This window comes from Cucumis melo, chromosome 10 (genome assembly GCF_025177605.1).
Source record: "Cucumis melo cultivar AY chromosome 10, USDA_Cmelo_AY_1.0, whole genome shotgun sequence".
NCBI lineage: Eukaryota > Viridiplantae > Streptophyta > Magnoliopsida > Cucurbitales > Cucurbitaceae > Cucumis > Cucumis melo.
In genome coordinates, this window is record NC_066866.1 from 13155454 (window position 1) to 13299632 (window position 144179).

Consider the following 144179-nt stretch of genomic DNA (forward strand, 5'->3'; position numbering starts at 1 on the left):
TTATTTCGTGTCAACTGGAGATCGAACACTTGACGTCTAAGTCGCGTGAAGAGGGTCAAAACGACGTCGTTTTAAATTAGGAAAATTCGAAAATTGGTGCTTCACTTGGGGATTGAACGAGTGACATTTGGGTTGTTCGCGCGTGTGGATGGCTAACGTGTGTCATGGCTTTTTGAATATTTACCAATTTGTCCATAAACTTCAAATTGATCGTTCTCCTTCCTTTGAACTCCATTTTAAGTGGATTAATATTTACCCCTAACAATCACGCGCTTGGTGGCCGCATCGCGTGCATGGCATGTCGTATGTGATGCTCATCGCCCTATGGAATGTTGTGTGCGTTGATCACAACGTGCATGACATGCCCCTTCGCAACACAACATCCTTTATGCACAGCACCACCCTAGTGCTTAGCCACTTTGTGCAATATCCGCGCGATACAACTTATTAGGTTTTATGTCCTAAAACTTGTAGATAGTAAATATAATCCATTGACCGTTATTAATAAAGTGTTTATTATTATAATTGCAATAAGTGTTATTGATTATATTATTAGTTTTGACTTAATAACCTAAATCCAATAAACTAACATCCTAACCTATTTGATGAGTCTTGAACAATATGTAGAGAAATACAGGGATCAATGTTCAAGATCAGCTTAAAGGGTCTAGGTTAAGGCTGGGTACCTTATCTTGGAAACACTATGGATACAGCTCACTTTGTATTTGATACAAACACAATGATCCAACACATTCATGTAGGCGACATGTGAGTGAGGGTATCCTATGCAATGAGTTTTCTAAGACTGGGCCACGAAATAGTAATCACTAGATGTAACTCCGTTAACCAGTTAGGTTTCTATTTCATTAGGATGACCTAGGTAACTTAATCTTAATTCTGAGTGTATTATGAACTCCTATTCGTGAGAAATTGTCCTTTGATTTGTACGGGTGAGAATGGTCAGATTATCAACTCAATATGCTAATCATTTTGGGGACAAGACCGAGTAGGGAGCTATGAATATAATCACACAAGATGGCATTCACTCCTTCCCGACTTTAGAGTAAGTAGATAAGTGTTCCCTTAAATGGTGTCTCCAGGACTTGAACAAAGGGTCCAACCCTCTCTATGGTACGAGAGGGTTTCTGTTTAGTGGTTGGACCATAAATAGGTTGTTCATTAGAGAAACACTAGTATTTAAGGACTAGAAGTAACTTAGGGGTAAAACGGTAATTTGACTCAGCTAGTGTTACGAACACTTGTGAAGGACTAACTTACTAGTATTGATCTATATCCGTGGACATAAATATATTTACAGTGAGAAGAGTTCAGCTATGAGTCTTTAGTGGAGTGTACACACAGTTAACGAATATTGATTAATGTGGTCAATGAGTTTAGCCAATTAAGCTCATAGCATTGTAGCTTCTGATCTATAGGTCAATTAGATCTCCTTCCTAGCTCATGAAGGATAATGAGATTTAATTGTATTGGTTGTAATTTGAAATGTTCAAATTTACTTTGGGAATTAATATAATGTATGGTGATACATTATAATATAAAGTTTATATTTTAATTGGACTTTAATATATAAATATAATTTTGGATGTAATTCAAAATTAATTTATGAGAGAATAAAATATTTGAATAAGTTCAAATATTAATTTAATGTGAATTACATTCACACTAAAACTATAGGTTAAATTTAATGTGTATATGATGCATATTAAAACTATAGGTTAGGAGAGAAATTCATATTTGAATATGATTCAAATTTTGATTAAATTAAATATAAGATAATTAATTTAGAAATTATTTAATTGGAAAATTAATTAATAGTTTAGTTTAATTTGATTTAATTAAATTTGATTTAACTAAATTAAAACTATAGGTTATGCGAGAGATATAATATGATTTAAATGAAATATTAATTAAATATGATTTAATTAATTATTAAATTAATTAATTAATTAATTTAATTATTTATTTTAATATTAATATTAATTTATTAAATTAATAGGGAACGTGGGTGGTTTTACCAAATTCTCATTTTTCTCTCAACTTTCCTCTTCTTCAGGTTTGAAGAAGAAGGAGATACTGGTATACATTCACAAAACAGTTCGGTGACTTCTATGTACGTAAGATATGATTCTCTCTGAAAATTGTTTTTCTCTCTAATAACTCCCTCCTTCTAATTTGGTTCCCACAAACCATCTCAATCATGAGAATAGAAAGGTTTCCAAGTGGTGTGCCTCAAATTGGCATTTGGTAGATTCAGAGTCGTCAATGTGCATAAGTTCTTCACTGTAATATTTCTTGAAAGCATGCTTAGCCATAATTAAATTAGGTTTTACCAATGTACTGGTATTTTTAGGTTCCAATTAAAATTGGGTAATGGTCTTTTGTTAATTTTCCACTAAGTATGGCTTTTATCCCTTTAAAACTGACGTTCTAATAAAATTAAGCATGTGATAAACTTTGCAAATATAAAGATAAATCAATTAAGCAAAGCAATAATCATGATCGTTTAACAAAAACAACTTTCTTATATACTCAGCAAATATCTGTAAAATCTAGTAAGGTAATTCACATTCATAAAATTATTTAACTAACATGACATCACTACGTTGTATAGGGTTCACCTCGCAAAACCAATGTTTCATAGTATTACTAACTTTACAATGTGGTGGGCCTCGCTCATCACCCCATCGTCTTTGTCGTGGTGGACCCCATCTATCACCCCCGAGAGCTACACTTCTACGTCAACAACGAAATATAACATGTGTGCACATGGTACCATATAGCCTCAAGATAACGTACTAAAGATATCGCAAATGAATTCCAATAATCTTAAGAAATAATATCACATTTCCACACTTTTTACCAGAATTTTCCAAATTCAGTACACAAACTTCGAACATTCATAACTTCTTCAATATTTAACTAAAATAGGTTTACTTTATATCGTCTTCTGCATTTTGAAGTTCTCTATAACTTACTTCAAGGAATGAAGATTATATTACCAGTGGATTTACCTAGAAATCCCCTTATATAAAGTTACTCCAAATTCACATGTTATGTAATTTTCTATTTTCTTCCTAAAATTAAACCTATTTTCAGTCGTATTTGGCTCACGTGATCTTCATGCAAGTTATAGAAAATTGAATAACCCCTCCAAACATACTAAATAGATCTTCTAATTCAACTTTTACACTCTAAGCTACTTGAAAAACCAGAGGTTCTTCAATTTTGTCCAAGAAATTTGTGATCTATCTTTTCCTTAAAAAATCAATTACCTAACATCAAAATTTGTCCAAACTTCATGAGATTTGTTAAAAATGAATTAACTTTTTATAAAATTCAGGCCTCACCTTTTAGCTTCTTGTGCAGCTCGAATAACATGAAAAACCAAAGATATCATAAATGAAACCAAAAACTGTCATGGTTGTCATTACATGAGCTTTCCTCCATCATCTTCAACCTCAAAACACAAGAACTTCTTCTTTTCTTTCTTCTCAATCTCTCCCTCAATTTTTCTCTAAAGTTTGAAGAAGAAAGGATGGAAAATGGATGAGAAAGGAATCTAAAATGAATTGGGACAGTGAACTTCTAAAAAAAATTACTCCCCACTTTTACTTTTACTTCTTTTACTTTTCCTTTGTTTTTTTTCCCTTTTAATTAATTTCCATTTTCTTTTCTTTTATTCTTTTCTTCAAATTCTTTTTCTAAAATCAGCTTAAAAATTAACGTTAAATAAAACTAGCTTTGATTTTTTCCATTTTCGAAAATAAAGCAACAATAAACTTATTACCAATATGTGATTGAACAAAAGAGTAGGAATGTCTCGCATTTTCAACAGATAAGACTATGAATGGGATGAAAAGCTACGCAAGAAGAGTCTGTCTTGCAAAAATAAATGCTAGGCGAGAAGCTTCATCGGTACGCGAGGCGGTTCACTAGAATGCAAGAATGTTAGTTAGGGATTATGTGACTTGACAATGACAGGTTCAATGCTGACATAATTAGAAGAATACAAGTTTCCCGCTGAAAGTTACCTATATAAAGGACCTTTCACCATGAAGGAGGAAAAGTCGGTTGTATGTAAAAGTTGCATGTCAATCTCCGGCTAAAGGTCTGAATGGACCCAAAGTGCCTGCACGGACAAAGCCTAGAGAGTGGTAAAAAGGAGTAGCCTTTCTGTCATTTGTAAAAGTCGTCTTCTTGTTCTCCAACCAAGTTGTGAGTGAGAGCTTAGAGTTTGAAGGAAAGGAAGACCATTTCCCACTTCCCCTAACTTATAAAAATTTTTCATTCTCTTTTCTTTCCATTTTATATTCCTTATAATATATGTTGTTCATATTGTACAATGGCCGAAAGCCTACATTCTTTAATATATATTACATGTTTATACCATTTTAATCCATTCATCTCTTTATTATTCCCTTGTAAATGTGTTATTTGCAGTTTAATCTTGTGATAAGTTCTTGATAAGTTTCTTTGCTTATAACTTTTATCGCGTTAGTTGAGCTATTTTCATCACCAGTGCTTATCGCCAACTACCTGAGAGGGAAAGTAGCAAGGATATGGTTAACGCGCGTCGGAGGAGTTTGGAGAAAAACTCCACCTTGGGAAGATAACTTGCATCATTTGTACCCTGAAAGGAGGACAAGTGTGGGCAATAGGCACCGAGAGGTTGTTGTCCTTAATCGCAAAGCTCTACACGTTTTATAAGTAAATTCTTATAGATATATCTCGCATAACTAGGTTGAGTCATTTGTACTCCGAAAGGTGAACCAGTGTGGCGTATAAAGACTCTGAGAGGAGCTCGCTTTAATCATAAACTAGTTATGAGAGTCATATTGCATCAAGCCTTTAATGGTCTAATCGCCTACTCATGCATAGACATTCCTTCACCCCTTCTCATACAACTTAGTTCGCATCTCCTTTTTTCATCCATCTAGTTCCCCTTTACAAAATTTCTAAAGTACATAAGTAGTTTTAGTTCAGTTCATTCATTTATTCATTATTCATTATTCTTTTATACAGCCTAATTGATGAGTAAATCTTAGAACTAATATTTGATATCAGTTCCCTGTGTTCGGCATTGGATCATCCAGATAAACATATTGTTTCGCTTATACTTGGGCAAGCAATAGGAAAACTTGTTCATGATAAGAACTTGGCTTTTGAATAGGGACAATGGGAGCATTTCGCATGCAATGATCATGTCTCAACGCATAATGAAGAAATTCACAAGGAGCATTCTATATGCAATGATCTTGAATCAATGACACATTATAAACCACACAAGTCTCTTCAAATCAACAAGTCTATCAGTCGTCACTGTGAGCCTCCACATAACTCATTAAAACTTAGTGGAATTATTGATAATTTTTAGAAATGCATGTTATTGTAGCCTCTTTTATAGAATAACGAGGCCAAATGTAGAAGAAGCGTATCAAAACACTATGATTATGTTGAAAAAGCATAAGTATTTATATGCACTTTACATAAGCATCCATGTCTGTTTAACTGTGTTTCAGTGTCTTAACGCAGGAATAAAAGAAAAAGAAGAGATTAGTAAATCGTAGAGGATATCGCATAAGAGCTACGCGAGAAGAGTCTGTCTAGCGAGAACAAATGCTAGACGAAGAGCTTTATCACTACGTGAGAATGGTTCATTAGAAGACAAGAATGGTAGTTGGGGATGATGTGACTTGATAATGGCGGCTTTCGATGCTAACATGATCAGAAAAATAGAAGTTTCCCACCAAAAGTTGCCTATATAAAAAAATCCATTACCATCAAGAAAAGAAGGCCGACTATGTGAAAAAGTCATATGATTATGTCTAACCGAGGCCTGAATAGGCCAAAAGAGAGTCAGTTATGTGGAAAGTCTTATGCTTAGGATCGGCCAATCCAAAAGAAGGGCAAAAAGGAGTAGCCTTTTCGCCGTCTGTAAAAGTACCCTTCTTCTTTTTCGATCAACATACGAGTGAGAGCTTGGAGTTTGAATGAAGGGAAGTTCATTTCCCATTTCCCCTAACTTGTAAATATTTTTCACTCTTTTTTCTTTCCATTTTTGTATTCATTGTAATATATGTTGTTCATATTGTACAATGTCGAAGCCCTATATCTATTTAAATATACATTAAATGCTTATATCTTTTCAATCCATTCATCTCTTACTATTCATCTGTCCATATGTTATTTGTAGTTTAGTCTTAAGATAAATTCTTGATAAGTTGCTTTGCTTATAACTTTTATCGTGTTAGTTGAGCTATTTTCATCACTTGGCAAGTGTACATCGTTAATTACCCGAGAGGACAAATAGCAAGGATATGGCTAATGTGCGCATGAAGGAGTTTGGAGACAAACTCCACCTTGGTGAGATAACTTCCATCATTTGTACACCGATAGAAGGACAACAGTGGGCAATAGTCGTCGATAGGTTGTTGTCCTTAATCACCAAGCTCTATATGTTTTATAAGTTAGTTCTTCTAGATATATCTCACCTAACTAGGTTGAGTCGTTTGTACCCCGACAAAAGAACAAGTGTGGCATTTAAAGACTCCGAGAGGAGCTCGCCTTAATCATAGACTAGTTGTGAGAGCTATATCGAAGCAAGACCATTCATGGCCTAATTGCCTAGTCACACATAAACATCCCTTCACCTATTCTTAATACAAGTTAGTTTGCATCTTCATCTTGCATCCATCTAATTCACCTTTTACAGATCTTCTAGTGTAGATAAGTAGTTATAGTACAATTCATTATATTGTATAGATAATTCTTTTATACTACTTGCATGATGAGTAAATTCTAGAACTAACCTTTGATATCAATTCTCTGTGTTCGACTCTGGATCATCCAGATAAACTTATATCTTCACTTATACTTGAGCAAGTAGTAGAAAAACTTGAGATCAACAAGGACTTAACATTCATGCGATAAAGAGATACATAGTGAGTATTTTGCATATAATGATCACGATCAATAACTTACCGCATGGTATTAATTACCCATATAACTAGCCCTGAGTCCAAGCTTAACAAGCATAATAGCAACATTAATTTTCTCTTCAATTATCCAACAAAATATTGTATTTTTCCATTAAATTTAGTTAAATGGTCATTTGACCATTCAAGTCAAAAGTTAACATTTCTTCTTCTTCGGGAACCGTGTAAGCTCTCATCTCATTACCCTCATTTATTTTTTGTTTTACCTTGTATCCCTTCCCGAAAATGGTTGGAAATAAGAACGCGATCAATTTGGGAGGAAAGATGCACCACCCAAGACCAAATCATTCGAGAGAGATACTGAAGTTATGCAGTCCAACGGTCTTAACTGGCTTTCTCGTAACAAAACGAAGCTATACCCAATGCGATAAAAGTTTTTGGAATAGAAGGATGGAATCCTTTCAGCTTCAAGGGCAAAGAGGTGTCTATGACAAATGAAAACATTAGATTTATGATAAACTTGCTTATGGAAGAAAGTAATAAACGAGCAAAAGAGAAAGAAGAAGTTGAAAAGAAAAAGAAAGAAGACAAAGAGAGGGCAAGAAGAGAAAAAACTGAGGAAGAGGAGAGAAAGAAAGTGGAAGAAGATCTGAAAAAGAAGAGGAAGGAGTTGAAGAAGAAAAGAAAAAGAAAAAGTGAAGAGATGGAAGAAGGAGATGATGACGAGGAGGAGAAAAAAAGCAGTTTAAGAGAAAAAGGAATCACCTCGCTGATAGCTGAAACAGAATTTGAAATAGTGACGAAGAAGGCTCTAAAAAAGACGGAACAAGTGAAGTCTGGGTTACTAAAGATGAAAGTGATGGCACAAGGCATTAAGACCTTAGCGGAAGGAAAACTAGAAACCAAGATGAAGAAGCGGGAAGAGCTCTGAAAAAACGTTGAAAAGGTAGCTCTCTCCGTAGAGAAGAGTAAGAAAAAAGGAAAATAAAAGATATTTGAGGAGTACTGCGAAGAGGCCTTAAAAGAAATTGAGAAGTTAAGTCCTTTGGAGGACGAAACCCCAAAGTCTAAGAAGAAGAGGAAAGTCATAATAAAGAAGAAGGCTTTGAAGGAGCAGTTCAGAAATAGGCAAGAAGAGAAAGAGAAAAACAAGATGGAGAAAGGTGATGAGGGTCAGACTGAAAAAAGTGGGATGGATCAGCCCCTCTCTACAAAAAGAGTTAGTAAGTTATTCATTGTTGAGAAGGGACTCTACTCGTACAAAGGAACTATGCTCGAATTCCTCGCGGCCCCCAATTGAGCATTAAAATGGAAGAGGTTCTTTCAAGGGGTAAACGCGATTAGACCTGGTATGGTGGACTTATTTTACAGAGGGTATATCAACATAAAAGAGTATTAAGTCAAGGTCAAGCGAAAAAGGGTAGACTTTGGGCCTGATGCCATCAAATATATGGGTTGAAAAATAATGAGATTTTACATGTAATATTCAAGAAACCTAGGGATCACAATTTACAAAAGGCCTTGTAGAAAGTCACATGGCTAGGGACAAAGTGGGACAGAACACCAACTGGAAAGTACCAGCTCTTCCTGCACAATTTAACCACAGAGGCAATTGTGTGGTTGGTGTTCATCAAGAAAAATATAATGCCAACTCGCCATGACAGCACGATTTCAATGGAGAAAATAATGTTGTTATACTACATTATGATGGAAATTCCAGTCAATGTAGGCGAGATTATCTGCGAACATCTAATTGCATGGGTTAAACATCCACGTGGGCCAAAGCCATTTTCGTGTCTCATCGAACAACTTTGTATAAAGGCTTTCCTCGAGTTAGAGAAATTCCCACAAGTTTAAGTAAGTGATGGAGTATGTATGCGACCAACACTCCATTGCATTATCACAATCCATAAAAATAAAGTAAAGCTTAGACGCCTCAAGGCCAAACAAGAATGTCAAAAAGAGGATAAAAATGTGAATAGCGAAGAAGAAGCAAAAGTCCCATTGAAGCGAAAAAGGCAAGGTGAGAAGAAGGCCTCAAGTTTAAAGAAAGCTAAAACCACTCAGGCTAGGGACTCTAAGGAAACCTTACCTCCCACGTTGTCAAGAAGTCCCAGCAAAGAAGGCAAGTAACCCTCTCTCGCCCATCAAATGTAAACTTCCCAAAGCCACAACCTCGTAGACTCCCTCAAAATCTAAAATGCCCACAAAGCCTCAAGCCTCCCATGCAATCCGAAAAATTTGAACCCTTAAAATCCAAATCGCCACCACATATCACTGAGCCATCCACCACTTCTTTGCTCAGGCACGAATATAACAAAGATTGTGTTCTTGTTTTGATTGAATCAGCAGAACCCCTTTATCGAGTTAAGAGGAAACTCCTCAACCTATTGACACAATCCCTTTGAGCCAATCCAAATGGCCTAGCCCTGATACTTTCAAACCAGGACATCTTTCACAAAACCTCCTCTGATCCAGTAGCTTTATTAGACGACGCGACAAGAGAGTCCAAGGAAGGCGATAAAGAAAAAAAGTCTTTGAGGAGACTATTGATGACCCACTCCAAGGAGAAAAAGAATACCTCCCTAAGGATGCTAGAGAGAAAAGTCTCCCCTTACCACGTAGATCAATTCCAGAAGCCTTAAAAGGGTTAGAAAAGTCGAAGGAGGCGATGAGAGAAGAAGAAGAAGCTGATGTAGATTATGTCTTCAAGTTCATGGATGAGTTTATTTGTAAACCTCTAGAAAGAGGATTTGAAGAAATATTCTAGTGCTAGAGTAACTTACAAGAAATGCAATTGTGGATTCTAAAGTAGATAAGCAACCTAGAACTTAAAGTTGACAACGTAAGTGTAAGCAATCAGGTACAAATGGATCAACTACAAGTAGAAGTGAAGGAGCTCAAAATGTTAAATCAAGAGCTCTAAACTCAACTTACAGAGCTCAAGAACAAAACACGGCAATCAGAGAGCAAAACGCGATGATAAGGGAAAGAAGTGACACATTGAGTGGTCTGGTCGAAAAGCTTGCAGTAAGGTGCGACACGCAATACCATTCCTTAATGCAATATCAAAACCTTTTTATTTTGTAGCACTATTTCAATACCTCAGGTTCTACAGAATTTGGCAAGGCCCCTGATGCGATTTGATCCGACAATGTGAGCAAGGTTGAATTTGCAACCTCCACCACTACCTCAATGCAACCATCTTAAACACAAACCATCTCAAGTTCAACCACCTCAATATCAATGCCAAATTCCACCACCTCCTCCACCGCAAACTTAAGTAGAGGATTATTTTAAAATTTTTCTAACTCTTCTTTTTGTAAATTCCAATTTTTGCTTATGTATTTTGTGCTTCATTGTATTTATGTTCTCTTCAATATTTTCTTTGCATCTCAATGATAACTTTGGTGAAATAAAATATATGAAATAAGGTTTCATTTGTTATTTAAGCATTTAACTTGTTAAAGAAATTTACTTAGGAAACAATTCTAAAGTTTATTACGCAAGCGAGCTTTACCTCAAACTTCTCTTGTAATAGTTTTCTACGAATAATCTTAGCATTCAATTTTACCAATGAGCATATGGCTACCCTCTAAATTTAGGAGTGTACGAGGTTCGCAATAAAGACTTTGAAACTTTTAGGAAATTCCACCAAGGCATTTTAACAAAAGTTAAAACATTTCCAAAAAGTGAAAAAAAATTAAAATTTTTGTATTTGTTTATTCAATTGTAATAACAACTCCTATGTTGCCTCCTCTCGCAAAAATAAGAAGTAAAGCTTCAAAAGTAAAACTTAGAGAGTTGAGTAATAAGAGGCAATAAGAGTTATAGTTGAAAAGAGAAATGGACTCATAGAGTACCTATGACTTTCCACTCAACGCCAAACCTTCTGTAAGTATAATAAAAAGATTTCTTTCACTGAATAAAAGGATTCAAAACTCTTTGGAAACTTTAGTAATTTCTAATTTTGAAAATAAGATTTTGGTAGGAATGGACAAGGATATTTTAAGTATTAAGCTTGTCACATTTGAATTTAGAAATGTCTTCATGAAAAAAGTACGCGACAAGAGTAAACCTTGAATAACGAATAAAACTTGATCGCATTTTGGAAGTTTAGAAACGTAAGGAGGAACGTAAGTCTTTTAGGAGGATTTGTGCTTGAGGATAAGCATAATAAGGAGAGATGTTTGAGGACAACCACTATTCTAAATTTAGCGGTATGATAACTTGTAGAAATACAATTTATCATAGCCTCTTTTATAAAATAACGAGGCCAAAAAGTAGAAGAAGCGTATAAAAACGCTATAATTGTGTTGAAAAAGCATAAGTATTTAGAAATACACTTTACATAAGCATCCATGTCTATTTTACCGTGTTTTAGTGTCTTAACACAAGAATAAAAGCAAAAGAAAAGATTAGTGAATCAAAGTGGATATCGTGCAAGAGCTACACAAGAAGAGCCCGTCTTGCAAGAACAAATGCTAGGCGAGGAGCTTCATCACTACACAAGGATAGTTCACTAGAAGACAAGAATGGTAGTAGGGGATGATGTGATTTGACAATGGCGGCTTTCAACGCTGACATGATCAAAATAATAAAAGTTTCATGCCGAAAGTTACCTATATAATTAAGAACTTCATCACCATCAAGAAAGGGAGACCGTCTGTGTGAAAAAGTCATATGATTGTTTTCGATCAAGGCCCAAATAGGCCAAAAGAGAGCTGGCTGTGTGAATAGGCCAAAAAGGCATAAAGGAGTAGCCTTTCCGGCGTCTGTAAAAGTAACCTTCTTTTTCTCCAATCAAAATGCGAGTGAGAGCTTGGAGTTTGAATGGAGGGAAGCCCATTTCCAATTTTCCCTAAATTGTAAACATTTTTCACTCTCTTTTCTTTCCATTTTTGTATTCTTTGTAACATATGTTGTTCATATTGTACAATGACCGAAGGCCTATATCCATTTATATATATATATTACATGTTTATATATTTTTAATCCATTCATCTCTTTATTGTTCATCTGTCAATGTGTTATTTGTAGTTTAGTATTATGATAAGTTCTTGATAAGTTCCTTTGCTTATAACTCTTATTGCCTTAGTTGAGTTATTTTCATCACTTGGCTAATGTATATCACCAACTACCCGAGAGGACAAGTAGCAAGGATATGGCTAATGTGCGCATGGAGGAGTTTGGAGACAAACTCCACCTTATCGAGATAACTTCCATCATTTGTACCCTGACAAGAGGACAAGCGTGGGTAATAGGCGTCGATAGGTTGTTGTTCTTAATCACGAAGCTCAATACATTTTATAAGTAAATTCTTCTAGATATATCTCGCCTAACTAGGTTGAGTCATTTGTACACCGACAAGAGGACAAGTATGGCATTTAAAGACTTCAAGAGGAGCTCGCCTTAATTATAGACTAGTTATGAGAGCTATATTGGATCAAGACCATTCATGGCCTAATCGCCTAGTCACACATAGACATTCCTTCGTCCATCTTAATATAAGTTAGTTCGTATCTCCATCTCGCGTCCATCTAATTCACCTTTTATAGATCCTCTAGTGTAGATAAGTAGTTATAGTTAGACATACAATTATACTGTATAGATAATTCTTTTATACCGTCTGCATGATGAGTAAATCCTAGAACTAACATTTGAGATCAATTCCCTTTGTTCGACATTGGATCATCCAGATAAACCTATAGTTTCACTTATACTTGGACAAGCAGTAGGAAAACTTAAGATTAACGAGGACTTAGCTTTCATGCGATAAAGAGATACATAGTGAGTATTTTGCACACAATGATCACGATCAATGACTTATCACATAGAATTAATTACGCATATAACCAGCCTTGAGTCCAAGCTTAACAAGAATAATAACAATATTAATTTTCTCTTCATTTATCCAACAAAATGTTGGATTTTTCCATTAACTTTAGTTAAATGGTAATTAAAATGGTCATTTGACCATTCAAATCAAAAGTCAACATTTTGACATTTTGACTTTTTATCCTTCTTGACTAATTTCGACCTTCCAAGCATGAATCTGTATTTATTTTTTCAAAATTTAAATTACATTTGAATATAAAGTCGATCAACGTTTGACTTTTCAAAGTCAAAAGTCAACTCTTTTACTTTTTACAACTTTGACCATTTTCATCATTTTCAAGCTTCCAAATATGAATTTGCATTCATCTTTTTTATATTTGAATCATATTTAAATCATATTTAAATATAAAGCACTATCTCTAAACTAATAACAAACCACTATATCACATATGTTTGTTGATTTCTCTCTCCTTACCTAATTCAAACTATTCAAACTAATCTAACATATTGTTCTAAGTTAATTCCATATGAGCTAGTAAGAGAACCAAATGAACCTATAGATCATTAACTCCAACAATCCGAGATTAACTAACTAAACCCTTTTTGACCGAGCTAAACAATATTCGTTAACTAACAAGCCATTCCACTAAAGTCTCATAGTTGCACTCTCTTCACTATTAATATATTTGTGTCTATCTAATATAAAAATGATCGGTAAGTTAATCCTTCATAGGTTGTTTGTTATCTCGACTAGGTCAAAATATCGTTTTACCCTCGAGATTACATCTTGCTTCTTAAGTCTCATTGATCCACTATTGAACAATTGGTTTAAGGTCCAACCTATAAACTGAGTCCCTCTCGGGTCAATGAGAGAGTGGGACCCCTTGTTTAAGACCTGAATTTAGTCCTTAAGGAATAACCTATCTATAACCCTATAGCAAGTATACGTCTTGCACCATATGTCCCCAGGTATCCATTCAGTCCTAATTATCCTTGAAATGGGAGGCTTATTGGGCTAGCGCTGTTAAGTTACCCTCACGTATGCAAATCTAAGGATAATCTCGTGTGAAGAGGATTTCATAGTTAGCTTAGGATTAAGATTAAGTTACCTAGGTCATTAATAATTGAAATTGTCAGCTTTATATAGTCATGGTGTTATAACATAAAAGTGACCATTTCATGGTTCCAGTCTTACGTAAACTCTTTACATAGGATGCATCAACTTTCATGTCTCCACATGAATGATTCATGATCACATCATTTGTACTAACTACAAAGCAAACTGCATCTATAGTATCCCCATAATAAGGTGTCCAACGTTATTCATATACTATAGACCACTTAGGCTATATACTCGAACTTGATCCACAATTATGTCTCTATAAAAAGTTCAACTTTACTCAAGATAGCCTCAGGACCTTAGTTTATTAAATTCAAGATTATAGTACTCAATTTCACTGATAATTCCTTAATAACAATTTTATTGAATAGAATATAATTTTAAACTAAAATACAAGTTTTATGACATAAATTTCAACAGTTTATTGTCCTAAGTATTTTTTATTTTTTTGGAAACTTTACCTTTTTAATCCCCATGTTTGGAAGAGTATGTGCTTTTGGTTCATGATGTAACGCCCCAAAAATTAAGATAATTTTGGAGTTAATTATCTTAATTTTGTTTAATTAGATTTAATTTATTGTGCGTTATTTTGAATTCATCTAATGATAATTATTTGATTTATGTGGGAATTAAAATTAATTAAATACGTGTTGGATGAATATTTAATTAACTAGAGGTTTTGGACACGTGGTGTTTGTTGAGATTTTGATTAAATGACAAATTAAGAGAATTAAGTAAAGTTGTAGATTTTTGGTGTTGTTGAAGTTGAATTAAATTAAATAATTATGGATGTTATTTAATTAAATTGTAGAGTAGAAAGTTTGTTGGAGATTTGATAATTATATGTATATGTGGAAATATATATATATATAATTATTATGTTAAAGGAAAAAATAATTATATTTTGGAAAAAATAATTATATATAATTATATTTGTTGAAATATAATTATTTAAGGAAAAGATAATTGTACTTTGGAAAGAATATTTATTAAGGGAGAAAAGTAAAATAATTATATTTTGGAAAAATATAATTATTTGTAAGAAGATAATTAATTATTTCGGAGAAAGATAAATTAATAATTAATTATTCTTTAGAAAGATAAATATTGATTCTGGAGTGATGTTGTTATGGTTGGGTTAAGATAATTCATAATGGAAGTTACAAGTGATTTATTAGAAAAGATTTGATTGATTAACTTAATTGAGGATTTAAGTTAATTTGAGATTTTTGAGGGAAAAGTTGGTTTTGGTAGAATTGGATTTAATTGAGTATATATATATATATATATATATATATATATATATATATATATATATATATATATATATATATATATATATATATATATATATATATATATATATATATATATATATGAAAATATATATTTATTAATAATTTGAAAAAGTTAAATTAATTATATGATGAAATATAATTATGTTTATTTGGAAAAGAAGATAATCCATGAGGAGAGATGGTTGATTTGATTGGGCGAAAAATATATATATTTATTTAGAAGAGAGAATAATGGTTTAAATAAATATATATGTTTATTACAGATTTTGGTAAGAGAAAAATAATAATAATAATAATAATAATAATAATAACTAATAATAAATATACCTCAGATTTATAACCATTAATAATAATAATAATAATAAATTTATTATTATTATTATTAATGAATGCCTAAGATTTTGTGCATTTAAGGCTTTTATTAAGTAAAGATAATGGGAATAAATAAATAAATAAATATATATATATATATATATATATATATATATATATACTAGAAGGAAAAGGAAATAATAATGATAAATATTATTGTTATTATTTGGGTCTATAAATAACATTGGAAAGCTTAAGTTAGAAAGAAAAGGAAAAAGAAAAAGGTTTTTTATCTTCTTCTCTAAGATAACCCCATATTGTCGTCGCCTCACCAGTTTTAGTTAAGATTGGTCTCTTTGGCAAAGCTTGAAAACTTAAAGTGATGAATTTTCCCATCAAGGATAAGAGTATTTTTCAACCTCCATTGGGTAATCTTGGATCAAGTTAATTGGAGAATTTTTACTGTCAGCTAGGGAGTACCTTGTTTGGCTAAAATCTCCAGGTAAGAGATTTTCATACTAGACCTTCGAATTGAATTTAAGATATCGCAGGTAATTATGGTTATGCATTGATGGTAGCTAAAATGCATAATTTGATGCTATTGATATGACTGTCATTGTATTGATAATTGATGTTGATGACTAATGTCATGTTATGATTGGTAGTATGTTGATGAAGACGACTACGTTATGCTTATGATTACGATATTTGGTTAAGTATGCTAGATTGTTATGTTATGCCATGTTTACGGAGATGTTATGTTATGATACATGCTATGGATAGGGTGTTCTGTTAACTTTGTCTATTAGAGTCGTAGCTACATGAGTATCCCTCGGGATCACCACCTTTTTCATGACTGTGTAGTCTGACGGGATTACCAGTCCATTATGACATTGACATTGACATAGACATGATTACGAGTGATTCAATGGGGTCACTCACAGCCCGATTGTCTTAGTGTTTCTTTCGGGAACACTAAAGACTATATTGTCCTAGGTGTTCCTTTGGGTTCACTGAAGACCAGATTTGTTCCTACGGGATCACAGATTGCACGTGTTCGACAACGTGCCAGTTCAGGGGTACTTCTTTACAGGACTCTAATTGGGAAGTTAACAGACATCTAGCGAGACTAGTAGTGGGTCCCTTACTGAGTATATCTATATACTCACTCTTTCCTATGTTTAATCTTTCAGGCTAAGGTAAAAAAAAAAAAAACTTAAGAAGCTGGCGAGCGATAGCGAGGGATTCGTGGCATGTCATATAGGGACACAGTTCAACTTCCACCCTTATTTATATGTCTTTCCATATTTTTAAACTTTAACCATTTTACTTGAAGATTTTATCCTATTTATTTGTTTTTAGTTCTTTAAAATTGTTAGAACTCGTGGGTCACGTTTTCAAATTATTTTTGTTAATTTTGATAATCTTATGTTTTTGTGAATGTCTTGATATTAATTTTATAAAGATTTTAGTTATCCTCTTTTCAAAAAAAGTGTTTTTTAATGTTTATCTTTTGAGTAATGACCTTAACTTAGTTTAAAAAGTTCGGGTCGTTACACATGAATTTAAAAAATGTATCCTTTTTAGTCCTCCAAGTTTATGAAAATAAGTTCATTTGGTTTTTGAGTTTTCAAAAAGGATTTTTTAAAAAAATATAACAAACCAGTAAAATATTTACACCGTATAAAATAATTTTGAAAATGAAAAAAGCCAACAGGTCCACAATGGAAATACAAAATATGTCTCAGTCAACACGCGATTAATCAACCATATGCAAGTGCGAGTAATCTTCTTCTGAATGATCGTGTTCTACAGTGATGATACACGATCGTGTAGTTCTTTTTTAATGATGGAGAAAATGCTTCAAATTTAACAATCGTGTTGACCATGAAAAATGGTTCGTGTTGATCATGGAAAACGATCATGTTGGTTATGGTAACTGATTGTGTAGTCCAATGTAAATGATCGTTAAAAACTTCAAATCTAACGATCGTGTTGACTATACTAAATGATCAATTTGACTATAGTAAGCGATTGTTTAGATTATATCAACAGGATCATGTAGTTTTTCTTAAACGATGGAAAAAAGGCTTCAAATTTAAACGATCCTATTGACCATAGTAAATGATCGTGTTGACAATGGTAAACGATCATGTTGATCATGAAAAAAAATCATGTTGATTATGGTAAGCAGTCGTGCAGTCCAATGTAAATGATACTTAAAAACTTAAAAATTCAAACGATCGTGTTATCATGCTAAATGATCGTGTTGACTATGGTAAGTGATTGTTTAGATCATGTCAAAATGATATTTAAAGGATCTTGATATTCTTGAACATGATGAAGATGAAGTAGCTTCAAAGAATCTTGCTGAAAATGGAGAAGAAGAAATAGAGAAGATATAAACAAAAGAATAAATAATTTAAAAATATAAGAAAGAAAATCTAAAAGGAGAGAAAAAGAAATCTAGAAGAGAAGATGAATAAATTGCAAAGAAGAAGAAAAAAGATAAGTGACTTTTGTATTTTACCAACTCCATAGACTTTTGTATTTTGTACTTACACGGACCGTAAATATTTTTGAGTTTTGTTACATTTATGTAAATTAGCATTTTCAAAATGTACATTTTAAGTTTATGAGTTTTTAATAATAGGTCTAAAAGTCTCTCAAGTAATTTATTATTTTAAATAGTTATATGATATCTTAAATTAGAAGAATAATTTTGAAAAATCATCTCCTCTCTAAAACTATTTTTCTAATTTTAAATTTCATATGATTAATTTTGAAAAATCAAACAAAAAAATATGGAACACTTGCAAAGATTGCAAAAAAAATTTATGATAATAAGACTCATGTTACTACATTTTTGAAATTGCAAAAATAGCAAATTTAAAAGCAAATAACTCTCTGATAGCCCTTTGATAGCTGTCTAATATCATTAATTACTTGTCATATTTGTTGTATATTATGTGCTATGAGCCTTTCTTTTTCTGAATATTTTTGCCATTTGATGCAATTTCCCAAAAGGGAAATTATAATTGGTAGCAATTTTTAGAATAATTATTAAGTATGTAGCAATATTTAAAAAAAAATTGCAAATATAGCAAAATCTATCAGTGATATACTTCTATCGTTGATAGACTCTTATGGTTTATCAGTGATAGACCAACATTTACTACATGGTCTATCGGTGATAGACTCCTATCATTGATAGATTTTGACAAATTTTGCTATATTTGCAATTTTTTTAAAATGTTGCTATATACTTAATTATTTTGAATATAATTGGTACATTTGCAACTATCCCTTCCCAAAAAATATTTCAATTACCTTTTAAACCTAATTTTAAAGAGAATGTCACTTTGAAAACTAAGGGATCAAATGCACTCATTCTAGTGAATGTGAGGACTAAAAATATACATTTTTAAAAGGGATCTTTTAGAAAATATAACAATGCGGTAAAATATTTACAGCGTATAGAATACTTCTAAAAAGGAGAAAGTCGACAGACCTACAATGGAAAATACAAAAAATGTTTCGTCAATCACATTGTCAGCAATGTGCGTAATATATTTGGTACAAGATCGTTTAAGTTTAGATCGCTAAATCTAAATGATTTATTTTTTCAATTTTATAGTTTAATTTAGTTACAAGATCGTTTAAATTTGATTACATGATCGTTTAAATTTGGCTACACGATTGTTTAGATTTGGCTATCCCAAATCTAAACGTTTATTTTTTTCAAAATTTGGTTCACGATCATTTAGATTTAGCTAAACGAAAATTTTCAAGATTCTTTTGGTATACAATCATTTAGATTTGTTTATATGATCGTTTATTTTTTCAAGATTCATTAGTACACGATCGTTTAAATTTTGGTAAACGATTTTTTTAAATTCTTTTGTAGACGATCGTTTATTTTTTTATACGATCGCTTAGATTTGGTTACTTCAATTTTTTTCATGGGATAGTTGCAAATGTAGCCATCATATTCAAAATAATTAAGTATATAGCAACATTTTAAAAAATTTGCAAATATAGCAAAATCTGTCAAAATCTATCAATGATAGAAGTTTATCACTGATAGATCATGTAGAAAATGTTGGTCTATCACTGATAAACCATAAGATTCTATCAACGATAGAAGTCTATCACTGATAGATTTTGCTATCCATGCAATTTTTATAAAATATTGCTATATACTTAATAATTATTCTAAAAATTGCTATCCATTATAATTAATTTGTTTCAAGTACACAATCTTTTAGATTTGGTTACCCTAATCTAAATGACATAAAAAAGGGAAGGAAAAGAAGAAAGACGATGGAAAGAAATCGCAGCGAAAAAAGGAAGAAAAAAAAGAATAAATATTATATAAAGAAATTAGATTTAGTTACCCAAGTCTAAACGATGTAAAAAAAGAAAGACGATGGAAAGACATCGCAGTGAAAAAAAAAAGAGGAAAGGAAGAAAAGCAATAAAAAAATCGTAGCGGAAGGGAGAAGAAAGATAGAAGGAAAGACCTTAAATATTTTAAAAAATGACTAACTTTATGACCTTTATTACGCGGACCGAAAATATTTTAGTAGTTTGTTATATTTATAAAAAATTACCTTTTTAAAATTAGGGAACCAAATTTATATATTTTTCAAAACTTAGTAACTAAAAGCACAAATCTACTAGTTTTTAGCGTGAGAGATTGAATCCTAGACTTTTATCTCTTGTCAGCTTTTTAATCAAAAGTGTATTATTTTATGTCAGTTAAACCATCTTTATATTTTTACAAATTTGAGATGTTCCAAAGAAGAAAGTAATAATAGATATTGTATTTTGTGTTTGGGTAGATATAACTTTTTTTTTTAGGGAAACTTACATACATATAACAAAACACTAAACTATTTACGGTCCATGTAACAAAACTTATAAAGTTACCAATTTTTTAAATATTTCAGGTTTGCCCTTCCATCTTTCTTCTCTTCCTCCCAATGAAATCGTCTTCCTCTTGCGATTTCTTTCATCGTCTTCCTCTGTGATTTCTCATCTTTCTTCTTTTTCTCTTCTTTTTTCTGCGATTTCTTTCCATCATCTTTCTTATTTTCTAATTTTTTTATGTCGTTAAATCTTTCCATCGACTTTTCTTTTCTGATTTTGCGATTTCTTTCAATTGTCTTTCTTCTTTATTCTTTTTTACGTCGTTTAATATTTTCATCGTCTTCTTTTTTTATGATTCTTTTTTACGTTATTTAATCTTTCCACCGTCTTTATTCTTTTCTTTTTTTTTTTCGCTATGAGTTCTTTCCATCATTTTTCTTCTTTTCCTTTTTTTTATGTCGTTTAAATTTGAATAACAAAATCTAAATGATCGTGTACAAAAAAATAGCAAAATCTGAAAAGTTGTGAATAAAAAATCTTGAAAAAATTATTTAGATTGGAGTAGCCAAATGTAAATGATCGTGTAAAAAAAATAAATTATCGGTAGACAAATCTAAACGATCGTATAGACAAATCTAAACAATCATATAAAAAAATAAATGATCATGTAGCAAAATAATTTTAAAAAATCGTTTATCCAAATCTTAAAGATTGTGTACCAAGTTTTGAAAAAAAATCGTTTAGATTTGGGATCGTGTAACCAAATTTAAACGTAACCAAATTAAACGATGTGTAACAAAGTTAAACGATAGAATTGAAAAAATAAATTATAGTCATATCTACACGATCGTATAAAAAAATAGACGATCGTGTAGCAAAAGAATTTAAAAAAAACGTTTAGTCAAATCTAAACGATCGCGTACCAAGTTTTGAAAAAAAATCGTTTAGATTTGGATTCCCAAATCTAAATAATCTAAACGATCGAGTAACCAAATTAAACGATAAAATTAAACGATAGAATTGAAAAAATAGATTATAGTCATATCTAAACGAGCGTGTACCAAGCAATAGCCAAATCTAAACGATCGCAAATATATTACGCATGCGTCGTTGATGGCGTAGTTGACGGAGCATTTTTGCAATTTTAAATAATAGGCCTATTAACTTTTTCTGTTTTCAGAATTATTCTATATATCATAAATACTTTGATGTTTTTTTATATTTTTGAAAAAACCCTTTTTTTCTTTATATCCGCCTAAAAAAACTTTCACCAAAATATAGATATTTCTTTTCATTTTCTCATAATTAGACAAAACAGAAAAAAAAAATATTTCCAAATAGAAAAAAAAAGTATAAGAAAATAGAAACGTGAGGAACATGCTTAGATTAATTTAACAAAAAAAGCTAGACTAAATTATAAGAAACTTCACTTGTAATCTGACTTTCCTTACCGAAAATTTCTATTACATTACACTTGTCCATGATAACAACGATTCAAATGGGAGCAAAATTACTGATATTGACAGAAGAAATTTCCAGATAAAGGATTTGATGCCATTTTCTTTTGTGGGTCAACAAGAATCTTCTTGTTACTTAACTTCTTGAGCACAGCAAGAAACTGACCCAACTTTCAATTTAATCAAAGGGATAAAGTTGATTGATAGATGATAATCCGACCCTTTACTTAAATCATCTGTCTCAGTTTTTTCTCACTTTTTCGGAAGGAAGGAGGTCGGAGCATCCATTAATGGCGAACAGGATAAGGTTTGGATCAGTGTTTTTACTGATTTTGTTACTCTCCGTGGCGTATGTGGCGATTGCAGAAAGAAGAGTGTCACTATTGAATGGTTACGATAAATCGATTTTCAAGTCATCATTTCATCGGATTTTTGATACCTCCAAGTACGGCATACTGCAGCTTCAAAATGGGTTGGCTCGAACGCCTCAGATGGGGTATCCTTCTTTTTCCATACCACTCAATTTTCTAAGTCTCCTATGATTTTCCTTATCTTTTGAACAACTGGGTTATAGTTCATTTCTAATTTTGTGTCGATTTGGGGTTTCATTAGGGAGGAACTAGTAGTCTAGTAGAAACCTTACAATTTTTGGACGATTGGGATAATCGAGTTTTGTTTTCTGGCTTTGCCAAACTGTTTATGGCCTTTATGTTTTCAATGATCAGTGGTTTTCAGATTTGTTTTGAAGCTTATGATTGTCTTTATGTGTCCTTTCAGATGGAATAGCTGGAATTTTTTCGCCTGTGATATTAATGATACTCTTATTAAGGAAACTGGTAATCTTTCTTCCCTTCTTTCTTTCCCTCATATTCCGTGTATTGGGTGATTTGAAAAAGTGGCAGTGAAAGCTTGTTATGCATAGTACATCTTTAAGTTTAATGGTTACATTTTGCAGGTTAATTTGCTTCAAAAAGCAATATTTTCTGTTTGAAATGGTAGACTGACTATAAACTGAAGTTTTCTTAGTGGATGAGAACCGTTATTTGAGAGAATTTTCCATTGCTTTCCTTCTTAAGCTTGTCAGTTTATCCTGCTGAAATTAATTTATTTGTGAAGTTTATGACTTATGTTAATTCATCGGATTATTGAACATACAAGCTACGATATTGAGTTCTTTAATTCATATATGAAAATCATCACTTTGCAATGGTTGAGTTGTGTGTCAGTTACTCCTCAATAATTATGGTATTTCTCTTTCTTGCTTCTTTTTCAACATTATTTGGAAATTGGTTTTGACAGCGGATGCACTCGTTTCTACGGGTTTGGCTGAGTTAGGTTATGTGTATGTCAACATAGGTACATCTCCCGCAGTTTGAAGTGCCAACTTTTCTATATGTTTTGTTTTAATTTAGTATTTACTATATTTTAAATAACTGCAGATGATTGCTGGAACACTCAAAAGAGAGACTCAAAGGTTAATTCAATTCCATTTTGTGGAAGAAGATTTGACTATTCAATGTTTGAAGATTGTTTTAACGAAAAACATTGGATCGAGTTGTAGTTCTCCAATTTAGTATTGATCCTACTCTGGCTGTGAACTTTCTTGAGGCCCATTGTGTAAATTATGAATGTGAAGTGACAAACTATTCAAACTTATTGATGCTATCATAGATACTACCAGCAATATCTTAGAAGAAAAGAGTTCTACATGATAAACCATGGAATAGGGCTTTTCAGTGCCATTGTACTAAGTTCCTTGTTAAGGCTCCCATCCTTGTATGCAGGATCAACTGGTTCCTGATCCCAAGGGTTTCCCATCAGGAATTAAACCTGTTGCTGATTATGTGCATAGTAAAGGCTTGAAGCTTGGAATCTATTCTGATGCTGGGTAGGAAGAAATGACAACTTAACTTCTAAAGCTTAAGAGTTAAATGTTATCTCGCTCTTCTCGTATATTACTTTATAGAAAGTGCATGCTGTTGACTTTTATTTTGATTCTCTCACATTGGACAGTCTTTTCACCTGTCAAGTTCGAGCAGGGTCACTTTACCATGAAAAGAATGATGCACAGTTGTTTGCTTCTTGGGTGAGTATTGTAATTTAACTTTTGATAATGGCATGATGTATTCAATACTTTTCCTAAGAAGCAGTATGTATAGTTATATGGGTTTGCTTAGTGGTTCTTGGGGCAAGTATAAAAATAAGTAAAAGGATGGCTTTGAGAAAATGAGTTCAAACCATGGTGGCTACCTACCTAAGACATTAAAATAATACCAGTTTTGTAATGACCAAATGTTAGGGGGTTTGAAACACTGTGTAGTGAGATTATCAAATGTGTGCATAAGCTTGTGCAGACACTCAAGGTTATCAAAAGGGAAACAAAAAAAGAAAAGAAAAGAAAAGTAATCTACAGACATGCATTTTGAGATTCTTTTTCTCTGGCCCCATCATCCTCAGTCAGTAAAGAATTTTGTCAATGTTTTTGTTCTGAACAATTTTTTATGCTCCCTTGTAGTCATATTCCTACCTTTTCGAGAGCTGGACATTTTTTCTCCCTCCAAGATGGAATTTGATTGCCTCATTCCACCTTATTTCTTCATAATTCATTGGCCTATGTAATGAACGCTTTTTTCTTTTTTGAATGACTTATTGGAGTGTACTTCCTCAAGGCAGAATATGTAGGTTATAGATCGACATTCAAGCACTTTTGTTTAATGAATGAACATTTTTGTTTTGGAGTTCTAAGCTGTCCATAGAATTCTACAATCACTTCAGTTTTTAAGTTCATTTTATTCCATCTGATTTAGCATTTTTTTCCATTCTTTTGTTCTACTAGGGGATTGATTATCTGAAGTATGATAACTGTTACAATCTGGGAATTAAACCAATAAAGCGGTTTGTACCTCAGTAAACTCAATAGTTTATTTGATTGTAAATTAGAAGTTTCTTACTGTTTTGAAGTTAACTTGTGACTTACAGATTCCCACCGATGCGTGATGCACTAAATGCAACTGGGCGGAGTATTTTCTATTCAATTTGTGAATGGTATTCTTGTTCTTATAAACATCTTTGATGATTTGGAAATTTTCTTTGTTGTTTTTTTCCTTATTGTTTTTGAATTTATTGGGCTATGATTTTTCTGCTGCCAGGGGAGTTGATGATCCAGCATTATGGGCCGGCAAGGTTGGAAACAGTTGGCGTACAACAGACGACATTAATGATACATGGGCAAGGTCAGGTTTTAGGCCTTCCCACCAATCATTCTTCTGCACTGGAGACTTTTTATCTTCTGTAATTTCCCTCGAGTCATTTTTTGTTGACCCCATATTTTAGCGCATTGCTTGAACTTCTGAGCAGAAAATCTTTTGAACTGGTTAGAAAAGTGATAGACCACCACCTCCTATAATACATCAGTACAGCCATAGAGGAAAGAAATAGATAGCAAGTTAGTTAGCCTAAACAACAAAATAAATAGTTAGGCTGTCATAGAAGTTTGTTACAAAAATAGTTAGAAAGTTAGTTAGGAAATCTGTTAAAGAAGTAGTTGAATATGTGCATTATAAATAGCTATAGAAGTCCAGTGAATAGGCAGAGAAAATCTTATGAAGAAAGTCTTGTGTTAATTCTTGAGAGATAGAATAACCGAGAGAGAGAGGATTACTACTTGTAATTGAGAGTTAATATCAATGAAGTGTAATTGAATACCAGTGGGAGTTCCATCACATTGGTATTAGAGCAGTTCAATCCTAGACAAGAAAAGAAAAATGGCAAAGAAAGCCGAAGAGAGATTTGAAGTCATTGAGCAAGAGATTATCAACATCCAAACAGAGTTACAAAGAATACCGATACTTGAAGCGAAAATCACGAAACACTTAGAGAAGATAGATTCTCAGAATGAACAAATTCAACATCAGCAACAATTAATCTTGAAGTATATCGAAGGAATGATGAAAGAACGGTCAATAACACACGAATCGGAAGGATCATCAAGCAAAATGAAAACAAAAATGGCAGAACTAATCGATGAAGTGAACGGAAATGAAAAAGATGGTGAAGAGAAAAACAATGATCGAAGTAAGTTCAAAAAAATTGAGATGGCAGTGTTTAATGGTGAAGATCCAGATGCGTGGCTATTTCGTGCAGATCGTTATTTCCAAATTCATAGGCTGACTGATTCTGAGAAAATGATCGTGGCGACAATCAGTTTCGAAGGACCAGCCTTAAATTGGTATAGAGCGCAGGAAGAACGAGACAATTTCAAGAATTGGTTGGATTTAAAAGAACGATTACTCATACGATTCCGATCAGTAAGGGAAGGATCGATTTGCGGGCAGTTCCTAAGAATCCGACAAGAATCAAGCATGGAGGAATATCTTAATCAATTCGATAAATTGATGGCGCCTGTATCAGATTTACCAGATCGGGTAATTGAGGAAACGTTTATGAATGGGCTTTTACCGTGGATTAAGGCCGAGGTCGAGTTTTGTAGACCGGTCGGTTTAGCCGAAATGATGCTATTGGCCCAGCTCACTAAAAATCGGGAAATCATCTGAAACGAAGCCAATCTTAAAGGCTACAGTGGAGGGGAACATCAAACAGAATCAACAGAAACGCCTTATCTGGTTGAGAACCATGAATGGAGAGCTGACCCAGAAGAAGTTTATGGATACATGAAAAATAAGATTGTTGGATGGGATGTGCTGATCAAATGGAAAGGATTGTCTCGAAATGAGGCAACATGGGAAGATTATGATGAAATTCAACATAAGTTTCCCCAGCTTCACCTTGAGGACAAGGTGAATTTGGAGAAGGAGTGTAATGATAGACCACCACCTCCTATAATACATCAGTACAGCCATAGAGGAAAGAAATAGATAGCAAGTTAGTTAGCCTAAACAACAAAATAAATAGTTAGGCTGTCATAGAAGTTTGTTACAAAAATAGTTAGAAAGTTAGTTAGGAAATCTGTTAAAGAAGTAGTTGAATATGTGCATTATAAATAGCTATAGAAGTCCAGTGAATAGGCAGAGAAAATCTTATGAAGAAAGTCTTGTGTTAATTTTTGAGAGATAGAATAACCGAGAGAGAGAGGATTACTACTTGTAATTGAGAGTTAATATCAATGAAGTGTAATTGAATACCATTGGGAGTTCCATCAAAAAGATTGGAAGTTATTTTTAGCTTTATCACTTTGCCTGTATAGATTTGCGTTTCCAATTTTTTTATGAAACTTAGAATTAAGACAGTTTTCCTTTGTGTTGATTTTAAATTCTTAAAAAACTATTTGTTGGTTTTAATGCCAAATCTTTATGACATGCTTTGAAAGCTGTACCGCTGCCATATCTTTCATCTCTTTCCTTTTCAGGTGGTGCTAATGCTAATTCTTATCTATTATGATGCTGATAAGTTTTTTTTTTTTTGTGTTTTCCTTTTTTGTTCAAGCATGACTACTCTTGCAGATATCAACAATAAGTGGGCAGCCTATGCAGGACCTGGTGGCTGGAATGGTAGGAATACGATTTTATCTAAAAGTGTTGATTTCTCTGTTTGTTTATGAGGCTTGCTATTTATTTTATCCTTTCATGGACAGATCCAGATATGTTGGAAGTTGGTAATGGGGGCATGACTTATCAGGAATATCGTGCTCATTTTAGCATATGGGCTCTGATGAAGGTTTCTCCATCCCTTTCTTCTTTATAATATCAATGTATGAAAAAGTCTAATACAGTTAATCTACCTATCCTGAGTTGTTTCTTTGATAGCCCTCTATGCATATTCATGTAGAAATGCCAATCCATTGACAAATTATGCTCACTTTCTTTTTAGTTTTAAACGTCTTATTCTCTCAAGTCTTATTCCTCATAGATCATAAACTTCCTCCCCGCTCCCCTACTTGCACTTCAGAGATGCTTCTGCATTCTCTTTGGGGCGAAACTACATTAAAAAATTGACTTGAAGGCACATACGTAAATGATAAGTTGTATAGAATTCTATGTCAATCAGGTAGTTTTATTCTTATTAGTGTATAATTCAGTAGATGTTTATACTAAGGCATGCTCTGTTTTAGAGTGACAGATAAGGTATTTAGGGAAATTGAAAGGTTAAGAGAATTAATATCGTTAGAAATAGTGGACTTGGTCATTGATAAAAGCCCATGTGTAGTTATAATTTACTTTGCCCTATTTTTTTGTTATTTTAATTAGGCTCGTGTTGTCTATAAAACTTTTCCCTTTTTGTACATATATATCGTGGTTTTTCTTTTTGTACTAGGGTTTCCATGTAGTTCTTGTGTTCTTTCTTCGTCTTTATTTTTCAATATGGTATCAAAGCGGGATATTGATGAAACCCTAGCCAACTTGACACTTGATGGAACTCAATGGGGGAGACAACCTCCGGGATCAGCGCTACTATTGCCTCCACCGTCAATACTCGGATAGTCACTGCCATGGAGGAGCTGTTTCGCTGCCTACAAAACTTGTCGACCAACCCTTCCCTTCAGCCACAACTTTCCAGCCAGCTCTCTTCTTCAACCGCACAGTCTACATGCGTTGTCGCCAATTCCCATGTGCCACCAATTAGTTACCTTCAGTTGCAGACCCATGTCCAGACGCCACCCACTATTTCTGTTGCTCACATTCATTAAACCTTTAAGGATGGTGAGCCTTCCGCACAATCAAATCCTCACGTTATGTTTCCTCTTTAGGAATAGCCAGTAACAACTAGACATGCTTTGAGTCTTTGACGATAAATTGCGGCAATTGAAGCAACATTGGGGCCATTTCTACCCGTCCTAGCCTTGGCATTCATACGGTCCCACCTGTGTATTATGAGAGTCTAGTAACATCATTCCCTTCTTTGTTCTCGCTCTATGTGTCTAATAGAGTGGCACAATCTACAAGATATTTTTCAGGGGAAAAGCTAAATGGCCAAAATTATTTTTCATGATCCCAATCTATCAAAATTATTTTTGAAGGGCGCCACAAGTTTGCCTTTCTGATAGGTGAGATACCCCGTCCTCCACCAAGAGATCCTCAAGAACAGTACTAGAAAGGGGAGGATTCTCTTATCCAGTCCTCATTGAATAACAGTATGGAACCATAGATTGACAAGCCCTTATTGTATGCGGAAATTGCTAAGGATATTAGGGAAACATGATAAGCCCCCAATTCCAACATACCTTGAATTGCTTAAAGGATAGCAACATTTGGATCTATCACTTCCGGAACTTCTTCTCCATCATGCGACATTTTTTTTTTTTTTTTTGTATTTAGGAGCAAAGACCTTTCCACACTTCTCACAAAGATTTCACTCAAGGACACTCGTGTTTATCACTCAAGGGTAGGCTTTTGGTACTAGGTCAAAGATGTAAGGGTTGGATTTAATTTTGGTGCAATCTTGCTATACGCTTGATATAACCGATTCAAATGATCAACTTTTCACAATCTAAACTAGAGCAACTCAACCTTAAGACCAGCAACTGCAAACTTTGAACAAACACACAATATAATAACGACACTAACTTTTGGTGTGCCCCTCGGATCTTCGAATAAAATTCTTTTTTTTTTCTGATTTTTTTTTAAAAAAATTTCCCTCTGAATTTGTTTTTTTTCCTCTGAATTTGTTTTTTTTTTTAATACTCCGAGAGCAAGACTTGATTATAAACTCGTATTGAAAAAGAAAAAAAAAATGACGGAAAGTAAAGATATTTCACCTCTAGAGTCGGCCAAAGGATGTTGACCAAGGACTCTGATACCAAATGATAAGCCCCCAATATGCTTTAAGTTTACAAAGCTAGAGGTCCTTCTAGGATCCTTGTAAACGGACACAAATGAGTCTAACTTACCGAAGGGTTCCAACCAAGAGTTTAGTTAGAGGATGAATCACTCTTAGATCAAACTTAGAATCTATGATGATCTCTCCTAGATCCTAAGACGACTCACTCCAGAATTAGATTGATCAAAAACTAATCCAATGAATCGATTGAAAATCAAACCTAAGACAAGATTTGATAGAAAAGACAACACCAAAGGGGTTGAATAAGCAAAAGCTTTTTAGTATTCATTATATATCATTTCATAAGCATTACAAGCCTTTTTATAGGCCAAATGGTTATGGATAGACCAAGGAACTCAAAAGTCATTCAAATACACTTAATTGCAAATTGTAGAAAATAAGACCTAGGAACTTAAAACTTGATTACACATCAAACGAGCAACCATTTCTCAAAATTAAAAGATAGAATTGTTTTAAAATTGTCTTCAATATGTGCTATGTAATCCACCCCTCATAATGGTAATGTTTGACAACCTTGACATCACGGAATTCCAAGAGATGCAAGTTGGATAGCCACCTCTTCACAAATTCTGCACACTTTTTTCGTTCCCCGTGCCATCTTCCAAATTACACAACTTTTTCCGTGCCATCTTGACTCCATGCTCTTCTTGACTTGCTGAACTAACATTATACAAGAATTTGAGTTCAAAATTCTTGGTTTCTCGTTGTGCATTTGCCAGTTTTTGAACATGCAGTGTGAAAGCTTCTTGTATCTTCTTTGCCTTGCGCTTTGTGATTGGTCCTTCAGGTACATGCAATAAATGATTGAGTGAATCCACATAAAAACAACTCAAAAATTGTTTTCCAAGCATTAGAATGCCTTTCGTTTATACACATTGCAAAAACAGGTTCATGAATGCCAATAGGGACAATAGATGTGACATCCTTTTTTAACAAACTCTCCCTTATATGGCAGGAAATGGACCTATGCAGAGAAGTTGTTTGGAATTGTTCCAGAGATGGCATACAGTACTCCAGGATTTAGGAGGTTGACATAATTTATGTTTTCCTTGCCGGTCTCAACCCTAATTTCGATATTGTCTGCGAACGTATACTGGACCAGAGACCTATACTCTCTTTGATGAAGGTTTGTTCTGAGGTTCGCCTTGAGGAAGATTGTACCAGTGTTATGAGTAGTCTGATGACCCCAGCTATTGATTCCACTACCTTCAGTGCGAAGTCCCCTAGTCATGACAGTGAGAGACACAATGGGAAACCAATTCCTATTTGTGAGCATTGCAAGAAACAGTGGCATACCAAGGAGCAATGTTGGAAGTTACATGGTTGTCTCCCTAAAGGTAAGCGACGCTCTAACAACGACAACTAGAACCTAGGGCGGGCTTATGTCAGTGAGTCTGTCAACCCCTTAACCACCTGGGGATCCTAACTACATTAGGAGCTATTGCTCAGATAGGTATATCTCAGTCCTTCAGTCTTATTAGTATTGATTGGAAGAACCCCTGGATCCTAGACTCTAGCGCTACAAATCATTTGACAGGTTTCTCTGAGCATTTTATGACCTACATTCCATGTGCTAGGAATGAGAAAGTAAGAATTGTAGATGGCTCGTTTGATCCTATTGGAAGACTTCTTCTTTTTAAGGATTAACCTTATACAATGTGTTGCATGCGCCCGAATTTCCTATAATCTTCTGTTTATAAGCAAGATTACTAGTGGATTGAACTTCAAAGCAACATTCTTACCTAATTCTGTTTCTTTTCAGAACTTGAGCTCGAGGAGGATGATTGGCATTGCCCAACATAGTATGGGACTCTACCTGCTTGATGATGATGTCTCCTCTAGCAGTAGTTCTAGGATTAGTCTTTTATCTTAATACTTCACTACTTTTTTGAAAAAGATTGTATGTTGTGGAATTTTTATTTAGGCCACCCAACTTTCAATATATGAAGCATTTATTTTCTCATCTTTTCTTTAAAGTTTGTATGTTGTGGATTAGTCTCCTTTCCCTCACAACCATACAAGCCAACCCAACCTTTCACTTTTGTTCATAATGATGTTTGGGGACCATCCAAGGTCACTACCCCTCTCGAAAACAGTGGTTTGTGACCTTTTTTTATGACCATGCTCGTCTCACTTGGGTTTTCCTTACCTCTAACAAATCCGACAACTTTTACATTTCGGGACTTCTATCACATTGAAGAAACGCAGTTCAATACAAAAATTGTAATCCTACGCAATGATAATGGTCATAAGTTTCAGAACCATACCTTTAACGAGTTATTGTTGTCTAAAGGAATTGTTCACGAAAGATCCTGTACTTACATCCCTAATAGAATAAAGTTGTTGAGCGAAAGAACCGTCATCTATTAGAAGTTGCTCGTTCCCTTATGTTGTCTGCTTCTCTTCCTTCCTATTTATGGGGAGTTGTTGTTCTTACTGCAGCTCATCTCATCAACCAAATGTCTTTCCATGTCCTACACCCCTAGACTGACTTAAGGAGTCCTACCCCTTCACCCGTCTCATCTCTAATGTTCCCCTTCGGGTGTTTGGGTGCATATCCTATATTCATAGTCATGGCCCTAACCAAACTAAATTCTCTCCTCCGGCACAGGCGTGCATATTTGTTAGGTATCCTCTACACTAATAGGGCACTATAAATGCTTCCACCTATCTTCCCGTAAGCCCTTTGTTATTATGGATGTCACCTTTCTTGAGGGTCGTCCTTTCTTTTCCATTAGCCTACTTTAGGGTGAGAGTGTGAGTGAAGAGTCTTAGCTATGTTGTTCCTTTGGAGTCTATTTGTCCTACATTGTTACGTTACCTGACCTAAATCCCCACAATACAGCCCTACCTACAAGTCAAGTTCCCTGGAGAACCTACTGTACGAAGAATCTTAGAAAAGAAGTTGGGTCTCTTGTTGTTCAGCCGACTCCAGTCCAGGATTCTGAACCTTTACATGATCAAGGTATGACTAACTTTATTGACTCTCATTTTAATAACAGGATCAATGAGAATGATAGGTTCGAGACAAATTCCACTGGCTCTCATTCTGACAATCAGGTGGGTGAAAATGACGGATTTGAGAATAAGATCTGGGATCTTTGCACACTCCTCAAGGGGTATAAGACTGTGGGATGCAAATGTATTTGCACTCAAGTACAGAGTAGATGGTACCCTTGACAGATGTAAGGCCGGGTTAGTTACAAAAGGGTTTACTCAGACTTGTGGGGTTGACTATTCTGTAACATTTTCCCTATTGCAAAGTTAAATACGGTTAGACTCTTGTTGTCAGTTGCTGTAAATAAAGACTGACCCCTATATCAATTTGATGTTAAGAATGCATTCTTGAATGGAGATTTAGAAGAGGAAGTATATATGAGTTCTCTTACAAGATTTGAAGTTCAGTTTGATAATTAGGTCTGTAAGCTTCAGAAGTTTTTGTATAGGTTGAAATGGTCACCAAGAGCTTGGTTTGACAAGTTCACCACTTTTGTCAAGTCTTAGGGATACAATCAAAGGCACTTCGATCACACTTTGTTCACAAAGTTCTCCAAGACTGGGAGAATTGCTATTTTGGTTGTCTATGTTGATGACATTGTGCTATCTAGGGATGACACGGTTGAAATCTTCCAACTAAAAAAGAAGATGAGGGATGAATTTGAAATTAAAGACTTGGGAATTTGAAATACTTCCTTGAAATGGAGATTGCTAGGTCCAAAGAGGGCATCTCCGTGTCCCGGAGAAAGTACACTTATGATTCATTAGCTAAGACAGGTATGATGGGATGTTGTTTTGCTGATGGGATGATGGGATGTTGGGATGATTCATTAGCTAAGACAGGTATGATAGGATGTTGTTTTGCTAATACGCCTATTGAGTTCAATGCCAAATTCGGAAATTCAGGTGACAAATTTCTATTGATAAAGAGAAATATCGGGGCCTTGTGGGAAAGCTGATTTACTTGTCTCACACATCTCCTATGTTATGAGTACTGTCAGTTAGTTCATGCAGACTCTTCATGAAGACCACATAGAGGCTGTTAACAAAATTCTAAGGTATTTAAAAGCAAACAGCCGGTAAAGGGTTGAAGTTTAGGAAGACTAATAGAAGGTGCATCAAGGCCTATACATACTATGATTGGGTAGGGTCTATTATTGATAGAAAGTCCACCTTGGGATACTGCTACGTAAGGCAATCATGTATCTTGGAGAAGCAAGAAGCAAGGAGCAAGGAGTTGTGACTAGAAGTAGTGTTGAAGTTGAATACAAGACTATGAGTTTGGGAATCCGTGAGGAAATTTGGCTCCAGAAGGTGTTGCTTGATCTTCGTCAGGACTCATAGTCCTATGAAACTACTATGTGATAACAAGGCAGCTATCAACATTGCCAATAACCTGGTCTAACATGACAAAACCAAACATGTGGAGATTGACAAACACTTTATGAAAGAGAGACTGGACTGTGGTAGCATATGCATCCTCACCCTTGATCCAACAATTTGTTGATATGCTCGCAAAGGGTCTCCACAAACAAAACTTTGATTCATGTGTTAGCAAGTAAGAACTTTCTGAAATTTATGTCCCAACTTGAGGGGAAGTGTTAGAAATAGTGGGTTTGGGTCTTGATGAAAGCCCATGAGTAGTTAAGATCTACTTTACCCTGTTTTTTTATTTTGTAATTAGGTTTGTGTTGCCTATAAGTTTTTTTCCTTTTTGTACCTTTATAATTATCAAAAAATAATAAGAAACATATATATCGTGATTTTAATCTCTGTACTAGGGTTTCCACATAGATCTTGTGTTCTTTTTTTGCCTTTATTTTTCAATAAATATCTTGCTTGAACAAAAAAATAATAGAACTTCTTGAATCGATAAGGAAATTTTATCCTGTGATCTTTAGCAATTTCTGTACATCTCTCCTTGAAGTTGGTTAGAAGATGTTCTCATATGAGCCCATCGGAGGGATGACCCAAAATTGGACAAAAAATGTCGAATGACTTGGTTTTTGAGAAAAAAAATATCAAATGACCCTTGTTGATGTTCAATTTAGGTGAAATCACCAAAATGTACGGGTGCATGCGAAAAAAATCTCAGCCTCGCTCTCGCCCGTCTTGCTCATTTCACTCTTGATCTCTCTTCTTTTTCTCACTCACAAATCACTACCCTTGCTTAATCTCGCTCTTACTCTCTCTCTCTGTCTCACTCACACTTACTCTCTTACAGACACTCTCTCTCCCTCTCCCTCTCTTCAATGCGGTTGGTCATGTCGAAGCTGCTCACGTGGACTCTTTGTGCCAGAGAAGATGTAGAGGGAGAAAGACGTCTAGGTTCATCAACTGAAAAACTTGCATTGGATTTCTTTGGGAAATGTTTGATAATCAAAATCTTTTAGGAATTTTGGAGTAAATATTAATCTACTTTCACAAACTTTCCTATCCTTTATGGTAGCTGATGGTGAAAGTTAAGTAGCCAATCCAAGCTATTCTATCATTATTTCTTATTCACTCTCTGCGCTTGCAGACAGTTGGATGATCCTTAATATTGCCAAATTACCTTGAAAATAAATTGATATGATGACGTAGAGCTCCTATTTGTTAAATTTTGTCCTATGATGTTTTTACGTATTGTTATTGACCTTCAGAATAAATACATTTTCTTTGTGATTTCTGATGGTGCTACAAGATTTTGCTAAAGTATATGGAGGTTGTTCAATAGGAGAGTACATTGGTGGATCAATTAAGCTTAATAGAATTTCTAATTCAACCCGTAGCTCATGCAGTGTTTGCTTGATATGCGTCTTGAAAAAAAATGTTTTTAAGTGAAATGCTTAATATATAAGCATTTTGAAAGAAACCTATTTAAATGCTTTCTCGAAGAGCACACTTAAATATCATTTGATCGGTTTTTTTAATTTCTCAAATAACCATTTATTATTGGTCAGAAACATTTTTTTACCACTCTTTGAAAACAAAGCTCTTTTAGTCCATTATTGTCTGGATGGGCAGATCTTGTCTGTTACCAAGTCAGTTGTTAAACTTACCTTAGCATCGTTGCCATTACTCCGGTTGTTTTGGGATTCTCAGCTCCCAACAAGGCAAGAGCAAGACACCTGATTATAATAATTGCAAAATGACGGACTGTTGCCTTTTCTTTTTTCCAAGTTTCCGCAACAGGTAGCATGCTAGGATTTGGAATTTACTAAGATCACATTTAAATTTAAACCCTGAAAAGATCTAGTTCTTCCTTTGGACGATGGTTTAATGGGAGAGTTAAACCACCGATGAGACTTGAGAGAAGATATCCTCTCATGGTTCTCAATCCTCAAATATGTATTTCACTTTCACAAAAGTCTGAGAAATTTTGTGGGGGATTTCAATCTCAATTGAGTGGCTCCTCATCACATGGAAGAGAACTAATCTCTTTCTGCCAATTCCCCACTTATGTTAAGACTAATTTTACAATTTTCGGTAGCTGTAAGGGAATCCAGCATCATGTTATGTTGAACTTTAAATTCAAAGATATTTGGTCCTTTGACTTCATTCTGCTGTGTGTGTTTCTATGCGTGTGTTTAACGATTTTCAAACTCTGTTGGTTCAGACCCTTGTCACACTTTGTACATGTTTACCAATTGATCCAGTTTCTTTTCCTTTTTATATGCCTGCTTACATGTGAGTGGGAAATAATTTGCTGCCTGTAAGAAAACTGGAATTAAGGCTGGTTGTGTACAAACAAAATCTTCAACCAGTTTTTTGTCCTTTAATATCTCAAATTTTTAGCATTAATGTGCAGTCGCCTCTTTTGATCGGATGCGATGTTCGAAACATGACTAAAGAAACTTCAGAAATTCTTATGAATAAGGAGGTCATTGCGGTAAATCAAGGTGAAGCATATCTTTAATCCTTCTTTCATATCTCATTGTCTTGAGCTGAAGCCCTCTCTTCGTACTTGTGTATTGTTTGTTATCTTTGTGGTTGTTTTTCTTGCATCTTTCTTGTAGTTTCGGCCTTTGTGGTTTCTTTTTCTTCTTTGTATTGCCTTTGTGTATTCGTTCCTTTCATCGCCATTAAAGTTGGTTTAATCATTTTTAAAGTTATTTAAATACAAAAGGGAATATCCGCCAATAAAACTGTTGATCCAATTAATTGATCTATTCTCAACATTGATAGCACTTATATGTTATCTCTTTCGTGGTCCAAGAATAATTGTTTGCATAACTTAGAATTGATCACTGAGATAACCTAGAATGTTTTTAACTTAAACTATCTTGATAACCATTACCTTTTAGTTTTTGAAAAATGAGCATGTGTTCTCATGCTTTCTTTACCACGATTGACATTTTTTCTTAGGAAAGATTTGAATTCATAGCCAATTTCCAAGGATAAATCAATGTTTTAAATACTACTTTTTTTTTAGTTTGCAAAACTTGACTTGGATTTAAAATATATATACACTTGGATCTATATCTAAGAAATAGATAACAAAACACAGCAATCCATAGGTAGAAACTAAAATTCAAATGGTTACCAAATGGGGCCTTAATTATTTGTTTATCAAGAGAAAATAATTTATTAAAACTTATTTTATGCAGATCCTCTTGGGGTCCAGGGAAGAAAGGTTAAAGATTTTGGAAAGGATGGTTGCCTTCAGGTATTCCAGTTTTTGCATCATCTTATAGATTATAGCAAGATGACACCGTAACCCATAATGATGGCAATATTTACTTATATTTGATGTAGAATAATCTCAAGTCAATAACTGGAAATATCTTTACCTTGCACCTTGCAAACGTGCTGTCAGTGTTCAAATGAAAACTGAGAAGGCAAATTGTCTTTTTGAATTATTTGAGTTTTGTTGCTGTTATGGTTTGTACATTATTAACCAGTTCATTTAGCTGAGTTAGGTGTGAATACTTCAGAATTTAAAGAGTTCTTTTACAGATTTGGGCAGGTCCCCTATCTGGAAGCCGCTTGGCTGTCGTTCTTTGGAATCGATGCTCGGTTGCATCAACGATCACCACGGATTGGAACGTACTTGGGCTTAAACCTAACACCAGTGTCTCAGTAAGAGACTTGTGGTTGGTAAGGGATCTAATCACTTGAGAAAGAATTTTCCTTAAGTATTCGCTGAAATTTTTATGTTGAGATTATACATGGACACTCTTTACTTTTGATCGATTTACGAGTAGGATGTTAGGTTACTACCTAACATGAAAACTCAAGGACAAGCAAGAACACAAAAATATTGGAAGATAGAAACATATATTGCAATAACAATGAAGAAATTACAATTTCATAGCTTTTTGAGAAAGCTACGCTCTTCCGAATTCCAAAGTCGCACATTGGAAATTCCTACCAAAATGATCCGCACTTTGTTCCAACTGACTGACTATTTATTACCAAAAGACCCTAACTAACTCACTAGCTAGCGACTAATATGTCCCTTACTAATGACCATAAAATAATCCTAATATCTCCCTAACTAGGAGTGTTACATAGGAGCAGCAGAAGCGTGTACAATGGACACGTGATAGAACAACTGGCATCTGACAAAACCCAACTTAATAGTCTGGCCATGTTCTTCTCTAGTTTCTTTTCATTAGGCAGGAGAGGAGATTCAATGGTTGGGTCATTTGATGCCTTCATTTAAGTTGCAATGAGCTCATAGTCATGTGGATAGTAGCTAGCCTGCACCTTCATGTCTTTCAATTTGTTTTTTTTTTTTACCACCTAACCTATTTTGTGTGCTAACTCAGTAACTTGACTTTTGCAGCACGAAGATGTTGAGGGAGATGCAGTGTCATCATTTGGAGCAGAAGTTGACCCTCACGACTGCAAAATGTTCATATTCACGCCTGTAGCCACATCCCGTGCTGAAATGTAAATTATACATCCTCAACTGCTTCAAAGCTGGGAAGGATAGCAAACTCATAAGTGATCCTCCTATTCAAGTATCATTGGTGATAGTTGATCCATCAGACTGAAGAAGTTAATAAATCAATAATTGGCTTCGCCCCATTTGGCGCATTGTAGCTATTTTGTGCAAGTACTAGTGATGGTTCCTGATGGTTCAAATTTGTAAATGTACTAAACAGTGTTTTTGAAAGTACTAAAATATGTGTTTAAATTAAGTACTAGTGAAACACAGGGTAAAGGGATTTCAGTTGCTGTGCCTTGGATGATAAAAGATGACTTGTAAAGTATTTTGATTGTGTGTTCAATGTTATTTTTCTGGTGTTTTAAATATGTTTTTATAACTTATTAATCCTATTGAGCCTTTTCTTTTTAAAATTTTGTTGAAATTTCTGTGTATAAATATTTATTAAAAATTTTCTATAGTTGGAAGAGGTCCTTTTCCCACATAAGAAGGCCTAATTTTGTACCTAACGTATTGATTAAAAAAATAATTTTATTCTCCGAAATTCAATTAGTCATATTTCTGCTTCAATTGATTCACTTGTCAGACATTCTTCATATTTTGAATTTACAAGAATTTGGAGAGAGGAGTATTGAATAGTGTATTAGATTTGCTTTCACCCACACCCACAATTGTGAGAGGGAGTTGTCTTTTTTGTCAAAATTAATTTCAGTTCTGTTTACTACCTTGGTTTGATTTTTTGTCAACTTGGTTTTGAGTTACTATAATTGGATTTGGTTTAAATACTATTTTCTCTTTGGGTGGATTTCTACTATTTCTTAATTTTCTGCCATGTTACAAGAACAAATTCAACAAATCTTAAACTTGCTACCCATTCATTTGTCATCTAAGAATTTGTGTGTTTCTTTGATACGAACCTACAATTATGTTGAGGCCTTCTCCTATGGTAGTTCATTTTTGTAGATTATTGATTCCAAAACTTTGGATCATATTGCCAATTCTTCTTCGTTCTTAAATTCATATTCCAAACTTAAAATTGATAATAGAAGTTTTTCTTTTATCATGAAAAAACAAACCATTAAATTGACTAAAAATATCTCTTTACAGTTTGTCCTTAATGTTCTAACATTAACTTGCAGTCTTTTATTTGTTTTTAAACTCTCTAAATATTCTAACTATCATGTTATATTTTTGAAAACACATTGTATTGGATCAGAAAATTGGAGAAGATGGTGAGTGCTAGGATACTTATGATTTCTACTACTTTGATGAAGGCTTTTTTTGGCGCTATAAAACAGCCCAATGTCATCCTAATATCAGCTCTCTTTCCATTAAAGAAAAACTATACTGTGGCATCGTACACTAGGACATCCTAGTTTTTCTTATCTAAAATATTAGTTCCCAAATTAATTTAAGGGAGTTGATTGTTCGTCTTTTAGTTGTAAAGTTGCATTTCCACAACAAAAAAAAAAAAAAAATCATCAATTCATATATTTTTCAAAGCCTTTAAAAGACTTCAAAACGTTTTTGTTTTTATTTAATTTATAGCGATGTTTGTGGTCTTTCTAAAATTACAACTCTAGTTAAAGAAGATGGTTTGTTAATTTTATTGATAATCATACTTGTTTATTTTGCCTTTATTTAATTAAAAAATATTAGGTGAAAGACATTTTAAAACATTTTTAAATACTGAAACCCAATTTCAAACTAAAATTTACATTTTACATTCTGATAATGGGATTAAGTACTTTAATTAGAAGTGTTCAAATAATCCGACAACCTGAACAATCCCAACTATCCAACCTAAATTGTACTTTTTATGTTCTTTTCAGGTGTGGTTGGGTTTGGATTATATTTTTTAAGATCCGGGTTAACCCAACCCAACCCCAAATTTCTAATATTATTAAAATATGTATTACAACTTATAAATATTATGATTCATACATATTATTATGAAATTTTTTTGAAGTTTGTAATCGATATGTTCGATTTTGATATTTAACATTTGAGTTTCATTCGAGTTTTATGAAATTTTAGGTATTAAAATGTGTTGTAGATAAATTTAAGTATTTTAAGATAATCAATAATATCCTTAAAAAAAAATAATAAATAACCTGATAACCTAATCCAATCCAACCTGAATTTTGAGGGTTGGGTTGGGTTGGGTTAAAGATCTTTTTTTGTTATTTGGGTTGTCAATTTGACCAACTTAAGGAGAGGAACTACTTGGAAGAGAGAGTCAAGAGAAGTTTTTGGAGCATGTTGACAAGTTGATATTATTGACATTGAGGCCCCCTACCAACACAAGCAGAATTAGTATAGACTGGGAGACCCGAGCTCCCTCAACTTTATGCTTTTATTATATATATATATATACACATATGTATATAGATATATATATACTCTTTTCCATCCATATATAGTCCTATGATCTTTTCTAGTCCTAAGTTCAAGCATCTTTTTTAAATTATGTTTACTGAATTAGAGTCCCAAGTAAAAAAAAAATTTACTCCAATCATTGCTGGTTGAATCAATCAAAGTTTATAAGACACTTGGACAGTTAGACTAATTCACAACAACTTTTGTTTATCGCCAAAGTAAAATACCTTAGAAGTAAGACTCAGTCTTCTTCACTTACCTCTTATCTTTTGTAGTATTGAATGTGGAGATCCTCCCAAGCAACCAAGTCTGAACCAACCGTCCCCCATCAAACTTTCTTCAGCTTTGTCGATTGTCTTCCACAACGAAAAGGCCCTAGAAAAAAGAAGGAAAAGATGAAAAGATGTTATGCCAATGAAGAACCTAGTGGCACAAAGAGGGAAGAGAAGAAGAAAAAGAAGAAGACAAGACCTACACCATTGGTTGTCAACAATATGAAGTAGTATGATCAATAACCGTACAAAAAGAAATTGATGATAATGTGAAAGGTGCTCCAAAAAAACCAAAATGGGTCTTGAAGAAAATATGTAAGAAGTTACCCACCTTAAGAGTTATTTTAGAGCTAAACACATTTGATTTAAAGTTTGACTACTAATATTCAATTTTTAAAATCTTTTCTAACCATATTTTAATATTCTCCAATCAACTTCAATAGTTGAAATAGGAACGAATGATGTGTGAAAGATAAAAAATTGAACATCAAACGAATCATTAAAACTATAAATTTGTTAGTCAATTATGAGATTTTGGTCGTGTGCATTACACCTATTATTCAAAAAAAATATTATCATTAACATAATTTATTAAAAAAAAAAAAACAAAACACAAAAACCTATAAAATCCATGAAAATGCAAAATCCAACGATTTCCCGCCATGTTAACTGTAGCGTCAACAACCCTATCTCCTTCCCCGTTTCTTTACATCCAACAAACAAACTCCCATTTCCTCACCTCTCCATCCATTCATCTCTTCCAATTTTCACACTCCAACAAAAAATCCCCCAACAATTGTCTCTCAAACAATCGCACCGAAAGGGGCTTAGATTTCGACATCGGAGACACCTTCTTCCGCCATGAAAGCGCCACCGGACGCGACTTGGGTGTCCTCGCCGCCGCGCTCTACCGAAAATCCAAGGGCCATCTTCGGATTCTCGACGCATTGTGCGGTTGTGGGATCCGGTCGCTTCGGTACTTGGTCGAGTCCGAGGCTGATTTTGTGTTGGCGAATGACGCTAATGATGAAAATCGGAGGGTTATTGTGAAGAATCTCTCGAAAGTTGCCGAAAATTTTGGGGATAATCGACGGTGGTTGGTTACTAATTGTGATGCGAACAGGGTAATGACGGAGTTTTACTTGAAGAAGGATTTCTTTGATTTTATTGATGTTGATTCCTTTGGAAGTGATTCGTCGTTTCTGAGACCCGCTATAAATGCTTTGAAATTGGATGGATTGCTCTATGTTACGTCCACGGATGGTTTCTCTTCCGGCGGACATCGGCCTTCTCAGTGAGTGCATAATCTTACTCTTTAGTTATCTGCTTTAACCGGTTCATTAAAATCTTGATATGAAATGTCTTATCATTTTAATGTCCTGTACCTATATATAAAGGTGCTGAAGGATTGATAATGGTTATAATTAAATTTAACAATAACTCAATGTTTAAGCTCTTGGGTCAATGAGTGATTAGATATGGTATAGAGTTGATATGTTTAAGCTGTATCATGTTCTAATGTCCATCTTTTCCCCACTTAATATTGATTTTCACTTTTTTTTTTGAGAATTTCATATAAATTTTCAAGTCGACAAGTGTGGTGGAATATTATTCTTATAATTAAATTTATCATAAATCATCAACTTAAATTCTTGGGTCAATCATTTAATAAAAGGATTTTAAATGATTAAGTATAGTTATTTTAGTTTTGAGTTTTAGTAGTTGAATTTGGTGTTAGCTCCCCATTAATGCTGTTAGTTACTTGTTGAGTCTTTGTCTCTAGGACTAAGCAAATCGACTTGTAACTGATAGATTACTTAAAACTGACTTTTTAGCTGAATGTTTTAAGAAATTGAACTGAACTAGCTAAATTGACAAAACCAGCTGAAATTGAATAAGGGTTGCTATTTGCTAAAAATAACAAACTTTATCCAAATCATTTTGATTGTTTTTGGTTTTGACTTCCATCCTTACCTGTACTAAGTTTTAAGCCTAAAAGTGAAATGGTTGCTAAGTATATGAATATAGGTGGATAATTATATATGAAGATGTGGTAATTAAAATTCTTTTCTCTCCTTTTTCTTGTCTCTCTTTTCTTCTTTCCATTTCTCTCTAGATCTTTAGCTGCATATGGAGCATATATACGTCCCATGCCATTTTCAAATGAAATTGGTCTGCGGATGCTTATAGGTGGGGTTGCACGTGAAGCTTCTGTACTGGGTTACTATGCTACTCCACTCTTTTCGTATTATTCGTACCATGGACCTGTTTTCAGAGTCATGCTACGAATCAATCGAGGGAGGATTTCTAAAAACAGGTGATAGTTGATGAGTTTAGCTTTGTCTGCTAGTGTTGGATGTATCTAGTATGATCATTGATGGTGATTGATCGAAGCTCTCACTATTCAATATCAGGCATTATGGTTTTGTCAGCTATTGCGAAAAATGTGGAAATTCACAAGCTTTTTCATGGAGTGAGCTTGGACAGATGAGCTGTCCTTGCAATGATTCAAGGGTAAGATTATGACTACTATGACGATGCTTGAAATGATTCATGAATATGCTTGGATTTGCTGTTTTCTTATTCATTTGGGTTCTTGCTTTCTAGTGTATTTACTTGCAACATTCAATCTTGTAAGAGTCTCGAGATACATTAAAATTTTTTGACTTGTTAGGTTTCTGAGTCACTAGTGGTCTCAGGACCTCTTTGGATTGGACCTCTACACAGTGCAGACTACATTGAAGACATATTAACCTTGGCCAAGCAATGGGAATGGATAGGCAATGGCCAGGGGAAGGATCTTGAGAAACTTCTGATGCAGATGCTGGATGAGAGTGACTCCAAACTACCAGTAGGGTACATCAAAATGGACGAGGTGGCCAAATTTTATTTATTCTTCTCGTGATTTAATATTTTATCTTTCTTTTTGATCCAATAATGCAAGAAGTGATCTATCAAGGCCCCCCTTCTCTATGCTTAGGTGGCAAGTCGGGCAAAAGTAAACTCACCTCCCCTCGGTACCATGATGAGCGAGATGATCAAGGTGAGAATACTGGTAGTTAAGATGTGATAAATTGTGTGATGCATATTATTCCACATGGCTCAACTGTTTTTGTTGTTGTGATATTCTCTTGAATGCTTGAAAGTAGAGAAATGTTGTTGTATATATTAAACCACCAATTCACCCAAGAGCTTAAGCTGGTGATTGAAGACAAATTTAATTATATATCACTAACAGTATACATGAGACACAAGGCACAAATACGATAGGACACAAAAACAATGATGGGTTATTCTCTATGAGTAGGAAATGGCCATGGCGTGGATATGATTACTAAAATTTATATGTTTTTAAGCTATATCGTTTTTATTCAATTTGAAGTCTGTAAGCTTTGTGTGTATATATATCTATTTGAAAAATTAAGTTTGGATATGGTTTGCTTCAATATTTATTATTATTATTTTGCATTATCCCTATACATATCTAAGTATTAATCTTAACAAATATTTGACACTAGTCGAACAAGTGCAAAAACTTGTATTCAATTTGTTCAACTACTGTCCAACAGTTGTATACTTGTCTTGTGGGTACAAGGATATCACACGTGTTCATCATGTTTCGGAGTGTCCAATAAGCGTCGGACTTGGACGATTTTTCCAAACTATAATGTTTTTTTTTTTTTCTTTTGCTTGGAATGCAGATGCTTGAAAAGAAAACAATTCTCTCTTTTCTCTCTTCTCTCTTTCTGAGGGTTTTGGTTGTGGCAGGCTGGATATGCTGCTAGTAGGTCTCATATTGCCTCAAACGCAATCAAGACTAACTGTCCTATGGCAGACTGCATCAGAATTGCTCAACTGCAGCAAAATTGTCTTGGTGTGCATCAAGTCACATGAATGTTGTAGCCATAGCTTGGGGCTATGGAAACTACAACCCTTCATACGCAAACAAGAACGAAATGAAACCAATGTAAGCATCCATCTCTCTTTAGTTATCTCATTTTGAAAATTGATGAAGATAATTATGGGTCAAATGCGTTAAAAGTGGTAAAGAACCATGTCCGATGCTCTCAAGAAATTTGCGTTGCAGGTTTTGGTGACGAGAGACAACCAAGTTAGATCGAAAAACTTTAACTTTCTGTTGCATTCTGTCAAAGATAGACAAGAAATGAGCACATACAGACACAAGACAGGGTCACAGAGACACCATGCCATTTCATTTAAAGTGTCGTATTGATGCTTTATAGAAGTAGATAACTAAAATGTTTATATCAAATTCATGCATATTAAGTGTAAATTAATTAGTTTATTATATGAGCCAGGATGAGATCACTGAAGCAGTTGAACTTCGATTTTGAAGAACGAAAGCTGTGCGGAGCTCAAGTACGGGACTTGATAAAGAACCTTCCCAGACTTGTTAGCCACAACTCTTTATTTATACTTCTTATAGAGCCATGATGTGATGTGATGTGATGTTCTCATCTTAGGCGCAAAATGAAATATTAAGCTAGAAAGTGCAGGCCAATAGTAAAATCTACCTTCTCAGTTTTTAGTTGAACATTGCTGACAAGACTAACCTAATATGTAGGGATATATTATGAAATTTTCAATTTTTGTGTGCAACAGGAAAAGTAACTCAATCATAAATGGCATAGTCTACCTCCTTGTAGGTTCAAGATTATATCCCTATTCCTGTGATTGTCGTACCAAAGCAAATTGTGTGTATAATAGAATATTGTTGCAAAATTCACATGCACCTAAAGCACGCTGACTAAATTTGTAAGGATTATGGGAAAAGCTGGTATCGAATGGGTTTAATGGATTTTTGCAAGTTTGTTTGCCTCGTTCCTTCACTATGCCAAACACTAAAATTCACCTAAGAAACACCTCATAAGTTTAAAAAGACATAATTAAACCTTTAAATTACACAAATCAACCCAACTTTGAAGTTTAAATACTTGGCTTGTAATTTGACATATGATGTTATATTAATATAATAAGTTCTTTGGTTTGTAATGTAATAAGTTCTTAATGAAAAAAAAAAAAGGAATAAACAATACAAGTTCTTGAAATATCTCATTCATGTAAAATGCATAAACCGAATGCAAACCTTAATCTAATAATTTTTTTTAAAACAAAATATCAAAAGAGAATATCGGTTGTTGACTACTCAAATTTAGGTATGTTTTGTTAAATATTACATTTATCGATCATTTGGAAAGGAATGTGCTACAAAAGCTGGAGAGGCAACCCCTTCAAATTTGTGTGATATTGTAAAGTTGCTTTTTTTAAATAAACAATACATGTGCTTGTAATTGTGATTGATTATATGTATTTTTTATTTAACATGTACAATTTTAAATATCATTGTAATAAAAAATTTAATTACAATATGAACATTCCTTATGACAAATATGACGAAAGAAGTAAATAATACAAATAAGAAAATGAAATTAGCCATTGATATGAAGTTAACAATTTGAAAGACTATTTATAAGGGGATATATAATATATATGCATAGTTCAAAGTTAAGTAATTTCAATGATGGAATAAAGACAAGATTAACTTATAAATTTTTAATTCATAAAACTTAAAATTTTAACACCATAATTTGATATAACCTCATAAATAAGTCAGTAATGATTTAAAAAAATATTGGACAATTACTTAAATGGGCTATTGCTTTCTTTTTTTCTTAAATTGAGTAACTTCTCAACAATTAAATACTTCATTCATACTGAAGTACATTCGTTCATTCTTATAAATTAGTGTCTTCTGAATCTTCCTCTAATAGAAAACAACTCGATCTTTAAAGATCGGATGATCGGCTAGAGCAATTGCTCGAAGCCAAGGCAAATAGTGTGGCTGACAACTCAATGAACTTTTTTCTTCCTTTTCTGTTAGTAGATTCACTTTTTGTGTGCTTTTGGAGAAGTCAGGTTTCCCATAATTAGTAGGGCGAACAATTTGCGGGTGATTTGAGTACGAAAATACACTACTCCGAAGGTTAGGCTTTCCTTCTGCTCTGTCGGGCTTTCTTTAATACTAACGAAAGAGAAAGCAAAGCCTAAGAAGCGTATAAGGAAAAGGAAGCGGGATCCATGCTTTCTTGACTGAACTTTCTTTCTCCTAGGACTTCTCTTGTTGGACTCGTTTATGGAACTGAAACTAGAATTGTCATAGCCCATTTGGAGTCGAGTTATTTCTAAATATAAGGACTCCTTCATAGTCATTTCGCTTTGCACCTACTCTGCCTCTGGACTTTTTTTTATCCATATTCATGAACCAAAGGAACTCATGGATCAAATGGAAAGCGAATATGAAGGACCCTCAACTCCTATGGAGCCTTTGCTAGGAGCAAAGGACTTTGAACATCATTAAAATGTTCATTTGGGAATAGGGATTCAATTTTTGACCTCTGACATGTTAACTACCACCAAACTATGATGCCTCACATGATTCGTAATGGTGTTTTGACATAATCATTAATTAGATTTATGTTGACACATTGCCAAGAGAGAAAATACACCAAGGAACACTCATGTGAAAGATAATTGTAGTTATTGAATAAGAAATTTTGGAACCAATCACACGTTGAAACGTCATTTACTAAAATAATTGCTTTTGGAATTAACTAAAAATTAGCATGTGTCCCAAATTAAAATTAAAGAAAAAATTGATCAATTCTAATTATGTCACATGTCTTTATTATGACAATTAGATCAAATTAATTATTTTGGTTTAATTAAATATTATTTAATTGAGCTAAAATTCAATTAAGCACAAAATAAGCTTAATTTAGTCCAAATCTTAAATATGACTCAAACCCATGTGGTTGAGTCAAAGTCCATAAAAGTCCACCGAGAACTCTATAAATAGAGAAGTTCTCTTCATTTGTGAGGGTTGGAAATTTTTTACTCTAGAAGGTCTAGAGAGAATTCTCCTAAGAGCCAAAAAACTCCCTAACACTTGAAGCTGACCAACTCTCGAAGATTGAATTCTTTTGAAAATACAAGCTTTCTTCCAAGACTACATCACGTGTTTCGATTTCTCAAGTCAAGTGTAAGTATCTAATCGAGAGAGAATCAGAGGATCAAGTACTAGAGACTGAACCACATCACATCAAATCAACATAAATACAACATCAACACAAGTTTAACTCCACGAATCAAATTTCTCCGAAAATATCGTGTGAATAAATTGACACGTCTAGTGGGACCTCTCTACCTCTCATCTCTCTCTCGAAACTCAAAACAACAAACCAACTAATGGCATTAAGAAAAGTTGCATCCAAAACTACTGTCACAAACGATGCTTACACTAGACTTGTCACCCAAGGAGGAGCATGCAAGAACAAGAGCAAAGTTCTATCCTTACAAAGAAAAGTTGGGAACAACTAATGAAATCTCCTAAAAATGGGATCATCATTAGAGAAAATCCTTTGTTCGGCAACTCTACTCCTACTTCTGATCTATTAAAGAAAGAATCACATCTTGCAGTAGTATCTGTCATAATAGTTGATGTAACAACTGAGGCCGCCATGGCGGAAATGAAAAGAAAAATTAACCTCCTGATGAAGGTTGTTGAGGAACGAGACCACGAAATCGCAACTTTAGAAGAGCAGATGCAGACTCAGGAAACTACTGAGTTGAGTCAAACTCCTGTTGCCAAAACTGGTGACAAAGGGAAGAATGTGGTGTAAGAAAGCCAACCACAACAACAATCAACTTCTGTTGCTTCCCTCTCAGTTCAACAGCTACAAGATATGATCGCGAATTCCATTAGAGCTCAGTATGGAGGACTGTCGCAAACTTCTTTCATATACTCTAAGTCATAAACCAAAAGAATCGACAACTTGGAAATGTCGCTTGGGTACCAACCTCTAAAATTCCAACAGTTCGATGGAAGGGGCAACTCGAAGCAGCACATCACCCACTTTGTTGAAACATGCGAGAACGCAGGATCAAGTGGAGACCAACTAGTCAAACAGTTAATTCGAAGCTTGAAAGGAAATGCTTTTGAGTGGTATACTGATCTAGAGCCAGAAGTCATTAACATGTGGGAACAACTAGAAAAAGAGTTCCTAAATCACCTCTACAGCACCAGACGCATTGTAAACATGATGAAGCTTACAAACACAAGACAACAAAAGGGAGAACTAGTCATCGACTACATTAACAGATGGAGAACTCTAAGTCTTGACTACAAGGATCGGCTTACCAAATTATCTACTGTGGAAATATGCACCCAAGACATGCATTGGAAGCTTATTTACATTTTGCAAGTAATAAAACCTCGCAAGTTTGAACAGTTGGCAACTCGTGCCTATGATATGAAATTGAGTATTGCCAACATGGGAGGAAAAGATTTCTTACTTAAAAAAATGAGGAGTGACAAGAATGAAATTAATGACACTAAAAAGATTGTAAATAGAGTCATAAATGAGTCTATCGTTGTTCAAGAGACTTCATTGAAATCTTTCTCTAAAAGAAAAGAAACAAAAGTTGAAAGAAATACATGATAGTGATGAAAAGCAACGCCAAACTCTTAGAGAAAGACAAGAAAAAGTTTATCCATTTCCTGACTCTAATGTTTCAGACATGTTGGAGCAATCGAAAAAGAAACAACTTATTCAGCTGCCAGAATGCAAACGACCAGAGCAAGAGGAAAAGTTTATGATTCCAACTGCTGTAAGTACCATTAGGTCATAAGTCACCCTGTTGAAAAATGTTTCGTGTTGAAGGAGTTGATTCTAAAGTTGGCTCGTAAAAAAAGATCGAGCTAGATATTGATGAAGTAGCTCAAACGAATCATGTTGTAGTCGAGATGACTTTAAGTGTTCCACCATTGACACAGTTTTATGATCAAAGGAAAAGCTTAATTAAGTTTGGGACTTCCAAACATATAGTTGTCCAATTCCAACAAAGGATCGTGACGCTAGACTCCCAAAATAAAGAAGAGCATGTTAAGGATGATGGCAAATGATGGATATTCATGACTCGTTGAAAAGGGAAACAACCAAATTCCATTCAAAAGAAGTCTTCATTCCATCAAAAGTATGCAAAAGGAAGCATCTCCCATAAAAAGAAGAAAAAAAAGGAATAAGAAGATGTGGAAGCCTAAGCCTATCAAAGGAAAAGATGGGGACTTCCTCCGACCTCGATGGTCGAAAATTTTGATAGAATTCCTCCCAAGAAGCTTCATTGATGATCATCTAGAAGAAGTATTAGAAGTAATTGCATGTCATACTGTCAGCATAGTAGAAGTGGACAACAATTATGCATCTTTTGAAGAAGTTGACAATTCAAATGAAATTAAGCAAAGAACTTCTGTATTTAATCATATCGAGTCTTCAACTACTCAATCTTCAGTCTTTCAATGATTCAGTATGGCCACGAAAGAAAAAGAAAACCAATGTCCAACGTCTACTTCCACTCGAACTTCAACTTTCAAAAGGTTAAATATCTCGACATTAAAGAAAGATTGACCTTCTACATCTATTTTTTATTGTCTAAAGATGACAAGATCAACATAAAAGAGATAAAACCATTGAAGGAAAAACTATTTCATGAAGAAAACAATGATGACTGTAAGATTCATAGGCGTGTCTCATCAAGCATAAAGAGGAAATTGTCTGTTAACATAAATATAGAAGGTTCCTTGACAGTGAAACCAAGACTTATTATATTCACCAATCCTACAAACGAAGGAAGTGAACAACTCCTTATTGCAACAGCTTAAACTACATGGTGCTCATTGCTCACAAGAGCTTAAAAGGTGAATATTAAAAAAAACTAAGTTGAGCTATGTTATGACTTGATCCCTATATTTATAAAGGGTACGTAGGCAACTTAAAGAAATTTAAGTTCGGTCATATATTAAAAAAGAAAAAAGAAAGAAAAGGCCCTTGAGCTAGGCTATGATTAAAGCATCATTTATCACAATGGCTACCAAACAATTTAAATATATAAGAATACCAATTAAATGAGAGAAAGAAACAACGAGAAATTGCATTCAATATGAGGAGAATAAAAAGTCGAGCGATCAAAGAATAAAAGTTTTATTACACATTTCTGACTCGAAAGTTAAAATAGAAAAAATGGATAAATATGAGGAGGCAATGAATCAAGGGTTCCATTTAAGGTTCTTCAGCTTCTCTAGTGTCTTTTCTACAGATTCATGAAGTGCTGACAAATTTTTGCATTGACATCTCTAACGATTGGGGTACATTCAAGTTTGTCAATTTCCTCGCAAGTCTTTGAAATATCATGTTACTTCTGCTTCAGCTCCATGTTGTTCTTGGAAATTATGCTTGGTAAATTATCCGTACCACTTTTAATTTTGCTTCTAGTTTAGCCTTCTTAGCTGATAGTCGTGCAAGGCGACGTTTGATAGTGCTTGTCTGCTCCAATATACGGTTCTCATCAAGTTGCAGAGTCTTAGTTGATTGGAGCAAAATTGAGGAATGCATTTGATTATGGTTCTTGACACCTTGGAAGTAACCATTGCTGCCACTAGTCGCAATTGCATCAAAGATCTTATGCATTTCTCGTTCAAGGCTAGTTACTCGCTCAAAAGGAAAACGAATGATCTTCTATCGTAAGCTTTCCCACAAAGTTATGGCAATCTGTCATCAGAGATCATAAATTAATTTGTCTGCACAAAAATGAGAAATCTCAAAAGCTGTGATAGACTTCGTTCCTTCCACTTGTTGAGCGGACCCCTTGATCACAAGAGGATGAGTTGACATAGTAGTTGCACCTATAGGTGTCTTAGAGTTTTCACTCGTTGAAGGGACTTTTGGGCTCGCCATCAGCTTTGAGGTTCCTTCGATGTGTAAGACACGATCACCTAAAGAGGACTGCAAAATAATGTTAACAATAAGAAATGAGATTGAGAGTAAAACGGGTACGTCAAATAATAATAATAATAATAATAATAATAATAATAATAATAATAATAATAATAATAATAATAATAATAATAATAATAATAATAATAATAATAATAATAATAATAATAATAATAATAATAATAATAATAATAATAATAATAATAATAATAATAATAATAATAATAATAATAATAATAATAATAATAATAATAATAATAATAATAATGATAATGATGATAATAATAATAATGATGATGATAATAATAATAATAATAATAATAATAATAATAATAATAATAATAATAATAATAATAATAATAATAATAATAATAATAATAATAAAAGGGAATGAAAAGAAACCATGGGAGAGTTAATGTCAAAAAACTGTGTGACGTCGGGAACTTCAATAGGAGGCTTTTCATCACCAATTGATTGTTTAACAGACCTTTGGGGTCTCTTCAAATGACGATCATCATTGCTGCTTTGATTATCTTCAGCATGTTTTAAAGGGCGCTTGTTGGTTGTCAATATGTGGATGTCCTTACCCACATTGTAAATGCCACTTCTAGCAAGAAGTTCAAATCGTGCAGGAGGGGTCGAATTATCCACCAAACTTTTTGTACCTCCCTCAATTTTTCCCATGGGTCATTCCTCAGTTTTAGAGGAGCATATCTTTTATTTCCACTATCAAAATTATTCTCGATTATCTTGGTGGTTTTGGATTTGATAAGAGGGGGAATGAGACGATCTATCAAATGTTGCACTCCTTAAAGGTAATCATCGTGTTTTGTAAACCACCAGACCTTATAGTGGGAAGTAATATGGTTGCTTACATTAAGGGCAGGCACAGGAAGATATACTTGGGAAAGTGTGTTCTCACGGACACAAATCATCCAATAATGGTGTACGTTCACAAAATCAGCTTTGGAAATTTTCTCGTCTAAATCATATGGCATGTCTTGATAAAACCCAAATTACCGACTAAAGTGACAAGGAATATAATGTTCAATAATCGTAGATGATCCACATTGTAAGGATAAAAAACAAGAGTGGATGCTTACAAAGAATGAAGCATTTCATTTAATTAACTTTCCATCATCCGTTAAGAGTTCGTCTTTATTCTTTGCCTGAAGGCACGCATGCTATGGCACATACTTTCCTTTGTGAATATGTGTACGAGCCTCAAAATTAGTATAGTAATTGGCCCCACCTTCACCAGAAAACTCAACCATAGGTGGACCCCTAAGACTTGTAGGGGCCTTATAATGAGTGTTGAAGTAAAGAGCAAATCACCCATGAACATAGTGAAGAAGAAAACATGCATTGGAATGACTAAGTGACGAAGTAAAATCATGAATTTGGCGTAGGCCACTATAAATATTGACTAGAATAGGGATAGCAAGGCTAAAGGTGTAGCCTTCTGCCATGTGGCTAGCAACCTTAAGGACCTCCAGATGAAGGAAAAGTTGTTTGTTAGGAAACACAAACAAACATAGCCAGTAAGAGAGAAATGTTGCTAGATAGGTTTTTTCCTTGTGTTCTTTAGCAACGCATAAATCAAGGAATAGATTGAGTTCAGTTTCAGACCAGTCAAGACTTCTGATGGAAATTTCATCTGAATTATGTGTTGAGCAAGGGCGAGAAGTTTTTTTCGACTTTCGAGTTGGTGGCTTCGGATATTTTACTTCAGATCGCGTAACCCAGAAATAATGCCCCTTCACTCACAAGGAGGTGTGAAAGGTGTTTGTTGAAGGACACCATGCATCACAGAAAGTCCGAACAATGTCGCTATTGCGATCATATGTGTACAAGGAGGTCATTAGAGCATTGAATAAGCGAGCTCACTTTAGTACCGTCGTATTTCTAGCAACAACAAGCTTTAACCATTCCCAATAATAATGAAGCCGAAAAAAATTCTCGCCCTTGCTCTATAATCCATATGGAATTTCCACTGGACATTCTAACTGGTCTGAAGCTGAACTCAATATATTCCTTAATTTAGGCGTCGTTGAAGAACATAAGGACAAAACCTATCTAGCGACATTTCTCTCTTGCTGGTTGTGTGTGTTTGTGTTTCCTAACAAAAAACTTTTCCTTCGTCCGGAGGTCTTTAAGGTTGCTAGCCACATGGCGAAAGGGTACACCTTTAGCCTTTCTATCCTTGTTCTAGCCGATATTTATAAAGGCCTACACCAGATTCATGATTCTACTTCGTCACTTGGTCATTCCAATGCATGTTTTCCTCTTCACTATGTTCATAGGTGACTTGCTCTTTACTTCAACACTCATTATAATTAAGGCCCCTACGAGTCTTAAGGGTCCATGTATGGTTGAGTTTTCTAGTGAAGGTGAGGCCAAATACTTTACTAATTTTGAGGCTCGTACACATATTCACAAAGGAAAGTATGTGTCATGGCACACGTGCCTTCAAGCAAAGAATAAAGACGAACTCTTAATGGATGATGGAAAGTTAATTAAATGGAATGTTTTATTCATTATAACCATTCGCTCTTGTTTTTTATCCTCACAATGTGGATCCTCTAGGTTATTGAACCTTATATTCCTTGTCGCTTTAGTCAGCAATTTGCGTTTTATCAAGTCGTGCTAAATGATTTAGTCAAGAAAATTTTCAAAATTGATTTTGTTAACGTACGCTATTATTAGATGATTTATGTCCACGAGAACACACTTTCTCAAGTATATATTTTTATGTCTGCCCTCAATCCGAGCAACCATATTACTTCCCACTATAAGGTCTAGTGGCTTGAAAAACACTGTGATTACCTTACATTTGATAGATCATCTCATTCCCCCTCTAAGACACCTATAGGTGCAACTACTGTGTCTACTCGTCCTCTTGTGATCAAGTGGTCCCCTCAACAAGTGGAAGGAACGAAGCCTATCGTAGCTTCTGAGATTTCTCATTTTTGTGCAGACAACTTAATTTCTGATATCCGACGGGATAATGCCATAACTGTGTGGGAAGGCCTACGACAGAAGATTATTTGTATCCTTTTTAGCGAGTAAGTAACCTTGAACCAGAAATGTGTAAGATCTTTGATGCAATTGCAATGAGTGGCAGCAACAACCTTACCTTTTTTGGAGAGCTTGTGGGTGGTTACCTCCAAGGTGTCGAGAATGATAATCAAATGCATTTCTCAATTTTCAACCAATCAACTAAGGATGCTCAACTAACGGAGGCGAAAGGTTCTGTGAAGACTCTGCGACTTGATGAGAACCGTATATTGGAGGAGACAAGCACTATAAAACATCGCCTTGCATGACTATCCACCAAGAAGGCTAAACTAGAAGCACAACTAAAAGTGGTACGGATAGAGTCTACCAAACTTTCTGGCATAATTTCCAAGAACGACACGGAGCTGAAGCAGATGCAGCATAAGATTTCAAAGACTTGCGAGGAAATTGACAAACTTGAATGTGTCACCATCGTTGAGATGTCGATGCAAATATGTTGTCAGCACTTCATGAATCTTTAGAAAATACACTAGAGGAGCTGAAGAACCTTAAATGGACCCCTTGATTCACTGCCTCCTCTTACTTATCCATTTTTGCTATTTTAACTTTCAAGTCAGAAATTTGTAATAAAACTTTTACTCTTTAATCATTTGACTTTTCATTTTCCTCTTATTGAATGCAACTTATCGTTGTTTCTTTTTCTCATTTAATTGGTATTCATATATATTCAAATTGTTTGGTATCATTCGTGATAAATAACGCATTAATTATAGCCTAGCTAAAGGGCCTTTTCTTTCTTTCTTCTTTTTTTTAATACACGACTAAACTTAAATTTCTTTAATTTAAGTTGCCTATGTACCCTTTATAATATAGAGATCAATTTATAACTTAGTTCAATTGATTTGTCTCTTTTATTGGACTGAACTTAAAGTTTTCATTAAGATGCCTATATACCCTTTTATGATATAGGGATCAAGTCATAACGTAGTTTAACTTAGTTTTTTTTTTAACATTCATCTTTTAAGCATTTGTGAGCTAGGAGCACCATGCAGTTTAAGTTCTTGCGATAAGGAGCTTTACAAATTTAGCAACTCATATTTTCATCAAGGATTTGTTCACCTCCTTCGTTTGTAGGATTGGTGAATATAATAAGTCTTGGTTTCACTATCAAGAAATCTTCTGTATTTATGTCAACAGACAACTTCCTCTTCATGCTTGATGGGACACGACTATGAATCTTACCGTCATCATTATTTTTTTCATGAAATAATTTTGCCTTCAATGTCTTCATCTCTCTTTCATATTGATCGCTTGTCATCTTTAGACAATAAAAAAATAGATGTTGAAGGTCGATCTTTCTTCAATGTGGAGATACTTAGCCTTTTGAAAGCTGAAGTTTGAGTGGAAGTAGACGTTGGACATTAATTTTCTTCTTCCTTCGTGGTCATACTTAATCTTTGAAAGACTAAAGATCGAGTAGTTGAAAGCTTGATATGTTCAAAGATAGAAGTCCTTTGCTTAATTTCATTTGAATTGTTGACTTCTTCAAAAGATGCATAATTGTTGTCGACTTCTACTATACTGACAGTATGACATGCAATGACTTCTAATACTTCTTCTAGATGATCAAAAAGAAGCTTCTTGGGAGGAATTCTATCAAAGTTATTGACCGTCGAGGTTGGAGCAAGTCCTCGTCTTTTCCTTTGATAGGCATAGACTTCCACATCTTCTTGATCCTTTTTTCCTTCTTTTTATGGAAGATGCTTCCTTTTGCATGCTTTTGATGGAATGAAGACTTCTTTTGAATGAAATTTGGTTGTCTCCCTTTTTGACGAGTCATGACTATCTATCCTTTGCCATCATCCTTAACATGCTCTTCTTTGTTTTGAAAGTCTATCGTCACGATCCTTTGTTGGAATTGGACAACTATAGGTTTAAAAGTCCCTAACTAAATTAAGTTTTGCCTTTGATCCTAAAACTGTGTTAATGGGGGAACACTTAAAGTCATCTCGACTGTAGCACGATTCATCTGAGCCACTTTATCAATATCTAGCTCGATCTTTTTTTCACGAGCCAACTTTAGAATCAACTCCTTCAACATATAACACTTTTCAACAGGACGACTAATAAGCTGATGGTACTTATAGTAGTTGGGATCATCAACTTTTCCTACATGCTCTAGTCGTTTGCAATCTGGCAACTGAATAAGTTGTTACTTTATTAATTACTCCAATATGTCTGCAACATCAAGTCAGGAAATGGAAAGTTTTCCTATCTTTCTCTAAGAGTTGGGTGTCGCTTTTCATCGCCATCATGGCTTTCTTTCAACTTTTATTTCTTTTCTTTTAGAAATTTTTTTTAATGAAGTCTTTTGAACAACTATTGACTCATTTATGACTCTATTTGTGATCTTTTTAGTGTTATTAATTTCATTCTTGTCACTCCTCATTTTTTAAAGTAAGAAATCTTTTCCTCCCATGTAGGCGATACTTAGTTCCATATCGTAGGCGCGAGTTATCAACTCTTCAAATGTGCGAGGTTTTATTCCCTACAAAATGTAAAGAAGCTCCAAGTGCATGCCTTGGATGCACATTTCCACAGCCTATAGTTCGAAAGCCAATCATTGTAGTCAAGACTTAGAGCTCTCCATCTGTTAAGTGGGCGATGTGCTGCTTCGTGTTGTCCTTTCCATTTAATTGCTAGAATTTTGGAGATTGGGACCCAACCGACATTCTTAAGTTGTTGATTCTTTTGATGTATGGCTTAAAGTATATGAAATAAATTTGCAACAGTCCTCCATACTGAGCTCTAATGGAATTTACGATCATATCTTGTAGCTGCTAAATTGAGAGGGAAGCAACAGAAGCTAATTGTTGTTGTGGTTGGCTTTCTTGCACCACATTCTTCTCTTTGTCAATAGTTTTGGCAACATAAGTTTGACTCAACTCAGCAGTTTCAGGAGTCTGCATCTACTCTCTCAAAGCTACGATTTTGTAGTCTTGTTCCTCAACAACCTTCATCAAGAGGTTAATTTTTCCTTCCATTTCCACCATGGCGGCCTCGGCCATTACATTTGTCATCATGACAAACACTACTTCAAGGTGTGATTCTTTCTCTAATAGATCAGAAGTAGGAGTAGAGTTATCGAATAAAGAATTCTCTCTGATGATTATCATATCTTTAGAAGATTCTATTAGTTGCTCCAAACTTTTCTTTGTGAGGATAGCACTTTGTTCTTGTTCTTGCATGCTCCTCTTTGAATGACTCTGGATGACAAGACTAGTGTAAGCATCATTTGTGACAGTAGCTTTGGATACAACTTTCCTTAGTGCCATTAGTTGGTTTGTTGTTTTGAGTTTCGAGGGAAATGAGAGGTTGAGAGGTCCCACTGGGTGTGCCAATTTGTTCACACAATATTTCCAAAGAAATTTGATTCGTGGAGTTGAGCTTGTATTGATGTTATATTTATGTTGATTTGATGTGATGTGATTCGATCTCTAGTACTTGATTCTCTGATTCTCTCTCGAATGGATGCTTACACTTGATTTGAGGAAGCAAAGAACATGATGTTCTTGAAGTTGAAGTCTTAAAAGAAAACTTGTATCTTCAAAGGAATTTCAATCTTCGAGGGTTGGTCGGCTTCAGGAGTTAGGGAGTCTTCTAGCTCTTAGGAGAATTCTCTCTAAACCTTCTAAATTCAAAATTTCCAACAGCTACAAATGAAGAAAACTTCTCTATTTATAGAGTTCAAGAGTCTTTATGGACTTGAGCCTAGTTGGTCCATAGACCTATGAACTCAACTACATGGATCTCGGTCATATTTGACCTTTGGGCTAAATTAAGCTTTTTTTTTTTTTTTTTTGCTTAATTGAACTTTAGCCCAATTAAATAATATTTAATTGAATCTATTTGATTCAATTGTCATAATAAAGATACGTAGCCTCATTAAAATTGACCAATTTGTCTTTAATTTTAATTTGGAATGCATGTCAATTTTTAGTTAATTCCAAATGCAATTATTTTGGTAAATTACATGTCAATTTATGATCGGTTTCAGAATTTCTTATTCTATAGTAATATAATTGATTTCGGAGTTCTTTAAAAATAATGGTTACTAAAACACAAAAATCTAACCCATTTTGAAAGGCAAATATTTAGTATATTTTGCTATTTTTTACAATTTTTCTTATCTTTTATATTCATTATATCATTTTTTAATATTATTTAAGGCTAATAATAGACTAATAATTAAAGTCACATTTACCTGCCCATAAATACCTCGATGGTAATATGAAAAGTGTGTTATTTGATTACATTTTGTTAATATTTATCTATATTCTGTAATTGTAATGAAATGTACAGTCCACTTTGAATGTTATAATAAAAAATGTATAAGATTAAAGAATTGATGGAGTTCAATTTGATTGAATTCGAAATTTACATGTAGCCAACTTTGAGGTTATGATACTATTATTATTACCATTACAAATATTGTATGCTTCCATCATATTTACAGTTATAAACAATAAACATGAAAAACTATATTTTGGTTAACAATAATTAAGTATGATAACAGGTATCGTGACATGATTGCGATGTGGAGCGATCGACGCCCTTAATTATGTGATCTTATTAAATAATAGGTGTAAAGTCACCACCAATCATATTAAAGTGTGATTGATCACAAAAAAACATTGGTCCACGTAAATTCAGATTTAGGTTCGGGAGTCAGTTGTATATATGGAAAGTGTTAACACCCTACAATACCTATAAAAATGGTTACCAAAATTTATCTTTTAATCACAAAACAAAGGTTTTTATTTGGTTTTTATAAATGTCTCTTCACATCTAAAAACAAAAAACTAAGCGGTATGTAAGCCATTAGAAAAATGAAATTATTTTTTGTTTCAAAAAATGATTTCTTATTTATATACTAAAATATCAAAGTTTGATATTTTGATCTCCATCATAGGCATTTAATGAAAAATTTCATATATCTAAAGAATTAATAAATTTCAAAGAAAACATTGCTCAGTCTCATTTTAAAATATAAAATTGTTGATGTATTTTGTTTAAAAACAATTTACTAATTAATTTTTTTCAAAATGAGAAATTTTATATATTTATAGAGTTTAAATCATAAAATTCATAAATGAACATTACTTTTTTTCTCATCTCAAATTTTTATACTCATATGGAAAAAAACAAATATATATTTTCAATTATAGAAATTGAAAAATAAATAATAATAATAATAAATAAATAAATAAATAATAGCAAAACAGGTGAACAAATAATACAACAAATAAATATCAAATCTAAAAAATTATTATGCCTTTCACAAGTTTAATCAATTAATACCAAATATGCAACATATTTAATAAATAGTAAATAAAAAATTAACAATCAAATAAACCTTTTAAAATCAATTGGCTTAAACCCAACATATTTAGAAAAGAGTAAACTCAAATGATAACAAATTAAAACCACCATAATATAAATGATAACAAATTTAAAACTACCGTAAAAACAAAATTAAAGTTGAAATTCCAACAAAAATAAATCTGAAAAACATGCCATTATAATTAATCAGAAGAGAAAAGAAAGAAAGGAAATTAAAAAAAAAAAACAAAAAAAGTTAACTTTAGAAACCAATTTGGGAACCTTAGATTCTTTTTCAACCCTTCCAATTGATGTACACTCCAAGAAGAAAACAAGGTATTCTTTTAGAGTACTAAAGAAGTTTTCTCAAAAAAAAAAATAACGTAAAAGAAATTTTTACAGAGTAATGAGATGGCCGTCTTTTAGAGTAAAGACAAAAAAAGTATCTACGAATAACATAAAATATCAACATAGTTGAATCCCCAATCAAATCTTATTGTACTCTTTACGATCTTAACTTTCCGTTCATACAATATTTCTATAAAACCATTCTCTCAAAACGTCTTAAAAAACAATTTTCTCTTAAAACATAAAAGAAGACTACATCATACCGTTAGTTTGTCCACAATTTTCAAATTTTAAGCCGCACAATTGTTCATCCCATGTTTAAGAAGTTGCGATTATGACACTATTCGATCTCATATTCATACTCATAAATTCATCCATAATCTCCTATTCTGTGGATGAGTCTATCTGTGAGATTCAAAGACTCCCTCTTAGATCTAAATTTTTCTACGATTGTTTCTACGGTTCCAACCATTTTGCATTGTGCTATATATTGCCAACATTTTGAGTCCAATCAATATTAAGTCTAATTGCTATATTTGCATCTATCCTATTCTTATTATTATTTTTTCAAAAATACCGACTGTGGTTGGTATTCACAACAAAATTTACAAAAAAGTAAGACTTTGGATATTTCCATCAACATTATCTTAACCTTTGAATATGACTAAAAATTAATAAGAATAGTATCCATAACCTTACCTGTTGGGTAAAATTAATGTCATGGAGTTCTTTCCCCATTGATCTAATTTTATGTTTTCTAGTTTTCCCCTCCAATACGTATTAGGAAAAACCAAACAATCTGGCCAACTGACATAAATAAAATCTCGACCAAAAGGTCAGACGTAATCCATATTGTTAGAAAATGGGAGAAAATCCAATCCAAACAAGAAAGTGAAGAAAACTCATTGGATAACTCAATTACCGGTCTTTAGCTCATTCCAAGTTGCAAAATTCTCAGATAAGTTTGTTTCCATATTGATTCAAAAATTCACTTTCATCCACATAAGAAACAACCAAACTATAAAAGAGTGCCTATAAAAGATCCCTACGGCTTACTCGTAGAAGCCATGAAAAGGTTTCTTTTATACACGAGCAGGATTTCCGGCTCCAACAGGACGAGGTGCTTGACCTGGCTGACCGGGCTTTGCCTGATCCTCCTGAAATAAACACAGAAATGGGATAAGGTAACAGGCACTCCAAGTATCGCTACTATAAAACCAAAATTTTCCACAAGTAGGCATGCTTAAGCACCCACTAGACAGCGAACAAGACTGACTTGCATGTACAAAGAAGTATACAACGAATCAATATATTATCATCATTAAACTAAAATATATACATAATCAAAACAAGTAGGAGTTTAACATGTGAAACCGCAAGTATTTGTAGGGGGAACCATTTGAACCAAGTTTTTTAAATATAATGATGTCTGATGGATTGTTTTTCTAATACATAGTAATAACATTAATGTATTCATTTGGTAAAAAACATCCAGCAAACAAAATACCAAATAAAAATATTTCACAAATCTCTGTATTAATTGATCTTTAGAAATTGTACATGGATCCTAGGAGTTCCTCATATTCCTCAATGACTATAAAAGAAGCTTAAGAGTTAAAGGTCACACTATGATGCAAACACTCTTTCTGCTACCTACCATAAAAATTTGAGCTCCTCAAACATTATGATGTAAGCACGGATTTAGCAAAGTAAAACTAGCATTATTAAACTCAATGGAAACATCAATACTTCATGATGAATCAAAACCATAAAAGTTTTAATTCACTGTTAATATGGTTACTTCGTTATGAATAAACATTATAAATAATTTATGCAAAGACTAACCCTGCGTCTGATGAAACGCTGTGGTGGTTGCCGATTTCTTCTATCAGTGCGAGATCGAACTCGCACAACATGTGAGTGAATAGCACAGGAAACACAGTACTGCATCTTAGCATAAAGCTTAGGAAGAGTATATTCTGCACAGGAAAAATAAGAAGGGATACACATCAGCCACGGACAAAAATACTGTTATTTGAAATAAAGCAACCAAAATATATCATGAAAACAGAATAACTTACGGTCATAGACACAGGCTTCTTGAACATCCCTGACAGCAGCCTGCTCCACAATATTCCTCACGAGAAACCTCTTAATAGCCTTGTCCTATTCTCATCAACCAAAATTAATGAAGTTAGATTTAATCAACTTTATCTCTTGGAAAAAATAAAATTGAACCGCTCTTGTTCAATCATCAACAGGCACTCAAAAATCACGTTGTCCAAAACTAGTGTGCTTATGCAATGATTCAAAAATACCCATATTCTTTGCCCATAAGACAGAAGGTGGTTTCAACATTTAATAAGCATTTCAAAACAACCCTTAAAGTAGAAATCTATTAAAATATTGGATGAAAATTGGAACTTGAAACAGTGAGGTGGAGACTTTAAAAGAAAATTGAAACTTGAATACAAATCCACTCTGTTCAAAGTCATTGTCATATCCATTCTAGGTTCCAATTTTCATTCAAAATTCTAATGAATTTCTAATTAAAGAGTAGTTTGGGAAATTATAGGAAAAGTGAAGAATAATACATTGCAACTTTAGCAATAATAAGAGGTGTTTTTTAAAGAAATGGCGAAGTTCATTGATACTTTTATAGTTCAGCCAAATTTCTAATAAGTTAACATTACCACCATGAAGATTGGGTTATATTTATACAGTTTTATCTTCAATAGCTTTGAAACTTAGATAGTAGGGAGTGTTGAATTACCACAAGTCATATATTAACATTACAAACACAGAGTAACCCTTTACATCTATAGAAACTGGGTAACTTTATGTTATTTTTCTAATATTTCCAAGAGGTGTAAAGACTTTTAAGCCTTGGTGCATTTTCAGGGAAGGCTAAACTTTCTCATATAAGAGAACAATCCTTTTATAGTCCAAGGCATAAGTCCCAAGGCTAAAAGTTAGAATCTTGCCTTCAGATGAGCCTCAGACCTAATAAAGCGCTGAGTTTTGTAAAGCTTACGATAATTCCATCTTATTTTAACAAAACCCTTTCATAAAACGTCTACCTTTCTAACCTATCTTAAAAACCACCCAAGCAATCACTTAACAACAATATAAATTCAAATTCGTAGAGATACTCTACATAAAAAAAATCACATCCCCAGAAATTGGCAGGCACTTATCCCTCGCAATTTCTAGATCAACCAATCATAAACACACTAGTTAAACCCTAAACCTAACAAAACACAAAATGGCCCAATTCCGAAAAGGGTAAATGACCGCTACCAATAAACTATCAAGAAATACATGCAAGAATAGCGGAGAAAGATGCATAAAACAATAACCTTAGGACAGCATTTCCCGCAGTTGGAGCACCGAATGAACTTAACGTGTCCACGGCCGTGCTTGTTGCGTCCGCCGTTCCTGCGCTTGAAAGTCTGGGAGAAACAAAAGCAGAAAAGAAGAGAGGAGAAGGAATTAGAAGAAGAAAATTCAGAGGAAATGGTAAGGGGATAATAGCCTTACCATCGTTACAAAGTTGGAGATCTTCAATGAAGCAGAGAGAGAGAGGCAGCCGATTAGGGTTTTGTGTGGGCAAAGGCTGAGCGTGAGATATAGAAGATTCGTACCGGTAAACGCTTTATATAGATCTCCGGTCCCGCCGAACCAAACCAACAAATAAAAAAGTAAAATTGCAAAAAATAAAACCCTTTTAAGTGGGAGTCAGCGTCTAACACCTAAAATATCGTTGCGAATAATTGAAACAGAACGAATCGATACTCGATGGTTGATTTTTATGAAAAAAAGATCGGTGGTTGGTTTAAGGAGAGGTTTTCGAAAAGCTGAACCAACCCGACCGAATTTATATCATTGTCGACTAACTCGATTGAAATTTAAAAACATTATAATTATGCACTTATTTAATGTCTTCTCTTAGATGAATGAAACAACAAAGTTATTGATTGAAAAGTCATGAATACCAATTGATACCAATATTTAATATTGCAAAATTTAATAATGGTGGACGAAAAATTGCGAATCTTGACAAACCGCAATAATCTCATTCTTTAGAGTGAGAAAGCTCTATAAGAATGAGAAAAATGTGGAGGCAGATTTTGCGTATCAGATTAATAATATATTTGGCTCATATATCCGTTATGAAAATTTCGGATGTGGTAGATTTTTTAATCTCATACAAAATTGGCATATTTGATAAAAATAGCATGTACTTTCTTTCGGAATTTATCATAATTAATGTTTTTTATATTTAGAAGTTTTGTTTCTCTCATTTTAGTTAACTTGTTTAAGGAAGAAGTATAGATAGTTTTTTTTTTAATAAATAACTGAAAAACAAGAAGTGAAGACACATTTCGAATAGAGAATGCAATTACGCACACAATACTAACAAGTAAAAAATATTTTTTCAAACTAACAATGCTAGAAGCAAAAGTTAATATAATATTAGGTTCTGCAAACCTAATTGAAAGATTTGGAAAAACAAATATTATTTTCCACGAAGAAACAAAATTTACAATTGAAAGCACATTGTTCTCTAGTCAATTAAAGAAAATTCTAATGAATTTTAATGATATATGTTGCAATGATTATCGTATAAAGACTAATAGAAAAAATGAGATAAAATATCTTTATATTATATCTATTGTCTCAAATGAAAAACGTATGCTGAAAAAGTTGTTTGTTTTATCTTCTAAATTATATTATACTTATATGCGAGTAATTAAAACATATAAGATAATAAACTTGAAGTTTATGAATCCAAATATATTTGCTATTTGGCATGACAAATTAGGTAATCTGAAGTCTATAATTATGAGAAGAATTATTGAAAGTTCACATAGATATTCATTAAAGAGCCAAAAGATTCTTCAAGCTAATGAACTATATATCATATAATGTTTGCTCTCAAGACAAATTAGTAATTAGACCATCACCAGTTAAAGTAAAAAATTGAATCATAGTTAAAGTAAAAAATTGAATCATCTATAATTTTAGAAAGAATTCATGGTAATATATATGAACTTATTAGCCCACCAAGTGGATTATTTAAGTATTTTATGGTATTAATAGACGCATCTTGCAAATGGTCACACGGGTGCTTATTATCAAGTTGAAACTTTGCATTTGCAAGATTATTTGCTCAAATAATTAAGTTAAGACCGCAATTTTTGGATTATACAATTAAGTCATCTGTCTTGATAATAATGATGAATTTGCATCCCAAGCTTTTGATAATTATCGTTTGTCAATTGGGATAAGTCTTGAACATTATGTAGCTCATGTTCATACACGAAATAGTTTAGCAAAATCATTTATAAAATGTTTGCAATTAATTATTAGACCATTACAGGATGTTCAATTGGGACATATGTTTAACATCATGTCACTAGAACAAATCTGGCCTTTAATGTCGGTTGGAAAAAATGAAAAAAGAGCTTTAATGTCGTTTTTGAAAAGACGGATGTTTAATGTCGGTTTTAAACCGACATTAAAGCTAAAACCGACATTAAACATCCTTGTTTAGAAAAGCGACATTAAAGCTCCTTTTTAATTTTAATTTTAATTTTTTATTTTATAAAAAAATGACTTTCTCTCTCTTACTTTACTCTTTCTCAATCACCCACACGATTTCATCCTTCCAATTTCTTCTTCCCTCCTCATTCTCATCTAACAATCTTCCCTTTCTTCTCTGAACAATCGCTGCCGCCACCACCACCATCGTCCCTCGTGCCCAGCCCGTGCCCGCTGCCACCGTCGTCACTCCTCACTTTCTTCAAACACTGTTATGCTTGCCACCATCGTCGGGAGTCCTTTTCTTCAACCATGTTCACGTCCAGCCCTCGCCACCACCGTCGCCGTCACTACAACAAATATACCTTTTAATAACACCCAACCACAACATATTTTATAATACGCTTAAACAGAGAAGAGAATGGCACGAACGAATCTTGGTCGGAGAAGAGCGATTTTCCTAACACCCGAATGGTTCAAATGGTTCCCTTTCTCTTCTTGGGTTCTCTTCACTTTCCCTTAAACCTCCGGCTTTCTCTAATGGCGCCAAGAAGTTTCATGGGGTTGGTCTCATAAGAGCTTCTGTTGCTGTGGAGCAGCAGGTAGAGAAGACCAAGGTTGCTCTTGTCAGAATTGGCACCAGAGGAAGGTAACTTTTTTGTTTTGTTGGTCTTTTTTAGATTCTCTTTTGGTTTATGGTTTTGGGTTGTCTTTAGTTTCTAATTTTGAGTTTCTGGCTGATTTGAGTTTGATAATGTGGGGGATTGAGTTATTGTTGAAGGGTTTGGATCAGTTCAATTTGTGTCTTTCAACTGGGATTTAATTTTGCTGTATTGTAGAATTGTGAGAAAGTTCAGTATGTTTCTCATGTTTGTACTTGAATCTTTCAAAACTTGTATGTTGACTTTTGTCCAAATGAAGTAGTATGGAAGTTGGTATTTTTTGTGTGCTTGTAAATCAGACCATGAAGAACACGAAAGGGTGGAAAATTAACAAAATTAAAGAAAGTAATAGATTCCTGAGAACTAACAATTGTGGAGAACTTCCTTCCTTACTCTCGTGTGTAACTATGACCCAATACTCTTCGTGTCTCATAATAAGATTTTTTAACGTATAGTTATAAATTAATAGATTCGTTTACTTCAAATGCATTTTTGTCTAATAATTTTTCTATATTTCATATCTTCCAATATTGAGCTCTCTCCGTATTTCTTGCATAAGGTCATTTTCATTCTTTGAAGTGTGAAGTAAACTTTCAATCACTGAAGTTTTCAATTCTTTGTAGTATTCTCTGAAGTGTTTGTTAAATTTGATATAAAATAAGTAGGAATGGATGGATAATGGAACAGTGGGAAAAGAACTATTACATCAGTTCTATTGTTGGTGCTAATAAGAACTACAAGGCGTGGGCATTTTATTTTGTGCAGAATCTCAATGTAAATTTAAGTCTGTTGGATTTGATTTCAAGATGCTACCATTCTGCTTCTTATTTGTATTTGTATTTGATGTGTTTTTTACATCTCTTTGGACTTGGACATTTACTTTTTCCGCATCAAGGGCTCTGATTTCTCACTTATGTATTTTGTGGTCTTGCCTTGGTATAGTTCCCTTTGTGTTTATGGTATAGTTCCCTTTTTCTGCATCAAGAGGTTTAGGTTCCACTGGTATGAATTGCCTCATCTTCGTGCATTCATAGTGTTGTATCTTCTTGGGTTACCTTTGCTTTGTAGTTCATGAATTGGGTTTCAACACTTATAATTTGAAGAACAGGGCACTGTAGAATTGATGAAAAAGGAAGGAGAAATGCTCTGCTGCTATGTGAAAAGAAATGGGTAACATTCACTAGGAAGTAGGATTAATTGCTAGAGCTGCGGAAGTAGGTTCGTAGTGCTGAAAATACTAAAATATGTTAACATGTTAATTGAGCTTTTGTTAGATGATCTTGCTAAGTAAAAAAGGTAATCAATTTATTTTTTATTGTTATTATTATTATTTATAGTACCCTTAACTGAGATTCCTATAGATGCTTGGCAGAAACTAAAACTGGGTTTGGTCTGAGTTGATTTGTTCGAAATTCAGTCTTGATTACTTTGCATTTATATATATATTTTTAGACATAATGGCAACGAAAAGAGAATGTAAAAAAAAAACATAATTCCAGAATATAATCTTGTTCATCCTTGTTTGCTTTCAAGTTGCATTGAGTTTTACAAGCTTATTTAGGTTCCCCTATTTAGTACCAAATGTATATTAATTCAAAATAGTGTGACAGAAGGAGAAATAGGTCTAGTGATGATGAATGATACATTTTCACTACAAATGAGTACTTGAAGGCCTTTTAACTTTCTTCTTCTTCTTCTTTATGTAATCAATTTTTGTTGGCATAAATGGTGCTCAAGACCTCACTTCCTCGACAAATGCATATTGTAACAAGGTTCACAGGTCTCAGTGGCTCAGGTTTGTCACTAAACCTTTTGCAACATATGCTAATGGTTAGTTAAATAGTGAAGAACTTGTGGACATAACTGGTTGTATTATAAATAACATTGTGTTTTGAACCTGATTGGGAGACCCTTTGAACTTTCTGTGTGTATTATATGTGGTGTAAATGAAAGTCAATGATTTTGGCTGTTAATTCCTCCCTTTTCAGGGGACCCTTTCTTTCTCCTATGAATCCCCACAGGCTATAGAACTGCTTATTACTATGCTTGACATGTTTGTTTGCAATAATGGAGATGATATCAGATTAAATGGTTTATTTTGATATTGCTTGTAGAATGATTGAAGTCATCAGATTGAAAGCTAAGCGATTGTCTAGATAGCCAGGCGATCGTTGAAGGTTGAAAACTGAGAAGACGTTTAGGATTTCTTATTTGTATTAGGATCTTGTTTCATGTACTATTGTAGAATGTATATATAAACACAATATTAAGTTTTCATTTTGTGTATTTGTAAAAGATAAATATTGTAGTTTCTAAAATAATATTAATTTGTTGGAGCGAGAAAAAAATATTTATCTATATGGATTCAATGTTGGTTTATAAAAAATGGACAATAATACAACAATTAAATAAATATAAATTTCTAAAAATGGACAAAAACAAGCCTTTGATGTCGGTTTTAAACTGACATTATTGGCCTCTTTAATGTCGGTTTTAAAACGACATCATAGCCCAATCGACATTAAAGGGCTTCAATAACACTATCAAAGATGTCGGTTTAAAACCGACATTAAAGCCAAACCGACATTAAAGGGCTTCAATAACACTATCAAAGATGTCGGTTGTCAAGTGACATTAAAGCCCTTTAATGTCGGTTTTAAACCGACATTAAAGGTCAAATTTCTTGTAGTGTGTAGTCAATGTTCATACACAAAATGGTTTAGCATAATCATTTATAAAAAGTTATTAATCGCTAGACCATTACTTATAAGAGCTAAGCTTTCTACATCTGCATGTGGAAATGCTATTTTGCATGTTGGGTCACTTATGCATATTAAGCCAACACTTATCACAAATACTCACTATTACAATTAACATGTGACGATGAGCCAAATATTTCTCATCTGAGAATTTTTGGATGTGCAATATATGTTTATATTACTCTACCACTACTTAATAAGATGGGTTCTCAAAGGAGGCTAGGAATGTATGTTAAATTTGATTCTCCCTCAACCATTAAATATTTTGAACCCTTGATGAATAATGTATTCACTGGACAAAAATTTGTTGATTGACATTTTAATGAGACAAATTTTTCAACACCAGAAGGAGGAATTCAAAAGTTGGAAAAAGAAATTACGTGGAATGCATCATTATTGTTTGGATCTTTGTTCAGATCAATGTGAACTTGAAGTTTAGAAAATAATTCATTTGCAAAATATAGCAAATCAGTTACCAAATGCATTTGTAAATGCAAAGAAAGTAACCAAGTTACATATACTAGCTGCAAATGTCCCATTGAAAATTGATATCCCAAATACGACAAGTTGTCACTAATGAATCTAAAACACGCCACAAACGTGCGGTAGACCTATTGGTTCTAAAGCTTAAAATCCTCGAAAAAGAAAGAGAGTCAATAGCTCGACTAATTATATGCATGTTCTAGAAGAAATCCAAAATTTGACTCATCACATGAATATTAAAGAAGATAAAACAACTAAGGATAATAATGAGATTTCGGTAAACTATGTCATGACAGGAAAATGATGGAACCAATGTAGTTGTTGACAACATTTTTGCATACAATCACTACAAGAAAAAAGACCTATTATGACAGTTCATTACATCCCAAATTGAAAGGAGGGAAGAAAAAAATATCATAAAATGTCAAAATGCGCGTTTTTTGCAAGAAAACACGGTGTTTTCGGATTTCACTAATACATGACAGTTATTGGTTATCATAATATGTAAATGTAAAATATTTTTTTTAATTCAAATTTATTGAAATAGAAGTTATTTTAAATTAAAAAAGAAACAAAGTGCAAAATCTCTCCATCTCCCTGAACTAAAAAACCCTTCATTCCCCTTTCCTTCTTCAATTGCAAAAACGATTTCCCCTTTCCTTCTTCAAACGCAAAAGTCATCCAACATTTGCTTTACTTCCTTAAATTTTCATCCCTCTGACAACTCAACCCCTTCCTTTCTAAGCTTTTTCCCTCTCTCTTCAGAGACACATCTGCCATTTACGGTTCTATCGTCACCACCACCAACGACGTTTGGGTTATCGATGATCTTCCTGTCAACCCGTCATTTCAGAAGCTTCTCGAAACTCTCTACCATGAAAAACTCAACCTCGTTGATTTTGTGAACAAGGTACCAATATATTTATACTTCATGATGAACACTTAATTTTAATCGTTATGGAGTTTTCTAAAATTTTTCAATTTGATGAAACTAATTCGTTAGTAATTTGTAACAATTTCTATGGTTAAAAGCAGCATAAAGAACATTTGAACACCACCGCTCCCTTAACGTCCTTGTCCCCATCTCCTCCCCCTAAACATCGTTGCTACCCTTCGAAGCCCGCTCATGTAGCTGAGTGCATGTAATCTAGCGTCAACCATTAAGGAGCGCAAAACTTTCTCATAACACATTCACAATCATGACCCTTGGAACTCCCTTAGAGCCAGCCACCATCTTCTTCATCCTCCTTTTTTCGAATAATTAATTCCAATCCATTATATAATTAATGTTGTCACTCTCACCAATTTCCATGTCCTCAGGTGTACACTCTTCACTCAATCCCTCTTCAGCAACTTTTTCTCATTCATCTTTCATCGTTGATCACTTTTGCAGTTCGTAGATTCATCATGGCGGCAGCATCAAACTCTCTCCCCCTAAAAAATGATCTGTCTCTCTGGTGTCCGAACTGTACTTCCTTTTTCGTACATCATCAACGGCCTTCTTCTGTTGCCTTCAGACGTTTCCAAAGAAGCTACGTTTCTACCTCCACGGATTGCCAACGACAATAAAGAGTTCGTGTCTTTTTTTTTCGCTTTGTTTCTTCTAGATTTTGAGAGTGGATGATGAATCTTGTGGATTATATTTTTTTTAGGTTTGAGATTGTTGGTGGTGGAAATGCTACTGGTTATGCTACTGGTACTTTTGTTGAACAGGGGATGGCAGATGGACGGCTTTCTATAGTATCTAAGGAAATGATTTAGTTTTATAATTTTATGTTAGTATAAATTCTATAATTTAGATGATAATGGTATTCAATTCGATTATTTTACCTATTTCTTATCTTTTTGGGACTGATTCTATTGCATTCCAAGCGTTTGCACCGTACGAGCGTTCGACTTTGACAAAAGGTTACTTGTTTCCTCTTGATAAAAAACCAACTCGCTTGTCTGTAAGATATTATCACTCTTTGAGATCATTGCAATATGCATTTGTCAGTTCGCTCTGGAATTTATTAAGAGCAGATTGTTAAGTGAAATTCTTCACTTCTGTGTTTGGATTATGTAACTTGAATTCAAATTTTAAGCATATTCGATTTTACTTTTGTCTATAGGGGTTTCATACATGTGTTGGATCTGGTTGGGAAAGGCAACACCAGAATGGTACAAGGATAAAGGTATTAAGGTAATTTTCATTATAATTTATGTCTTCAGTACCTTTCAATTATATATATAATAGCTTTTGTGATAAATTTTACAGAAACACTAGATATAAATGTTGTCACCTTGTTATTATAACTAATAATAATTTCATAACTGTTGTGACATATCATTGTGAAAATTTTACATTATTTTTAAATGGTTAAAGTTGTTCCTGACTATCAATGTGAGCTTAGCTCATTATTCTAGCTTAGGGGTAGTTGAAATGTACTATTTTCCCTAAGATTGGAGGTCTATTATCCTGCTAAAAAAGATGAAAAGTCTGTTCTCGACTTCTATTGTTGTTAATGTTAGGTTACCGACTACATTATTGTCTTGCCAAATATGAAATATGGCAGTTGCCAAACTAGGGTCATTATAGAGTTATCTTTAGATATATTTTCTGGAATTGTAGGCATGGACGAAGTAAAATTTATACTTATGTATGATGAGCGTATGTTTTTGTTCATTGTAAGTTTTGGTTGACTTTTCCTAATTTGCAATGCTTGCAATTGAAAGTTTTCGTCTATTTTTTAAATTATATCTCTAAGATAGTCCACTGTGTAGTAAATGCTTTGGGTATCTAATCTTATTTGCCTTTCAGATGTTTTATCAAGATCCAGTTATGGGTATTGATATAAAAAACTAAACCTTGAGAACTAATTCAGGCAAACTACTCAAGTATGGAGCCCTTTTAATAGAAATAGGATGTACAACTTGAAGGTGCTTCAATTCTTTCTTTTTCAATAATTGCTCTTCAAGAACGTATTGTTCTTGATAAGTTCTATTACTATACAAATAGATAGATAAAAGCTCCACTATCTCTTCTCTCTTGTTCTTAGATTTCCCGATAAGATCGGTGGTGGGCTACCTGGTGTTCACTACATCCGAGATGTTGCAGATGCAGATTCACTAATTTCCTCATTAGTAATACACACTGCTAGCTTGTGTAAATTTTTCTCTTTGGAATCTACATTTTACTTTTTGCAACTCCAATTGACTTCCATTTCCCTTCTAGGAGAAAGCAAAAAAGGTGGTGCTTGTTGGTGGTGGTTATATTAGTATGGAGATCGTTGCTACCCTTCGAATGGTTAAAAGCGGAGTGTATGTGAATGTGTTGTGTTATGTATGTGTTGTGTATGTGAATGTGCTATGTTGTTGAAGTGAATGTGTTGTGTTGTTGAAGTGAATCTATGTATGTGAATGTGTTGTTGATGTGAATGTGCTGTGTTGTTCAAGTGAATCTGTGTATGTGTTGTAGTTAAATGAACTGAATGTAACTAAATGTAAACCATTCTTATATTCTTATCTTGATGTGTAGAGAGTCATAACCTAAAATTTCATTTTGTTTTTTTACTAGGTTTTGCAAGAATCCATTGGAGCAATGAAGCCATATTTGCGCAATTGATTGATTTATATGCCTTTTTGTAGGTTTGGTAACAAAATTTTGGTTTAAAGGTACTTATTTAAATAACTTATTGGCACCAAAATATGTATGTTCATTCTATCATTGTACAAACCATTTACAACGGTTGTGCAGATATTACAAAGTATATGTTAACGTACATATATTAAAGTGTTTACTATTTGTTTCCATATATATGGGTGTGTTGTATAGTACTTTGTGCTTGAATTGGTCTGTGTAATGGTAGGGTGGCAAGAAAAGCAGGGATTGAAAAAAAAAAGGGCAAGAAAAACAGGGACTAAAAAAATGACATTTGAATTTAAAAAAAACTGTCATGGAAAAGGTATTCTTGATAGTTAATTAAAGTCATGTTAAGTGAAATGATGACAATTAGTCATTGTCATAAAATATAAATAATGACATTTATTATCTACCAATAATACTGGATATGTGACATTTATTTTCTATCATAATATATAAATAATGACATTTATTATCTGTCATCAATAAGAGATATGTGACATTTATTTTCTGTCATGAAAAACACCTTTTATGACAGTTTGAAGACAATTTTTTCAAATTGTCATAATAGACTTTCCATAATCGCTGGAACAATGACTGAAAATAACTACCATGAAATTTAACTATGACAGCGTTTAACTGTCATAGTTGGCCCTTTTTCTAACAGTGAATGTTTATTTTGATAATATATCTGAAAATGAGGATGCAAAATCAAAATCAGCTGAAAAATGTCGACAAAGAAAATATTAGTCTTTATAGAATGAAGCAAGTGAGACATAATTAAATTCACTACGTCAAGTTTTTTACCAATAGTCCAAACACCAAAAGATGTCAAACTTGTGAGATATAAATGGATATTTGTGAGAAGAAGAAATGAAAATAATGAGGTCACAAGATATAAAACAAAATTAGTTGCACATGGTTTTTCAATAAGACTTGGTATTGATTATAAATGAACATTCTTTACGGGGAAATGCAATCACATTAAGATTTTTAATTGGCCATATGTGTATGAAAATAATCTAGACATACATCTTATGGATGTAGTCACAACATATTTACATGGATCTCTTGATAATGATATTTATATGAAAATTCCAGAAGGATTTATGATACCTAAAACATATAAATCAAATTCCTGGGAACTATATTCAATAAAGTTACAAAAATTGCTATATGGATTGAAACAATTGGAAAAGAAGTGGTATAATCATTTGAGTAGATATTTGTTGAAAGAATGATATCAAAATAATTCAATATGTCCATGTGTTTTTATAAAAAAATCACAATTAACATTTGTTATTGAAACTATATATGCCGATGATTTAAATATAGTTAAAACTTCTAAAAAGTTTTTCAAGATAATAGAATATCTTTAAAATGAATTTGATGTGAAAGATCTTGGAAAAACGAAATTTTCCCTTAGCTTACAAATTAAACATTTAGAAGATGAGATATTTGGTCATCGATTAACCTATACAAGAAAAATTTTGAAAAGATTTTATATGAATAAAATACATCCATTGGACATTCTAATGCAAATTTGTTCACTAGATGTGAAGAAGTATATATTTCGACCTTGAGATGATAATTAAAAACTTTTTTGTTTTGAAGTATTACATCTTAATGCAATTTGTGCATTTATGTATCTTGCTAATAATACATGAACAAATATTGCATATTCGGTAAATTTATTAGCTAGATACAATTCCTCTTCAACAAAAAGACATTGGAATTAAATTAAGCACATACTTCGTTATCTTTGAGGAATAATTGATACAAGTTTGTTTTATTCAAATAAATCCAATTTTGGTGTTGTTGGTTTTGTAGGTTCTGAATATTCATCTAGTTCACACAAAACTAGATCGCAAACAAGTTATCTATTTACATATGAAGGAACTATTATATCATGGCGGTCAGTGAAACAGACCATAACAACTACTTCCTCAAATTATGATGAAATTCTTACAATACAGAAGGCAAGTCGAGAATGTGATGACTAAGATCAATGACTCAGCATATTCGTAGAATATGTGTAGTTTGTCTTCTAGTAAACATTCTCTAATGATACTATATGAAGACTACACAACATGTATAAACCGAATCAAAGGAGATTGAATTAAAGGAAATAGAAAAAAGCATATTTCACCAAAACTTTTGTACACTCATGATCTTGAAGACAAAGGTAACATCAAGTCACAACAAATTTGTTCGAACGATAATTTAGCATACTTGTTTACAAAATTATTATCTACTACAATCTTTGAAAAATTGACGTACAACATTGAAATGTAGTGACTCAAAAATCTCACATGATACATCCACAAGGAGGAATAAATTGTATTTATGTAAGTGTATAAAATACATGAAATATGAACTCTTTTTCATTCACTAGATTTTTTTTCCATTGTGTTTTAGACATATAACAGAGAGTATTATAAATATTATAAAAATAGATATCCACTATGCGTCACTCCCTCCACATTCTATCTACATTGTCGTGTGTCTTAAAGATACTAACCCTTAATGTCCAAGCAATCCAACCCATGCTTGCCAAGTTGCTTATAAATAACGGTATTTAGTGGGTGTGGCTTGTTGAAATTTCCATACATATTGGAAAGAGTGAAATATATTGGAGGATTTTTCTAAGGGAAACTTTCCTAAATATAACAAACTACTGAAATATTTAAATATTTACAGCCCGTATAACAAATGCCATAAAGTTAATCATTTTTTAAATATTTCAGGTTTGCTCTTCCATCTTTTTCTCCTCTGTGCTTTATTTATCATCTTTCTCTCTACTCTTCTTTTTTAGCTGCGATTTCTTCCATCTTTTTTTTTTTTTAGATTTGAGTAACCAAATCTATTTCTTTTTATCGTTTTTCTTGCTTTTCTCTCTTTTTTAGGTGCATGCATGTCTTTCTTCTTTTTTCTTTTTTTTTCCATTCACTATATGCATCGTATCGTCTTTCTTCTTTTCTTTTTTTTAAGTTTAGATTAAGTAACCAAATTTGATAGTGTATAAGAATCTTAAAAAAATTGGTTAGACATTTAAATTTTGGTAACAAAAAGTAAAAGATTGTGTATAAAGAATATTGAAAAAAAATAGTTTATAATTTTGAAAAAAAAAAACCGTTTAGATTTGGCCCCAAATCTAAACGATCGTGTAGCCAAATCTAAGCTATCGTATACCAAATTTTGAAAAAAAAATGGTTTAGATTTGGAATAGTCAAATCTAAACGATCGTGTAACTCAATTAATTAAACAATGTAACCAAATTAAACGATAGAATTGAAAAAACAAATCTAAACGATTGTGTACCAAACAATAGTCAAATTTAAACAATCGTGTATCAAATCGCGTTACCAAATATATTACACGCATTATTTACAAGACATTTTTGATATTTTATATGTTGGACCTTTGAACTTTTTTCATTTTTAGAATTGTTCTATACAGTATAAATAGTTTGCCGCTTTTTTATACTTTTGAAAAGACCCGTTTTTCTAATTTCATAAATTTTCAATTTCTCTATTTTCTTAATTATTTTATTTATTTGTATATTATTTTATATTTATTTTAATATTATATTTTTGGTGTCCATGTTCCTGTATATGTGTATATATATACAAAATAAAAATCAAGGTTTCTTTTCTTATATGGAGAATCAAGTTATGTTCATATTTGTCATGTTTAAACTAATTAAGAAAACAATGATTCAAAAAAGTTTTCTTTGACAATAACAAGCTTTTAATTCGAAAGTTTAGTAGGACGAAACCTTGTACACCATATGTATTTTGTCCATTTTACAATCCTTAAAAAGTGTCTTGAAAAGTTGAGTTAGTGATTAATAGTCAACGATTTAAAATAGTTTGTATTGAGAGTGTAAACTATAATTGTTTGGATTAAAAATAGTAGATAATGAAAGAAAATAGTGGATATTGTAGCAAAAATTGTTTTAAAATAGTATTTACTAAGTACTTAATTATAGGTTATAAATAATTGTATACACTATTATTATAATTTATGCCATAAGATTGAGTGAGCTACGACTTCTAGAAAATATCACATCTCTTGTTATATAGTAATGGTTTATATATCTTTTTCATAAACAAAACTAATTCATAATTAATTCAAAATATATATAGAATTTATGGACATTTTTAAATGTTGTAAAATAAACTAAAATATTTACGATATATGACACAATTTTGAATTCTATCAATGATAAATTTTAATAGACTTCTATTACCATCTTTCAATATGATTGATAAAAACATATTAGTGACTATTAATATTTATCATTAATATAATAAAAAAATTTACAATATTTTATCAAAGTTTCCATTTCTAACAATTCTCCTAAAATTTAAGGTAAATTACACGATAAAATTCACAAGATTTCATAAGTAATTAATCTATTAGATACATATTGAAAATTGGAGTTTTTTTAAAAATAGAAAAATTTGACAAATTATTTATACCCCATCAAACAAAACCACTAAAAAATAAAAATTGCTACGTAAAACTTACTACAGAAAAGACTTCCTCAAAGTTTACCCACCAAATTTATAAGTTAACCTAAATTTTAATATAATTGCTAGAACTAACCAAGTACATGTTACTTTCATTAAAAAGAATACTATTTAGAAAAGTACTCTTTTAGTTAAATCCTACATCTCATATGTAGAAAATCATTAGACCAAATAGCTTACTCCATTAATGTTAATGTATTCCATCATCAACATGAATGAGTACTCTCTCACTATTAAAATTGTGAACATCTAAATTAAGTCAGATGCAATTTAATTTCAATTTGCTTTACCAAAACCAAACATATGTTCTTCAATCGATACATCCTTGAATTGCGTGCGAGCCTAGGCACCACAAAGTATTTTAAGATAAAAGGCAAGAAAGTTTACCATCTAAATTATCATTCCATTATTTCCACCACTTGCAAAGGAAATGCAAATTATCGATGAAAGACTATGAAAATATTATGAATCTATATAATAGCTAACTAGAGAACAAACATATCTTCAAATTCATATCCAACAATTAATCTTCACTCTAGATTAAAGGATTCCAAGAACCTATCTTTTCCAATCCAGTTCCTCTACCTCCGCAAACCCCAGCGAGATTTCTTCGGAGAATACATTTAGATAAGAAACAATGAAATGACTTTGAGCACCGGATGACTAAAATTCTTAAAAGGGGAACCAGTTTTGCATACTTTGGCTCGACTTTGAGCTGTGTTTCTCAAAGGATCTCTTAGTTGATAGGGTCTGCCAACCTAAAGTCGCTAGGTGAGGAAGAAAGGAAAATTGAGTCTTCTTCACGAGAAGAAATCCAAAAGGATAGAACATAGAACAACATGCCTACCTTTCCTAATTTCAACATTCCTGCTGGCCATCAATAAAATGGAATTGGGATAGCCAATTTTGATTTGACGGCTACTTATTTCATGGCTTTAATTTGAGCTGGGTCCGAATTGATGTCCTTTCACTATGTTCTAAATTTCATTGATTTATTCTAAAGATTTCATCTCGATTGAAATTTGAAATTTGGTTGTTCATTGTGTACGGGGTCCCTGGATCACAGCAACCTCACTCAACTAATTGATCTCATGAGATCCATTAGATTCTTCATTATTTTTCATTGTTTGATCAAGAAACCATTTTCAAGCATTAAATATACAGACAAGCTATCAGCAGTTAGATTTATAAAGATTCTCTACATTGTAGAAACGATCCAAAGTTTATTGAATAGCCCATTCAGATAATTTGATGAGAAAGCATAATTCTGTTGAGATGAATACGACACAAGCGTTAAAGGGCGAAGGTGAATGATACAATTACCAACGCAGCCTGCACTAGTTCTTGAGCAGTTCATTTGCCTTATCCAACCAAACATTGTAAATATCAGGAGCATAAAGGACAAAGTGCACCTGCAAATAATGTAACAACACATCATTGACCAATATTAGATATGTGAAGAACAATAAGAAACGTCATTGATCAATGTTTATGACGGATATTCTATGAACAAATGACTTTTCATTTTCGAAGGCCTAGGTTACAGTCAGAAACTAATGACTAATGAGACAACAAATCTTTTTCATTTTTAAAAAGTACAACGTTTCTTTCAAAGATTGTTCATTGATATAAGACTTCAACCAAAAAACTGGAAAAAAAAATATCAATTTAACTGACTAAAAGTGTTGTCCGTTGAATTGAAATCAGTTTGGTTTGATGGCACGAGGGTGATAAAAAATATTAGGTCGGTTTTGTGTTTGTCAAGGATGAGCCAAATATACCCAAGCAGCCCGACAATATAGATATATATCTAAAATTGAATTGAAAGCATTAGTAGTGGAGCTAGCACAAGACACGTTGCTATAAACTCACGGTCTTGAGTTCAATAAACGGGGGATGCAACCTTTTTTTTTTATATTTATTGATGATTTTCTTTCCGGTCAACCAATTCAACCCAACACACCGTCCTATTTTCAGTTTCCCTAGGCTAGCCTGCGCATCCCTGCAGTTATCCAAACAGCGAACCACCAGACTGAACTGACTAAACCATCAGTTTATCAGTTTCAAGCAGTTCGGTTGTGTAACTATATAATTTTATTTGGTTATCTTATTTTCTATAAAACTTCAGCAGTTTTGGAACTTTGATACTTAAACCGATCAGCATCGCCAAACGAATCTAACCTTGGTTTGACACTCCAGTGGCTTCGGTTCCACTTCAATTTGACACTTATACCAAGCCAAACTACTTCATACAACATCTCTCTTTTTAAAGAGGAGGAAGTGGGAAGGCTCGCGTATCATGTCATAGCCATGAATGTCTAGAGTGGTGTGCTATTTGCCTAGGCTCATAAGCGCGAGACAACAAGCTTTTGTACTGCCTAGAGGAATAACTTGAAGCTCTACATTCGTGGTCGATCAGTGATCACTTGCTTATAAAGGGCATTCTTTCTTTCTTTTAAAGAACTTGTTCAAGAACCACGGAAAGTTTTTGGTAGAAAGAACCATTGAAAGTTGAGTAAAGGCAGTCCATTTCCAGCTTAAAAGGTTACCTAGATCTTGGCTAACTCCTTTCCACGTGAAATCCCATATGATTTTCTCCAAGGTTTTAGGCACCAGGACATGAATTTTGAAGGGGCAAAAGATGTCAGGGATGTCTGAAAGAACTGGCTGCACCAATGTTACCTTAAGAAATGTAAAAACCTAAAGAAAATGGGGAGGAAACAACATAGATTACAAAGCCAGAAAACTACAAACGAAATTGGTACGAATTTACCTTTCATCCAAGAACCGGCTTTTGAAGCAGCTTCTCATAACTGTCATCGCTATGATGGTGGGTATGGCAGGTTGATAGAGGCTACAAGCTTCAAGTAAGAGATCAAGAAGTAACCACCAATTTTCCAACAAACCATCTTCACCAAGGATAAGAATTGAAGGTGTCACCTACGTATGAAAATGAGAAACCCCTGTTTTCTACTTTCCCAACTTGAAGCCTTCAAGGATCTTCTTATCAAGACATTGATCAGTAAGGCAGCTAGAGGGGTATCCCTCTAGCATGAAAAGGAAGGGAGAGTCAGAGAATGGTACGCCATTCTAGGCTACCACAAGGAACAATTTATCCTTTTAACTTCACGTGGATGATACTGTTGAGTTCGCAAAGAGAGCAATCCAGAATCTATTAATACTATCTACTAGACCACTAGGCCAAGTCTAAAGCTTTTAAGCTCTAAGGTCGTCAAGGTAAGGCCAATCTATCTCAGGCGTTTTCGAAAATATGCATTCAGCTGAAATCTTTTATCTTTTTTCTTTGGAGATATCCACTCTGAGAATGGCATGCAAGATATGCAAGATAGATTTGTTGACCAAATTTCAAACTACGTCATCATTATTTCCACAATCTAGGAAGCACGAACACCGACACGACGACACCAAAACAGCGACGTGCCAATTTTAAAAAAGGTAGGACATGACACGTCAAGGACATGTTATTTTTTATTAAAAAGATTAAATGCATGTCGTGCACATAAACATATTGTAAAATATTCCATTTGAAAACATCAAAATAACAAGTTAAATACCATAAAATTCATCAATTTACACGTGGAGGTTTGGGTGCAACTGTTTGGGCATGGAGAAATGAGGGATATCGTGGCTGTGGGAGGTCTGTTTTTTAGGAAAAGAAAAGGACAGACAATAATAATAAGCCTCGTATGGATTTTTTTTTATAATAATGTTATTTAAATAAATGTTGTCAAAAATAAAATTGTTGGAAAAGTAATGTAAAAATAGGGTGGCAAAGTTGTGTAGCCAATACACGACTCAGCATTGAAGTCGTGTACCCCATACATAACTCGGCTTAGCTGTCTGTCTAGAGTGATAGCGTTGACTGCCATTTTGTCTGGCATGCATGAAGTCGTGGACTTGGTGCACGACTTCAATGCCTAGTTGGGTACTGGGTATACAACTTCCTCAACTAAACTCTACACCTCTTTCATCCAGCCCTCACCATACTTCCATTTTCTTTCAAAAATAAACCCTTCCTCCCTTTCGACCACCATTTCCAGCTCAACCATTCATCATCCATTGCTTCCATAGCTACCATCTAAGGTATATTCTTCTTCTCTATTCTTTACATTTTTGTTTATCAATTGTAAATCTATTTGTATAATTTCATATTTTTTGTTCTATAAATAATATATTGCATTGTGAATAGAACGCTATAAAGCTGTATGTTTTAATTGTTATTGACTATGATTGGATTATCTGTACCGTAAAAATCTATCTATCGGTTTTTGTTCTATAAAAGTGTGGGCTTGATATATTCATAAGTGAATTCTTAAAACAAAAATAGATGGTTGGCATATTTTGGAATGAAAATTTGGATTATTTAAAATTTGATATGATGTGTTTTAAGTGTTATTGGAGACTATATTTGGATTTAGACTAATTGGGCTTTAAAATGAAAGTGAGCTGAGTCGACTCTCTTGTTATTGTTTAGACCGATTAGGCAAAGTAAAGTTTCTATTTGGGTATTGAACTACATTTTTTGTTTGATTAGAGTAATGTTGGAACGAGTTATGATCACGATATTTTTCCAACTTTAACAGTTAATTAAATATGTCGATGCGACCTTAAGATATAGTTATTCTTGAACCTGATAATGATGAGGCTAATGATATTGATGTAGAAGTTGATGAATTATTATGAAAGGCAGAAAATAAAGAGCATGAAAATGAAATGGACCATATGAGATATTTACCCACATGGATGATTCTATTTGTGAACAAGGGTCAACATTAAGAGATAAGAATATATATGTGAATGTTTTTTTTACCGTAAAGATCTTCAATTGGCTGTTAATGACAGATTGTTGTAGTAGGATCGAAACAAAATATTCGGTATGTCAGATGCAAACAGTGGAAGGAGAGCTGTAATTGGAGGTTACTTGAAAGTAGGCGTAAGTCACAGAATGTTTGAAATTACTAGGCTCGAAGAGGAACGCTCGTGTTTGTATTTAGAATTAACACAAGATAATTCACAGTTCGATTCTAATTTTATGAGTATTGAAATTCAAAATATGATTAGAGTTTCATGTGTTACTGTGACATTGTTCCAAGAAATAATTAAAAAACAGTACGGTACAATGTCAAGTACAGATGGGTATTGCAAGCAAAGAGAAGCACTAATTGTTGTTTTTGGTGATGGAGAGAAATCGTATGACAAACTCGCATATTGATTGAGTGTAGTTGTACGAATTGTAACCCAAGTCAATTGAGTATTTGATCACACACATTCACTTTTGAATTAAACAATAACTGTCTACATATATATCCCTAATGTTGACCCTTACTCACAAATAGAATCAATAATATTCCAATCTATTTGGGTAAATATCTCGGATGGTATCATATCACTTTCATGCTCTGAATTTCTTTCCTTTCATAATAATTCATCAACGTCTACGTTAATATCGTTATCCTTATCATTACAAGGTTCAAGAATAACTAGATCTTTAGGTCGCATCGACATATTTAAACCGCTAAAGTTGGAAAAATATCAGGATCATAACTCATTCCAACATTACTCTAATCAAACAAAAAAAATTAGTTCAAAAAAATCTAGAAAAATACAAGAGAGTCAACCCAACTCACTTTCATTTTAAAGCCCAATCAGTCCAAATCCAAATATAGCCTCCAATAACACTTAAAATACATCATGTCCAAAATTAAACAATCTAAATTTTTATTACAAAATATGCCCGACATCTATTTTTGTTTTAAGAATTTACGTATCAATACATCAAGCCCGCACTTTTATAGAACAAAAATCATACAAATAGATTTTTACATTACATACAATCCAATCATACCCAATAACACTCAACAATTAAAACATACAAGTCTATATACAACAAAAGAAATATGAAATTCAACTAAATCATACAAATAGATTTACACTTGATAAACAAAAATGAATAAAAAATAAAAGAAGAATATACCTTAGATGGTAGTAATGGTAGAAATGGATGATGAACGGTGGGACGGCGATTACAACAATTGGGCTGGACACGGTGGCAGCCAAAGGGGAGGAAGGTTTTTTCTTGTTTTTTTAAAGATAACGGCAGTATGATGAGGGCTGGCGAAAGGGTTTTGTGGACTGCGCACACTAGGTATTGAAGTCGTGCACCCGGTTCATGACTTTGTGCATGCCAGACAATATGGTTATCAATGTTGCCACATTGGATAGACAGTTAAGCCTAGACATGTACGAGGTACACAACTTTAATGACGAACTCGACCTCGGACGACATCATATACGAGTTGGGTACACGGCTCGACATCGTGAACAGTGTCGTAGGGGGTACACGACTTCAATGTTGAGTCATGACTAAAGACTTTTCTAAGCTTGATAAAACTTTTTAAATACTTCTACCTTCTCAAGCTAAGACAAAAACGATTTACTTGTAGTGACTTTACTTGTGGCGACTACAGGATAGACTGGGAATACTTTTGGAAGTTTTTTTGCTTTTTTTTCTTTTTTAAATGAAACGCATCTCTTTATTAGATAGTAATAATAAAGAGACAAAGCTCTAAGAACATGAGGGGTATACAGAGAGCAGCGAAAATTAGAAACTTAAGATTAGTAGGTGCATTGAAATATCTCAATTAGGGAATACTTTTAGATGTTAGCAGAAGATTCAAAATGCCCTACTTGTAATTTAATATTCATACATATATGCTAGGTTTTAATTCTATGCTCCTAAATTAATTAAGTGCAAAAGAGGAAGTTATAACCATAACATGGTCTTGGCTCATGCTAAAAGTAGTCTTTTTTGCATGAAACCTATCTTAGTTTTTTTCTCCCGTTGTTGTCTCCGCACAAACCAGAGCGAACCACAGATAATGCTCCTTGTTAGGAAAGGGCAAGTGAAGAAGTTCATTGATCAAAGAGCTATATCTTCTAGGTCAAGCTAAAGAAAATCGAAAGCCTGAAAGGAGCAGCTTCAAACTGAAAACAAAATTTAAGAACCCCCGGGAAGGTGGTCAAGATCCTTAGTCACCCCTGTAAAGAATGCAACACTATGACCCTAGCAAACCCATCAAATTCCTTGAAACATGATCTAAGGTATTAACCCTTCCATTTAAGACATACAACAAACAATTTAAGCTGCTTGGGAAATTTGAACTTCCATAGTGAGCAAAAGATGGGAACTAGCGAGTGAGAATTCACCACCCATAGAAGGAACTACAAGAAAAACTGACAAGGCCCTTTAAGACACTAATCCCTCTCCTTGGGCTAACTGAAAACTTTCCAATCAAAGATAAGAGGTCAAAGATAGGAGGACCTTGATGGGATAATCCAAACACGCACAAATTATGTGAAGAACATATTAGCATACTGAAACAAAAAGAGGATGAATTCTCTAAGTGTACCAGGAAAATTCTTACTTCTTTCAAACCCTGGGAAAACTCTTTAATGGTAGATAAGGCTATTGTGGCAGCTTCATCGTAAGGATATCTGCAAGTTACAATCAAAATCAATAAAAATATACGTTCAAAGGAATCTGGATCAACCAACCATTAACCAACTAAATTTTATAATAGAAAAATGGTACAAACCAACACATGTGCACACACACAAGCCACTAGAAAACGAAATTAAGAGGAACCTAATCAATCAATCATGAAACTGCTAATTTTTTTTAATGATTAAAGAAGGGTATAAAGCAAACACATACTGAAATTTCTTAATCAATATGATAACTTACCGAAATACACCACAGGATATGGCAGGAAATGCAATATATTGAATGTTATTCTCCTTTGCCACAGCCAAGGAATTTCTAAATCAACATGACAACAGAAAAGTTGAGTCCAGAATGGTAAATCAAACTGAAAAGAAAAATGCAATTACATAACAAGAACCTATATGCGCTTCTCAGTAGGGCCTGGGGGTTTCTACTGGCGTTGTAGATAGGTCCAACAGTATGGATTACATGAGATGCTGGCAACCGAAAACCTCTGCATTTTAACATCACATTAGCAAGTACAAATGAAACTATTGATCATGATCAGCTACGAAATTGAAAGATCCTACGGCGTAATCCTTGCTTCTCCAGTTGGACAACGGATTCCAGGTTGGACTTCTTGGACAGAATAACATGCTCGTACAAGATCTGGCCCAGCAGCATTATGTATGGCTACAAAACGGTGAGGAAAGAATATTCAAGATGGTAAGTTCATCCAACAAGTTATAAAACCAAAACAATGTTGAAACTCCTTACCTCCATCAGCGCCACCACCTCCAAGCATTACCTCATTTGCTGGATTGACCTAAATAAAATTTAAGCCAAAGAAAACTAAGTTTAATAGATTTCAAGGTATTGGAAACTTCTAACAATAAGAAAATACAGGATAAAACATATGGTCCATATGGATCCTTCTTGCATATATAATAAGCAATAGTTTCTTTTTATAAAAAGTATAATTAGTAAATAATAATAGTTTTGTAATTTTAAATTTGAGTTTGTTGGTTAGTTAATTTACTGAGCAAGTGGGGTTAAATCTTCTATCATTACAAAGGTGCTTCTCTTAAATCTTTCTCTGCTTGATGCATGATTGCATCACTTGCACCGCAAAATGAGCTAAATAAAGGTGCTTAATCAGGAGATACAACACAGCATCCCAAAAGAAGTTGGATGAGTACATTAAACTTCATAGTGCATGCGATAGATCCAAACCGAGCTAGTAGGATCACAATGAATTCAGTCGAGACTGACATCGACATTGGAATTAAGATGCATAATATTAGAGATGAACCATGGAAAACTATTTGTCGCCATGTAATGGCCAAACAGGAAATCATTTGGAAGAAAGTTTGCAATTTTGGCATGCAAGGCAAGGTAGTAGATAACCTTTTTTTAGGTAAGAAACTACAATTTCATTGAGAAAAATGAAAGAATAAAAGAAAATACAAAAAACAAGCGCCAACAAAAAGGGGAGTCTGACTCTAACCGTAACTACAGAAAATGACGCAAGCCTAAAAAAACAATACCCCTATCATGTTACAAAAGGCTTGAAGATCAACCCCTCAAAGGAGACATTAAACTTATCCCCTCCCATAACCTCCTAACCTCTCTAAGAATTCAATTGTTCCTTTGAACCAATTCAAGAACTCTGAATCAATAATAAACACTTTTGGACAAGAATCTTAGAGAGGTCAACAGAAGGAGAAGAAATAGACAAGAAATCTTCTTCATGAGGCACCTCAATAGTATTTACACTATTATTAACCAAAATCCAAGATAGAATACCAATTCTATTTTGAGCTTTGGACTTCCATCAACTTGATAATAATTCTTAGACAGACCTTCCTCCTTCTCAACCCCTTCTGACTAGAAATTCCTCATGACCCTTAAGACACTTACTCACAAAATTAGCAATTCTAAAAGGAGACCATAAATAAATGAAATTTTCACTCAGCATCACCTAGATGAGGATAAGCTACCCTTTTAGAAAAACAAGTCTTTTTTCCATGTAGACAACCACTTTGAACTTTCAAAGACAGGGTTCCAAGAAAAACAGGCTATTCGGATTACAACCCAAGAGAACCATAGCTACCCAGGCTCCTAACTTGAACCAACAATAATTCATCCTCAAGATGAAGCTCTTCCCCTTATCAATCTTAAGATAAAAATCTCTTCGAAAAGTGATAAAAACCTACTAAGGTTAAGAAAGGAACTCACTTGACCTGATCAAGAAAAGAGTATGCCAACTATAAACTGAAAATACGTAATTCCCACTGACCGACGAATAGAATCCTTTGTAGATGACTTAAATACGCGATAGGGTATCGTAAGTAGCAAAGTGGTTTTGTTGTCACATCCACTAAGATCCAGCCCTTCGTTGAATCCAATTCAAAAAGAAAATGCGAAAGGTGAACCAAATCCTTCCTCACCTTAAGAGCCCCTCAACCACTATCCACCCCTTCCTCTACACCTAAGAGCACTAACCTGCTTAGGTCATTGACCACCAAGAGAAGGTGACAAAGGGTCACCTTGCCTAAGACCTTTACGGTAGTTCATTAGTTTGGTGGCCTCCTTCCTTATCTTCATTCTTGGAGTTATGGTTTAGTTTAGAATGCAATTACACTTTCAATCAAACAAATTATATATAAATATACATTGGGACTTGGGAATCATTTAGAATTTGAGCTTAAAAATTATTTTTTTCACTTATGTAGTTCAAAGAGGATAAGAAAATAATAAAAAGTAGTGCCTATGTTTTTAGTTGTTTTCACCTAATGTGATCTCACCAAAGTTGTCATCCTTTGGAAATCATGGAAATTGGAATCATGTCTAATGAACTCTACTGCATACAGTAACCTAAATCTATACAAATACAAGCCCCCAATTACAATTCTACAAAAGAATACTTCATAATTTTGGCTCCGTCATTTTGCTTCTTGTTTTTGAACCATCATTTTGAAGTCTTTTTTGTTGGTTTTTGCCTTTCCCCGACAATACTACATGCCTCATGACAATTATTTTGGTCGCTCATCCTTTTCATGATATTAAAAAGGATATATGGCTTGCTTTCTATAGTGCTTTATTCTGAATTCTTTGGGTTGCTCAAAAAGGCCAACTCTTCATGGAGGTTTCCTACTCTTTTGGTCATTTTCTCGGACTTGTACTCTCTACTGGTGCAAGAACAAGCAAATATTATTCTATAAAGCTTTTTCCATTTAGTCTTCAATGGGAGAGTCCTTTTGAATTTCGGTGTTTGGATTTTTTACTTTTTACTTGTATATTTCATTCACCAATAGAATTGTTTCTTACAAAAAAGGGAAAAGATCAAAATTCTACAAAACAGTTCTCAGTGACAATTGATAATCCTACGTGCCTACAAGACAAAGTCAAGCAATGGGAAAGCAATCCAACCCCTACAGAATGTTCCCATTTCAATTCAACTACAAACTTAAAGCGATTCATCAAAAACAAACAATCCCATCATTCAAACAAAAGATGATTCTGACCATTACTGAAAGACACAGGAGATTTCAACTGATTACATCTCACCACCCTTCCCTTTGCAGTAAACAAATAAGGAAAGCGAATAAGCCCTTTAATAAAATAGCCTAGTCTGAGTAGAGGAGAAAGATAGAGTTACCGACAATGGCGTCAGAAGAACCGTCGATGAACCACTTTGTGATGTCACCCTTCTGAATAACGCAATCGGTTGAGGGAGACACTTTGAATCGAACCACTCCACTGCGGGATTCATTGGCCATTGAAACGGCAAAGGTTCTTGGTGTTGATCGTGGGAAATGAGGTGAAAAGGAGAGATTTGAAGAGAGGGTGAAGGATTGGAAATGCAAAGGGGAAACCCGGCGGAGAAGGGAGATGCCCACAGACACACTGTTCTGCCAAGCAGTGCCTGCGATTGTCATCAAATCGTGCCAGCGGGTCAAATGGAAGCTGACGGAAAGTCCCAATTTTGGTATTTCTTTTAATATTTATATATAAAGCAGTTATAAGAGGGAAAATTGAAGGAATATTGCAATTTTTAACATCCTAATTACTAACACATTTGAGTGTTCTAAGAAGTATTAATAATGCCAAGCTAATATTTATTATATTAAATGACAAACTAGTTAAAAATCTAATCCAATTGTTCTATTTAAGTGAAAAAAAGTATATATATATATTAAAGTTACACCTCCGTAGAAATATGTCAAGATATCAAACTATATTATACTTAAAGTTCGACTTATGTTTTACTTCGTAGTCCAAATAACATCCACCATTTTTCGTTTTTTAAAAATTTTGATTAACTCTCAGTCTAGGTAAAGATCTAACAAAAAAAGAGAATTTAAGAAAAACTTAATTGACTTGTTTAATTTCAGCGGGAAAGAATCTAAAATTAGGAAGGGGTGGGAACAAAATAATTCACCAACAACTAACTAGATTGAGTAGAACTAAAGAGAGTGAAGAATAGAGAGATTAGGCAAAACAAAAAGAGAGAGAGACAGAGAAAAGAGTTCGTTTTTATTTGGCAAAAGAAAAGAAAAGTTGAAGCTATGATGAGTTCAAAAGCTTTTTCTCAGTTTTTAGCATTTACTTTCTCTTTCTTGTAGGTAAGTTGGAAATAGAAAATAGAAGGAAAAAACAAAATACACCGAATAAATAAAAAGGAGAAAATTGGGTGCTTGTGCTTCTGTCATTTGTATAAAAAGTGGTGTTTTCACCTTTATCAATATTCAATAATTCAGCCCAATATCCTTTGTGTGAAACTTGAGTTCTCTGCAAGGAGAGATTGCAATCATGTGGAAGTAGTTACGAAATTTATCAACGCAGTAAAACATGAAAACATACATGTGTTATAGATATGAGTCCTACAAATTCACGTTGTTTTCTTAAGACAAGTTTATTCACTTTAGTGTTTGAGTTTTGAGAGTATTCTTCTCTCATGATAGAACATATCAAATTTTTTCTAAGAGTAACACTCCGTCTAAAAAATCATCGAACGAAACTTTGTGGATCTATCGAACGTCAAAGATTGTGGATAATGGAGAGAATTCTTTTTGAAGAAGACAATGAATTATAGATCACAATTATCTATCCTTCAACCAAATAGAAAAATGACCTTATTTATAGACTTATACGTGGTCATTCGAAAAGTCATCCTTTTAGTTATTAATACTTTTCATGAAGTGATGCACGCATTCATGAAGAAATACAAATAATTATTAGGTTTTCATGAAGTGACGCATTCACTCATGATGCATTCATTCATGAAGAAACACAAACAATAACCATTTATTCCAACAATCCCCCCATAAATGGTAAGTTGACAAATAGAAGAAAATAAGCGTTAGTTATTTTCCAATAGAGAACTTGCATAAGGATAAGTAGTATAAACTTTGAACTTTCCCTAGTGAACATCAATCGAGCTTACTTGGTTAATTAGTGAACATGATTCCTTGAAATGTTAACCTTTCTAGAGTAAACTAAAACAATAGATATCACACAGCTTATTATTATAACAAAGTTTGTTCTCATGATTGTGTTCGTTTTGACCTTGAACATTGTCTGGTCTCATGAGTGTTTTAGAAAATTCGCCTTAAAATTCTCACAGAACCAGCCTCTTCACACTCATATAGGTGATTTTTGTACTAACATCGTATATGCTTTTTTTTATTAATAATTATCACTTACAAAAATCATTAAAAGCATGATGCTTACCCTAAAACCATACTAGCACTACCTTATTACCTCATCATTCGTAGAATGGGTGAAATATTTCAATGTAGTGCTCATTATGTTATCTAGAGATCAGTTTTCTCGTTGAACCTAGATCTTGAGATCTCCAATCAACAAGGTTGGGTTGCCTCTCTAGGTAACTTCATTTTATAGGCTTTAATTCCATTCTTTTTTTTATGAACTTTCAACCAACTCCCTAGTTAGGCCTTAAGTAAGTGGATCCGTAATATTATCTTTTGACCTCACAAAGTCAATTTTAATAATTCCATTAGAGAGTAGTTGTCTGATTGTATTATGTCTCCGTCGTATATGTTGAGACTTACCATTATAAATAATATTTCGTGCCCTTCCAATAGCTGCCTGACTATCGCTATATATACATATTGCAGGCATCGTTTTGGACCAGTTGGGTATATCTTTCAAAAAAATTTAAAGCCATTCTGCTTTTTCTCCAGCCTTATCTAAAGCTATAACTTTAGATTTTCACTGTGGATCGCACAATACATGTTTGTTTTGAAGATTTCCAAGATATAGCCCTACCTCCAAGTATAAAAATTTAACCATTTGTATTGTGAGATCCATTCGCTATAGCATCAAGTTTTGTAACTTTGTTTCACAAGACATTTTGTGTGGAAAAACATTCTCAAAGAATGTCGCAATCCTTAATTCCATGTTTGTATTAACATGTACATCTGAAATATTTGATTTACGAACTAGAAATTGATATGCACAACTGTTGCTAGCATAATCAATGAATATGCAATCAACATTTTTTTTTTTTGCCTATTTTAACCATTTTAGGTTTAGGTATTGCAATTTTTGCTAGGCACCCCCACACTTTTAAGAAATTGTATGAATGTTTTCTTTCTTTCCTTTTTTCATAGGAAATTTCTTGTGTTTTCATATAGGAAATCCCCATACAATATATAACTAACCTTCAAATATGGGGATACATATCACAAAATGTGTCATATCATAAATTTGGAATCATTCGTTTAAAAGATCATAAAATTTCCAACCATATAAACTTGATTGCCAAATCCACTATTATAATCACTATATAGTGTGTTATCTAATTCACTCCAAGTGTGATTGTTGCATACATATTTTGTATATATTTTTATGCCTCAAGTGTAAGCAACTTTGCTTTGTTGGTTTCTCCTTCAATATTGCAATAGCATGAATTTCCAATAGTCGCCCGAAGCCAAATAATAACATTCCTTATGGCCACCAATGGAAATTATTGCATTTAAAATCCTCATAGAAGCTTCCATGATTTCCACCAATAATATGTTGTACAATAATTTTAAATTGTTGATGACGTTTGTGTGAAATTAATCACCAAGCATTTGTGAAACAAAGTAAATAACTTTACCGAAAAAGTTCTCACAAAATAAAATCAAATAAAACAACAAATAAAATTGGAGACATTATTCCATTAAGCTTGAAGTGTAAAATGTCATGAGAATACTAGGCTTAGTACCCGATATGCATACACAATATACAAAAATAAGCCAATAAATGACAGAAATAATATAGTACTCATGATTTATTATCAAATACACACACTTGTACTAAAACAAAACTAGTGCAGAACATCAAACAATAATCCACAACACATATGTCAAACGGTGAACTCATGCCAAAATTATATAAGTGGCGAAAAAAATTATTAAAATCTTGTCAAAGGAAAAATCTCGAATGTCATTTGCCCAAGAGTTTTATATACTAATTAAAGTACATAACAACCTATTAAAATTTAGAATCGAATGCAAATATTAGTTGAATGAAAACTAACAATAATTTTCATGATTTTCGCACAGAACACCTTAGTGGAATAATATATATACATATATAGATATATATATATGAAATTCTAAAACAAAATCAACATGATCCAACAACAAATCGACATATATGAATATTTTCATAATTTTTCAATTTTAGTGATTCGAAGTCTCATAAAAGATAAATAATGGGGTTTTCAAGTATTACCATAAAAGATAAATTTGTCTTAAGATTGTTATGAAAATTATCAATACAACAAAACAGAAAAACATATATGTATTATAGATCTGAGCCCAACGAATTCACGATTGTCTTCTTAAGACAAATTTACTCACCCTAGTGCTTCAGTTTTGAGAGTAATTGTCTTCTAGAATAGAACATATCAACTTTCTTCTAAGAGTAGCACCTCGTCTAGAAGATCAATGAACGAAGTTTTGTAGATCTACCGAACGTCAAAGATTGTGGATAATGGAGAGAATTCTTTTTAAAGAAGACAATAAATTATAGATCACAATGATCTAGCCTTCAACTAAATAGAAAAATGATCTTATTTATATACTTTTCATGGCCATTCAAAAAGTCATGTCCTTTTAGTTATTAATACTTTTCATGAAGTGATACATCCATTCATGAAAAAATACAAATAGTTACTAGGTTTTCATGAAGTGATGCATCCACTCATGAATTGTATCCATTCATGAAGAAACATAAATAACAACCATTTATTCCAACAGAAGTATGCTAAAACGAGGCTTGAATATAAGTCTAAAAAAATTTAGAAGACAATTTTACCACGAGTTAACTTCTAGAATTAGTTTCATTTCAGTATATATATATACACACATACACACATACATAAAATTGCGAGGGGCGAGCCCTTCTAAGCTTATGCTAAATTTGCTCAAATTTGTCGGTAATAACAATTCGATCATAATCTATGGAAAGAATTAAGTTTGCTCTTGAACCCAAAAAAGAAGCAAAATAGAGATTAAGCTTTAATTTGTGGAAATAGTCAAAATAAGGTTTTCAATTAAAATCTCGAGAGGAGCATAGGAAAGTAGGTGTAGGTGGAGTTTGATCAAACCACTATAAAATTGCAGTATCTTCTTCTTTAACTCTTTCCTAATTATTTTTACATTTAATTTTAGTTGCATATTCTCGTTTGTTGAGATTGATTGTATATTCTGTTACATACTTCTTATCAATCTAGTTATACCGTATAGATTAGCTAGGATTTTTATTAATTTAATTTAAAAATTATTTATTTAGCCTAATTTGGACATGTTTATTAATAAGTTTAATTAACACTACTACAAAAACAGACTCTTTTGACGGTTTTAAACGGTCAAGGATTATTATTCTTGACGGTTTTAACACTGTCATTGAAGCCAGTGTCAAGAAAGTCAAAATTCTTGACGGTTGGTAAAAACGTCAAGAATAGTGAAGTTGACAGTTTATAACCGTCAAGTATACAAATTTTCATGATAGTTTAAAACCATCAAGAGTATAAGTGTTTATGACATTTAAAAACCGTCAAGAATGCAATTGTTTATGACATTTTAAAACCATCAAGCATTTTTCTATTTTTTTTAATTGTAATTCAATTATATTTTTGTTTCTGCAGTATGCTCCCATTGGTCCTGTACAGGGGTTCAACAGTTGTTCCATAAATACATATAAACGACAATATTCATCAAACCTTTCACCATATCGTTTTCAAAACTTTGCAAATATTTATATCATTTACAAAACCAATATAAACAATTCCATCAGATTTCCAAGAATTCAACTCAACATCCTCTAATTAACTAACTTAGCCCAAAAGTATACCATCTATATACATAAAGTTCCAGAATGACAACCACAACAAAATTTATGGTCACAACAAAGTGTCAGAACAATGGTAAACGTCATCCAAATGTGTTCTCTCTACTGTATGTAACATAGAGAAACTCATCCTCATCCTTCCTCTTATCATAGATTGCGGACATCAATGATCCTGAAGAAATAAAGTTAATAATTAAATGATTTTATTGTCTCGCTTGACTCATTGGTGCAAAAACACCATATGAAATCAAATCTCCATTCCTTTTCCATTTTTAAACATCTAAAACAACCACAGAATGAAACTCACGTTACAACTCTTAGAACAATTGATCAAGTATTTGAAGGATATAACATACGAACACAGTGGAAAAAGATCGAAAGATTACTCTAATTGCATCTAAACTTATTTTAGATACTTGGGGTTTAGGAAAAACCTTACCTTTGTAGCTTTTCGATACTTCAAAACCTCCTTACGAACATGATCCCGGACCTCTACTAGAGTTGACTCACTAATCTCTAGATTTAGAGTTGAGTTGTGGGATCCGTTCAATGAAGGAAATATAAGAAAAAGATGGAATTTGGAGGGTTGAGACTTTTTTAGGGTTGAGATGGAAAAATCTTTTTTCTAAAATTCAAAAAACAAAAAAGTATTTTTCAATTTGAAAAATAAGCTATTTATAAGAAAATTACATGCAAAATTGTTTGTAAATTTTTTATAAAATCTCAACACCTAATTTTCCACTAACCTTTAGTGGAATTAAACACCATTCCATTTTCTCTTATCGGGCTTGGTATCACCACCATGAGCTTCCACATAACCCACTAAGAGTTAGTGGAATTACCCAACAAATTGTTGGATTTTCTCACTAACTTTGGTCAATGGGCAAAATGGTCATTTGATCTTTCTAGTCAAAGTTAAAAAGTCAACATTTTGGCTTTTTACCATTTTAACCTCCTTGACTAATTCCAACCTTCTGAGCATGAATCTGCATTCATTTTCTCAAGATTCTAATTATTTTTTAATATATTGCCGGTCAAAGTTTGACTTTTAAAAGTCAAAAATCAATCATTTTGACTTTTTACAACTTTGACTATTTCCATCTTTTCTGAGCTTCTGAGTATGACTCCGTATTCATATCTTTAATATTTAAATCATATTTAAACATAAAACTCTATCAATAATCTAAACCGATGGCTATATCACATATACTTGTTGATTTCTCTCTCCTTTCCAAAATCGAATAATTGGACTCATTCCATTATACTGTTCTAAGTTTATTTCATATGAGCTAGTAGGGGAACCTAATGGATCTATAAATCATGGGTTCCAATGATCTAAGATTAATAGACAAAACTCTTTTATACCAAGCTAATCAACATTCATGAACTAACGAGTCATTCCATTAAAGTCGTAGTTGCACTCCCCTCACTATAGATATATTTGTGTCCATTTGATATAACCATGATCAGTAAGTTAATCCTTCACAGGTTGTTCCTAAGCTTGGCTGGGTCAAAAAGTACCGTTTTACCCCCAACACTACATCTTTTTCCTTAAGTTCCACTAATCCACTATTAAATAATTAGTTTAAGGTCCAACCTATAAACTGAATCTCTCTCGGATCAATGAGAGGGTGGGGACCCTTTGTTCAAGACTTGGATTCAGTCCTTAAGGGAACAACCTATCTACTAACCCTAAAGCATGTAGGAGTGAATTCCGTCTTACACCCTATGTTTCCATCTATCCACTCGATCTTATCCTTGAAATGAGAGGCTTATTGTGCCAACACTAATGAGTTGCCCCCACCTATGCAGATCTAAGGATAATCTCGTGTGAACAGAAGTTCACAGTTAACTCAGGATTAAGATTAAGTTACCTAGATCATCAATAAACGAGATAGTCAGTTTTGAACAGTAAACGACGTTATAACGTAAAAGTGACTATTTCATGGTTCTGTCTTATGTAAACCCTTTACATAGGACACCCCCACTTTCATGTCTCTACATGAACGATTTAAGATTACCTCGTTTATACTAACTACAAAACGGGCCGCATCCATAATATCTTTGAATAAGGCGTCCAACCTTTATTCATATACTATAAACTATTTGGGCTATTTACTTAAACTTAATCCATATTTATGTTTCTACATAAAGTTCAAGTTTACTCAAAATAGCCTTGGGATCTTAGTTTATTGGATTTAAGATTATAGTATTCAATTTTTCAATAACGGCTTTATTGAATAGAATATGATTACAAACTATGAGTTTTAGGACATAAATTCCAACAAACTCGCACTTTGACTAAAACTCCTAGTGGGATAAAAATGTTTGAATTTAACCATGAGAGAATAAGAGATATGAGTACAATAAACATATGAATATAATAAACTAGGGCACATGCCCAATAAATCTCTCACTTGTCCTAGTTTACAAGCATCGTAGACCTAAATTCTGTAGGTGACCCTCAAACACTTTAACCGTGAGGGCTTTGTAAAAGGATCTGCAATGTTTTGCTTAGAAGAAATCTGGATCACTACAACGCCTCCATGATGTACAATTTTCCTAATAGGATGGTACTTGCGTTCGATATGCTTTCCTTGTTTATGGCTTCTAGGTTCTTGTGAATTTGCAATTGCACCACTATTGTCACAGTATAAAGTGATTGGCAGGTGCATATTTGGAACAATTTCCAGATCTGTCAAGAATTTCCTTAGCCATATTGCTTCCTTTGCTACTTCGCAAGCTGCTACATATTCAGCTTCCATTGTTGAGTTGGCTATACAAGTTTATTTTACGCTTCTCTACACTACTACTCCCCCATTTAGAGAGAATATTGATCCAAATGTAGACTTTCTAGCATCTTTATCCGTTTGGAAATCATAATCAGTGTACCCAGTAAGGATCAGATCCTTAGTACCATACACGAGCATGTAGTTCTTTGTTCTTTTAAGATATTTTAGAATATTCTTAAAGGTTTTCCAGTGATCACATCTGGGATTAGACTAATACCTACTGACCATCCCTACTGAGTAGCAAATGTCAGGTCTAGTATATAACATTGCATACATCAAACTCCCAACAGCGGAAGCATAGGGAATATTTCTCATATCCTCAACCTCTTGAGGTGTCTTAGAACATTGTTCCTTTGACAAATGAATTCCATATTTGTAGGCAGCAGACCCTTTTTGGAATTCTGCATTTTATATTTAGGCGAGATTTTTCAATATAAGATGCTTGAGACATGGCTAGTGTTCTATTTTTACGGTTTCAAACAATTTGGATTCCAAGAATGAATTGTGCATCTCCCTAATCTTTCATTTGAAATTGCGTAACTAACCATTTCTTGATTTTAGTAAGATAACCTACATCATTCTCAATAAGTAGAATATCATCTACATATAAAACTAAGAATGCTACAATGGAATTGACGACCTTTTTGTAAACACAAGGTTCGTCAACATTTTATTCAATACCATAAGACTTGATCGCAGTATTAAATCTTATATTATAGGATCTAGATGCTTGCTTCAAACCATAAATGGATTTCCGAAGCTTACAAACCTTTTGTTTTTTACCATTTTCTATAAATCCCTCTAGTTGAGCCATATAGATACTTTCCTCAAGATTTCATTCAAAAAAGCTGTCTTGACATCCATCTGCCAAATTTCATAATCATAAAAAGTGACGATGGATAAGAGTATTCTAATTGACTTAAGCATGGCAATGGGAGAAAATGTTAGTTCATTCCTTCTCTTTGGGTATAACCCTTTGCCACAAGTCGAGCCTTAAAAGTCTGTACTTTACCGTCTTGGTCTCGTTTTCCCTTGTATATCCATTTGCAACCAATAGGTTTTACATCATTTGGTTGATCTACTAGAGTCTAGACAGGAGGTCCATGGCTTTGATCCATTGGTCACGATCTACATCATTCATTGTCTATTTATAGGTTAATGAATCCTCTACGCCATCATCAAGTATGACAACTTGAGTTTCACTTAAACCCAAGTAGCGATCAGGCTGATGAACAACCTTCCCACTACATCGAGGCTCTCTAAACTCTTGAGAAGGATGTGTTTAACCAGATTGCTTAGTTTTATCAACTATTTTAGTGGATGAGCTAGGTTTATCTTTAGCACTCTTGGAAATCTCATTTAATACTAATTTACTGCGAGGTTGATGATCCCTTATGTGGTCTTCCTCTAAGAATGTGACATTTTTTGATACAAATACTTTATTTTCTTGAGGATCGTAAAACAAACTATCTCTAGATTCCTTTGGATATCCTATGAATACGCATAATTTTGAACGATGTTCCAATTTTTTAGGGTTTTGCACCAACACGTGTGTCGGACATCCCCAAATTCTAAAGTGACGTAAACTTCCTTTATGCTCTTTGCATAGCTCATAAGGTATTTTTGAAATACTTTTAGAGGGAACGTTGTTCAAAATATAGATAGCTGTTTCTAAAGCATATCCCCAAAAGGAATCTAGCAACTGAGCAAAGCTCATCATAAAGCGAACCATGTCTAACAAGGTTTGGTTTCTTCTTTCTGATATACCGTTCTGCTGAGATGTACTAGATGCAGAGAGTTGTGACTGGATTTCACGTTCTATCAAATAGTTTTGGAATCGTAAGTCCATATACTCTTCACCTCGATCTGATCGAAGTTTCTTTATTGTTTTAACTAATTCATTCTCAACTTCAGCCTTATATTCTTTGAACTTTTCAAGAGAATCAGACTTATGATGAACTAGGTAAACATGACCATACCTAGAATAATCATCAATAAAACTAATGAAATATTTGTACCCTCCCTGAGTTTTGACATTCATTGGTTCACAGAAGTCCGAATATACAAACTCTAAAGGTATTTTGGCTCTGAGATCTTAGTCATTTTTCCTTCAAGACAAGATTCACAAGGAGGTAAAGAGTTATCTTCTAACTCACTTAGAAGTCCACTTTTAACTAATCTCCCATTCCTATTGAGATTTATGTGACCAAGTCTTAAGTGCCATAAATAGATATTAGAAGAAACTTTTTGTCTTTTATTCTGAGTTTCGGTTGTTCTAAACATTTCAGTATTTAAGACAAGATTTGTTCGTGTTGGTCTTAACTTATATAAGTTGTTTTCAAGTATAGCAGAACAGATTTGAATACCCTTATAGAAAATGAATGCTTCGTTAATTTCAAAAGATATTCTATACATGTGTTCCAAAATACAAAAAATAGATATTAAATTTCTTTTTATTTGTGGTACATACAAGACATTCTTTAGTATGATATATCTATTTCCAAAAAACAACTTTAACTCTTCCACTGCTTCAGCTGAGATCATCTCTCCTGTTTCAACCTTGAGAGTGATCTCGCCTTCTAAAAACCTTTTCCAAGAACTATTTTCCTGAAATGAGAAGCAAATAATGACTCACTTTTCTATCTTCTTGACTTAAAAATCTTTTTTAGTCCCTAACTTGGCTTAAAAATAAAAAACTGAACATTATGGTTAAGTGCTGAAGTTGCATTTATGTCCATAATAACGAAGGTGATTCTTCTATGACTCTGTTCTTTGTGGATTGTAGTGTTTTAAATATATTTTTAGCCCATTACCATTTTTTAGTACGATTTTAATAATTAACTACAGATTTAAATACTTAAATACAAAATATGAAAATTAAGAGTATAATATATTGTCATTTAGTGTAAGACAAAATATGTTGTCGTTATGTGTATATATCCCAGTTTTTAAAACTTTTAAACTTTCCTTGAAGAAAAACCATTCATTCGATCAACAAGTCATTGAACTTTGTGTTAATGTTTTTCTTTTCATTATTTAGCTACTATTCTGTAATTTCAAAAACTTATACAATCAAATTATAAATTTAGTCATTCAACTTTGTGTTAATTTTGGTCTTTCAATAAGATCAATGCATCAAAATTACAAATTTAATCCCTTCTCCTCTCCCTAAGAATATACTCTCAAGCAAAAAAAGAAGAGAGGTCACCTTCGTCGCTTCCCTATTGTTAAATTACAAACATGAAATTCCCATATACACATGCATGTACATTATCAGAAGTACAAACATGACATTACCTGGAGATGGAGGACATCAGCTAAGGGCTTCTTCCTCAAATGAGGCACAATCAAAAGTTGAGATGGAGTTTGACCAAAGTAGGCAATTTGATCTTGTGTGGCACGTTGTTGTACCTGTTTCCAGAAATTAGGGGAAGCAAACAATTAAATAGAGACCCTGAAATTTGAAGGAATCAATTGTAACCAAGGTGAAAATACTGGGTCATATATTTTGTCAATATCAATTGTGCGCTCAAAAGTAATGTAAAAGAAGACATTATTAGCAAATATTGCCTCTTTGATTAAGATTAAGAAATTGAAGAGAAAAGAGAGATCGAAAAGAAAAAAGATTAAGAAATTATACCAACTTACAAACACTGAAAATCCAATAAACAAGATTAAGGAAAACCCTCAATGAAGTAAACAGCCTACCCAAATATGAGATCAATCGACTCATGCAGATGTGCTGATACATATGCTCGATCTCAATAGCCATCCGATGTTTGTGAATAAAGTTAATTGGATTTTTAGCCCACAGAAGGAGTTTGATGAAATTTAGAATGTTAAATAACATCTAAATGAGAAACTTACTGGCATACGAATACTCAATAGTAGGTATTTTCCTTAAGGATTACCAATGTTCTGCCCTAATTGGGTGGTGCCAAAATCAATCGAGTTTTCATTTGTTAAGATCTCAGAAAGGTAAAAAAAGCTCTGGAACCTGTGAGAAATAAAGAGCATCATTTTATTGGATAACGACATGATTACTTAATCAAGTCGTTCTTGTAAATGATGAAAGTAGATGAGTTCTTAAAACAAATTAATAACAACATAATATACAATAAGATAAAACACTCATAATCAATGAACTCACTAATTCCTTCAAATCACTCATATCTTCTAGAACCTGATTCCAAGTACCAAAAATATCTAAAAAAACATCTGATCAGCGTGATAAAATTTACCACATTGCAACTGAATTGTAAGAGTTGTAAATGGTTCAACTCTAAAAAGATAATATAACACCTGCAGAAGTAATAAGAAAATTTCAGATATATATAGTATGATCCAATTAAATTGATAGAGATGTACAAATTTCAAGGTCTGGAAGGACAAAGTGATTGGCTTCGGAGTATAGTAAAATTGAGGGGGAAAGAATTTGTACATTACCATACAGAATAACAAAATAAGAACAGAGCAAAATACCATATAATAGGTTGGGTTCTCAACATAGGCAAGGTTAGGCATAAAATATAAATTACCACTACAAAAGGAACGAAAAGATAAGGCTATAATTGAATTAAATGTTCAGAATTTCTAGAGGCAATTTTTTCTGGATCCCCCACAACTCCAATTAAATCTAAGAAACTAGGTGAAGTGATCAAATTGGATATTGAAAGTGCTTTTGAAACTGCTGGTTGGGACTTACACCAGTAGTAGAAACTAGAACAAAGAAATTTTCAATAAAGAAAGAAACAGAATAAAGAAAATTTTCAATTTCCCAAAGTGTAGAAACTGAAAGATTCAATAATAAAAAAATGAAAACAGAAAACACCTGCACTAGTAGATAACTAAGAAGAGCAAGTTGAATTTCTTGAACAAATGAGGAAGAAGAAATCTTTAGGTTGGAATGTGACACACCACAAGCTACGATTAAAAACCCTAGAAAAATTTAGGCGGAAATCATATTAAGAATAAAGAAATTAAAGAAAAATTACAAACTAATCGATTGAAACTTGAAGAAATAAAAGCCCCAAGGAGAAAAACAAGAACGTAACAAAATGTAGATTGAGAGGAAGACGAGAGAGATGGAGACAGGGCGATAGGGAGAGAGTCAAAGATGATGACAGACAGATAATCGGAGAGGGCGGTGGCAGGGAGAGAGTTGGATGGACGAACAAAATGTGAAGAATATGGTATGCATTTTTGGAGAGGTGGAACACGACGGTGAACGGGGACGGACGAACGGTGAACACAGCAAAAGTGAGGGATCTGGTGGAACTTACAATTTTAAAAGGGATAGAGACACATCTAGAGCTTTGAAGAAATTAACCCAATATTTTCTTTTATATATTTAATAGCACTTGATGTTTTTAAAACGTCAAGGAAAATGATCTTACTTGACGTTTAAAAAAATATCAAGAAATTCAAAAAATAACTCCTCTCCGCCTTTTTATAAAAATTCTTGACATTTTAAACGTCAAGAATTTTTTAGATACTCAAAACATCAAGGAAAAGTACATATTACTTGACGTTTAAAAAACGTCAAGAAAACTGAAAATTGACCTTCCATAAAAATTCTTAACGGTTTCTCCTTCCATTCACCCCTTTTTTGACGGTTTTTTCAAAAAACGTCAAGAAATAAAAACTAAAACTGTCAAGAAAGGTCTTTTTTCTAGTAGGGTAAATCCTATTAATCTCCTTCTAGGGTTGCCATATAGGTCCAACAATTGGTATCAAAGTGAGGTTTTAAAATTTTAATTTCTTGATAAACTTTATTTTTAGAGTATTATGACAAATGAAATTGCTGAATGTTAATCTACTTCTAGACCTCCTTACTTTGATGGTTCAAATTATGCATATCGGAAAGCTAGGTATGAAAAATTATTTAATGACCAAACTTTTCAAATTAAACCAAGGTTATTACTCAAATAAAAATATTATTTTTTTATTTGTGCCATGTGTGTTATTGGCCATTAAGCCCTCGTTCCTATAAGTTGTCGCCATAATTTCTTTCTTGAAGGTTGGGTAAGGATTTGATGATTTTAGTGTAAATTTAGTGTGTTTCTTAAAGTTTTACGAAACACCATTAAGTTTGGACTTAAATATAATAAAATCCACCATATTTAGGTGTTAGATTTGGATTATTGGGAGAGTTTATCCGATGTTTGGTCGTGAGGAAGCCGAAATTGGCTATTTGGCAATAATTTAGGATTCAAAATTTAGGCCGTTAGAGGATTGTCCACTGAAGTTAAGATTAATTTGCTAAGCTCTTGGTAAGTTTCAATGCTTAATTTTTCCATTTTTAGAATACTCATTAAGTGTGATATTGATATTGATTTACCCATAACCCTTGGACGATGTTGGGATTGAGAGATTGAGGTTATTAAGTAGCTATTCAACAAGATTAGGATTGATCACTTTGGCACTTTGTTGGTGAGTTTTCATTGGGTTTTCTTTGATTTTGGATACCGATTAGAATTGGTTTGGGATTAATGCTTATTTGTACTTTTTGAGTATTAGTTTTGAAGTTTTGTCCTTGGCGAATTTTGGTCGAATCATTGGCAAAAGTTTGGAATCATCTTGGATCAAGCTACATTTAGGTAAGTTCTCTTGGAGGACATTAATGTGTTGTCTAGTAGGTTGAGGTCAATCTTGACAAGATTTTGGTAAGTAATTGAGGTTTCATAACTACTCGAAGTGTTGAGTGTGTTATGATATAAGTTATAATTCTTGGTTTTGGTTCTTTTTGGGAATCTTTGAGTATCCATTAAGTTTTGGCATCAATATTAATTGTACTTATTAAAATTTTGAGTTTGTTAAGGTTAAGACTCTAGGTGTATACAAGTTTGGAGCTTTGAAAGACTGAGGCTTTTTTGTTGGGGTTTATGTTTATGTCAAGAAGTCGTCGAGGTTTTTCACGTCATCTTTGATTATGCTTAGGTTTGAGTCCTTGAGAGGCTTGGAAAACGAGAATGCAAATTCAAACTAAATTGAGGAGAGCTTATAATCCTAGATAAGCGAGCTATTGACAGTGAGTGGTTTATTTTTAAGCAGTTTTTCATTATAAATCTATATATGTTATATAGTACACTATGATTGTGAAAGTTATCAATATGATTGTTTTATGAACAATGTGTTAAAAATGTTTTCAAATATGATTTCCAGTTTCCATGAACTCTTATATTTCGGAAATGTGGTTAGTCGTGATTTAGATGACAACTTATTTAGAAAATACTCCTTGATCTATTATTAAACTTAGATGGTTTGAATGTTATTCTACAAGCATGGGTTGGTGACTAAGGACTGAAAGTTACTTTATGAAAATGTGTCTTTTACCATGTTTGGCTTTTAAACATGAAATATGTGATTTTATGAAAGAAAGTTGGTGATTTCCCTAAAGGCTACGTGAATGTGATTTTGAGGCTGAAAGAGATCGTGATCGAAGATTCGAGAACCTGAGCATTGGTGGGGAGATATATGGAAACGGTGGGATTGGATTTGGGCCTAGATTTAGAGAGTAGCTCTATATGCCCATAGGTGCCTAGTTATCGATGATGTGGATACTATAATTAAGTTGTCACTGTTGCAGGTAATGGATATGCGTGAGCTCAATTTGGTCGCATGATTCCTGGTTAATACGTATCATGTGTGAGCTATTCTCGACCGTATATGATACGTGAGCTATGCTCAATCACGTATTTGTGAGCTAGGTATGGTTGCATGTTTCATTCATTGTTGATATGAAGCATACGTGAGCTACGCTCGACCACGTATTTGCCATATCCTTTTGAGTTGACTTGGATATGGAAAAATTTTTCTTAGACAGATTTCTAACTATTTTATAATGTGTTTAAGGAATTTTATTCAAACCTTCAAATATCAAACAATGTTCCAACGGTTCCCAATGAAAGTATGTTTTTACACACTTTATTTTTATAAGTTACCATCGTAGGCTTTTGCTCACATTTTAAAATGTTTTCCCCTTAGGTAACCACTAAGTTCCAGGTGCCTATTGTGCCATCAAATGGCACTCGTTTCTGATAAACATCTATAACATTATACTATATATATTTGAAGAGTATTATTAGGATAGTTGGAATTTGTTAGTGAATGTCATGGGATGTATGTTTTGAATAACCTCCTTTTTGGATAGTAAGGTATTTGAAATAGTTTTCTTTTCAAGTGTACATCATATGAGGAATCTGTTTGGGATTTGGATGATATTGATGAGTTTCTGGTGCGACACACTCAGAGTTTGTTTTGAGATTGTAAACCTTACAAGTGTTTTCTCCTTTTTCTTTTTCAAGTGTGGTTAATCTATTTTTAGGGGAGATTATGCTAAATTTTTTATAGAAATTTATAAAACTTGTTTTACTTGTCTTTTATGTTGGGAAAGATGTTTTTAAAAGGTATCTTCACGTCTCGATCTAGGTTAGAGGGGTAAACTAGAAAAGGGCGTGACACTTTCCCCATACACAAAAGACTCCTGAACCCTTAATATTTCTTTTTACATGCCAATTTAGCCTATTTTGGGTGCCTAGTTACACTATTATTATTATTATTATTATTATTATTATTATTATTATTATTATTATTATTATTATTATTATTATTATTATTATTATTATTATTATTATTATTATTATTATTATTATTATTATTATTATTATTATTATTATTATTATTATTATTATTATTATTATTATTATTATTATTATTATTATTATTATTATTATTATTATTATTATTATTATTATTATTATTATTATTATTATTATTATTATTATTATTATTATTATTATTATTATTATTATTATTATTATTATTATTATTATTATTATTATTATTATTATTATTATTATTATTATTATTATTATTATTATTATTATTATTATTATTATTATTATTATTATTATTATTATTATTATTATTATTATTATTATTATTATTATTATTATTATTATTATTATTATTATTATTATTATTATTATTATTATTATTATTATTATTATTATTATTATTATTATTATTATTATTATTATTATTATTATTATTATTATTATTATTATTATTATTATTATTATTATTATTATTATTATTATTATTATTATTATTATTATTATTATTATTATTATTATTATTATTATTATTATTATTATTATTATTATTATTATTATTATTATTATTATTATTATTATTATTATTATTATTATTATTATTATTATTATTATTATTATTATTATTATTATTATTATTATTATTATTATTATTATTATTATTATTATTATTATTATTATTATTATTATTATTATTATTATTATTATTATTATTATTATTATTATTATTATTATTCTTATTCTTATTGTTATTATTATTGTTATTATTATTATTATTATTATTATTGTTATTATTATTATTCTTATTATTCTTATTGTTATTATTATTGTTATTATTATTATTATTATTGTTATTATTATTATTATTATTATTATTATTATTATTATTATTATTATTATTATTATTATTATTATTATTATTATTATTATTATTATTATTATTATTATTATTATTATTATTATTATTATTATTATTATTATTATTATTATTATTATTATTATTATTATTATTATTATTATTATTATTATTATTATTATTATTATTATTATTATTATTATTATTATTATTATTATTATTATTATTATTATTATTATTATTATTATTATTATTATTATTATTATTATTATTATTATTATTATTATTATTATTATTATTATTATTATTATTATTATTATTATTATTATTATTATTATTATTATTATTATTATTATTCTTATTGTTATTATTATTGTTATTATTATTATTATTATTATTATTGTTATTATTATTATTCTTATTATTCTTATTGTTATTATTATTGTTATTATTATTATTATTATTGTTATTATTATTATTATTATTATTATTATTATTATTATTATTATTATTATTATTATTATTATTATTATTATTATTATTATTATTATTATTATTATTATTATTATTATTATTATTATTATTATTATTATTATTATTATTATTATTATTATTATTATTATTATTATTATTATTATTATTATTATTATTATTATTATTATTATTATTATTATTATTATTATTATTATTATTATTATTATTATTATTATTATTATTATTATTATTATTATTATTATTATTATTATTATTATTATTATTATTATTATTATTATTATTATTATTATTATTATTATTATTATTATTATTATTATTATTATTATTATTATTATTATTATTATTATTATTATTATTATTATTATTATTATTATTATTATTATTATTATTATTATTATTATTATTATTATTATTATTATTATTATTATTATTATTATTATTATTATTATTATTATTATTATTATTATTATTATTATTATTATTATTATTATTATTATTATTATTATTATTATTATTATTATTATTATTATTATTATTATTATTATTATTATTATTATTATTATTATTATTATTATTATTATTATTATTATTATTATTATTATTATTATTATTATTATTATTATTATTATTATTATTATTATTATTATTATTATTATTATTATTATTATTATTATTATTATTATTATTATTATTATTATTATTATTATTATTATTATTATTATTATTATTATTATTATTATTATTATTATTATTATTATTATTATTATTATTATTATTATTATTATTATTATTATTATTATTATTATTATTATTATTATTATTATTATTATTATTATTATTATTATTATTATTATTATTATTATTATTATTATTATTATTATTATTATTATTATTATTATTATTATTATTATTATTATTATTATTATTATTATTATTTTTACTACTACTACTACTACTACTACTATCACTATCACTATCACTATCACTATTTTTACTACTACTACTACTACTACTACTATCACTATCACTATCACTATCACTACTATCATTATTATTATTTTCACCACTCATTCACAAGCCTCTGTTCGGGATATACCAATAAGTTTAGAATCTATAATCAGTAGTGACGACCTTCATGCAAATATATCTCCTTTGTTGGCACACGAAGACCTTTACCCTTTAGACACTAGAGTATCACCACGCATGTTGAGCATGTTTGGGAGAACGGGTTATAAAAGGGAGGGTTGGGTTATATAATCCAACCCTCTCATTTGGGGGAAGGGTTATATAACCCTAGTTTTACCCCCTCAAAAACCTTCCTCAACCCTTCACCAAACCCTTCTTCAACTCTTCCTTAATCTTTTTTTTCTTCTCATTTATAATTTTTATATTTATAAGTTTTCGTTAATTTTAATCTTTTTATTTTAAAGTCATAGCTTGTGTTTTAAGTTATGAATTTGGTACAATTACATTATTAAAATTTTAATTTCTTCCTTCACTCTTGAATTAGGTAATTTATTGTGATTAAAAAATTAAAATTTTAATTTAATTACCTTCAACCAACTCTATGTTTGAATTCCTATCAATATATTTGTGAAATTAAAATTTTGATATCAATCTCAACCTCATTGTATTTTATTAATTAGCTTAAATATCTAAGGAATGTCAATTCAATAAAAAAATGATAACATTTTAACAAACTACCATAAATTGATTACAACAATTAGAAAACTATAAGGACTATTTGGTTAAATTAAAAATTAGTGGAGTTGTAATTTCAACAAACCTATTATTTAGAGGGAGTTTGTCTATATTTTTCCACTTTTATAACGTTATTTTGGTTGTTAAATTAAACTTGGTTAAATTAACATAACAAATCTTTTGTTATAGAGACGGTAAGTTCATGAATTTTTTATGTTACAAAACGACGAAAATAAATATTTTGAAAACATAAAAATTACCGTTAAAAAATTAAAAATTAAAGTTAATATTTTAAAAGTAGACTAAAATAAATTGAAGATAAACCTAAAATTAGATTCATTATAATTTTTCATTTGAAAACAAAACTATAGTTGGTAAAAGCGTTGATTGTTATTTTCTGTTTCCGGCACTTCGTATTTTCAATTATTATTTGCAGTTTAGGGGTTGCATGTGTGTCACATTCATAAAAACTAATTTATTGAAAATGAACATTGTAGTTAAATAAATTAAGGCAAATTGTTTTATAAAAACTAAGACGATTTGGTAAATTAAATATATGAAATTCGTGTATTGGATAGAATATGACTTTTAAAAACAAAAAAATTATTTGCATGTAACGATTACTTGAAAAATATTGAAAATAAACGTCATATTTAAAAAAATTAAGACAAATTGTTTTATGAAAACTAGACAATTTGGTAAATTAAATATATGAAATTTGTGTATTGGATTTATAATATGAATTAGTATATATATAAATCAATTTCATAACACTATCTACATAACCATTCCCTCAAACACATCTTATTATAATACTATCATAATCCTACCCACATAATCCTTCTCCCAAACACATTTTATCATAATCCTATCAAAACACTTTCTTCGTAACCCTTCGCCTAAACATATCTTCTCATACCACTTTTTCTAAGCCTTCCCCCAAACATATCTTATCATAATTTTAGGTTTATTATAACACTAGGTTTATCGTAACCATAACCTCCCATAATCCAACCTTTCCCCCAAACGGTCCCGTTATGTTTGTATATAGTTGTAAATCACTAATGGTTGTATTCCATTTTAAGGTCCTTCCATTTTTTTTCTTCCAGTTTTTTTCTTAAAAAATATTCTCTCTTCTTAGTTTTTTAAATACCATTTTTTCCTAATATAACATAATCACATCTTTTAAAATAATAAATAAGAAAAAATAAAAAAATCCCACATCATTGATTTGTTATAATTACTTCGTGCAGATATTTGAAATAAAATCTTTTTTTTTTAAAAAAATAACTATTCTAAAAAATGTTTTGAAAAGATATTATTCTCTAAAAAAACATGTATTCGTTCGACCGTATTTGAAACAAAATCTTTTTTTTTTTAAAGAAAAACTTTCTAAAAAAAATGTTATTTCAAAAGATATTATTTTCTAAAAACAAACATTTATTCATTCAACTGTACATATTTTTATGCAAATATATTTTCCTGTTTTCTTTGATTTTTTTAAAATGGCATTTAAAATAATATTCTTCAATTGGTTTTGGAATGATTATTTTTATGATTACTTTTTACTTTTGTTTTCTTTGATTTTTCTTTTAGAAAAAGTATTCAAAAGTCTTACTTTTTCCTTTTTCATTGCATTGTGTACATTTCACGGTCTACTATTTTTGTTTTTTTGTTTTAAAAATTTTCTTTTTTATTATTAAAAAAGACAATCATTTCGTATCACAAAATCTGAAATCAAGATAATTTCTAATTTATTAAATATTATTTTATTTAAAATTGAAGATAATTGGTTTGATGGAATTGAAATTAATTAAGTATATATAATTAATGGCAAAAAGAAAAGATAATTGTTGGAAGATAGTCAATGAGATGAGAGTTGATTTGATTTTAGGAAGAAAGTTGATAGATTTATTAAAGAAAGAGAAAAAGTATGGAAATATTAACTATATATATATATATATATATATATTAATCTATTGGGAAAGGAAAAAGAAATAATATTGAAGAAAGAGAAAGAAATATTGAAATATATATATTTTGTTATGTATAGGAAAAGGAAATAATAAAGTAATAATATTATTTTACTAGTTGGGTTATAAATTAGGCCAAAGAAAAAGAAAAAACAACTTTCTTTCTTCTTCTTCTTCTCCGTCAAGCCCGTGCCTCACTCCTCTCCACTGTGAATCTTTGTTCCGCCGTCCGCTGCTGGTTCTACCCTTTGCCGCCGCCGCTCACCGTCGTAAGTTTGGGTGAGTTTTTTTTTCCGATCTTTATGGTTATGGTGGGTTTTGAACTACTCATTAAAGGTTAGGTAAGACTCTAAATTAAGTTTTTTTTTTTTTTTTTTAATTCTTTTTATTTTTACTAAAGATGGGATTTTCTTGACCTTGAAGGTGCTATTGGAATCCTCTTGATTCAATTCTGGATTTTCCATCAAGTTTGTGATTTAGTTCAACCCCCAATTTGGGTAAGTTGGGAAAACTTAATTTAATTAAATTGATAATGTTTGTTGGCAAAATTTATTAATTTAATTTTTGTTATGTATACGTTTGAATTTGGGTATTAGTTTGCAATAAGGAATTCTTACCAAGCCGCAAGAGATTTCTACGGACCTTCGAACTAATGTTTAATTATGCGGAATGGAATGATGATTGATTATGCATAGACGATAAAATACATTGATAGGCTTATACGAGAGTTTGACTGAAATTGTTTAACTGTGTGACTAAATATATAACTGTGGAGCTATTGAATGATGTTATATCTTATGCCTATTATTGGACTGACTGTTGTATCTATTTGGACTGATGGTATAATTGTTAGCTTTGGCTATTAGGTTAGTTTTGTCTCTCGCAATCACCACCTTATATTGATTGACTTAACGTTTAAGTGTACCCTTAGGGTCACTTTACCACTAAGCTACCTTCTAATAGGAAGTCAACTACCTTTTAATGGGAAGTTAATAGTTGGGATCGAGACTAGTTGTGCAGAGTATTTTTATAATTTTTGCGGGATTGGAGTATTTTTTTTATATTCACAATTTTTCTATGTAACTTTTCAAGCAAAGAGGGAGAGGAACAACAAAAAAGATCTTGACGTGCCATATAGGGACTCTAGTTTTGTTTCCGCTAATTCCATGTTTTCTATGTTTTGAATGCTAAAAGTTTTCTTTCCTCATTGTTAAGAACTTTGTGAACATTTTACTATATATTTTCTTTAACATTAGATAGGACCCGAATTAGATATGCTTTCCTAGTACTTTTTTGCTGGTTTGCCAAACTCTTATTTTCAGATTGTTTGTTTTACTTTTATTTAATGAAATTAGTAGACTTTGTTTTGTTTTAAAAGTTTGAAAAACTTTATTTATTTAAAGTAATGACCTCAACTTAGATTCGAAAAATTGGGTTGTTATAGTTGATATCAAAGCATAAGTTTTAGAGTATGTAACTGACTTAGGATGTGAGTCCATGATTTTTTCCCTATGGCTAATACGGTTTTTCGTTCGTTAGATATGTTTTCATGATAAATGTTTATAGCTATGTACATGACTTTACCTATGTTAAACTAGAATTATATGGAATGTTATGACTAAAATTTAAAGGATTTTTTTGGTGGAATTTAGGAAAATGACACCACGTAGAAGTGCTCGTAGGGGTGATCAAGGAGGCAGAGGAGTAGGGTGTAATCAACCTGCTGAACAAGTTGCTAACCCTGTTGCACCCATTACCCATGCTGATCTTACTCAGCTAGAGCAGAGGTTTAATGACACAGTGACTGAAGTGTTGGCACGACATCAGCTAGCCCAAGCAGCCCTTGCTCAAGGTCAAACAGCACAACAAGACCTACCAGATCAGTTGTCAGTTGAGGCTAAGCATTTGAGGGATTTCAGAATATATGATCCACAAACTTTTAATGGATCGCTGGAGGATCCCATTAGCACGAAGTTATGGTTATCTTCTGTGGAGACCATCTTCCGTTTCATGAGATGTCCTGACGACCAGAAGGTCCAGTGTGCCGTGTTCCTACTGAGGGAGAGAGCTGCCATTTGGTGGCAGTCAGTAGAAAGGATGCTTGGTGGTAATGTTAACCAGATTACGTGGGACCAGTTCAAGGAGAGTTTTTATGCTAAGTTTTTACCTTCTAGCCTCAGGGATGCCAAACGTCAAGAGTTCATAAACCTGAAGCAAGGTCAAATGACGGTTGAGGAGTACGACTATGAGTTTGACATGCTATCCCTCTTTGCCCCTGAGTTGGTTGAGACTGAGGCTGCTAGAGCTAAGATGTTTGTTTGGGGTTTGAGAAAGGATCTTCAAGGTTTTGTTCGAGCCTTCAAACCAGCCACCCAAACTGAAGCACTATACTTGGCGCTGGACTTGAGTGTCCAGAAGGACGATGACCTGTTGAAGGTATCAAGGAAGGGACCATTCTTAGGTCAGAAGAGAAGGCTGAGCAGAAGCTTGTTAATGTTCCACAGAGAAACTTGAGGTAAGGTGGGGCACTTCACCGTTACCAATAGGAGTTTGCTAAGGCAAGTAGAACTTTGAGAGATACCTTATTGCAATACTCTAGCAATTTTCTTTCACTCACTCGTATATACACTTTCAACCTGCATTTTTTTTTCTCTTTTCCCCCAAAAATATTTTTCTTAATTCACACAAAAAACCTAGCCTTTATCTATTTGGAAATTTCTTATTTTCTAATTATTTCATAAATCTGCCAAAACCACAACTAATTTCTTGCCTTCTACCTGAACTCTCTTTCACCATCCACCCGTTTTTCTCCCCTTCACCCCCCAACAAACCTCCACGTTTTTTCTCTTCTCCGTATTTTCTGGTTTAAGTAAGTTATTTATTTCTTATTAGTTTTGCTTCCTTCTATATTAGCACATTTCAATCTAAATGATATGTTCACATCTTCATATGCATAGTATTATTTGTCTACTAATCTTGAACACATATTGAATTCTATGTACATATTATATCTTTTTTTGTGAAGTCTCGGGCATATTGAACTTGTATATGTTAAATCTTTTAAGTTATTATATATCTTTTTTTGCAATATTTTGGTTTTTTAGTCCATGTTGCTTTCATATTCTTATTAGTTTGCATTTTTTAAGAATAAATATCTAAGATTGGTTCTTGAAGTATCTCTTATATCGTGATGGTCAATCGGCGATATATTTTGATTTATTATAGCATTTTACTCATTTTTTTTGAAAAAGTAAACTTTTCCAATGACCGAATCTTAAATACTCGGGATGTCAATTTTTGGATTCTTGAGATAGAAATCAATACATTAGGGTCAGTTTAGTAATGTTTTTGTTTTCTATTTTTATTTTCATTTTTTTAAGAAATGGAGGTTTTTGGTAATGTTCTTTGTTTCTCGTTCTAAAAAAATAGAAACGTTTCTCATTTTACAAGAAATTATTAGGAATAAAAAAAAGTAGCTTCTTCTATTCCGTTTTTGTAATTATTCCTATTGGTTTCCTTTTTTTCAATTTATTTCTGTTTGTTTCCTTATTCTCAATTTATTTCTGTTTGTTTCCTTTTCCTTTTCTCAATTATTTTTATTAGTTTTATTTTTTTTTCAATTATTTCTATTGATTTTCTTTTCGTTTTTCTTAATTATTTTTATTGGTTTTTTTTTCAATTACTTTTATTAGTTCATTTTTTAAATTATTTTTGTTGGTTTTCTTTTCTTTTTTCTCAATTATTTTTATTGGTTTTTTTTTCTTTTTTCTCAATTATTTTTATTTGTTTCCTTTTCCTTTTTCTTAATTATTTTTATTGGTTCCTTTTTCTCTTATCTCCATCGTCTTCTCCAAATAATCATCCTCTTCCTCTTTTACTTATTGTCTCCCTCTGCACATCGTCTTCCTCTTCACCTCTCATCGTTTTCCTCTACAACTTGGACTCTTTCTCTTTGTTGGAATGTTCCTTTTTGTTGAATCTATAGGTTTTGCCTAATTGTTACTCTTCGTCGGATCCATAGTTTTCATCTAACTCTTCTTCGTCAAATCCATAGTTTTCGTCTTCCTCCTTACGCGGATCTGAGTTTTCATTGTGAGTTTTTCTTTAAAGCATCATAGGTAGCAGAGTTAGGGTTAAATTTTGTTTTGTTTCTTACGATTCTGAATATTGAAGACATAATAACTTACTTTAAAATTATGAATGATGTTGAAATTGATGGATTAAAAAGTGAGTTGGCATCATCTAAGAGAAATGGTTCGAGTGAGATGATATTGTTAATCAAATTTGACCACATTTGAAGGATAGATACAATTTTATGTTTATGTTATTATTTTTATTTGTGTATCGGTACTTCTTTGTATTAAATGAATAAATTTTTGATAATTTTATTTTTTATGTTTGATGGATGTTCTATATTTTTGTTTAATGTTTAATTGAAGTAAATGTGAAAAATAAAAAATAAATCTAAAACAAAAATCAAGAAACAAGAAACAGTCATGAAAAATATTTTTTGTTTTTGTTTCTTTTTTTTAAGAAACAATAAATATAAAAAGTTATCAAATACATTCCTGTTTCTTGTTCCCGTTTCTTGTTCATTTGTCCGTTTCTTGTTCTTGTTCTCGTTTCTTGTTATAAAAAAAGAAGAAATAGGAAACAAAAAACAGGAAACAAAAAACAGAGAATAGGAACGTTACCAAACGAGCTCTTAGGATGTCAAGATGTCATATTAGTATGTTTTTTTTTCTTAATCTAGTTTCAATAAAAATAATAAAAATCTCAAACAGAGGTTATATATTTTATAAAAATAATAGTACATTCTTGTGAAAAAGTCTTTTTATAAAAAAAAGATGCATTATTAAAAAATCTGTCCATAAAAAAGAGCATTTATTTCCTTAGAAAATAAACTTTAAATATATATTTTCTAAATCATTCGCAAATACTTTCTTAAACAATAAACTTAAAAAGGAAATTGGATCCATAATTTTTTTTCTCTTAAAACACGATTTTCCTTGAAAGAATTTTGTTTCCAATTATTTTAAAAATAAACAAACAAAATTGAAAAATATTTCATAAAGAATTCTTTTCTTAAAACAACTTTCAAAATATTTATTTTACCCACTGTTTAAATAAACCAAAATCATCTTCTAAAAATAACTTTCTTTTAAATAAAACATTCCTATGCAGAGATTAAGAAGTCAAATAAAATTTTTATTGATTTGATTTTTCTAATATTCTTGAAGTAATGAATTTATTTTGGGATGCCAAAAGTAAATTAAAAAAAATTTCCAATTGATCTTTGGCCACCCATAAATTAGGGTTATTTTTACAATTTTATTGGACCATAATTATTATTCATACGAAAAACAATGAAAATTGAAAGCTTTAAAGAGAATAACAATCGTTACTTTTACGATTTTTGAGGATTATAAAGTTAAAAAAATTATTGAAAATTTGGAAAAAATGAAAAGTATTTAAAAAGGGGAAAATTTTGAAATCCAACGATTGAACGGTTGGGATTTATATTCAATTAGCTATTAGACACAAACAATAATATAATAATATATTCTTTTTAAAATAATTTTTTTAAAGTCCAATGAAAACAAGTCCACCACCTATTAGAATATTTTTTTTTAGAAAACTAGTTGTTAGACTTAAAGATAAATAATAATATTAAATTTATTTTCTTTTTAAAGCCAATCTAAAATCAAAAGTTACATGTGTGTTTCTCTATCTTTTTAAAATAAAATAATGTCAAAATAGGATAAAAAGAAAAATATTGACAAAAATAGAGTAGTGAGGTGGTGGACGGAGTCCACGACTTTAATGAATTATCTGCCTACTAAGCCAACGTTGTAAACGGAGTCCACGACTTGAGTTGTCATCCACACTCAAACTTTCTTAAAGAAGAAAATTTTCTTAAATTTTCAAACGAAGGACGTATGAAATTTTTTATTTAATTATATATATTTAATTAAATATATATATATATATATATAATTAAATAAGGAAAGAATTTTCTTATTAAATTCACAATATTTATACATAATTATACTTTCAGTTTCTAGTCGGACCCCGTAGTTAGGAGCAAAGAATTTGCGAAGGCTCGACTGAAACTAATTAAGCTAGTCCGGACCCTTGATTTGAAAGAAATAATGAACAAAGGCTCAAAGAATGATCGAGGAAGAAGCATAAAGCTATCTCCCGCTTTCCTTTGTCCCTCTCTCGAGCATATGACTTCCCCTATTTGACTAGTGCCTACCACAGCGACTGACTCTGACGAAAGAAGACTTGTCATAAACCTTTCGGTCGAGGAGCCACATTCTAATTCACTAAAAGAAAAAAGAATCAATGAGAATAAAGTCAAAGACTTTGAGAGGAAAATTTATCTTTTAAAATTTATATTTCTTATTTTAATATGATTATTTCCTTATTAAGAAACTTTTTTTATTCTTTTTTAAATATCACAATTTTCGATCCTAAAAATATGTTTCCTTATTAGATTTGGATCACACCCTATTTTAATTTGATTATTTCTTTATTGACATTTAGTTTCCAATTTCAATGGTTCAATATTCAAAATTTGTCATGAATTAATCTTTTTTTTAAGTACATGAATTCCTTTCATGAGTCAAACTGGTCAAAATATGAGTGACGTAGATCAAAGAAAGTAGTGTATCTATTACACGACTTATTTCGAAAAACTCAAAACTACCTTATTTTTGACAAGGCCAAACTATATAGTTTGGGGTTATACGGGTTATACCCATTTCTAAAATTTCTTTTCATCGTACCCTATTTTTGTTATTATTAAAAAACATTATTTTAAAAAATACTAAAGATGCGTTTGGGGGGAGAGTTGATTTATGGAAGGGTTAGTATTATGATAAAACTAGTGTTATGATAAACTAGGGAAGGGTTTAGAAATGTAGTTTTATGATAAGAGGTGTTTGGGGGAAGGGTTATGAATAAGATGTGTTTGAGGAAAGGGTTATGGGGATTTTATGATAAGATGTGTTTGGGAGAAGGGTTAGGTGGGTAGGTTTATGTAAAATTTATGATAAAATTAATTTGGAGAAAGTGTTATATTGGTTGGGTTAATAATTTTTTTTTATGTAGTATAATATTTTTTAAATGAGATTGTAAATATGATAAAAAAAAATTCTTATTGCATACTTCGAACCCGTCTTATTGCAAATAATTTATTGTATGTGTAATGTTATTAAATTAATAAAGATAGTTGTCAAATTTGGAATTAATTTCTGAAAAATTTATTAAAATTCATTTTTTAGAAAGACAAATTAATTATTTCCTATTTGTAATTACCTGGGTGAAATTGTTACTATTTTTCTTAATTTTAAATAAATATTATGAATGGAAAAAAATAGTTGTCTACAATAGCAAAAACATAAACAATCAATATCATACAGAAAAAAAAGTAAGCAAATAAGAAGCAACTCAGGTCAGTACAAACATAAACTATTTCGTCATGTCTCGTAGGAGGACTCTACAAAATCCTTCCCTCTCATCCTCAGGCATGAGTACGAAACCCCAAAGGTCGTCCATACGAGACAGAAGATGCCTTTGCAATAACGCTCTATCCAAACTCGTGAGTTTCGGCATCTCACGCAATATGCGGAAGAATTCCGTGCGCACATGGTTTCATTGGCAAGGGCGCGTGCAGGCCACTCTGTAATCATCCTGAGTTGCTCGTTTGTTTGGTCGAGTGCCAGCTGTATGCCTTCAACATCCACCTTTCGCTGACTTTCCCTCTTCCTCTTGGATCCACTCGATCCGGTCCTACCCTCTGAAACGCGAGAAGGTCGTAATGTGCATACATCGTCCTGCGACATGTCAATCCCCTGGCTGTACACGAACGGGAACTCCTCGTTTCCACCCGCCATGTCAAATCCCTCATACCCGCCAGGCTCGTTAGACCCAACGTCGGCGAATGTCTCAACGAATTGACCCGTCGTCCTATCGCGATCGAACACATATGTAAGTTCGTCGTAATACGAAAACGGTTTGTTTGGGAGTCCCTTCGTTGCAGGATGTGACTGCGGGGAAAAAAGGATCACTTATGAGTATTGATAGAAAAATTGTGAAGTAAATGTACATTGCAAACGTCGTGTAACATTTATATTATTTTCCTTACCCTAACCCAATTATCAAATAATTTTCTCTCCACAATTATGTATTTCTCTTCATCGTTCCACCCAAAGCCACTGCACGGTGGCCTCCACATTTCGGCAATGGCCTAGAATGTCCACTTCAGTGTCTTTATTTTATAGTCAATTACAGTCGTTGCACGGACACGAAATCCAGGTAGTTTCTCCGCCATCATGCATATCAACTGGGCCAGGTAACCTAGCCGGAATGTATCATTATCGGATTTCCATTCCTCCATTAACACCAACTCCATTAAACACTCCACAAGAGTGCCATCCTTCTCCTTCGTCCATGCATACCTCGGGGCACGAGTTGAGGTTGACATACTGAGAATGACAAATTACAAGAAATATATGGAGTACGTTAGTAATATCAGAATTTTACATTTAACAGTCACAAACAAATGACACGCGTACATATCATATGCAACAATACATTTTACAGGTCAATAAAATGCGCATACAACAGATGACTTCTAATGTAAAATTTTCTTATCTAAGCATTACGTAACTGCCAATCTGTGAATATCGATTCAGCTAGTTCATCGTGCCACTGAGACCACTCGTTTGTCGTCTCAATGTAGTGAATGTCTTCTGTAGCGGTGGTTGTCGCGTACGCGGAGTCCCCCTCGTCCACGTCGTCAACATTGTCGCAATATGTCATTTCTCTGTTTATCAAATTGTAAAGCAAGCAACATGCTAGTATGGTGCGACACTGGACTTGCAGGGGATAGTACGACTTTCCACGAAGAATGGCCCAACGACCCATAAGAACATCGAAGGCACGCTCAATGACATTCCTTGCCGAAGAGTGCTTCATGTTGAAGTACTCCTTGGCATTTGTTGGTGCATTTCCAGCACCACGCCACTCTTGCAAGTGGTACCGTTGGCCTCTGTCGGGTCGAGACATCTTTCCGCATTTGGATTACCAGCATCGCACAGATAATAATATCATGTTATTAAAACCATTCGTTTATGCGCTTTGAATATGTAAGTAGAAATGGGCGTTGTTTGATTATAAATAAAAAATACCCTTTGGCACTTGTAGTCCATTTTCTCGTGCAAGGGCATCACATAGAATCCACGAGTCTGTCGTTGGATCCTTCCCAACCGATGAGGACATAAACAAAATCCCCTTTCGTGTTGTAGATGCCCAGTACGTTTGTGGCAATTTCCCCCTTACGTGTTCTAAATGTAGGCCGATTTGTTGCGGGGACGTTCACCTTTATGTACGTCCCGTCTAACGCGCCAAGACAATTCTGCAGGTTGAAATAAACACGTCGAAATAAGTGCCACGTACCTAAAGCTCGAATACATTAAACTTGTACCATGCCCACCTCGAAACACTTTCAACGTTGATCATTGCAGTTGTTTATTACCGGAATAGGTCTCTTTATCAACTCCTCGTATGGTCGAACGACAGCCAACAGTACGAGATTAAAATGTCGAGATACTGTCTCACCGGACCGTACAAATTCCCTTTGAATGACGTGATTCTTCACATCATGGGCAAGGACGGGCAAGAACATTGCTACTATTTCTTCAACATCAACAATCTCGGTCGACGAAAGACCAGAAACAGTCCGAAGTAAATGGCATAGAATTGCGAATTTTTGCCTGTCCATGCACGTGCTTTGGCGACACACATGATTTGACTCGTGTATCATGCGAAATTATGCAAGCTGCCTTATTCTATGGCGTGTATTGGACGGTGTATGCGTGATATGCCTACTGTCGTTCATTAGTAGCTCCAACGTTAGTAACATCTGACGTTGGGCCAGCTTGAACGCAGTTAAGATGACAAGAAGTGTTTGTTGATCCATTACAAAGTACGTAAACTTTCCTATAAAATATGTACTAAGTGAATTAGTACAATATCCATATACATTGTCAGAAATCCCTAATTAAAGCTTATTATGAACTTACTAAAACCCTATACTTACTAATTTGTTAAATATCCCTATTTACTATGCGATACATGACATAACATCAATACAATAGATGAATATAAAGACATAAAAAACAGTTCGTAAGTGTGAAAGGAAGACAGAAGTTAATCGCAGAAGCGCATGAATAGAACAGAGGAATGAATTACTTGAAAAAACAAGGCAGGTTGAAAAGAGAATGAGAACAAAAAAGGCAGTTACGAAGTAGAAGATATAAACAGAGAGAAGAATGGAGTGATAGAGAAGTGAAAATGATAAATGAAAGGAGGAAACATAGTGTATATATAAGGGAAGATGGGGAAAGTTAGATGACCTTTAATGAAAGGAAACAAAAAAATATTATGTGAAGTAATACACAACAAGTATCCATCAATAAAATCAATGACAAAAAGACAGGGAATCTCTAGTACAACTGACTAAAAGCATAGTAAAAGTCCAAGCAGTCAAGCTACATAAAATCTACTACTAGTATGTACTGGAAGCTATATAAAAAACATACAATCTGAACAGATGGAAGAGACAATATAATTAAACATTTAATAAAAATTTATGTCCTGCAAGCATAAAAATGAAAATTATCAAAAAGTACTTTATATCATTTAATACAAAGAAGTCCTGCACAAATAAAAAGAATAACATAAACAAAAAAATTGTATCTATTCTTTAAATGTTATAAAACAATTTTTTTCAAAACACGGTACACAATCTTTCAGATTTGGCTCAAAATTTGGTACACGATCGTTTAGATTTAACTCAAAATTTGGTACACGATCGTTTAGATTTGGCTCAAAATATGGTACACGATCATTTAAATTTGACTGAAAATATGGTACACGATCGTTTAAATTTGGCTGAAAATATGGTACATGATCGTTTAGATTTGGCTCAAAATTTAGTACACGATTGTTTAGATTTGACTGAACGATTGTTTTTAAAAATATGGTACACGATCGTTTAGATTTAACTTAAAATTTGGTACACGATCGTTTAGGTTTGACTCGAAATATGGTACACGATTGTTTAAATTTATTTTTTTAATTCTTTTGGTACACGATCGTTTAGATTTGTCTATATGATAATTTTTTTTATACGATCCTTTACTTTTTTTACACTATCGTTTACATTTGGCTACTCCAATCTAAATAATACACGATGAACCACATAACAGTTTGGAGAAAAAAAAAGAAAAGAAACAGAGGAAGATGGAAGAAAAGAAAATTTATGTCATACATGTTCAAGTATAATATTAAAAAGTAGATGACATAATGTCTTTAAAATGTATTTAAAATGTCTAAACATTCTCCATCAACTCTTAATGGAGATCATCTTTTTTGCTTGATGTTTGGCTCTCATCAACTTCACAACCAAAAGATATTTTCTAAAGGATGTCATTCTTTCTCTTTGCATTCTCCACATATACATCTAAGAATGATGAGAAGAAACTGCCAAATTCGTCTTTATTTCTTCGAACTTGTTGTAGGAGAAAGAGGGATTGAGAGCCATAAAAAAAAATACATAGAAACACAATAAACGCCTCTGGTCATTCTCAGCAAAAAAAAAAAAAAAGATCTCAAAGAAAAATTCATCAGTAAAATCGGCAAGAGAAAGAGGGATTGAGAGCCATAAAAAAAATACATAGAAACACAATAAACGCCTCTGGTCATTCTAAAAAAAAAAAGATCTCAAAGAAAAATCCATCAGTAAAATCGACAAGAGAAAGAGGGATTGAGAGCCATACCTTTAATTCGAGAACGAAGAAGAAACAGAGTATGAAGAGAGCTGGAGAATAAACAGAGAATAAAGAAAGAAGAAGAATCGCCAGAGAAGAAAGCCCGAGAACGAAGAAGAGAAACTGAAGGAAAGAATAGGAACGGAACGAGGAGAAACTCTTTTTTATCGTTTCCATAAATTTCTTATTAAACCAGAAACGTTTCCTAATTATTTTGTGAACAAGAAACAAGAATGTTACCAAACACATCTGTTTCTTAAAAAATTAGAAATAGAAACGAAAAACGGAGCATAGGCAAATTAAATCCCAACAGAAAGTACAACATAGGCAAATTAAATCAGAACATAATCGACAAATCGGGCTACATACATATATGGAAAACAAAAAGTGTAACAAAATCAGTTTGTATAAATTGTTAAACTCATCATCGGCTAAAAAATTGGATTCAAAAGAGTCAAATACCTCCCTATCAAGCCCCATCGGCAACCATTGGTAGACAACGGTGAAAGTTTCTGTCTTATCAAATCTGGAATGACGAAATGACAAGCGAAACACCCAGCCGCAACAATGGAGCCTCAAGTGGCAAGGAGGGAGATTTGAGAGGATTTGATGAGGAAGAACACAGAATGAAAGAGAAAAGGGTTTCGCACGAACACGGATTGAGGGGAAAGCCTGAACACGGGTTGAAGACGATAAGGCAGGGGAGGGTTTCGACTGTTTAAGGGGAGAATGAAACCGTGTTAAGGAAGGTTTCCTTAAGGAAAATCCGTGGAAATGGCAAGCATAAGAATGGAAATTGTCAAAATAGCAAACTGTTATTTTATTTTTATTTTTGGCAAAACTAACTGCCTGAAATAATTTTCAACTTTTTTCGACCGAAAATGCCCCTCAATGGATGAGAACTGTCCATAATCAAATACAGTATATTTAAGGAACCCGAAAAATCAAACAAAACATCACATAGCCGATTACAGTGTATCTGTAAACACTCCCACTTATGATAATTATTAACCAAATCAAATAATTATTATATTATTTCAAAGATCCCTAACCATATTCAATTGATTTCAATATCCCCTAATTATTCCCATTTTTTCCTTCAATAATTATATATTCAAACTTTAGCTATCGATTTTTTCCTTCAATAGCTATTAACGCAATGAATAGATTCTAAAATTTTAATGCAATGAATTCTTCCTTCCTAAAATAATGATAAACATGATGCAATAATTAACCATATAAAAAACATTAAAAAACCTAACGGAAAAGCATTTAAAACATTCAAAATTCAAATCTCTAAAATTCAAATTTAAATTCCAACCATTCCTTAAAATTATGGCAAATATAATGGAAATACATAAGTTTAGATTCAAATCCCAACTATCCCTAAAATCATGCCAAAACACAAACCGGAATTATCCCTAAAATTGGGAATATTCCTAAAATTGTGATCTATCTTTAATGTTGCCAACAAACCGGAATTAATCGAAACCAAAACACAAGATTCACCGAAAGACAATATTTTTGAAATTTCACTCGAACGTTCATGGCCATTAAAACATAAATTTCAACGAAGAACGGAGCAAAGCATATTATTTTTGAAATTTTAACATCTTTATATTCTAAACTACTTTAGAAAAATAACTAATATTGCCTTCCCAACATTATATTCATAAGATTATGCTATATACATTTTATTTCTTTGCACTTGTCTACCATATTTTCGTAATATCCGACCATTACATCAATTAAAACGTGATCCCTACAAATGAAACAAGTATTCGTATAATATATGAAAGAATAATTTAATTTAATATTCATCCCTCCTATATACAATCTAGTAGTGAATACTTTATTCGATAAACGTGTTCCCTTTGAATTTTTTCCATGGCTTTACAACGACTGAAGACCGTATTCGATGGTAGATGGATTGAGTCCTGCCGGTATATAAACTATCGCCTCCTTGATGTATATGTTCCAGTTTCATCCTCGTTTCAAGAATTTGCAAATTGTATCCAACGTAGACTTTTTCCAAATTCAGAAGTTTCTGTCTCTAGATTGACCGTTTACTGGAAAGATTGCAACAATTCGGAACTCATTCGGATTGTTGATGATAAGGATGTGTCTTGGATTATGTTACTTATATCGAAATTCCCCGACAATGATCAAATAAAACTCAACGGATGAGAACTGTCTAGATTCAAATACAGTATATTTAAGGAGATAGAAAAATCAAATAAAATATCACATATTCGATTACAGTGTATTTGTGAACACACCCACTTATGATAATTATTAACTAAATCAAAAAATTATTATATTCTTTCAAAGATCCCTAAACATATTCAATTGGTTTCAATATCTCCTAATTATTTCGATTTTTACCTTCAATAATTATATATTCAAACTTTAACTATTAACGTCCTATAATTTTAATGCAATGAATACTTCTTAAAATAATGATAAAGATGATGCAATAATTAATTATTAACAAAAATATTAAAAAAGTAACGAAAAATCATTTAAAAGATTCAAATTTCAAATCTCAAGTAAAATTCAAATTCAAATTCCAACCATTGCCTAAAATTATGACAAATATAATGGAAATACTAAGTTTAGAATCAAATCCCAACCCTCCCTAAAATCATGTCAAATAAAATGTAATTTAATTATGGCAAATATAATGGAAATACTTAAGTTTAGAATCAAATCCCAACCCTCCCTAAAATCATGCCAAATAAAATATGATCTATCTTTAATTTTGCCAACCAACCGGAATTAAGGGAAACAAAAATAGAAGATTCATCGGAAGACAATCAACCGAAATTAAGGGAAACAAAAATTTGTACTAAAAGAAGAAGGTGGAAAGCGACGGTGCGGGTGGAAAACAAATGCGGGTGGAAAGCCATTTGAAAATTTGAAGAATGCTAGAACCAGAGAAAATTTGAAGAAAATTTTGAGAACTCGGTATTTTTTACCGATACATGCAGAAAACAAAGGAAAAATCCAAAGGTTGAAGAAGGAACAGAAGCGTGAAACGAAACAACTCACTGATACTTTGGATGGTGCAAACCGATTAAAAAAGGAAGGGCGTGCAAACGGTGGAAAAGCGACGGAAAAGAAATCGATGGTGGAAAAGTGTCGAAAGAGAAAGCGACGGTGGAAAAACGGAAGAGAAAGCTACGGTAGAAAAGCGACGGTGGAAATGCGCCGGAAAGCCTTTAAAAAACGGAAGAACAAATACGCCGAAAAAGTTTACAAAAGATGGTTTATTTTTTTGGGAGGAAAAATTAGAAAATTGAAGGGAGTGCATAGTATGTATTAATTACAGGGTATTTGTGGTTTTTCTTACTATTGTATTTAGGAGTCTATATTGTAAAGTAGGTAGGGGCATTTAAAGCATAGCTATCCCATTTATTACGTGAAAATTAACTGTTTTGCTATTTTGACAATTTAAAAATAAATTTGCCATTTATCCAAAGTAAACTTTAGATTTTGCTATTCTTCTTGTCGCCCCTTTCCTTAATACTGGGCCCAAACAGGGGTTATGGTTGGGCTAACCTAAGCCCACAGTATCAACCCTAACCCCAAAGGCCCTCTAAGTGTTTCTCGTCCATTTCTTCAAGTGACTTTATCTAATTTGTTCCATTTGATTATTCAGCCACCATGTTGCCATCTTTAGCATTTTTTTCGTTAAGCTACTTTTAGCAATATTTTCTTCGTTTGAACTCTGATTTAGTTATTCGAGAGGCATAAGAATGATTATTTTTAGCTCTATGGTATGAACTATTCAAAATAATAAAATAATCAATAAAAAATTCATATATTTTATCATCAAAAAATTAATTATTTTGAGATTAAGGTTAAAAAGCTAACAACTTTGGCATTGCGGCAAGCCTTCACTCTTATGGCTTGCTTTCCTGCCTAGCTTGCTCAATGCCTAGGCTTGCCTCACCATACCGCATAAAGGTTCTTTTGGCCACATAAGCAATTGGTAGATACAAAACTCTTTTTACTCATGCCACCTGACTCTTCCTACACTTGCCCACCTAGGACACATGTTGGCGCCTAACCAAAAGCTCACTTGGTGGAAGTTCTTTTGACATGGTTGGCCACATGGTATTCCTTTGCTTGCCTAGCTGGCCAACACTTGGCCAAATTGTTTACCCTTTTTACTCATTGTGCTTAACACAACTTCTCAAAACACAAGGCACCACCTACTTAAATATCACAACCATCCAACATTTGGGAAAATTTCTCTATGCATTTCAATCGATCTCTTTTCATTTTTTTTTTCTTAAAAACTCAACATATTTTCTTAACTAAAAAAACACAACACAAGTAAGCTAGCTCAATATTCTAAGAAAACAAAGGAACTCAAATTTTATCTAACTTCCACACTATTCTCTCTTCATTTTCTCCATATTCTTTAGACATCTATGATATACCTTAGTCTCCTAGACATCTATACATTGAACATATTGATGTTCGCGAGTAGTAGAAATTTTCTAGCTTTAGGATGAGGAGAGCCTCGTTGCAATATGTTGTAGTTAGGATTTGTATTTGTATTTTCATCTTATGAATGCTTGTGATATTCTTGAATGTAGTTAAACTTTTATGTTATGATTTATGTATCGATTAATCAACCTTACAAACTTTCATTCCCTTGTTATAAATTTAGAGTTAGTGTGACATAACTTTTGAATGAATTGCCTAGTAGAACAAATCAAATTTGTCAACAATTTATAATTCTCAAGAATCACTTCTCTTGTTATTCATCACAATTTATATCGTGTCACATGCCTCTCGCATACTACATGTTCATATCTCGTAGAACCATTCTGCATATTCAATTACGTCTTTGCTCCCTTTCCTCAACTCAATTGTTTGCCACACTTTTTTCCAGGTTACAGCTATGTGGAGAAGTCTCAATGCATTTGCTAGCAATTACCATCAATTCCTTTACGCACAATGCGCCTTCCAATGCCAAATCACACAGCAAGAAAAAGACATCTCATACCAAATCACACGGAAGTATATGAGGCATCCCATACCAGATCACATAGCAAGTATGAGGCATTTTGTTCAAGATCACACAACATGAATAAAGGCATTCTATTCCAAATTACACAGCAAGAATTGAGTATCTTATCTTAGATCACACAACAAAGATAAGATCATTATATCACGTAGGGTACATATATTCTCATTTATGCCTTTAACATATTTCAAGCTTTTTCAGAAATACTCATCTCAAGAAACATTAGATTTTCATTTTTCCAACTAAATACACCAACATCATCAATAACATGTATCAGGTGTTTCGGCATAATTGCCTCATAGGACTTAGGAAAAATGCTTTCAAAACATCTTTCTCTTTTGGAAGTCACACAATATACTTCTTTAACTAGTTTACATCTCATTCTAGTTTCACCGTAAGTCCAATTCATTCACATATCATATGCATTTTGAGAATTGAAGGATAAGAAAATTCACATAATCAGGGTCTTAGTAGAAATATGCTTAATGATTCAAACACATTTTATAAATCTTTTTTATCTTTGAAACATTTGTAAGAAGAACCATTCACAATCACAATTAACTAACTTTTCCACCTAGCTTCCTTGGCCAAGAGTCTCCTTTTACTCTCTTTCAATCTCTGCCAGAATTTGACTCGCTTTGGATCTCTAAAAATCTTGGATATTTTCTTAGTTCTTTCTTAGACAAGCACAGGGTAAAAGCAACTTCGAAATGACCGAAATTCCCTTATTTATAAATCTCTCAAGCGAATTCTCCCATGTCAGAATGATTGCTTTTGTCGATAGCGAGAAGTGGTCCAATCTTAGGATGCCATGTGTCTTTGTCCATTTCTTATTTTGAGTTTGGATTGGGCGGTGAGGTCCAATCAATCGGCAGCTTACTAACACCGGAGTTACATCATTGTTTCTAGGTGAAGTAGCTCAAACACCCAACTGTTCGCCGAGTATCCCCTTTCGCATAGAGACCTTCCATTGCATAACCCCTTCGTGAAACTTATTTTAATATCAGGGTTCTTTCCGCATTGTATTCCTACCGTAGGACCTTCATCGCACTGGTGGTATACGATCAGGGCCTTACACGTTTTACTGATATAAATGTGATACTAAATATCAACTTTTAATAACATATTGTTTGTCATTACTTAATTTTTATAGTAACAGTTATAAGTTTGTTTCTAAATAATAAGTTTTAGCAATATAATATTATTGCTAAATGTTAACTTGTGACCATTACAAATAATATTTGTGACATATTTAAGTATTGGTAGAACAGATAACTGTTGCCCAAAAACTCCATTTTTTTTTTCTTTAAGTAATAGTAAAATCTCCATCAAAATTTGGAAACTTATTTTCAATTGATAAAAACAAAAACAAATGCACACATGATTAATAAAAATGTGCATTTTGGTTACAAAATTTTAAAACAACAAGGTTAGATTAAAAAAAACCAGAAATGTCTATTGAGAACAATAAGAGAATTTTCAATAAGAAAAGTGAAGTGTAAAGATAAAGAGGTAAGATTCACACTTTTAGAGGCTTATGTAGGTTAAAGTTTGGCCACTTAAATATGAACTAGTGTTCGAAGAATTGAAATAGACATCCTCGAAGGATGAAAAAATGGCGTCTGGAAGCAGAGCACAAGAGTTGTTCGCGTCAAAGGAGTGTGGGTCATCGATCGGTGTCTGAAGCAGAAGTCGTTTGTGTCGTGTAGGACACCAACTTCAAAGCATTGAGAAACCGTTCGTGAAGAGCCGCACGTGAGAAATCCTCAAATCGTTCATGTAGCGTGGGTCTTCATTGTCGTTGTTTGTGAGCTCTTTGGTAGTTTGGGAGTGTTTTTTGTGGATGCAGATGAAGAGTAAAGAAGATGTCCTTTTTTGATAAAAAGGGTTTTAATCTTTCTTTTCGATTTTTCTTTTTTACATTTTTTATGAGAAATATGGGAGAGGAAAATGAAAATTAAGATGGGAGAGGAAAATGAAAATTAAGGGGAAAAGTTAGGAGAATGAAATTTGACCATACCTTTAGCAACATCTTAGTGTGATGGTAAGAGTATTTAACATCTAGTGGTACCAATTCCTATTTATTTTGACCCTACCTTTAGCAACATCTTACTGTGTTGGTAAAAATATTTAACATGTAACGACTCAACTCCTTATACTAAGCCGAAGTCATTACTAATTAAAAGATAAATAAAATTTCTTAAATTAACGATAGAAAATAAAACAAAACCTCAAATACTCATTAAAAATCATAAACAAATGTATGTAGAGATAAAATTAAATAAAATCCTAACTCGGGCCTTATCTAGTTTTAAAGAAAAATAAATAAAATAAAATAAAATAAAATAGAAAATGCATCTGATCAAATGACATAAGGTGGAAGCAAAAATGATCCCTATGGCTCGCCACGGTCACTTCTTGTCATTCGCCAGCTTCCCTCTGCCCCTTACCTCTACCTTTTCCTGTAAAATTAAACAAGAAAGAGTGAGTATAAAAATATACTCAGTAACGGACCTACTACTAGTCTCGCTACTAGTCCCGCTAGGTGCCTGTTAACTTCCTATTAGAGTCCTGTAAGGTGGTACCCTCTAAACTGGCATGTTTTCGAACACGTGCAATCTGTGATCCCGAGTGAACATATCTGATTTTCGGTGAACCCAAAGGAACACCTAGGACAAACTGGTCTTTATTGTACCCGAAGGAAACACTAAGACAATCGAGTTGTGAGTGACCCCATCGAATCACTCATAATCATTTCTATGTCTATGTATATGTCATACTGAACTAGTGATCTCATTGGACTACACAGTCATAAAAGGTGGTGATCCCGAGGGACACCCATGTGGGTATGACTCTAATAGCTAAAGCTAATAGTACAACCTAACCATTGCATGTAACATCATCATCATAAACATGGCATAAGTATCGACCATATCATTTTTAATCAAACATTATCATCAAAGACATAACACAGTTGTCATCATCAATATACTACAAGTTATAAACATAATATCAGTCATCATAATCAATCATCAATATAATGACAATCATTATCAATAACATCAAGTTACGCATTTTAACTACCATCAATGCGTAATCATAATTACATGTGGTCTCTTAAATTCAGTTCGAAGGTCTAGTAGGAGAATCTCTTACTTGGACATTAGCTTAACCCAAAATTATCCTAAAACAGTCGCGGTCAAGCTTCCCAAGGGAAAATCCTAAACAATAAGGGTAAATAACGAAGTTTAATAATTTAACTCGTAGTTGATTAAGGATCAAAAAATCCAGTTGATTTAACTTATCCAAAATTGAGGCTAAATTCGATTTACACTTAGTTGGACAAGTTCTCAGCTCGATTTCCAGTTAAATCTAACCAATTTAATCCAACATTCAAAATTTAATTAATTAGAGTCCAAAAATCAATATTTGTTGGACACTAACCAAAACCCAACTCAAACTTACCAAAAATAGGTAAAAAGCCAAAAATAAGCTTGGTGGCTCAATATAGATTGGCTAGAGAAAATATTGGCTAGGTGGCTCGGCTGAAGGAAAACAGGTGGCTCGACTCGATAGGGAAAATGGCTGGGCGCGAGGAAAGGGGTGGCTCGGGTGAGAATCAGCTTGGCGGCTAGGGAAACGACTCGCACGCACGCACGGTTGGGAGGAGAAGCGGCTGGGAGATGGCTCCACGCGACTCGGCTGGAGTGCACGTGCAGCTCGGGTACGGCTTGCGGGGATGCGGCTGAGGACTGCATGCGGCTTGGGTACAACTTTTGATGACTCGGGCGAAGGTATGGCTCGGGCGAAGTTGCTTCACGGCGGACGATGACGTGGAGTGGCTGAGATGGGAATGATGTGGTGGATGACAGCGCGCGACTAGGGCAAATGCGGACGATCGGCTGTGAACGATGACTAACGGAGGAGGCACGACAGAACGCTACGTACGGACGACTTGAGACGGACAAAGGCAGAGACGAACAGAAGTAGAGACAGCTTGGGTGAGGGTTGGGTGATCGGGTGGCTTACGAAAGAAAAAACAGCAATGAGGGCAGCCCGACGACGGTGGCGGCAAGGAGCTAGAGTTTTCCTATGTCAAATTTAAACAAAATAATAATAATATTATTATTATTATTATTTTATTTTTAACTTAACCTTTTTCTTTTCCTTCGTTCCCCAAATAACCAATCATACCTTCTCTCACTTCATTTAAAACCTATCAAATTCCCATTTTAAATCAAATATTCTCTCTCTTTCCAAACACATCACTTTATTTTCCCAAAATATAATATCCCTAAATAATTACATTATCTTTATAATATAATTATTTTATCCTTAATTCACTTAATTATACCCTTAAATAATTATATTGTCCTTATAATATAATTATTTTAACTTCACAAACAATTAATTATACAATCAATGTATAATTAATCAAATTTCCACAAATACAACAATTAAATAACACCCAAAAATTCAAAGATTAAACTTAAGATGATTACAAATAAATTACCTTAAATTTGGGACGTTACATAACATTTCGCAGTACTGATTGCTGGATTACAAATTCTATGTTGCTATAAATGGAGTTTTATCAATGAAATTATTGGATGAAAAATGTGTGAAAAGGAAAAATAATATTATTTTATTCTCTCAAACGTTCTCACATTGATTATTTTAGAATGTAGAGGCTCCTTCATATAACCATTGATTGATTTATGGGTTTGGAACTTTAGGGCATTTAAATTTTGGAAGGAGGGAGGAGATAGCCAAATGAGGATATGCTTACGTCTTATGTTTTATTGATTACCAGTTGGTTTCCATGCAAAATCAACTGAAGAAGTGAGGTTGTTTTAGGGACGATGGGGCGAACGTGTTCCATGACGATCATATGTTTGAAGACTGAAGTACAACAACAAAAATTGACTAATGTCACTAACATATATTTTCTTATAGAGTTGGTACTAATACGTAGTAGCTAAATTTATTTGGTTGGAAAAAACGCTTTGATAGTTTTGTCGTCCACCACCCCTTCTTACATTTTTGCGCTCACAGTATGATAATCATTGAAAACACAATTCTATTTCCTTTTTTTTACCTTCATTTTGTTATTTATTATTATTATATTAAATAGAGTCGACAAATTGAATCGTTGATCTCGAGATTAATAGTACATACTTAATCTCATTTGACATACTAATACATGTCGATCTAACTCATAACTCATAAAGAGATCGGATTATAACAACATATTTATTATCATTATACATATTACATCATATATAATTATATATAGATATATATAAATGTAAAAGCCTAGCGGGTGCCAGATTATAACACCACAGCAACAAAGGTGCCACTATTATGGCAATTTCATACCCAACTCCCCTCCTTAAGATCCCTCTCTACCCTCTCCCAAGATCTCTTTTGAAGGAAAAAAAAAAGTAATAATAATAAGAAACCACACACTCAAACCAAAAAAGATGTAAAAAACACCAAGTTTAAATGTTCCTCTTCCTTCTTCAGAAAAAAACTTTAAAAAGAAAGTGAAACGATTGACAAGCCCCAACTCTCGATCCTTGATTTTGATCTTGTTTTTGTTTTTGTTTTCATTTTGTTGTTGTTTGTTTGTTTTGTGTGTTTTTTTGTGAAGTAGTAGTAGTTGTAGCAGTGGTTGATGGTTTAGAATTGAGGGCCTTCGTAGGTTTGGCCAAATTGCCAATTGGAAGGAACGAGGTTATAGGCAGTGAGAGTGTGACCATCACTAAGAGTGACTTGAAAGGAAAGGCCTTGGCCATTCAGATAGTTGTTGCTTTGCCAATTTTGGCCCCAATTTCTAGACATGGCTTGCCATCCAGTTCGAGACCCCTTTATTGACACGGCGTGGACATCGCCCGCACCACCAACGTTTGTGATCAAAACGAGGTTGAAGTACGAGTGGCCATTAATTGTGAACCTCACTCCACCCTTCTTCATACATGGTACCCTGCAAAGGTTTCAATGCAGGTAGATTTCAACAAAATTGTTATTGTCTTAATTTTACAAAAAATGTCGATATTAAAAATTTTAAAAAAAATATAAAAGAAGAAATAATTGTTTTTATTATAATTATATTCATCTTACTCGATCTTTAATCAAACTATCGATCTACATAGCAAGAAATTATATTAAATGAGATCTTAACAATATCTTTTACAAAATATTAAAAACTATATTGTTACAAAAACTTATGTCTATAAAGTTTAAAAAAAAAATTATTAGAAGAATTGAAATATATATATAAAGAGGACTAAAACAGCCTAAAAATGAACTTATTTGATTTAGTAAATCTTGAAACAAAAATATTCTAATATACTAAAGAAAAAAAAACTTTAACATGTCAAAGTTTTGGATACAAATTTAATCCTACTCATTTTTTAAAGTTAAAAATTCCATCCTAAAAATTTGATAAAACTTTATATATACATATAGTTTGACATAAAAAAGAAATTCATAAATTTACAAATGTTTTATAAAAAAAAGGGATCAAATTTTAATATCCTTCCGAATTATATGATTTTAATGTCCTTGAAATCATAGGATGAACTAATAATTTAAACTAAATTATTTATATTGTATGTAAATCTAAATGGTTTGTCCAGCCATAAAATTTTGTTTTTAGTAAGTAAATCTTTCAATTTTTTTCTTTTTTTTTTTTTTGAAAATTTAAAAGATAACATATTAATTTGATTACCATTGAATTATTGAATTATCGTTAAAGTAAAGATTTGAACTAAGAACCTTTTCCACGTGGAAGTTAAGTCTCCATTTGTTTGTTGTCTTTGTTTTGATTGGTTTCTTATAGTGCATTATTATAGGATAAAACAATTTTCATAAGGGTCCAATTTAAAATAATATGCCAATTTAGGGAGAAGTTATACTGAGCAGCTATTTTTAATTATTACAAGCTTCTTAATAATTGATGAATATTATCCAATCCAATGCTTTAGAAATAACTTTACTATATTCTCAATATTACATTTCAAACCATTTACATTTTCATATATAATTCTTCATATATATATAAATTTAATGATTAACTAATTTATGTTATGCCAAAATAAGATATAGTTTATCTGTCATAGTGTTTGTGTTATTTATATCAAATCAAATGTTCGATCCTTCTCCCTCTAATTTATTAAAAAAATTAATTGATTTATATTAGTGTTCCTTTGTTTTGAAGAAACTAATATTTGATAATTGGTTTTAAATTACAAATTTGATCCTTATAGTTTGAATAAAATTCAAAAGTTTGGTTCTACCATTTATAATTAAAATTCAGTCCTTATAGTATGATAAAATACCCATGACTAACCCCTTAAAGTAGAAAAGTATAAGAATTTTATTAAATCTTAAAGACTATTTATGGAGTTTTATCAAATCATAAAGGACTAAATTCTAATCTTTTAAAATAATAATGAAAATTTGATGTATTATATATCATTAATTATGATTTTTTATTTAATAGGATGATATACCGATATCAAAATTTCAATTTCATGTATATCGATGGATGTATTGAATAAAACATTAATATTAAAATAAACAAAAAAGAAGAGTTTATTGTAATTAAACTAATGATCATTAAGTTGTTTTTCCTTTAGTAAAGCTTTGGAAAAGGAGTGGTAGCTAGGGAGATGTTTACCTTCGAAAGGAGACGGGGACGATACCGGCTCGGTATTGAGCAATTTGAAGGAAGGCAGGTTCAGCCATGTCGAAGTGTTGGAGAGGAGGGTTGCACCATCCGCCATTGTTGTTAGGGAGCGCAAAGTTGGGAGGGCAAAAGTTGGTGGCAGTGACTCTAATGGTTCCAGGAAGGCACCATTTAGGGTCGTTGGTACAAGTCATTTCGAAGCAAGCCCCACAACTTAGTCCATTGTTGAATAATGCCGTGCTCAACGCCACCGTATTCGTGCCATACCCTTGGCTGTATAAATTTCCATACCCACAAGCTCCACCTACCCATTTTTTTTTTTAGTACAATCACGATATAAATACTTGATGTAAACTTTTAAATGTGGTTTTAGAGTACGAAGTTACTAAAGGAATGAAAGTTTTATTTTGTATATATACATATGCATACATACCTATGTAGATGATACACATTCAGCGTTGGAGATTAAATTTATCATAACTAATTAATTTAAGCTTTTGAATTCATCGCTCCACAAACAAAATTGAAGAAAAATAAGAACAAATTTTGTGTGGGTGATTGTCGTTCAATCTCACCCAATAAAATTAAAGCATAATTATATCCCAATTGTTTAAAAATCAATTCGTAGAAAAAATAAAGTTATTTTGGATACAACAAAAAATATTGATTTTAATATTTATCAAACATAATTTTCTTTAGAAAAAATAAAAGTGATTTCAGACAAAAAAAAATATTGATTTTAGTTATTACATTTCAAACACTGGCTATTGCATGTCAAATACGAGCACGGTTTAATAGTGATTGACATGCACTCATTTTTTCTTGAAGTTGAAAGGGTCGATGATTTTCTGCCACAATATCGGTTATGGCGAAAAAAAATTTATCGAGTCTACCGTTGAACGCTCGATGAAAGTATAAATTTTAAATTTTGAAAAAGTTTACATTAGGTGTCTTCCTCTGTTTCCTACCTATCAAACAACATTATTTATTAAGGGTAGGCAGCAAGAAAATTATAAACTTCTGCCTACCTTAGGAAGTTGAATTTTCTTTTTTTTTGACAAAGGAAATAAGTTATTGAGAGAGGGAAACAAGAAGAAGAAGAAGAAGAAGAAGAAGAAGAAGAAGAAGAAGAAGAAGAAGAAGAAAATGAACACTTTCTTAAAATTTTGGAGGGAAATTAGTTATTTTGATATATAGCTTAATTTCTCCTTTAAATTATTAAACTCTAAAATCAACACAGCAGTAAGCAAATTATTATAATTATATATACTAAAGGCATAATAATAAAGTTGAAGCAAAGTGGAGGTTGTTGATGACCATTATATTATAGTAAAACATGCATAGTGTATATATATAAACATACCCATGGTGCCAGAAGCGTCACCGCCACCATAAAAGGTGGCGTGGCCGCTCTGCCAGCCACCGTAGTCAGCGAAGGTGAAGATGAAGAATAAAGGAAGAAGAAAGAGAGAGGAAAAGGGTGAGTAAGAAAAAGGAGGTGCCATAAGAATGGTTTAATTATTTGAATGAAAATAGTTTGTGAAGAAAAAAGGAGTGGGGTTTAGAAGAGAAGAGGGGGAGAAAGGGGAGATTTATATAGAAGGGGTTGGGGAAGAGGGCCATGTGTGTGAGATTATTGAAGTCTCCACAAGTACGTGTAATTAATTACAGCAATTTCAAAGGACTAAAATGCAAAAAAAAAAAAAAAAAAAAAAGGGGGGGGGGGGGGGGGGTTTGAAGTCATTTACGAGGGGGTTTGTAAGAGCACATGGAAATGTTTTGGGATAGGGCTCTCCAAGATATGCCAACAAACTTTAGGACCCACTTGCACATGCTCTATTTTCTTCTTCTTTTTAATTTGCTAAATTAGAGAGGACGGTGATGAAATTAGTACCTCTCTTTTTAGTTTTTAATTAGGTTTCTAAATTGCCTTTTCATTTACTTACTCCTCCAAAAACCGTTCTATTCTATTTTATATCTTTACTTATTCGTGTAATTAATCAACATCTTTCTCATATCCAAATTTAGTCATCCTTTCTTCATTCAATCTTAAACTTCTTTCTTAATTACAATATTAATAATAATAATAATAATATACCCCCACATGAGAGTACAAACTAGTGAACAAGTGGTTAGAACATTTAAAAGTGAGACCCATCAAGTGTAATTCATACTCTCAACGTTCACCTATCATAAAAATATATTTAAGACCTATTTGATGACCATTTTGATCTTGTTTGGGTAAAGATAAAATAAATGTCTATTCATGCATGGCATTACTTTGCATCATCCTCAAATGATTAGTTTGGATGTTTAATTTAAGTTGTCTATTTGTTGTTCTAAGTATGTTTGGAGCTTCTCTTATGGAGATCCAAATAACCTCTTTTCCATGAGTCATGTATACTTTAATTTAAGTTGTCTATTTGTTGTTCTAAGTATGTTTGGAGCTTCTCTTATGGAGATCCAAATAACCTCTTTTCCATGAGTCATGTATACTTTATTTTGCTATTTAATTAGTTTTTGTTTTTGTTTCGCTTTTTTAGTTTGTGTGTGTTGACCTTTGGTGGTGAGACCTCATTCTTCTTGAAGCAATTCAATATCTTTGTAAACTAATAATAATAACCATCTTGATTTTGATTTCTTTCTTTAAAAACTACTTTATATATAAGTTATTAAAAAAGATTGATTAGTAAACCTTGTGAAATCATAGATTAAATTTTCAACGTTTGAAAAAAAAAATCTAAATGATTTAGAAAAGGAGTTTTGTGCCAGACTTTAAAACTTGGATAATTTTAATTTAGAAAGATTTTAAAACATTGAGAATTTCAATTACAAAGAGTTGAAAATTTTAAATAGGAAACAAAATGAGACTTAGAAAGTATAAATAAACAAGAGGAAAGAAGCGTCATAATAAATTATGCAAACATAAAATAATATATTTAGATTTTAATAAAAACATATTGGAAGTCGATCTCGAACTTCCAAAGAATCGATTTTCTCACCTCAAGAATTCTAAGAAATTGGACCCCCAAATTTTCTAGATTTTATCGTCGGATATTTTTAAAGAAAAATAATTTAAAATGTTAACAAAACTAAACAATTATTGGTAATAACATATTAAATTTTTCACAAAGAAGGAAAAAAAATAATATATAAAAGACAAGAACATATTAAAGAAGCGAGAAAAATATTAAAGAAGCAATAATCACGAGAAAATAGTAATGAAACAATAATAAATGTTATAAAAAGAAAAAAGAATTAAATAAATAAAAATACTAATTATGTATAAAAAAGAAAAGAAACAATATATAGAAAATAAAACTTAAGAATAAATTAACAAAGGAAAGACATAATAATAAATAAAAAAATAGATAACAACAAGGTAGGAAGAAATATGTAATAAATTAAAAAAACTATAAAATAGGAACATCCCAAGATAATAAATAAATATTTATAGCAGAATAAAAGTAGAGAAATAATAATAATAATAAATAATCAAATATTTAATCATTTAGTCTTTCTTTTTTCATCACGGAAGATCGTAGAAAGATAAATAAAATAATTAAAATAGTAAGAATAATAAAAAATACCAACTTTAAGCATTCATATCAAAATGACATAGAGTGTTTAATAACCAAGATCAAATTCAAAAAAGTTACCATTACTTTAACCAAACTACCTACAAAATTTAAAAAGTAGTTAAATAACACTTTTTTTTTAAGAAAAAAAGTAGTTAATTGGAAAATTCAAAATAAACCAAATTAAGGTAAAAATTAATCTAACAATTAAATTAATTTAAAATAAGGTCGAACAAAATTAGGTAGCTACAATATCCATATTGAGTTAAGTATCACTTTTGATTAACTTTTAAACGAAAGACAGCCTAATTTATAAATTTTAGTTTGTAAAATGTTTAATCTCTAAGCTTCGTATTTTATAACCATTTTAGTCCTTTTCAACTTTATATATACAGTAATTTAATCTTTTACCAAGGAGAAAAATGTTGTTCATATACAATTTACGTATAACCTAAGTAGATCAAAATAGTGATAGGAGCACTTATGTGCTAATAATAAACTACAAAGTGAATTAATTTAGATTATATGTGTAGAAAATTCTAATAAAAATCAACAAAATAATCTTTCCTACGGATAATTAAATTGTTAAGAACTTTAAAATATTAAATTATTTTGTATTAATATAATATTAAAAGTACGGGAACTAAGTCATTATTTTTTTATTTTCATGCAAGTTTCGAAACTAAAATTACTTTTTAAACTTCTTATAGTAAACTATTAAATCATTGGTAAATGTTTAATCAAACAATTAACAGACCATATATCTTTCACTATATCTATAGATTCTGGGAAAAGAGTTCTCTTTTCTTATAATTTGTTGGTATTGCAACGCAGAGATCTGCTATTTTGCTTTGCTTTCCTTTTCTTTCATAGCCATACATACCATGGTCTAATTATTTATATTTTTTAAGGTTAGTTTCTTTGAATAAAAAAGAATATGTGTCTTAAGGTTTTAGAGATTGTTCACATAGAATACTTGTACCCATGGTTTCTTAACTTTTTGTGTTTCTTGCTTGCTGACAGTGTTGTTTGTGGTTTTTAGATGGCCTTCATTGTTCATGAGTATTGTAAATAATCACTTTTAATTAGTAAAAGCGAGCAAAAACACACACTTTGAAAGAGCCTAATATATTATATCAAGATGATCTCATACAAAGTTTTGAATATGCCTTGTTATGGTAAGTACTTCACACTTTAATATTTGTACTTTTTATACAGTGAAGTTACTTCTGTAAATCAAGGATATAACTTTTGAAGTAGATGAAGTTAAATCAATCGGGTTAATGATCAAGGGTTACGCTGGGGATTCGAATCTTCTACCTCAGAATGTAAGATAATTAACATCAATTATTCTGACAACTCATCTTGGCTCTTTAATCGTTGTTATTATTATGCTTATTAACTATCATAGTAGGACATCATTGTTTGAATTTTGTATTTTGTGTAGAAGCACAGTTTAAAATTTGAGGAGTAGATGAAGGTAGAGGTAGGGGCAGAAGTATATGTAAACTGGGGAAAAAATGTAGGAAATAATTCTAAACAAAATAGGTCATTTTGATTATTTGGGTCAATAAAATAAAATTAGTATATCATAAAAGTAATTTTGGTGGTTCTTTTTGTAACATTGTAAGAAATAAGAAATAAGCCTCTTTCTTACCCTTTTCACTTCCCTTCTTACCCTCTCAATGTTTTGTCTTTGAGAACCAAATCAATTTGTTAAAGCAAAAGTTTTAAAAGAAAATGTAAATAGTACAAAGGGCTTGATTTGGGTCATGAAGGGAACCAACAAATTTGGTACTCTATATTTGTGAAATTTATTATGCATGGGTTGCTTTGCTTTGTATACACACACACACACACACACATTGAACAAAATGAATGAATGAATGTAGGGTCGAATATAATAGAAAACAAATCACAACTGAGTGCAAATGAAGTATATGAACTCAAATAATTATTTAAATTAGGCTTAAATTTTATTTAATTTAGAATTTGATTTTGGTGTTTGAACTTAGCTTAAATAACTATTATTCCTTTGAATTTCAAAGTTTGTTCCATTTCATTCTTAATTAAAATTTCTAAATTTATTTTAGCCTTTGAATAGTAAAAAAGGATTATAAAATTAAAATAAAAATATTTATCCATCCATTGAATTCATTTTAATTTCTAAAATTGGAGTAGAATATTCAAATAACAAACATGTTGACCAAACACACACATGTATTATCAATATTAATGTTGATCTTATAACTCTGCATTTTCAAAATTCGTATTCTCTTTTTTCTTTTTATCAAATAAGGCATAAAATATAATTTTAAAAAAAAAATCAATACTTTATAATAACATTAATAAATAGGTGATATGTATGTGTCGGTTCCCATAAAATAAACATGTTGGATTGCTCAACCATTTTATAAATTCAAAAAACAAAAAAAAAAAAAGGGAAATTAGGAAATCCATATTTACCTTTTGAATCTATGATTGTGTCAAATTTTTACCTTAAATTTAGACCAATTTTGGAACCTTGCTAAAACTTTGTTTCCAATATTATTGAAATTTATGTCAATCTATCTTCATAATGAAAAAAAAAAAAAGATACAATCAAAATTTAAAAAATAAATTTTATTGTTAGAATATGTGAGATTTGGAGTAATGATTTAACAACTTATTTTATTAATGCATTGATTAAACTTAATCTCGTATGATTTCATTGAAATGTGAGACAATGCATTTTAATAAGTTTGGAGGAAATTGGATGAGGTACAAATCTTATTCTTAATCTTGCTCAAATATATATATATATATATATATATATATATATATATATATATATATATATATATATATATATATATATATATATATTTGAGTAAGATTAAGAATAAGATTTGTTTTTTTTTTTCTTTTTTTCTAGTGTTTATTTTTATTGGTTAAATTTTTTGGGAAAGAATAATTTCTATAAGCCTTAATTCCCAATATATGTTTTTGGAAATAAATTCACATTGTATTTTTCTTAAATGAAAAGAAAAACAATTATTATTTTTTCAAGTTTAATAAAAATTTATTAAAACTAATTAATGATGACTAATTTTAAAACTTATTAAAGATAATGGGTCTTTTCAAGAATATTAAAAAGCGACAAAATATTTACGCTCTATAGAACAATCCCAAAAATGGAAAAAGTCCAGAGGCCTACCGTGTAAAATACAAAAAATGTCCCGTCAACCACACCGACAATAACGCGCGCAATATATTTGCGATCGTTTAGATTTGGTTATTGTTTGATATGCGATCATTTAGATATGGCTATAATTTATACGCGATCGTTTAGATATGACTACAATTTATAAGCGATCGTTTAGATATGACTACAATTTATCTTTTCAATTCCATCGTTTAATTTTGTTACACGATCATTTAGATTTTGGGACCCAAATTTGGTACACGATTTTTTTAAATTCTTTTGTTACAGGATCGTTTAGATTTCTTTACACGATTGTTTAGATTTATTTACATAATCGTTTACTTTTTTATAGAATCGTTTACATTTGGTTACTCCAATCTAAATGATTTTTTTTTAAGATTCTTTATACACGATCTTTTAGATTTTGCTATTTTGTTGTACACATTCTTATACACAGTCATTTAAATTTGGTTACCCAAATGTAAACGCGTAAAAATAACAGAAAAGAAGAAAGACGATAGAAAGAAATCGCAGCGAAAAAAAGAAGAGGAAAAGTAGAAAGACGATGGAAAGAAATCGAAGCGAAAAAAACGAGAGGAAAAGAAGAAAAACGATGGAAAGATTAAACATTATAAATAAAGAATTGAAAAATAAGAAAGATGATGGAAAGAAATCGCAGAAAAAAAAATGAGAAAAGAAAAAAGACAAAATCGAGGAGAAGACGAAATAAGAGGAAGACGAATCACGAGGAAGAAAAGAAAAATGGCAGGGCAAACCTGAAATATTTAAAAAATGACTAACTTTATGCACTTTGTCACAGACGTCGTAAATAATTTACAATTTTGTTACATTTATGTAATTAAGTTTCCTTAGAGATAATGGAATTCTTTCGTTTGAGTTTGAGTTTTTTTTGCATGACATTGTTTAATTTTTCAAAACTTTTCATTTTTTTTAATCCTTATCTTTAAGCTAGTTGAATAATATAAAATTTATTTTATTTTCAAACAATAAATAGTTTATTAAATATTTATTTTACTATTTTTTTCCCTTTATTTGTAGCATCTATTTTAGTTTTATTATTTTATTTTGATTTTTATATTTAAGCTAGCCCAGTTGATCAATATATTATTTTAATTTTTTTGTAAGCTATTATTTATTTATTAGA

General features: G+C 32.2%; 8 protein-coding genes and 2 long non-coding RNA genes across 55 annotated transcripts; 5 read left to right on the plus strand and 5 right to left on the minus strand.

Moving 5' to 3' along the window:
• The first annotated feature begins 21833 nt into the window (after positions 1-21833).
• On the plus strand, positions 21834-38887 carry LOC103496737 (alpha-galactosidase 3). 2 transcript variants are annotated; one of them, XM_008458716.3, is made up of 15 exons: positions 21834-22349; positions 22631-22689; positions 23153-23209; positions 23293-23327; positions 23638-23741; positions 23867-23939; positions 24690-24748; positions 24833-24898; positions 25003-25086; positions 27296-27360; positions 27444-27526; positions 36435-36525; positions 37234-37292; positions 37583-37723; positions 38415-38887. In XM_008458716.3, the coding sequence occupies exons 1-15, from the start codon at positions 22144-22146 to the stop codon at positions 38523-38525; spliced, it is 1293 nt and encodes a 430-aa protein (XP_008456938.2). In that variant the 5' UTR covers positions 21834-22143; the 3' UTR covers positions 38526-38887. The 2 variants fall into 2 exon arrangements, with proteins under 2 accessions (XP_008456938.2, XP_050946679.1); XM_051090722.1 differs by lacking the exon at positions 23153-23209 and having other exon boundaries at positions 21907-22349.
• A 2920-nt stretch (positions 38888-41807) lies between these two features.
• On the plus strand, positions 41808-45848 carry LOC103496736 (uncharacterized). 3 transcript variants are annotated; one of them, XM_008458712.3, is made up of 7 exons: positions 41809-42464; positions 43287-43487; positions 43585-43684; positions 43845-44045; positions 44151-44213; positions 44939-45137; positions 45258-45848. In XM_008458712.3, the coding sequence occupies exons 1-6, from the start codon at positions 41833-41835 to the stop codon at positions 45062-45064; spliced, it is 1323 nt and encodes a 440-aa protein (XP_008456934.2). In that variant the 5' UTR covers positions 41809-41832; the 3' UTR covers positions 45065-45137; positions 45258-45848. The 3 variants fall into 3 exon arrangements, with proteins under 3 accessions (XP_008456937.2, XP_008456934.2, XP_008456936.2); XM_008458714.3 differs by having other exon boundaries at positions 45490-45848; XM_008458715.3 differs by lacking the exon at positions 45258-45848 and having other exon boundaries at positions 41808-42464; positions 44872-45104.
• Positions 45849-61660: 15812 nt separating this feature from the next.
• Positions 61661-64473, minus strand: LOC103496738 (40S ribosomal protein S26-1). Its single transcript, XM_008458719.2, has 5 exons — positions 64309-64473; positions 64128-64220; positions 62850-62934; positions 62614-62747; positions 61661-61925 (listed from the first exon to the last, which is right to left on the minus strand). The coding sequence occupies exons 1-5, from the start codon at positions 64309-64311 to the stop codon at positions 61851-61853; spliced, it is 390 nt and encodes a 129-aa protein (XP_008456941.1). The 5' UTR covers positions 64312-64473; the 3' UTR covers positions 61661-61850.
• Positions 64474-66394: 1921 nt separating this feature from the next.
• LOC127151262 (uncharacterized) lies at positions 66395-69332 on the plus strand. The gene is made up of 2 exons (XR_007824073.1): positions 66395-68769; positions 69089-69332. It is a non-coding gene; the product is annotated as an uncharacterized LOC127151262 (long non-coding RNA).
• A 1472-nt stretch (positions 69333-70804) lies between these two features.
• On the plus strand, positions 70805-74010 carry LOC103496739 (monodehydroascorbate reductase 5, chlorplastic-like). 33 transcript variants are annotated; one of them, XR_007824093.1, is made up of 7 exons: positions 70805-71126; positions 71610-71788; positions 71869-71991; positions 72089-72165; positions 72328-72398; positions 73081-73135; positions 73255-73697. XR_007824093.1 is itself a non-coding variant. In XM_051090724.1 (6 exons), the coding sequence occupies exons 3-6, from the start codon at positions 72016-72018 to the stop codon at positions 73841-73843; spliced, it is 399 nt and encodes a 132-aa protein (XP_050946681.1). In that variant the 5' UTR covers positions 70805-71126; positions 71610-71788; positions 71869-72015; the 3' UTR covers positions 73844-74010. The 33 variants fall into 33 exon arrangements, 3 of the variants coding, with proteins under 3 accessions (XP_050946681.1, XP_050946682.1, XP_050946680.1); XR_007824091.1 differs by having other exon boundaries at positions 72089-72124; XR_007824078.1 differs by adding an exon at positions 73773-74010 and having other exon boundaries at positions 71869-72398; positions 73255-73361.
• A 5438-nt stretch (positions 74011-79448) lies between these two features.
• Positions 79449-89916, minus strand: LOC103496741 (uncharacterized). Of its 9 annotated transcripts, XR_007824104.1 has the most exons (10): positions 89543-89871; positions 86655-86703; positions 86468-86570; positions 86296-86391; positions 86139-86213; positions 85819-85888; positions 81318-85378; positions 81147-81234; positions 80923-81040; positions 79577-79785 (listed from the first exon to the last, which is right to left on the minus strand). XR_007824104.1 is itself a non-coding variant. In XM_008458723.3 (7 exons), the coding sequence occupies exons 1-7, from the start codon at positions 89816-89818 to the stop codon at positions 79711-79713; spliced, it is 744 nt and encodes a 247-aa protein (XP_008456945.2). In that variant the 5' UTR covers positions 89819-89916; the 3' UTR covers positions 79449-79710. The 9 variants fall into 9 exon arrangements, 4 of the variants coding, with proteins under 4 accessions (XP_008456945.2, XP_050946683.1, XP_050946684.1 ...); XR_007824105.1 differs by lacking the exon at positions 81318-85378 and having other exon boundaries at positions 80923-81036; XR_539227.3 differs by lacking the exon at positions 81318-85378.
• Positions 89917-95222: 5306 nt separating this feature from the next.
• On the minus strand, positions 95223-103299 carry LOC107991502 (uncharacterized). The gene is made up of 4 exons (XR_007824106.1): positions 102280-103299; positions 101747-102035; positions 101336-101449; positions 95223-95418 (listed from the first exon to the last, which is right to left on the minus strand). It is a non-coding gene; the product is annotated as an uncharacterized LOC107991502 (long non-coding RNA).
• Positions 103300-111785: 8486 nt separating this feature from the next.
• On the plus strand, positions 111786-114768 carry LOC103496742 (uncharacterized). 3 transcript variants are annotated; one of them, XM_008458725.3, is made up of 3 exons: positions 111786-111957; positions 112102-112175; positions 113331-114768. In XM_008458725.3, exon 3 carries the CDS (start codon positions 113335-113337, stop codon positions 114190-114192), a length of 858 nt encoding a protein of 285 aa, XP_008456947.1. In that variant the 5' UTR covers positions 111786-111957; positions 112102-112175; positions 113331-113334; the 3' UTR covers positions 114193-114768. The 3 variants fall into 3 exon arrangements, with proteins under 3 accessions (XP_008456947.1, XP_008456948.1, XP_050946686.1); XM_008458726.3 differs by having other exon boundaries at positions 111801-112019; XM_051090729.1 differs by lacking the exon at positions 111786-111957 and adding an exon at positions 111990-112014.
• A 6145-nt stretch (positions 114769-120913) lies between these two features.
• Positions 120914-121468, minus strand: LOC127151158 (uncharacterized). Its single transcript, XM_051090577.1, has 2 exons — positions 121223-121468; positions 120914-121102 (listed from the first exon to the last, which is right to left on the minus strand). The coding sequence occupies exons 1-2, from the start codon at positions 121466-121468 to the stop codon at positions 120914-120916; spliced, it is 435 nt and encodes a 144-aa protein (XP_050946534.1).
• Positions 121469-133793: 12325 nt separating this feature from the next.
• Positions 133794-137845, minus strand: LOC103496743 (expansin-A8-like). The gene is made up of 3 exons (XM_008458727.3): positions 137616-137845; positions 136244-136556; positions 133794-134545 (listed from the first exon to the last, which is right to left on the minus strand). The coding sequence occupies exons 1-3, from the start codon at positions 137755-137757 to the stop codon at positions 134242-134244; spliced, it is 759 nt and encodes a 252-aa protein (XP_008456949.2). The 5' UTR covers positions 137758-137845; the 3' UTR covers positions 133794-134241.
• Between the last annotated feature and the right edge of the window lie 6334 nt (positions 137846-144179).

What these genes read in the sequence shown, in the direction of transcription:
- LOC103496737 (XM_008458716.3), top strand. Translation starts at nt 22,144, where the DNA reads ATGGCGAACAGGATAAGGTTTGGATCAGTGTTTTTACTGATTTTGTTA. An exon ending in GGAATTAAACCAATAAAGCG is followed by an intron (nt 24,749 to 24,832) that starts GTTTGTACCTCA and finishes TGTGACTTACAG; the next exon opens with ATTCCCACCGATGCGTGATG. An exon ending in ATTAATGATACATGGGCAAG is followed by an intron (nt 25,087 to 27,295) that starts GTCAGGTTTTAG and finishes TTTTTGTTCAAG; the next exon opens with CATGACTACTCTTGCAGATA.
- LOC103496736 (XM_008458712.3), top strand. Translation starts at nt 41,833, where the DNA reads ATGTTAACTGTAGCGTCAACAACCCTATCTCCTTCCCCGTTTCTTTAC. An exon ending in GTCCTTGCAATGATTCAAGG is followed by an intron (nt 43,685 to 43,844) that starts GTAAGATTATGA and finishes TTGACTTGTTAG; the next exon opens with GTTTCTGAGTCACTAGTGGT. An exon ending in GGTACATCAAAATGGACGAG is followed by an intron (nt 44,046 to 44,150) that starts GTGGCCAAATTT and finishes CTCTATGCTTAG; the next exon opens with GTGGCAAGTCGGGCAAAAGT.
- LOC103496738 (XM_008458719.2), bottom strand. An exon ending in AGAAGCCTGTGTCTATGACC is followed by an intron (nt 62,748 to 62,849) that starts GTAAGTTATTCT and finishes TTTCCTGTGCAG; the next exon opens with AATATACTCTTCCTAAGCTT. An exon ending in AGCGTTTCATCAGACGCAGG is followed by an intron (nt 61,926 to 62,613) that starts GTTAGTCTTTGC and finishes TGTTTATTTCAG; the next exon opens with GAGGATCAGGCAAAGCCCGG.
- LOC103496739 (XM_051090723.1), top strand. Translation starts at nt 72,016, where the DNA reads ATGATAATGGTATTCAATTCGATTATTTTACCTATTTCTTATCTTTTT. An exon ending in ACAAGGATAAAGGTATTAAG is followed by an intron (nt 72,399 to 73,254) that starts GTAATTTTCATT and finishes TCTTGTTCTTAG; the next exon opens with ATTTCCCGATAAGATCGGTG. An exon ending in ATTCACTAATTTCCTCATTA is followed by an intron (nt 73,340 to 73,430) that starts GTAATACACACT and finishes TTTCCCTTCTAG; the next exon opens with GAGAAAGCAAAAAAGGTGGT.
- LOC103496741 (XM_008458722.3), bottom strand. Translation starts at nt 89,818, where the DNA reads ATGACAATCGCAGGCACTGCTTGGCAGAACAGTGTGTCTGTGGGCATC. An exon ending in CTACTGAGAAGCGCATATAG is followed by an intron (nt 86,214 to 86,295) that starts GTTCTTGTTATG and finishes ATGTTGATTTAG; the next exon opens with AAATTCCTTGGCTGTGGCAA. An exon ending in AAGAAGTAAGAATTTTCCTG is followed by an intron (nt 79,786 to 85,803) that starts GTACACTTAGAG and finishes CATTATTTGCAG; the next exon opens with GTGCACTTTGTCCTTTATGC.
- LOC103496742 (XM_008458725.3), top strand. Translation starts at nt 113,335, where the DNA reads ATGACACCACGTAGAAGTGCTCGTAGGGGTGATCAAGGAGGCAGAGGA.
- LOC127151158 (XM_051090577.1), bottom strand. Translation starts at nt 121,468, where the DNA reads ATGGACAGGCAAAAATTCGCAATTCTATGCCATTTACTTCGGACTGTT. An exon ending in TGATAAAGAGACCTATTCCG is followed by an intron (nt 121,103 to 121,222) that starts GTAATAAACAAC and finishes TTCAACCTGCAG; the next exon opens with AATTGTCTTGGCGCGTTAGA.
- LOC103496743 (XM_008458727.3), bottom strand. Translation starts at nt 137,757, where the DNA reads ATGGCACCTCCTTTTTCTTACTCACCCTTTTCCTCTCTCTTTCTTCTT. An exon ending in TGACGCTTCTGGCACCATGG is followed by an intron (nt 136,557 to 137,615) that starts GTATGTTTATAT and finishes AAAAATGGGTAG; the next exon opens with GTGGAGCTTGTGGGTATGGA. An exon ending in GTCCCCGTCTCCTTTCGAAG is followed by an intron (nt 134,546 to 136,243) that starts GTAAACATCTCC and finishes AAACCTTTGCAG; the next exon opens with GGTACCATGTATGAAGAAGG.